Source organism: Cupressus sempervirens, chromosome 10, assembly GCF_028749045.1.
Source record: "Cupressus sempervirens isolate cs-2001-9-10 chromosome 10, ASM2874904v1, whole genome shotgun sequence".
NCBI lineage: Eukaryota > Viridiplantae > Streptophyta > Pinopsida > Cupressales > Cupressaceae > Cupressus > Cupressus sempervirens.
This window is the reverse complement of record NC_143127.1, coordinates 99384798-99513693: the sequence shown is the minus strand read 5'-3', so window position 1 is coordinate 99513693 and position 128896 is coordinate 99384798. Positions and strand designations below refer to the sequence as shown.

Below are 128896 nucleotides of genomic sequence, written 5' to 3'. Positions count from 1 at the left end.
TCTGAGCTAAATGATGATGTCCATTTTTGTTGAAAGTGCCTTGAAAATCAGTGCCCCCCAGATCCAATAAAAAATGTTCAAAGCTTAGATTTGAAAACCAATGCCAAATCTCTCAAGAATAGAATAGGAGCATGAAGACTTGGAGCTCTGATACCATGTTGAAGTTGATGAAAGATCAACCCTACAGCTCCCAAGAAGCACTTGCATGCAAACACCTGTCACAGAAAGGGAGAAGCAAAAAACTTTGGAGGTTGGAATTGCCAGACCCATAGATGAGACATTCTTGATGAGAAGAAAAGAGATTGCTATTATCAAAATTGAATTAATCTCAATGAATGTTTACAATGAGAGACCATCCTTATAAAGGAGATCAAAACCCTAAAAAGGTCTAACCTAGGTTGCATCATAATAATTAATAAAGGAATTAATTATTAGATGCCTAAAGCCTAGCTTAAGCATACTAGAGCTAATTAAGAAATATCTATCTTGGGTTGCATGACCTCAAAAGGCCTTTGTAAAATTGGTTGCACTTTGTCTAAGCAAGACCACAACCTTTTTGACCAGAGAAGCTGTGTCATCAGGGACTTCCATGTGTGATAGTTATGAAGGGTTAGAAGTTCTAGACAAGAAGAGGTCTCGACCATTGTTTTAGGTGTTGAATTTTTTTTTAAAATTTTTTTCTTGTACTGATGTAAATAACATAAACAATAATACGAAACACCCTCCACAATGCAAAAAATTGAACCTTAGTTGCTAGAAGGAATGCATATGCAAGAAAACAACAAAAAAGCTTCAATTTGAGAATCACATGTACCTTTTAAAAATACCAATGAAAATAACAGAGAATTTGGATAATGTTCAAGAAGATATTTTTGGCACTTCTTTCAGATCGAAAAATGGAGCTAAAATGAGCAAGTTATGCCCACGGAAGATAGAAAACATCATCTGACTTTGAACAAATAAACAGGTACCAAACTCGAAAAAAAATCCAAAAAATACCTTCACCAACATGTCCATCTCAGAATCAATTTTCTGGCACATTTTTTGGATCCAAAAAACACCTCCATATGCTCGAGTTGAGCCAAAAAACTGACAGGGCCTTTGTATAGCAAAAAAATTGCATTACCCAAAAACAAATTGGAAGGGGTTGAAGAAATAGCCCCTGAACGCCCACATGACTGTGGGATGGACAGTGGAGGCCGGGAGGCAGAGCACTGGGTAGAGGAGTGGTGGCCATGATTTATGGCGGTGGGTTGCGCAATGGCAGGTGGCAGGTTGGGTCGCAATTGTGGAGGAGCGACGCGGTCATGTTGACCATGTGCGGTGTTGGTGTTGATCGCAAGTGGTGGTCGCTATGGTTAGGACAACCGCTGCAATGATTTTCTAACCACAATATTGTTTTTATCCGCTTTAATTATTACTATTATTATTATTATAAAATCACACGCTTGCACCTTAAAGTGCGTGCTAGTGGTTGTACAATCCTGGTATGCAAAAATGTTTGGCCTTAGATTTGTCCAGTGTCCAAAATTGACAAGTTGAGGTCTATCTGGCCTCAAAGTGCTCTGAAATTCATAGACCCCCTATTTTCACCAAAAAAAATAAAAAATTGAAAATAGCCAGATTTGTCCTATCAAACCCTTGTTCTTCTTTTTCCCCAAATAAGAACATGCTATAATATGTCAAGTTCTAATACCACAAAGGATTTGAGCAATAAAAATCCACAAAACCCGAAGAACACCTGCATGCCAAAACCTGTCATAAAGAAGAAAAGACAAAAAAGAGGCAAGGGTTTTTCTCTAAGAATATAGAAAAGTATATTATCAAACTGAAAAGAATAAATGAAATTTACAATTGATCAATCCTTATAGAAAGAGATCGTAAAAACTAAAAGGGAAACCCTAAGAGGTAAATGACATTTAGTAATTACTATTTAATTATTAAATGGAAATGAAAGTGCATAAAGGGAAATCTTAGGAAGCGAGTAAAGGTAATTTAATAAATGAAATTAAATTGACACTTTACTCTAACAATATTATTTTAGAATAGTATGTAGTAACATTTTAAGAACATTTGAATTTCATAGATAAAAAAGACACTTTAATAAAATTGAAAATCCTACATATCAACTTGCAATACAACGACTAGAATGTTAACAATATACAAGGAATAGATTTGTTTGAACAATATAGCTTAAAACCCCACATGTTCACTTACAAACTAGTGGCTATAAAATGTATATTGTATACAAAATATAACCATCAACAATTTACAACAAATCATGGAATATATGTTGATATCATATATAACAAATGAGAAAGATAAGCATGAATAATACAACTATAAACTTGCACCTAAGAAGTTGGATCAAGGCCCCTAGTAAACAATAATTTGAGGAGAGAACATCTAACTCTAAATCTTTAGAAGTAGAGGAATAACCTCCAACTTAATTTGTTTAACGGTCTACGAAGTATAGATACCCAACTAAAAGGTATTTACCTACTAGAAATGTATCTCTTTATGTGGATACTACATGAATGAATCCAAATTTTTAGAAGAGGTGGTATGCATGAAAGATGTAGAATTGTAGAGTAATGTATGGATGGAGAAATGACAACTTTGAGAAGAAAAAAAAAAGCATGAGATCTAGTTCCCATTTCTTCAAGGAGGAAATCATGTTGGTTGCAATAAGAACAAGATTGGTCCAAATAGAGGCATTGAGAATTACAAAATATGTTGTATTTTAAATGTTGCTCTCTAGTTGAGGGTGTCAAGATTATGGTAATATTTTATCCTATTATAATTTTTTTTTTTTTTGTTATTATTGCTTCTTATGGTCTAGAGTTTGAGCAAATAGATGTAGAAAAAACTTTCTTTCAGTCTTTTGGAGGATGTTTATATGACATGGTCATATCACTATATGATGAAGGTAGAAGTAATTTAGTTTGTAAATTTAATTAATGTTTGTGGCCTCAATAAAACTCTTAGAATGTGGTACCAAAACTTTTTTACATATGTGTTGATTTTCATGTTAAAACATTCTAGATCAAATCATTATATTTATTATTAAACAAATGGTGATCGTTTCTTACTTATTGCATTATATGTTGACAATATGTTGTTATTAGTAAAGACAAAATAATATATTTAAAAATAAAGTGTCAACTTGTAGCTAAATTTGAGATAAAAGATGTTGTGGAGCTAAATACATTTTCAAGAAAAAAAGTTAGAAAATATATAGTAAAGAATGTTGCGGGTTCACTAGAATATGCATGTAAATTCAAATTTCTAGAGGTTTAAAATGTAATATTATAGATCATTGTGTGTTCCATTTACAATTGAAACAAAATTATCTACTCCACATTGTCCAACATTGTCATCAAAGATGAAAAAATGAGCAAAGCATCTTATCAAAGTGCAACTAGAAGTTTAGTTTACGTTATGATCTACATTGTACCAAACATTGTTCAAGAAGTGAGAGTTCTCTCTAAGTATCTATCTACTCCTAGTAAATTTCATTAGGATGCATTAATTTTTCTAAAGATAATTTAAGGGTACCTTAAAAGTTTTCCTTGTCTTATCATAGTAATTTGATAAGAGATGGATGTTGCTTATACATTCATGTTTATGTGCATTTAGATTGGGCATGTCATGTTGATAGAAATAATCCACTAGTGATTGAATGATTATTATATTTGGCAGTATAATTAGTTGAATAACTAAGCATTAGGCTATGGTCACTTAGCTCACTATGAAGGTGAGTATATGCAACTACTCATAGTTGTTAACAATCTATTTGACATAAGATATTATAATTGAATATCAAATTATTTAAATAAATAAAATTAGTGATAGTTTACTATGATATTTATAGTGCAATCTACATAACTGGTAATCATAAATTTCATATGAGGACCATACACATTGATGTACATCATCATTTTCTCAAATATACTATGATGGTAGTGTAAAGCTAGTTTAAGATTAAGACTTTAATGAATGTTGTGAATCCTTAACTAAGCTTCTCAACCCAAATAATTTTAGATGGTATTTGGAGTCTGTGAGCCTTTCAAATTCTAGCAATTAAATCATGCGATTAATACTCCCTCTTCTCTTGCAAGGTGAATGACAAGTGGAATAAAGAAAAATGGTGTCTTAACCTTACAATTATAGTTATGGAACTAGTCTTGTATCTCCTGAGCTTATTCTCTCATAGGGGTTGCAAGGGGAGTATCCCCCATACCCTCTCCCCCAACCCACACTGATGAGGGGCCAAGGACTGGGCATCTTGACAAGAATTTAGGGGCAATTTCTTTAAACTCACATTATATAATTTTTCATTGGAAGGTTTATTTAAGAGTAAATGATATGTTGACTTTTCTTGCTCTAGAATGCACCTCTACTTTATGAGGGTATTGTATGGAAATACTCTTATAAAAGTTTGATATGCATGTATATTGTAATGATGTTGACTTTTACATGATATATTTGACAACCTTTGGAGTGTGAGTTTTTTCCTTTCTTGAAAGAGTTTTCTTCTAATAAATACACTATTGTCTTTACATTTATTAAAATTCATCAAAACAAAGCAACAAATGATTTCTTCCATGATTGTTATTTTATTTGAGAAAGTCTCGAAATTCAATATATATTTTTTCAAATACTTCTATTGCAATCAAAGAGGGTACATTATCCCAAATTGCATTCAATGTTTTAGGAATCTTATTGATAGTATGTTTAAAACAAATAATGCTTTGATCACTATTGAAATTATGGAAGAAATATGTGATTTATAATAAATGATCCAAACTATCCTCATAATGACAATGAGGATTTTTTTTTAAAGAATAGATCAAATTGAAGATTGGATGTATAGAAGATAAGGGACCTATCATCATATTGAGCTAGCCTCTTGCTTAATGATAATATAATATACAAGAGGCACAAAATTTCATTTTGAGCCCTTCACGATAGAAGGGGGCATGGTAGCTATTTTTGGTTTATGGATAAAATGTATTCATCCACAAAGTTGGTGACAAATATGGATAAATGAATTTGTCTCGATTCATACAAGTTTGTACTTATGTATAATTCAGCTAGACTAAGTCTTGAAAAGAGTTAAGTTATTGTGGATAATAGAGTTTGCCTCAATTTATAGGACATATGTATTTGCAAATAATAGAGTATATCTGTGATTCATGGGTACTTTTTAGATTTAATAGTTGATGGATTTAGTGAGGTGCTTCCTTGGTGAAAGAGGAGAATTGGTGAAAATGTTTCATCAAAGTTTTCAAAAGGGTATGTTGTGTTTAATCCTTGTAACATTTCAACAATAGAATATAACTTGTATATATATTATACAAATAATAAATAAAACAGTCGCTATTTAATTTTTTGAGAATTTATTTACATGTAGGTTATACATGAGAAATAAAGTTTTGTAAAGCCATATTGTGCAATATAAGTATTTAGTAGTTAAAAAATCAATATATCACATTATTTTGTTGTGTAATAATAGTTTAATATATTTGCATTCACTCTACCAGTTTATTTGAATAATAGATTCATAAACTTTGAGAATAATTTATAAAAGCACATCCATGCCATTAATATATCACTTTCATGAATAGAACCTCAATGTACATGATGCACATATATTACCAACCATGTACTCCTAGTTCCTATAGATATCGCAACTTACGTCCATTCGTGTGGAAATAAGGAGGCATTTTTATATGTTTAGCACTATATCTAGCTATAACGTTATTTTACATAAATAAAGTGTACATGCCTTAACCCTATTTAATTGATAGGGCCATGAATATATAATCAAGAGTGAATAAGGAGGGGTTATGTCCATATAAGTGTGAAAATGAAGACTCGTCTATGAATTTAGTACTGTATTATTACCAACATATTTTACATTATAAAAGTAACAACTGAATTAACCCTATCTAGACGACAACCATCAAATGTACTTTATAAACTTATATATGAAATATAATAATATCATTTCATTTCTTGCTTTCGTTAATAAACTCTTAATGTAAATGATATGAACATATTACCAACCTTATAGTTCTTATAGAAATGGTGGGTTTATGCACATATAGGTACAAATATGGATGCACCTCCCTAAGTTTAGTACCATATAGTTACAAGCCTCTTTTACATAAAGGAAATGTACATGACTTAACCATATTTGAATGATAGAACCATGAATATATAATTAAGAAAAAATAAAAAAGGTTTACGCCCATATAAAAGCAAATAAAAGGACACCTTTATAAATTTACTAACGTATATAATTGTATATAATAATAATTAAAGTATACACACCTTAACCCTAGCTAAATGATAATCATGAAATGCATTTTTATGAACATATTTGTATAAAAATAATCGTATCATTAATTTGTTTCTTTCATGAAGAAACTTTTAACCATGTGCATTGAATATTTTACCATGTTACTCCTAGTTCTCATAGATGTGGTGGGTTTATATAAGTCCATGTAAGTGGAAACAAGGAGGTATCTTTAAAAAGTTTAGTATCATAATTGTAATAGCATTGATCACGTACCCATACTCTTGAACTTTCTACCAATTTAATAGTTGGGTTGGATTATACTAAGGGTGGGCCTCTCCTGTTGGCATTGGTTGAGTGGAGGAGTGCTCTCCCCACAAGTTATTATTATTAGTGGAGTCCTCTCTCAAGAGGGGTTATTCTTCCCCTCCTAATTTGATGCAATAAAGCGTAAAACCTAATATTGAAGTCACCAGCACTTCAATCCACCAAGAATTTGATATCCAGAAGCAGAGGAAGGAAGCGGCAGTGATCATGTTGATGACCTCGACTTGGAAAGCTTTCAGTCGGTTGTAGAATAAAAATTTGATCAAAGTTTTTGTAACCTTCCTTATAAACCTTTTGATTTTATATAAGTATTGACCTGCTATTAATTATATCACTCAGATCATTGAACTTTACTAAATTTTAGATGTACAGTGAATCCTCTTAAATGATCTTCTGGTAGAAAGAGATAAGAAGATATCAGGCTCCCCTCTTATTTTACCAAAAACATTGTTGTTTTATCTTCCCCAAGGATGACCTGACAATGACATCTCTTGTGGTTTTCATTAAAAGCAGGGGCACCAAGTGATTAAGACTCTCCACTTCATGGAATATTCAAAAACTAATATTTTCTGTGAAAAAAATTCCTAACCTCAGATTTACATTAAACATTGTAACAGAATGCAGTCTAGCAGCAAGTTGGATTCAAAACATGCTAAGCTCATGCACCCAACAACAACAGACTGTAATACTTTCAACAGTTCATAAAAAGTAACAAAGTCACAAGAACCAAAGTAGTTAAATACCCTGGAAACAGCTTCAATATAATAATGAGTTTGATAATCTAAAATCTACTCATTTAGACTCCATATGAGAAGAAAAACAATTATCTTACAAACTGCAAAGCCTTCGGTGCAACATTTCCTCATGAGCTGAGACGGAAGACTAAAAACATCTTTTCCACCTCATCATACTGATTCCTGACAAAGCAAGAATATCAAAAGGCAGAATTTCTAGCAGAGCAAATAAATACCTCTCAACAACCCCAACATCCAAAGGGGCCAGATATACTCATCTCTAATATAATTTAGCACCAAGCCATGACATAACATGTCAATAAGCAGAAAGGACCAGCAAAACTTGTTTTCTGACAAAAAAGATTGGAGATGGAACACCTTTCTACTACTAGGAAGTAAGGGAAGTCCCAGAACAGATAAAACCCCATTAAGTCCTCATTATGCTTCAAAGCCTTAAAAGAAGCTCCCACACTTGCTACCATGGAGGCAATCAGAACCCAGAGGACATATTTCTAAAATATGCAAGATAAACAGAATATTCCCAAACCAAGTCTGGTCCATAGAAAATTGGGGGGTCTTCTAAAATCAATTAAAGGCATAGTCAATCGACTGGAGTTCGAACACAAAAGAAACATCCCTTATTAACAGAAAGACACATTGCGTGATGACATTTTTTATGGACACGACTTATTTGTCTTGAATGTCATTTGTTGTCAATTATAACAAAGAGACTTGATACTAATAAATTTTAATCAAGCCTTCTTAGTAGGTATGCCACTTGAACCTTTTTTGTTAAAGGCATGATCCACTCGCCATAGAGATTGGCAATCAAAGAGGGTTGAATTTTGTAGGTCGAGTTGACTTTTGAAACGTCCAAACTAACCTCCTGGCCATATGCCTTCGCCTTTTCTTCAACTCTTCTCTGAACAGCTACTTCAACATTTTCGAATGTGAGCAAATTCATCAGCTGATCTTTGTCCTGCAGTGGAATCCTTTTCATGAGGAACATGGTCTACATTTTTATGAACCATTAGATGCAGTTTAAACCTTGTTTCAGATACTATAGGTTTGTGTCAGTATGAATTCTTGATGTCTCATGTCTAATTCTCCATGGTAAAGAGTCTAAAGACATTCTAGAACACGACTTGGTACTCTTAATTCAGAAGGTGCATTGCACATTATCAAAATGTGAAAGTTCAATACTGAATTCAGTATCATTGCACATTATCAAGATGTGAAAGTTCACTTTTGAATTCACCTCTTTATTTTACTCTTGCACAACAATGGCATTTTCTATCACTCTATAAATACCCTTTCCAAGGTACAACAATATTCTGGCATAGTGTTAACTTTTCTGTTTGTATATCAAGTAAGAACAGGAAACTGTGAAAAAGAGAAATGTCAAGAAGAAATATGAACCTGGGCACGAATTGCAACTTCATATACTTCTGGAGAGGCTCTGAACTTGGCTTCAGCTACGAACTTCCCATAATGGATCCTTTTAGAAAGGGCCTGTAAATAAGTGGAATACCCATTAACCTTCCAAATAATAGCTAAATAGCGAGGGAATTTGTTGCTTGTACTTATGGATATGGTTCCTTAACCAAAAGGCCTAATCAAGGTCTTCACCAAGGTATCAACTTTTCTTATAATTATTCACACACAAATCAAAGACACAGATTCATGGAAGACTTTGTAAATGTAAAGACACGGAGAATGAAAGCTTTGAGCATTACTGCGACCTACAGGGAATCAGGATGCCATAAGGCAAAGTCCCAATGAAGATAGACTTAATGCCTAAAGCCCAGCATAGTGAATGCCTAATGAAGATAGACTAAGTTTCATGGCTAATGAAAGATTTAAGCATTATGACTAAAAGGAATCGGGACATCATAAAGGAAAAGTTCCAATAAGGATAGACTAATGCCTAAAGCCCAGCATAGTTAATACACATACCTGCAAACACAAAGTATCACACACTGCAGTTGACCCATAGTTTCCGTCATCTCCCTTGGCAGCAAATCGTGGCAGTAAGCTATCAAAATAAATACTCCAAACTGATTCATTGATGTTGATAGAGTGAGCTATAGGATGCAACACCTGCAACAACAATGCACAATTGTCACTTTTATGGTTGCCTGTTGAAACTTGAGCCAAAGGGCAGTGTAAGCGCAAAGAATATTTTCACTGGTTATCATATTTGCGTAGATAATCATTATCTATGCTTTGGAATGTTTCCAATTGTTTTTACTTCAATGGTAAAATACACCCAAGTCGAGCAAGAATTTTAAGTTTTAAAGTTAACCAGGACTTACAGCCAGTAGGCTTTTCTCTCACATTTTGACTATTGTTTTTATTTTGTTTTAGTTCTTAAGGTTATTGCCACATATTCAGTAGGCATCATATTTGACTAAAATCATAATCACCTGTTACAAGTGGTTAATATAATTGCAACGGTTGTTTCAAAATTCAAATGGTTTCTCCTTGGCAGCTGAACTATGCTATCTTCTTAGTAGTGGTTGTTTAATAACTCATCTTTCTAAGTCTAAAGATTTAGGTGACAATTAATCATTGTTAAAATTTGTCTCCCAAGTTTCTCTTTGCAAGATCACCTTGTTCAGTTGATTGTTGTCCCTGGCTAAATTTGCATCATTATATAATTTTTTTCTTCCTTTGCTAGAGACTTTCTATTTGTTTGGGGCATGATATTCAACATACTATCATAAGGATAAAAAACAATATCCATTGCTAGGCATTTATTATTGAGACAATAATACTTAATCATTTAATTAACATCTAGAATTGAACTTTCCCTATGATTCAGTACATGAAACTAAACCTAGCGATTATCAAATTTTTGTTAATCCATGCAGATCTACTAGACATAGAATCAAATCAAATCTTGGAACCCTATTTAAACATAAGTTTTGAGTACTTGGGATGGATTTGGGGCTCACAATATAAGGTCTCGGTTTACATCTTCCACCTGTTTGGCATTAAATTTTTTCTTAGGTTCAATCAGATAGTTATATAGTAAATACACAATATGAATATTGGATAACATTTTCATGACACTCAGAACTTGTGTATTGAAGGTACAGATGGACTTTCTAATGTCATTTCTGCTATTTATGTAGGCTGAAGTTTAACCATGACATCTAATATTTATTTTCTCCAACAAGTTTTCAAAGCTTTTTCAGAAAACTGTATTTTCTATTTGACTTGTGTATACTCCAGGTTTCTGTAATCCACATACCCTAAATATCAATGTCTGCATACTGCAAATTCTCAAAATTGGTATAATATAGAATAGAATTATCATTGATCAGTTTGAATTTCAACTTGAATCCAACAGTAGCACCTGTGGGTATCTCAGAGGTGGAAGCAAAGGCTCTGGTAAGCCTTCAGGAAAAAATGGATGCTCATCTGGGCTTTTATACCTGCCAACCTGCATGTACAGAACAGACAGGAAAGTCAGTGATCATTGCACATAGACATTGCTTCATTTCTCAAATATCAAAAGAAAAATGTTTGTAGATATATCTTGGTACATTGCAAATCCTACTTAAATATGCTCCGAGAAACCTCATATATCAACTGTTTTATTATCAAATTAGGCCAAAAAAATGAATATAGGAATTTCAAATATCTCTTGCTTCAATCTTACTCACCACTTTTGGGCAGTGAAGTTAAAGTTTCTTAGTTTGAGTGAAGGATAAGAATTTGCTGCAATATGCATCACTTGAACCGGGCTTTTTAATTGTATGTTTGTGCTTATGTAATATAGGTAGAGAGTTCAAAATAAGGATTTCATTATATCCTCTATGATTCTGTTTATCGTCTGGATAAATCTCAAACAGCTTGACACCTCCTTATATTCCTAATTAAGTGAACCCTAGGAAAAGCATGTAAACAATCATCTTACTTTAGCATGAAGGTGTTCAGTTTCTCTGAGATTGAATTCAATGAGTGACCCGCTGAAGCCAGGTATGGGAAATGCATTGCCATCATAGGCAGGGGCATTGAAACAGTACTGTGCTCTCTCAAGAAGATTAAAGATAATACTGTCCTCTTGACGAATCAAAGATTTGCGGATGGCATCCAGCGTTAAGTTCTCACTGCGGTCCAATCGATCTTTCTGCACACTGCAACCTCAAAAGAAAACATTGAACCAAACATAATGAGAATTAAGGAAAGGACCATGGTCTGGTGGTAAGACAGAGCAATTCCTATGGCGATGACTGATTCAAGCTTTGTTAACAATGGTCCATCTTACAGAGGTGTATAAGAGGTTTCCCAAAAAGAATTACCCACAAACAAATTTGCCAAATAGAAGGCAGTCCTAAAACAAAATACATAAGCCAGAAACTCTATGAATTCTAATGATGAATAATCCTAAGCTGGACATGGCATGGTCTAGAGGCAGAGCAGAGCAATTTCCATTATGTTAACACCGTTAAAAGTCAGTGAACAGGATGACATGTTGTAGTGCTGTAATGGTTCCTAATGAAGCAGGACCCAAACCCAAACCTATGCCAATAAGAAAGCAGCCTTTGAGATGCAATTCTCTCTAGCACCCTGCCTCGCTTCAGTACTAACCAAACCAGCTGTTTTAATGTTATAGCTTGTGGCTCCTATATAGCTTCTGATTATGTGGCGCTGGTCATTTAAAAGTTATTTACCACAATGACCATATTCCCATTAATGTTTTAGTCCAGCTAATACCTGCTTTCTAAGCTTCCAATTATGTATAATTTCTAACAATTTATCCAGCAAAGAGAAAAACGGCCTTGAAGGAAAAGAAACCAACGAACCTGAATGTGGACGAGGCCGATACTCTGGTAACTTGCACATGGGTAGAATTCCTTGAAGAAGGGGTCAAGCTAGATGCCCAGACGGACCATTTCCCTTTTCCTTGAGAAACTTTCAAATCTATTTTTGATCCAAATTTGGAGGGCATCAAGGCAGGCGACGCAACCCGAGAAGGAACATACTGCTTGATATCCATCAAAAATCTCTGAGCTGTCTGTCTCTAATTGCCTCTTGCTCTTCTTCTAAGCCCACGAGTTAATCCCTCTCGTAGAAGCAAGAGCACCTATAGAATAGAAGAATTCAAATTATGCTGCAGAAGACAAAAGAGAACTGTTGATTCACGGATATTTGGTGGAACCCAAAAATCGTGACAGAATTTACACCAACTAAACAAATTGAATCCCAGCTCTAGAGAAGTGAAAAAATAAAATGAAACACAAATCTCATCTAATTCCGCCAATAGATGTGACAACCATACCTTCAATTCCCAGCCAGCATCAGTTCCACTTTGAAGCTAGAAGCCCCCCACTAAATACACAAGGCATTCATAATTATCAATCTGTACATCAAGATGTACCAATCGTTTCAAATATTGCTCCCCAATCAATCCGGGCATCAATGGAATAGGCAGACTTGATTGAGGGAAGGTTAGTTACAAGATCAGAGATACGAATGGAGTGTACGGGACGAGTACAGTATAAAAGGCAAGAGACTGGTACTTCGGTGTTGCTTAACACCCACTCCCATGGTTGGTAAGAAACATCAAAATTGCAGCTTTTCTGTTTGACGGACAGGAGAACATTGGCGGATACGTTCACGCCTCACCTAACTCCCACCAACAACTCTGGGGAAAGAGGCAACTAATTTCGTAGTGGAGGGCCAAAAACTGCTTTTGGATATGCAGAAAAATGTATTAAAAACTATGTAGGCATGGATTCCTTCTTGGGTAAACAATCCCAAATCTATGAGGGTGTTTTTTTTCAAATAATATTTATTATTATTATTTATTTATTACATAATCGTCAAATTTCTTTGCAAGTTGATGTTCTAATTTTTTCCTTTCTTCTTTGTGATGGTTAAACAAAGTTCATACATATTTATTATTTTACTTTTTTAAAGAAAAAATATTATATTATTAGGGCAATATATTCAATAGTAAATTGAGGTCAAATAATGTTCACTTTTAGTTAGAGTGACCATCTAATAATAAACAATTTTGCATAGCAATACAAAAATAAAATTAATCTATCTGAATTATTGATTTTTTTGGTTGCTCTCGTATGGAACTTAGTTGCTTAAAGCTAAGGCTTCATCTTCTCACAAATAATGATCCACTCTGTAGAAGTCGTTACTTACTACTAGATATAAATTGATCCATTGTTGGGGTTTCTAGTGTCTAGTATTGGACAACACCTTTGTTTGACCACTTTTTGACCTATACACACATAATAACTTCTACAAAGTATATTGTTATTGATGAGAAGTTGAAACCTTAACTTTAAGCACTTAAGTTGCATAAGAGAACCACAAAATAATTGGATAATTTTGACATCATTTGGTACTTCACTTGAACACGTGAAGTTAGCTATAGCCACTACTAGGTATGTCCCTCTATCTATCTCAACTTTCTTCTCATCATTCTCTTCTCGTTATTTCAATTAAGGGCTAAGTTATTAAATAAAGAAAAATCTACATCATAAAAGGAAGGAAAGTTGGTAATGGGGATCTTTGAAAGTGCATGTTCAACTTTAATGTTTATCCTTTCATTTGTCATACATAAAAAAAGAGCCAAACTACTTAACACTAACCTTGCAAGGCTAAATTTCTCATAGGATACTTTTTGTTGAGCCTTGTAAGATGTTAAAGATTCTTCTTCTTCCTCTTTTGTTTTTTATTTCACATATTCTTGTTGACCTCCTATAAAATGTAACTAGATGTTGGATTATCAAAGAACAATAATATCAAGTATAGAAAAGTTTGTTATATTATTTTAAAATCTCTCTTTTTTTATTTACAAATGAACGTGTACTTTCTATAATAGGATTGATTCATTGTTTTAGATTATGCATTATGTTAATCTTAAAATAATATTTAGAACTACTTATACCTTGGAAAACTAAGTAATACTAAAATCATGTTGTAAGCATCAAGGTGAAATAAAATAAATAATAATCTATTAGTAAGTCACCAACTTTTAATCAATAATTGTTTATAATTATAAAATAGAATAATGCATTCACCTAACTCTCAATTATTGTGCTAAATGACACAACCTAACCATAACCTAACATTTATGTGTGTGATGTTATTATCTTAAATATAAAATTTAACTAATCCAAATTACTAGAGTTTTCCTTGCACATTAACATGAGTACAATACTATTCACTAGACTAAAACACACCTCACTTCACATTTCACATTTCCAAATCTTAAGTTCACCACTTACATTGATGATAGTTTTGAAAATCGATTATTGTGTTAGAATTTGTGGAATGTATGGTAACCCTTGAGATCTAGTACAAGAAATAGAAACCATAAAATTATAAATATAGGTGATTAAAGTAATCAAAATAACATTATGGAGTTAATTTCCAAGAGAATAATGTAAAAGCTCGTGAAGCAAAATAGCAGTAGAAAACCATAATAGTACGAAGCTACAAGATGCAAAATTTATCTGAAATAAGCTAGAGAGTAAGTGTGTGTGTGTGTGTGTGTGTGTGTGTAAAGTGAGATAAGGGAGGTGGCAAATAAAGATAATAAGAAGAGGGCATCAAATTTGTCGAGTAATAATAATTATAGTTCTCATGGAAAATGTTGACACCTCACACTACTAACACTAATACTCATTTTATTAATCTAAGAAAGCTTAATTAGGAAGTGAAGAAAAACCCTAGATAAAAAAGAAAACCAATACTAACTAAAAAATATTAACTTACACTAACACCCTTTATATAGCTTAGATGAGAAATAAGATAAGTCCTCACAAATGAAGCCTAATGAGGCATCCGTGTACAAAAAATTACCCCCAAAGAGAAGAGGGAATTTTCATCCCAACATAGAAAGATGAAAGATCCAAAAAGAAAGGAAGGACTAAGTTGCCCCCAAAAGATGAAGGTCCTTGCACTCCCAACAATGCTCACAAATAAAAACAATTTATTTCTATAAAAGGTTTGGTAAACATATCAACAACCTTCTTAAAAGTAAAGCAACAACAAAGATTGATGATCTATATCCATGAATATGATTCTAAATGTAGTGTTTATGGACATTAATATGTCTAGTCCTCTAATGATGAATGAGTTAAGTTTCATAAGTTTTGACTAAAATTTGGGTTGTTAGAAAATATGACTAATGAGTATTTGAGCTTCAATGCCAAACTTGGTGAGTAAATTTTGAAGCCAAAATATTTTAGTAGAAAAATTCATACCTCCAACATAATCAACTTCGATAGAAAATTGAACAATAATGTAATGTTTCTTTCTAATCAACTAATAGCATTTGAATTAAAAGATTATTTTTTAACTTGAAGTAGACTTGCAATCCTAATAACAACCTAACTAATTTGAATCTATGTAGTCTGCCAAGTTTATACAAATGCTACTTGAAATGGTGCTATAAATGCTACTACATAGTGAATCTCAACATTGTGAATACCCTAAATATAGTTTTAATAATCTACTTGGTTTCTTTATAATATAAAGCATGGGTTTTCAACATGAATCCAGGGGCCATGTCCATAGCATATGAAATGGTGCCTCTTAAGTTGTAGATAAAAAGTACAATCAACAAAAGGTAATGAACATTAAGCCTCAAATCTAACACTAGAATGAAAGCAAGATATATAAAGTGTTTAGTTAACAATGTGAAACCTTAAGATAAAATTTGGATATCAAGTAAAATATATGATGGTGATCTTGAAACCAAACTGAGATATCTTAATCACAACCAAGTTGGTGATAAAAAAAAATGTTGAGAAGTTTTTTTATCATCGCCATGGAAAATGAGGAACTCCTCATGAAAATAGATCACGAGTTCATAGAGAACCAAAAGTGTTGATTCGTCTTGTTGCAAAATATAGACATTTAAATATGAATGACAATTAGACAACACAAGTGTGAGAATGAAGGAATCTATCTTAGTGTACCAATCTTGAGGGACATATTTTTGACCATGGATATAATTATAGAATCTACGAACCAAAGAAATTGATTAGATATTACCCTATGGTTTCTCTATATGTATCTCCTCTTCAAGGATTTTATTAAGAGGATTACTCTTCACATCCATTTGGTGATATAACTTATATTGATGTGTTCCAGAAAAAGAACATGAGAATTAGATGAAGCTCATTTTGTCTGCAAGTCCAAAGATCTTAATTAATTAACTCTAAAAACTTGAGAAAACAATTAACAACTCACTATACCTTATACTGATATACTACCACATCTATTATGAATCTTATTTTATAGATCTACTTGCATTGAGAAAATGATATTCTCTTAGGGAAGGGGAAAAGATTTGAAACGTGTTTCTATATCAAAGAACTATATATTCCTTTTGGCTAGTTATATATGAATCAATAATATCAAAAACCTCTTAAAATCTTATGGATTGGAGGTGGTAGTAATGAATATATTTGTGGGCCATTAAAATTGTTCATAAGTCCATCTATTATCTAATGAATGCTCAATCTAATAGCTTCCATCTTGTAGTGATTGTTGAACAAGCAATGGAACCAAAGTTAAAGAATCCAAAGAGTAATTATCAACCTTTGAATTATGGCTAGGAGAGGAATTAAGTGGATCCTCACCATCACTCTCATGTGGAAGAAAAGACTTTTCATTATTGGGAATGTACATAAGTCCATTTGGTTCCTTCGAAGATCCATGTCATACATTAAAAAAGACTTTAATTTTGAAGGGGGACGTGGAGAAGTGACTAATGTGGAACTCGAAGATCCCTCCTCAAAATAAGGTCACTTTTCTTTTTAATTGAATTTTTATCTGTAGTAGAGTGAAGAAACCGATAACCCTTAACACTATCTAAATAACCTACAAACATGCAAGGCCAACTCTATGGATCTATGAAGGTCTTATATTTCTTTGTAAACATGTAAGTCCCTTGAAAGAGATCCAAACATTCTAAAGTTCTTAACTAATGGTTTCCAATTAATCCATGACTCAAAAAGATGAATCCTTCAAGGATATATAAAGAACTTTCTTTTTTTATAACAAGTACAATAAACGATCTTCGCCTAATAATATAGTTCAAGAAATCTATTATACACTATGCAAGAGGACTATATAGAAATTGATGCTATAAATCAATTTCCTCCATATTGTAAAATCACTCAAAATGTTAGTTGATATATTCATAACCATTGTGAATACACAAAATCTTATTGGATTTCCTTGACTATAAATTTGTTTAAAATAGTCTTCCAAACACTCAAATATCACATACATTTATATATGAGAAAATGCACCCAAGTACTATGAAAAGTCATCAATGAGTTTGAAAATATGAATCGACTCTTGTATTTGTTAAGCTCTCCATGCTTAGCTTTTTTTGAAATTATCTTCATGATGCTTACCAAGAGTGTAACCTTGGAAAACACCCATTGAAAAGTGAATGCAAGGAAACCTTATGACCGTGCTATGCTGGAGGAGCTAGTGCAAATAGTGGTGGTCAATATGGCTAAAACTCACATGTAATATCTCACTCGCCTCATCAAAGTGAGTGAACAAAATAATCAAAGGATGTTGAAGAACACACACACACACACACACACACACACACATTTAATCAAGGGCTAACCCAATTTTGTTGAACCTTTGTGAGTGATTTGGTAGAGCGAAATGATATTAGTTGATACAAGGGCATACAAAGAATATCCTAAAAGTTGACATCACCCAAATGAATCTACCCTTCTCTTAGACACCTCAATACTAATGTCATCATCCATCAGAATACTAGGCATAAAATCAGGGTACAAATATGTGAAATTGTCTCAAGATGAAATCACGAGGTACAAAATATTTGAATCAAGAGTCCAACTACAATATTATTGCCCTTTTAGTTCGTCTTTCTATTAGAATTTACATTGTTAAACCCCTTATGTAAACTCTTCTTAATTGACATCATTGTTTTTTATAATTAGACATTTTTATTCATAATGAACAATTCTTTTACTATATGCAAATGTGAAACCTTTTGAGAAGAGACCTCCCATCGTCTACTTTTTAAGACAACTATCCTTTTTCCCCTTCCTATTTTTATTTCTTGTCTTTATCAAATATTTCATTCTATTATTTTATGCATTCCTTGATCACTAGTGCATGTGACTTCCAAGATTTAAGAGTGCTCATTCTAGATGAGCCTATCGTGTTCTATAGTGAGAGAGATGCCAAATGGATCCACATGTGAAATGTTAACTTGAATTTCAAAAACACTCTTTGCAACATTAAAGATAGATACAAAAATTAAACTTAGGTTGAAATCTCAAGATTAACTATACATCTTTATTTTCAGTCCCACAATAATTTATCTCTTTAAACTTATTAAAGAAGTTCTAGAGGGTGTTAAAAGTTTATGGGATCCAACTAATGATATATAGGACAAACCTAAGACCTAAGCAAAACAAATTGTAGTGATCTAGAAAATGATTGTGGCAATACAAAAGATGAGCATTAGGCTTGGAACAATATTGGTCTAATGATGGTACATTTGGTTTTGATTCCATGGATGTGGTCAAATCCAAGCAAGAACCCACCAAACACGTAATGGGGGGCAAAATAAAATGGAAAAGAAACTGGTTGGGAAAGCAACGTTGAATATCACCAACTCGTTTTGATTCCACGTGCTTCATCGGATTTCCACAACATTTCAGCTCTGAAAGCGATGGGAACTGATTCCGTAGCTCAAAATATGGTTACGTATTATTTTATTTGTCGGTAAATGGGTTAGGTGGACGATAAAATTTTTGAAAATGTTTTTCTAATTTATTTATTGATTATTCAAATGAATAGATTAATATTTTCAATTTTTTTACTATTCTTCACATCAGTGGTATCCGTTTGTATTATTCATGAATATATCGCTGTTTATTTGTTTATTTATTATTAATATGAATAGATTTTTTTAATTTTATTTTTTCTTGGCTTGGCTTGGGGTGTGTCTGTTTATTTATTTATTATTAATATGAATAGATTTTTTATTTTATTTTATTTTATTTGCTTGGCGTGGTGTGTTTGATATTTGCACCCAATTTAATGGCTATTGGTTGCTTTTTTATTTTTTAATAGTCTAGAATTTTTTATTTTTTTTCTATTAGATATAAGAGTTTCAAAAAATACAAAGCAACCAAAGTACCACCACAAAAATCAACAAGGAGGCCAAGCCTCACTAAGGAAGAACATACTCAGCTGTACAACCAAACAAAAAGAGGAGAAGGACTAACTAACTAAGAACATCATAGTAATTGACCACCCAAGCAGTCCAACCTAAGGGACCCTCCATCCAAAAGACGCTTTTACGTTCTTGAATCTGTGTCAACCTAAATAAATCTTCTTTTCTAGCATTCACTTTCTTACTGATTTCTTTATTCAGCCTAATGCAAGCTTGCTCAAAAGCTTGCAGATCATCCAAGGTTCCACGCTATTGGTATCCATGCTTCAACTCATAGTAGAAAAAAGTAGCATGCCCATCATGAAGGAACCTTCTTATCTTGTCCCGCTCGATCAGCATAGTAGCCTGTACCTGCAAGGAAATTTTAAAATAAGCGAGTTTTCAAAAAAATTCAGTAAGATCCCTTGGCTTACCTTGGTACCTTTCCTCGTTCCTGCACTTCCAGATTTGCCAAAGAATGTTAGATGACAATATATTCCAAAATAAATTGGTATCTTTAGGAAAACCATTAATATGACCAGTGATAATATCAAGAATATTAACATCAATAGGATAAACAATGCCAAACATTCTCCATATTTCTTTAGCAAAAGTACAATCTAAAAGAATATGTCTACCAATTTCAGGAACTCTACATAAATTACAAAAATCAGAATTAGATAAATCTCTCTTAATAGGTAGCTTATCCAACATGACTAACCATTTGAAGCATCTAATTTTAGGCTCAACAGAATTCTTCCACAAGATATCAAAGTATTTTTTCCAAACATCAGCATCATAAGAAGAGTACCAAATAGCATTGACATGATCAATAATATAAGTATTACAATCAAGGATTTTGTATATATTCTTGGCCTTAAGAAGATTCGTGACAACTCCACTAGGCCATTTACAATTAAGGTGCCTTTGAGAATCAACATCGCATATAGTGGGAAGACCATTAACAGCTTGCAAAATCATGTTATAAGTTCTTTTATGGGAATCAGGGATATCATATTTATTTTTAAGCTCATCCCAAGGAGTGATTTGATTCTGCTCAAAGAGATCTATGAATTGTTCAATACCTTTCTTAGCCCACAGTATGGCAGAACACCCTTGGGTAAGGGCCAAAGGTTTACCATTTAGGTGAAGATTCCACCAAATGGATCTTTCACCATGGATTTGATCATTACAATGAAAATCCTTGTTAGTGATGAATTTCCTAACATGGTCCCAAGCCTTCCAAATAGATCTAAAAACTGCGGAACCTTGGACCATGATAGGAAAGTTACCAATAATGAGGTCAGAAAAGGGGAGATTAGTCCAAGATTTGGCTTTCTTAGGCACACCCCTCTCAATGTTATTTCTAACCAACACTTTCCAAAGACAGTCACCCTCCATGGATTGAAAAATCCATTTGGCAGACAAGGCAATACCCTGAATTCTTAAGTCCTTCAGCCCAAGTCCCCCAAGGGCCTTGTCAGTGTGGCACCAAGCCCACTTAACAGAATGAATTTTATTATTACCCTTGCCATCAGACCAAAGAAATTGTCTGATGGGCTTTTGAATTTTAGCAATCTGATAATTGTTAAAAAACCAAGTAGAGGAATAGTAAATGGTGTAGGAGGACAACATCTTTTGACAAACTTGAATTCTGCCTGCTAGAGATAATGCCCTATTATGCCATTTGTTAAGCTTCTTATCAATCTTCTCTTTAACCCATGACCACATGTCCTCGAGGGTAGGTTCCACTGAGAAAGGGATACCAAGATATGTAGTGATCTTATTGGGGCCTCCCCATAGAAAATTGTATTGAGAAAACCAATCCAGGGGCTACACATCCCACACCAAACAAACTGATTTGGCTTGAGATATTTTAGCCCCAGATATAGAACAAAAGAAACTGAGTTTATATTGCAAAGCCTTAAAATTACTTTCTGAAAGCTCAAAGAACAAAGCGGTATCATTCGCAAACTGGCAATTGATGAGCTCTTCATCATTAGGCAAATAGATACCTCTAACATCAGGAGATAAAGAATTATCTCTGAGAATATAGAAAAGAGCCTCCGAAGCAATCACAAAAAGAGATGGTGCCAGAGGGCACCCTTGTCTAATGGATCTCCCTAGAGAAAAAGGAGCAGAGTATTTTTAAAACTTTCTATGATTTTAATTTAGAAACATGCATGATTAATTTTATTTTTTTAATATGTTACTAATTTATAAGAAAAATATTATTTTAATGAGTTTTTAAAAAATGAAGTCTATAAGTTTAGCAATTTATTTTTTGTAATTTTTATTATTTTTTACTTATTTTCCAATTTTGCATTGTTTGCCTCTATATCAACAAAGATAAGGATAAATATTTGAATGAAGTAAATATATATGGTAGAAATCTTGATCTTTGATATTATTATCATCATCATAATTTCAAATGAATATAATAAACTTATAAATTAGATTCTTAGAAATCTAGATGTTGATGTTTTATTTTGAGTGTTTTTTTAAAATCACATATTCTATTCAAAAAATAGTAATTAGATAATTTACAATACTTTATTAAGATTATTATTATTTATTTAATATATATTACAAAAGCATATTGATAAAAAAAAAAATTTAAATTTAAAATAATTTATTAAATTATTCATTAATTTAAAAAATTGACAATCAATATTTTTGTTCAAGTCACTAAAATGACCAAACTATATAAAAAAGTCATATGATAAGCAAGGGTGACAGTCAAATCACTAGCCATTTTTTATCAATGATACACATTATATGACATAATTATCTCTATCCCCAAAGCATATAGGACTGTCAAATTAGATTTTTTTTTTAAAAAAAAATTATTATAATTATTTATTGAGGGAAGTTGATTTTTTTTTTTTCTATTTTTTCCGAATGTTTCTTTATTTCTTTGTAGTTGTATTTTTGTTTAGAATTTTTTTAAGACTTCTAATAGATAGTAATGAAATATATTTTTTGTAAACATATTCATAAAGCATTTGAATCAATAAATATCAATTGATAAGTAGGAGATATTTTTCACAACAAGTCAAATTGTGATATTTTGCAAAAAGAGGGGTAAAAATTTATCAAGACAGAAAGGAATACAACAAGGAGAGCTCAACAAGGAGCTCGATCCTGAGCAACAAGATCATCAAATTCTTGCACCATCTCAAAGGACAGTTGCCCCCTATCCCTAACATTCCAACCCGGATCATGACTAGAAGCCCATTTGGCTAAACAATCAGCAGGTCTATTCCATTCTCGCGGAATATACTTGAACCTAATGAACTGAAAAGAGGAAGAGAAGAAAATAATCTGCTTAACAACAGTGGCCAACTGCCAACTAACATCTTCAAGCTCTTGCGAAGAAAGCATGTTCACCACCACCTGGGAATCAGACTCACAAATAATCTTACTCCATCCCCACAAGCAACACTGTTCCACATCATATAAAATAGCCTGAGCTTCCATGAGATTGTTAGTATAATCACCCTTATGAATTGAGAAGAAAAATTTAACATTCCCAGAACTACAACAAGCCACTCCGCCAATACCAGCCGGACCAGGATTCTCACGAGAAGAACCATCAGTGTTAATTTTCAGAACTCCACAGGGAGGAGGAGTCCAGTGCCCATCTCGGTTAACCCGACCCTTCCTTTGATGGTGAAGCTGCCTGGACATAGAAGGAAACCTATGAGCCGCAACCCCATCCTACAGATGAAAATTGAGGCGATTACAGATAGCAAGATCAACCAGATCCATACCCCCATCAAGCTCACACTTCACAAGAATAGTTTCTTGGAGAGAATGTGATATTTTCCACCAAAGATGCAAAACACCAAGCCGAACATCTTGGAATATGCAACGATTCCTCTCCAACCAGATATGCCAAAGCATGAAAGATGGGCCAGCAATCCAAGCAGCATGGAGAGAAGAAGACTTGGAGGGAGCACTACCCAAGCGAGCCCAGAACTCAGGCAAAGAGGAAGCATGCCGACAAGAGCAACGTCAAACTCATCAATCTATATTTCATGAATAGAAATTCACATGAATCCATCTCTTATGAGAATAAATGGAACACTTAGCACTTGTTGGATATAGATGATGGTCACAGAGGTGAAGCACTGAGACTTCCTGAGAAATCAAGCTGGAGTAGTAGTGGGATAGGTGACCTACCAGTGCTTCACCTTTGTGAGCATCACCTAGATCCAATGAGTGCTAAGTGTTCCATTTATTCTCATGAGAGATGGATTCATGTGAATCACTAATAATGAAATATGGGTTAATAAGTTTGACTCAAAAACTACATAGTTAAATCCAAATAGCAATATCACAATTTGACTTGCTATAGAAAATATCTCCTACTTATCAATTGATGAGCTTAAGGGAATTTCTAATGAATGGTTCATAAGGCACAACACTTGGTGAAGGTTTTACAAATGAGGTTGCAAGCGGAGTGGGTTTAACCATGGAGGAAAATCTATAGTTAAGTGCACTCAAGTTGGAGTAGTATTATGATGGATGACCTCCTAGGAATCTCGGTGCTTCACCTTTCTAAGCATCACCTAGATCCAATGAATCCTAAGTGTTCCATTTATTCTCATGAGAGATGGATAGATCCAATGAGTGATAACTATTCCATTTATTCTCATGAGAGATGAATTTGTGTCAATCTCTACTCATGAAATATGGGTCAATGAGTTTGACTCAAAAACTACATAGTTAAATCCTGATAGAAATATCACAATATATCACCTCATTAATTTTTTACTTACATGAATTTAAGTTTATTTGAAAATTATTAAAAATAGCAATTCTCATATATTTTAAAGGACGGAGTTGGGTGATAATCCTTCAATTTTTCCTTTAAAACCTCATAAAGTTTTACAATCCTCATTCAAATTTGACGTTTCCTCCCTTGTTGGAACCTTCTAGAGAAACTAATCAACCTAAAACATAAATCAAGTAGAAAAAACAACAAAAAAAGAAATATTTTCCGGATTCTAAAAGATGATAGAGAAGATTAGAGAGAAAATACTAAATTGGAGAAATGCCATGAATATTATGATTACCTGAGACATAAAATAGAACAAATTAGAAGTAATACATCATATCCATAAGCATCCATGAGATCAAATTTAATTAAAATTCTGAACATTTTACAAAACATCCACTACCTATATTATCTAATTATTTGTGATAACAAGGCAAAAACTTATTTTATCTTCCTAAATATCAATTGGCAATGGAGGGTCTTCCACTTCTAACTCTTCTTCCTCCATTCATATTGGAGTTCCAAGAATTCCATATTTACCTCATACTCATTTTACCATGCTCCTATCCTTTCTTTTGCAACATATGCTTCCAACCAATTGACATTTAATCAATAGACGACCCTTCAATTTATTAAAAGTTATGCTAAGTTACTTATTCCTCCTAAATTTAGATATTACCAATAATTGAGATTATGATATTAGTTAAGAGTTAGTTGTCAGGGAAGAGTCAATACCTAAATTAGCTAACTCATCTGCACATTTATTTTCCTCCCTATATATGTGATTAAAAATGATACTCTTAAAATACTTACATAGTTCTATAGCTAGAGAATTTTTGTATCTATTCTCCAGTTTGGTAGAGAACCTATTTGCATGGCATTAATAGTAATATCCAAGTCTCCTTCTACTTCCAAATTTCCAATCTTGAAAGATTTACATAATTAAAGGCCTTCCACCAAAGCTAAGACCTTTGCGCAATTATTTGTAGCTTTACCAATAAACTTTGATAAATTAGCAACTTCTATTCCCTGATCATTGTGAATGCTACAACCTATCCCTATTGAACCTGGTTTCCCTCTTGAGGTTCCATCAAAATTTAGCTTGAACCACCCATCCTTTGGAGCTTGCCAAACATAGTCCCTTCTACTTAGTTTACTTTGGTTATCCCCTGATCTCAAGAAAGGGGGAATTTTTAGACCAATCCATTTGCCTCTCATCTTTTCATCCTTTTAGTGTTCTTGATGTTTGAGTTAAACAATCGATTATTAATCAATTCAATAATGACTGCTTCTATCTTCTTCTTGAGATGTTCTACTAACATGAATTTATCCTGAAATTTTGTTCTATTTCTCTCCTTCCATAGTTCCCACAAAACTATGGAAGGAGACAAGATCTATAGGCAATGATAGATGCTGTCAGATCTAAGAAGAGGCTAGGTGATTAACATTTCCTTAATAGATTTAGGAAAAGCCAACTGAAAACCTAAGCGAGAACATAACCATTGCCAGCAAGAAGAAGAGTAGCGACAGTGAAGGAAAATGTGATCTATAGATTCTTCCTCCTTTTCACATAGAGGACATCTACTAGCACCATAAATACAAAATTTATTCAATCTTTCTATAATAAGAGCCTTCTAATGCAAGACAATCCAAGTGAAAAAACCAACTTTGGGGAGGTAGAGTTTGTCCAAACATAGATGTAGAGGAAAAGAAGACTTGGGAAAATTCTGCAAGGATTCAAGGTATTGATACCCTTCCTTTGAGCTATACTCCCTATCGTGCTCCCATCCTAGATAAGAACACCATTTCCTCCTTTGAAATAGAATTTTTTATTACATTTATTTAAATTTTTTCATCATTATAATTTTAAACTATATTATTTTAATTTTTAAACTTAATTTTCCACTTAAAAAAGTTTTACAAAATAGTTAGACTTATAACAAAATTAAAATTAAAATTGCAAACCATATAATTTTAATTTCTATCAATATTATATGCTAAAATGTTAATTATTAAGACAGTTGGTTTTTTGTTTGTGTTTTTAATCGTTTACATAATTTGATACTACTTTTGAAATATTTATATTTCTATTTTTGTTATGTTGAAGATCATGTATCATGTTAGCATAAATGTTTTATTTACTTGTATAAAACAAATTCACAAAGTTTATTTTGAAATATTTATTTTTAGTTTTCTTATTATTTTATGTTAGCATAAATGTTACATTTATTGACACATATACATTGAAGGATGTCTATTAGTAAAGATAAAGATATGAGTTTGAGAAGTGATATTAGTTTTACCTTATCTTTATGTTAGCATAATAAGTCAAAGATCGACAATGTAAATGTTACATTTATTCATAGAGAAGTATGTCTAAAACTAAATAGTAGATAATGTGTAGCTATAAAATTATGGACTAGTGTGATTGAAACCATTGAGAACATTGAGTAGGTTTTAATGGGTAAAATATTAGTTGTAAATTGTAAAAAATATTAAGTTATATTACTCGTGTAAATTATTAACTTTAATTTTAGAACTTTTGGAAAAAGGTAGTCTTAAAGTCCATTTTAAGTAGTTTTTTTTAATTGTTTACTAATTACATTATATAATTTAAATTTTAGTTTAATTTAAGATCTAATTACTTTTAAGTAGAAAATTAAATTTAAAATTTAAATAAATTAGTTTAAAAACCAAATAAATGTACTTTAAAAAAATCTATATTATAATTTTAAATTTTGAAAAAGAATTTTTATAAATTTTCGTATAAACTTAAATTGGCACAAGTTTACATTATATAAACCAAAATACAAGCATTTATATAAACTTAAATACAAGCATCTCTAAACTTAGTCCATTGGTTTCAAAAATCTAACTCCCCTGATCCATTATATTTTTAATAGTTCCAATGTTTTATCGCTATATTCAAACAATATTATTTCATTAATTAAAAACTAAAAATGATTTTAAATAAAATCTTATTGTTTAGTAAAGTTAGTTGTTGATCTGCATTATTTTATTCAACTAAAACAAATAACCTTTTGTACGTCAAATCATCCATCTTATATTTTTTTTTTAGGTTAAAAGTTAGGACACATATATGAACCTTACCATTATGTCATGCATAGCGCAACATGTATAAAAGCTCAAGAAAATATGTTGCACATCATGTTATCTTCATAATATCTATTGATAATGTTTTTGTAATATGGTTGTTTTTAGTTATATTTATCTAATGTTGTGATAGGGTTTGAGTGTGTGAGCTTTAAGTCAAACTCTAAGATCCATGTTTCATGAGTAGTGGATCTCAAGAACCCACCTCTTATGAGAATGAATGAAACACTTAACACTCATTGCATCTAGGTGATGCTCATAGAGGTGGGACATTGACCTTTTTGGTAGGTCACCATGTTAGTATTGCTCCAACAGAAGTCCACTTAATCATGGAGTTCCCTCCTAGCTTAAACCCACTTAACTTCCTACTCCATTTGCAAAACCTTCAACAAGTGTTGTGCCTTACAAACCATTCATTATAGAACTCATTTTTCTCATCAATTGATAAGTAGGAGATATTTTGACTAGTCAAAATGTGATATTGCTATCAAGATTCAAGTGTGTAATTTTTGAGTAAAAATGCATTGACCTATGTTGCATGAGTAGTAGTTAGTTTTTGTTTATTGATAATATGGTTTTCAATTAAATATATTTGATGTTATTTTTGTTGATCAACACTATTGTCATCTTCAACTATATCTATCTAATGTGGGTGTCTGCCTTTGTAATTTTTTTGTTTCTAATAAAAAATTAATAAATTAGTGTCTGGTTATTTAATGAGTTATTTTACTTAATTTAAATATTACCTTTCAATTATAAATCTAGATGTGTAAACTACACTAAATCCAATTTATTTATGTTTCTTCTTGAGACAAATCTCATGTAGCAATCACTGCTTGTCATCATAGTATTGTAATAAATATAAATATTATAATAAAACTATTTTTTATGAATTTTATAAATAAATAAAGTAAATGGCGCTTGTGTGAACTATCTGGTTTCTCTTAGCTAGGGTTTTTTCAAGTGTATTTCCCCTTAAAAATGAGGATATCTAAGCTAGAAATTATGTTTCTAACAATGGTCTATCTATATCTAGTGATGGATCTACAAATTGTGAGTGGAATTCCCTTGTTGTTTTGAGTGAGTAGAGATCCTTAAATATTCTTTCTTGGGGGTGACTTGTCTATTGGAGATCATCCCCAATAATATGACCATGTTATTAAGGCCTCTACTTCCTTGTCTTCTCTAGAAAAACCCCTCAAATGTTGGTGGTTCTACATTGTCTAGGCATGATTTTTGTCAATGTCTCCCAAAAAATGTTTATTACGGGCTCTTAAAACCAAACTAAAATGTGTAGATACCACTACCTCATTTCCTATGCTTGTTCACCCATGATTATTTTTGGGCTCTTTCCTTTCAGGATAGTGAACTTCACAGAAGAAATTTTCTACTATGTTGCTTTCACAACTTTTAGTCAAGTTTGACAGGCCTTAATAAATAGATTTCAAAAAATTGGTATCCTTTAGTTGAGAGTGAGCTTACATTGGTATTCTTTTGTGATCACCTTGTTGTCACTCCAATTCTTGCATTCAATGGTTGTAATCATCTTTATTATGATACATTGAATCAATTTCATGAAAAAAAGAGATAGACATCCATGAAATGGATCAAACTAGAACTAGTAAGCCTCAAAACCAGGTTTTATCAAGCCTTCCTTTAGCTAGTAAGTCTATATTAATTAAATTATAGGGTAAATGTAATGTACATAACTTGTAAGGGAGTAAAGATTGCTTTGAAATCACCCTTGAATCATCTAAGATTAGTATATAATCAAATTATACAAGAATATGCATCAAATTATACAAGTAAATGCAAAAAATTGTACTTTTATTAATTGCTCTTATACTAGTCAGTATAATCTCAATACTATGACTGTACAAATGATCTTTTAGATTTTATAGGCTCCCCCACCCCCACCCATTTGTTTCAACTATTGGGAATGGTTTGATTAAATTATTATTTTTAAAACACCTAAAAATTGCTTTCCTAACCAAACTTAACTATTCATTGTAAATTATAATTTTTTACTTGATAACAATAACAAATGACTTTAAATGGATTAAAACCCAAAACCCTTAATTCAAAATGGATTCAAATGGCTTATTGGGCCATCCTAATTTCTTTCTAGACTCTTCCCAATCTTACATTAACCATATCCTTTATATTAGTCCTAGGGTCCTTATCAGGACCCTTAATCATTTTATTACAGTTTACATCATGGAAGACCATAGTAGGCCATAAAACATCATAACTGGTCTGATTTGACCTTGGTGACTTCTCTCTAACCTATATATCCTTTGTTAGAACATATAGTCCACCAATATAACTGAGAGGGGGGGTGGGGGGGTGGTGGGTGAATCAATTATCCAAATAATGTCACAAATATCAATCTTAATAAACTTTAACCATATGAGAAATATAATCAGAAACCACAACAAGATGCTCATGTACAATTAACACCAGATATGTTAACTAGGGAAACCCTTGATCAAAGGGAAATCCTAAGTGGGGATGGTACCCACAAGATGATGTACTAATATAAATATTTCTTGTTAGAGGATGGGCCCTCTTAGGAGTCTATAACAACATTCATACATATTAGTCCCTATTAGGAGACTTTGAATCCCTGTTAGGAGATTCCAACCTTGTTAGGAGTTGTAGAAGATAGTTGGACTCACTACCCAGACAACTTCGAGGTTAAGACTAATGAACCCATTTCCCAAATGATCTCTGTATTATTCCTTGAAAAATAATAGAATAAATTGTACTGCTTCTTCCTCTTTCTTTGTCCTATCAACTAGACTTCTACTCCTTCAGATCTTATAACCATATCACAAATCTCACATCTAATAATCTTTTGGATTGCTTAACCACATTCACTAAACACTCTTATCCTTTTCGCACTTGATACTTCTCTAACACATTTGATACATCTTACAAACAACGAAAAAATCTTTCCTTTATATCATATCTTCATAATAATTCCTTGAGTTGGCCTTGAGGCTTTCCCAATTAATTATAATAAGATAATTAACTAATTCTCATTTACAATAGCACTGTCAGCTCACAGTCTATACAAATTCTCACACATACGATACTAGGGCTTGTGCATTTTTTGATGTCATTATCGGACTATCATATGTCATTGGATGATTGTACATCAACAGATTATATTTCTGTTAGAAGATATAATGTAAACATCAATAACTGCTTCTGAGGCACCCTGTCTTTCTACTACTCTTTGTAAATTAGGTACAACTTCCATACATTTTTGAATTACTTATTGCACATTGAACCACATCATTAGGACACAGTGTAGTACATGTCCATGTTCACTTATCATCAGAAAAGAAAAACCTTGTTTGTGCCACTAAGATCTCTGTCTGCTAGTTTTCCAGTCTTTATAGACTTACTGCAATGTTGACATCAATGACCAACATAGTCATGAATGCAACATGTCAATACTCTCCAATTCTTAGGATACTCCACAAAGGAATACCATAAACATTCATGCTAACAATCCTCATGGTTCCACTTGTCCTTGTAGATTCTCCTGCACCACTATTAGGAGTGATTTGTAAACTGTTAGGAGTACAATAAAGATTTGTTAGGATCTATCTCACTAGAAGACTTAAAACTTTTGAGAGTCCACCCTATTAAACAATTAAAATAAAAATACATGTAAATGTCCACCCAATAAAGGGAAGATCTAATCTATTCTATCCACTCTAATACTATTTACTTCTCGATATTTTCTTCAAACCTTGATTGTAACCTCTATAATCACAAAGTTCTTCTACGACACTCAACTCATTGCATACATTCCTTCACTAGGAATAGTATATACAAATGCACAATCCTTATGCCACTTAATCTTCACCATTCATTCAAATTTTGAACATTTCATGCACATATCACGTGCATTTCATGTATCCTGATGTACCAAATATGTTGTTAATCACTACCTTGATCAATATTAGAGTTTTCACCTAATTTTCCCAAGAATAATCAAAATATGTTTTACCTTTACAATTTCTTCAGAATCTTCTCTATACACTACCTTTGATCATACAATTACCACATAGTCACATCTTCAACTAATTAAGATATGTCATCATACCTTCTAATCTCACCATATTGATCAAAATGATCATTTATCAATGATCTGTCATTGGAAGCTCAAGAACATGAGGTATATATCCTGCAACACCTTCTGACACTAAAAAACTTTCTCTCCTATCATCATTGTGCATTGTGACATCACACAGTCTTTATAAATCACATAGAAGTTTAATCTATGACTAGTCCACTTGATTCACACCACATCATGATTTCCACCAAAATATCTACTTGTACTTGTAGAGATCATTCATTTGTCTTAATTATTGATCCACCCTTATGCAGTGGTTGTGTTTCCATCAATGACAACCAAATACTCCACCACTTTTCAGTGCACCTCACAATCTATTAAAATACCAATAAGCTCCTCCAACTCTCATGTCAATGACAATAATCTTCACCTTTGGCATTCATGGAAAACTCTATGTGAAAGTGATTATGATTAGAGAAAAAATATTACCTCTTGTACTCCTTCAACTATTCTCCCCTTTATTATACCTTCTCAAGTTTTACTCCCCCTTTTTAATTTCACTTCATTTTTATAGTAACCTATTCCCCCCCTTTTGTCAATAATGGAAAAGGTTAGAAAAACTTAACTATGTGCAAATGTATACTCACAACATGTCAAATACTTCTTTGAAGTTTGTCATGGCTAACTCCAATGATTTCTTGCATAACCTCTTCAAGTGTTTCATAGTATGGAGGTATTTTTCTAACACTTCCATTGAATCTAGTGAGCTCATGTTAGGTAACCCAATTATACCTTCAACATGATTCATATTTTGTTGCATCAAATCCATTATAGGTGCTAGGTATGATTGTCACTCCAATAGAGTAGTTACCCTATTTTCTTATTCTATCTAGATTTTCTTTACCTTGTGTGTAATTAACTTTACTTTTACATGATATTCTATTGTACAACTTGAGATTGGGTCAAACATTTTAATTAAATTATCAAGTTCCTTGTGTGCTTCATTACATTTCTTCTCCAAATCATTACTAATATCTGATAATTTTGATACTATGGTCAATAGTTGTCCAAGATCCTTGAGTGTGAACTTCATCAACCTATTTTTATAAATTCTCCCTATCTTTGTCAATTATTCCCATCAAATTTGCATTTCTCTTCTTCTCATAAATTTTCTTGCCAACTTCACTGTAACAGTCTCTATCTCAGGTACTTGTCTTGGAATGGTCTTGTTCAGGGTATACATCTAATCAATCATACTTGTATTAGGATCATATTCAACATCTAATACTAGGCCTATTAGAATGTCTCTAGTTTCTTTTATTACTCTAGAGCTTTCTTTATCTTCACTCTCATTCAGTCCCTTTCACCTTCACAATCTTTAATGTGTCTTCTTCTCCTTCTTCCTCTTCCTAATCTAGAATGACCTCAATGGTAGGTTTTCTCCTCTTCCTTTCACTTGTATAGCTTAAAATTAGCTTTCTTTTAACTAAGACTAATTCTTCAACTATGATATCGCCTTTCTCTTTCTATTTTATCATTAGTTGACTATGTTGTACCTTTAGTGTGTGACCAACCTCTTCATAGGGAATGTATTTAGTTATCAATAAATCTCCTCTAGTTTGATCAACATCCTATTTCTCTATGTCATAAACATGTTTAGGAATGTCAAATATAACTTGACCAATAATCTCTGATAGAATATAGATTTGAACAAGAAGTGGTTTACCTATACTATTTAACTCATGAGTAGTTACTTTCTCCTTTTTTCTCTTGTTCAACTTCCTTGTGTGTTACCATCATCTTCTTTCATGCTTCTACAATTTCATTAAGCACACTTTGAGTATCACCAACTAGTATTCTTGAAGCTCTATTTTGTATTCTAAATTCTTCTCTATGGGATTTAATCATTATCTTGATATATTCAAGCTCCAAATCAAACGTTGCTTCCATAATTGCTCTCTCCATAATCTCTTTATCTAAATTTAATAGTGTTTCTCTCCATCTTGTAAAAATTAATTGATAAAGGGATTTAGGAAATCTATTGTATAGTTTACTTGGAGTCTTGCAGAACTTGCACATACTCCACATAATTTCTCCTTCTAGTTTTTTCTTATCTTCATCATTGCATAGATCATAACCTTTTGGTATGTCATCCATTCTATCATTGTCCATCATATCTTCGACAATGAAGTCAATTGTAGGGTATTTTGTCTTACCACTCTCCTTTGACTCTTCTTCATCCTTATCTGATTCTATTCTCTTTGTATCTTCTTCACCTATTTCATTTTTCTTGCTCTTCCCTTTATTGTTTTCCCTTCCTTTCTTCTCTTTAACTTCTTTGGTTGATCTATTTTTAGGTGATCCATGTAATTTTCCTTTTTCCTGTCCTCTAATAAATTCTCTTTGCTACTAGAACTTATTTTTCTCCTTATGCACCTATAAACCTAATATAAACTACTTTTTTTTGGTTCTTCAATTGCGGAAGAGGTGCACTAGTTTCCTCACTACCAAATTTCTCAATTAGTTTTCTTGTCATTCTCTATAACTTTATTTGTATCACAAGTTGCTTTAAATGTAGTTGAATCTTTGAAAAACTTCTACATATTTACCAAACCCAGGTAGAGTAGCATCTATAAATTTAGATACTAATACATTTATATACAATCTTACTTCATCCTCTTCTATCTCGTATCCCATTGAGGGTAACCAAAATGTTCTTGGTTGAATAGTTTGAAAAATACAAGTATCAATATCAACAAGAAAACATATTTCCTCTTTGTATTCCTTAACCATACTAGTTAGGATCGTTTCTTGTTTGTGTATTTTAGCCTAAAAATCCTTAAAAACAACCAAAATGACATTGCTAAGTTATCCCTGGCTCTCTAATGAATTTACTTATTTGTACAATCACCAATTTATCAATATCCCATTGCACCACTCCTTTACATGGCAATAAATTTTCCACATAGAGGAAAATACTTATAGAAAGAGGAGTAACATTCTCATCATAGGTGTTGGAAAAACATTTCATAGTAGTAGCTTGTGATATTGAAGGTGAGTCTTTTAGGCTCTTTGAAGGATAGTATTACCTCAATAAAAGGGTAGAGGTGAAGATTGGCATAACTACTCCAACATTTTCTCAAATAAGAAAGATATTTGTTAAGGAATCTTATCAAAGGAATCTAATGTCCACTACTTTGATAAACTTATCAAAAAATAAAGAAACTACCAAAGAGATCAATCTAAGTTGGGCTATGTTATCCTGATGAGAAAAGACAAAATGAGGGAATGTCCATATGATATAATAGAGACTTGAGGATAGGGGGCATGTTGACCCATGAAATTGATTGTTAAACTCAAGAATGAACCCAAGAATGTAGTTCATGATTCACATACATATGCCTTAGAGGGATATAAGGATTACCTTTTAGTTTCTTTGTCAATATTAGATGATTTTTTTTTTTTTAAAGGTTTTAATCATATTTGGTAGCTTAGTTATGAGTCAAAAGGCTTTATGAATAGACACCTCTATTGGGTCTTCTTCCTATATATGAAACTCAAATTGCAAAGGAGGGGAAATCATAATCACATTGAAAACACAATCACAACTCTTATATGTTCAGCATGAAAAATTCTTGCAAGTAATTTAATATAAATATCAATACTTTTAGTTTACAGTTGTGTGTGTGGAAAATTCTTTTATTTTAAAGATCAGTTCTTTATAGTTATTTTTCAAGAAAGTGAAGGCTTTGTTAGACTAACTTGTGGAAAGACAATATATTGTCAAAGTGTTTTGAAAAAGAAAGTTCAGTTTTTATTATCATATACTTATGATTGTTGTCTTGTTGGTCTTTTCAAGTAAGAGTTAAATTCATTTAGACATTTTTTTGTGGCAATAAATAGTGGAGTGGTATTGAAGGTTGAATTCACTTGAGTTAAATTCATTTAGACAAATTTTGGTGGCAATAAATAGTGGAGTGGTATTGAAGGTTGAATTCACTCGTGGATTAAAAATCATCCTATAGAAATATGCTTAGGGTCTAACAAGAAGTTGATTGTGCAACAAAAGGGAAGAGAAAGTATTTTCCATCCAATACATTGTCAAAAGTGAAGTTAATTTAAATAAATAGTAATTCTAATCAGAGAAGTAATATCTAGAAGAAGAAACAAAAAAATTGAAACTAAACCAATAGATATAAGAAAAAAGATTAGAAAAATAAACCACTAAGTAAAAACATTCTATCTCAAAACTATATGCCACTTTGAAGTAGAAACCAAAAGTAGAAAACATAAAAAACAATATGCGACATAAAGCACTGACTCAAAGAACCAATTGATGAGAAGGTTTACCTATATAAGGTTAATTGATCTCATTCATTGGAAAAATCACTTGGAGAATTTGAGCATAGAGTGAGGTACACACTTAGAATTTTTTGATGTATTGATTTGAGAACCAACACATTGGTTGAGTCAAGGTCTATGAAACCCATTGATTCCAACTTATTCCAATACTATAAATGATTATTTTATCATGGAATGTATGGGGGTTGAACAACACCCCTAGACAAAAGGTTGTTTAGAATTTGATTGATTCTTATTTCCTTGATATTGTTTTCATTCAAGAAACTAAGTTAACAATTCACGTCATGGTTAGTAAAACTTTTGGAATTTGGTATGTAGGTGTATGCTAGTGTTTAGGTGTGAAGGGTAGTTCAAGAGGATTGGCTCTCTTTTGGGATCCTAGAAGGATTGTCCTTCAACAATGGATTTCAACTCGCTGCTCTCTCTCTCTCTCTCTCTCTCTCTCTCTCTCTATATATATATATATATATATATATATATATATATATATATATATATATATATATATATATATATATATATTCCACTAAATTAAAGTCAGGTGAAACTTGTTTTTTTCATGAATGTTTATGCTCCTAATAATTTTTTAGGGAAATCACAATTTTGGATTCATACCAAAATTGTTCCTTTTTTGGTACACTTTCTTCCTTGGTTCCATTGGAGATTTAAATGCACTTTATAGTTTGGATGAGAAAATGGGGTATTGACAAGTTGGATTCTTATACTAGTCCCCTTAGTGAGAATATAGAGTTTGTAAATTTGATTAATGTGAAGTTGATTAAAGATATCCAAAATTAGAAAAGTAGCAAGGCTAAGTGATAGACGGAGCAATGTTTCAAAGATAGTAGATTAGTGAGGGTCTAATCAATACCAAATTGAAATATCCATCCCCCTCCTAAAATTTTGAAGAGTTCCTTTGTTAAATTTCATCTTATTTGGCTATGGTATCCTTCTTGACTTGGGATTGTCTAGTGTTATGAAAGAGACCCCTTGTAGTGCATTACTATGTATACATTTTTCAAGAGACTACAATATGTGAAGTATAACCTCAAAAGATGGAATAGACAATTTTTTGGAAATCTTCATTTCAACAAAATGGTAGTACAAACTTGACTTGATTCTATCACATATATAATCTATGATCACAAATTTTCCTCAGGCCTCATTTCGAAAGAGTCATAGCAGTTAAAGAACTAGTGGAATAGGACTTTCAAGTGAAGATTTTTTGAAAATAGAAGTCTAGGATTGATGAGCTAAAAGGAGATAAAGACACTACATTTTTTCACAATTCTATAAGAGCTAGATGAAATGACAATCTCATTACCTCTCTAGTTTGTTTGAAAGGGACTCAACTTTCATCATTGGGTAAAATATCTCATGAAGCTTTTCATTATTTTTCTTCCTTATTTATGAAATACTACCTTCCTACTGGGGAGGATGAATGCTCTATTCTTGGGTGCATCCCCGTATTAGTTTCCAATAAAATAGATATGTTTCTCATTCACCATATCTCACTGTATGAAATGGAAAATATTATGTTTCATATGAAAAAGGTAAAGTTCCGAGCCCTAATGGCTTACCAAATGGTTTTTTCTAGGAGTTTTTTGATATAATTAAGCTTGAACTTCTTGCAATTGTTTAGGATTCACATAGGAACAAGCAAATGTTAAGAGCTATGAATATCTTTGATTCCTATAAAAGAGAATGCAAATAAACTAGATAAATTTGGACCCATTGCATTGTTGGTTTACTAGATTATTACTACATTTATTATTGAGAGACACAAGAGGTGTCTCAAAGATCTAATCAAAAGGTGATTTCTTTATGGGTAGACAAATTCTTGATAGGATAGTGATTGTGGTTGATATATTCACTTCATGGAAATGTCAAAAGAAAGGGAAATGATTATCAAGTTGGATATGGAAAAAGCTTATGATAGAGTATAATGAGCCTTCTTATAGAAAATTCTTCTATGTTTTGAATTTTAGGTAATCAGTGGATTGGTTTATGAGATGTTTCTCTTCCATCTCCTCTTCAATTCAGGTCAATGGAGATCATTTTGATTTGTTTCAAGTTTGTAAGGGTCTTGAACATGGATATCCTCTCTCCCCTTATATTTTTATCATCATGGCTTAGGGACTTGGTAAATTTATCTAAAATAGGGTAAGGTAAGGCTTCATCTAGGGATGTAACTGGGGCAATATAGAATTCCTCCTTATTCATATCTCTAGTTTTTGGATGGCACTACTCTCATAGGTGGAGATAGAATCAATGAAGTTGTTAATTTTAGGAGAAAATTAGAAACTTATTTGGAAGCCTTGAAGAAAAATATTAATAAGGAAAAGTCTTTTTATTTTTTTCTTCAATACTCATTAGGCTATTCAAAACATGATATTTTAAAATATCATATTTCACATTCGATATCTTCTTTTAGTGTATCTTGGGATTCCCCATGGTATGGGAACTTAATTTAGAGAGTTTTGACAAGGGATTCTAGATCAATTATAGAAGAGGGTTACCAATTGGACTTGTAGGCATATTTCATCAACTAGAAAATTAACTCTTTTGAAGTTGTTAGTTCAAGTTCTCCTTATTTATAGAGGTTTTTTTAAAGGAGTTTGATGCCATCATGCACTAATTTATTTGTTCTAGAAATATTATTTCTTATAAATGGGTCCTTGTTAGATAAGATTTATCATATAGTTTAAATCAAGAAGTAGCTCTTGGGCTTAGGCTTATAGGTATGATAAGATATATTTTGGTTTCAAAGTAATATTAGAGATGGTATACCTATCATGATCATAATTGGGCTAAAAATCTCACCCATAAGTACCTTAGGGGAATTATTAGTGCAAATGTTACTTGATATAGTTTAGAGGGGAAAGGTACCAATATTTGTGACATTCTTAAAATAGGTGCAAAACTCATCAAAGACGATCTCTTCTAAATCTAGAATAGACATAATGATGTGTTGGAAATAATTGATTAATTGTGTATTATCTTTGATGTTACACAAAATGTCATATCATTTCCAGTCATTGTATGTCGAGCTCACTTAGGAATTGAAGATAGTTTCTTGTGTCTATCGAGTATTCTAGAGTTTTCCTAGTTTAGAAGATAGTGTCTAATGAGTTCACTTGGGCAACAAAGGAAAGTTGATAGAAGTTGAGTGTTAACTGAGCTCACTTGGTTAATGAAGGAAATGTTGGATGGAACCAGTGTTAACTGAGATCACTCGGTTACCAAAGGAAATTTTTGAATAAGCAATGTTAACTAAGTCCACTTGTTTAACACAAGAAAATTGCTTTGAGTTAGTATCTACCAAGCAGGGTCGACTAACGAAGGATTTTCTTGTTTGGCATATAAAGGTCAATTGAATTGTCTGTTGGTTCTAGCCGAATGAAAGATGAATATTAATTATTCTAAGTTGTATTTAAGACAAATTGAAAATGTGTAAGATATGAATATAAGGTCAAGTTGAGGATTGAATGTGTAGAAAATAATTGAAGATTTGATGGTGCTTAGAGGAAGCAAATTAGAGGGATAAGAAAAATATCCTTGTTGAGATGCAAAGACATATTCGATAAAGAATGATCAAGTATACAAGCCAAAATTGAGTTCTATAATCAACAATTCAATTGCATCAAGAATTGGGTCATCTCATCGTTACTCTATAATCATTGTAGTGGTGATCTAAATCTCTTAGCAGAGTTGGCTTAACAACTATTTGTAAATCCTCTAACAAGGTGGCATTTCTATTGAATTGTCTAAGGCCCTCTAACAAGGCCACTCCTAAAAAAGTGATTAAATCCTCTAACAAGGTCACACCTAACATTTTATTTTCTAACCTTTAACAGGGTTGGATCCTAACAGGGCTCACTTTAGAAGAGTGAAAACTAGTAACTAGTTGCAATTGATGGTTTTTCCTGAATTGGGTTTCCACGTTAAAATCTTGTGTTCATGTTATTTCTCTTATGTGTTTGCAACTAAGTTAAAGTAATACCAATCATAGATAATATCTTAAGATTTTCATGTTAAGCATTTATCGAGCTATTTTAGTGTTTACCGAGATACAACATTTTTCTTGTGTGTTTATCGAGTTACAATAGAGTTTAGTCTTGATTTAAATTTACATCTAAGGGATCTGAGATTTATTTTTGTGGTAACTGATTCATCCCTCCGATATCAGTTACTCCTCTTATATTTCCAAAAATTGGTATCAGAGCTTTTGGTGCTTGTAGAGAATATTTTAAGGACCAAAGCTAAAGATCAGGATGTCTTACAGAAGAGAGATTCCCAAGTTGAACTGAGAAAACTTTGCAGCATGGCAAGGACTTATGAGGTTACATTTGGAAACTATCAATGATTCAGGTTGTAAATATCTTGATAGTGAATACAAGACTCCTACTAGAACATCATTAGTTAAAGATATTGCTGAAAAGAAAAATCATAGCATCATGATGATTGATATTGCTTCTACTCTTAATTATGCTGAAATTGATGAAGTCAAAAGTTGCACTAAAACTTATGATATGTGGATCAAACTGAAATCCATCTATGGAGGAGATGATAATGTAAGAAAAGCTAAAGCCAGAAGTCTCAAAGGACAATTTGATCGAAATATGAGAGAAGATGAAAACATTGCAAAATATGTTGAGCAAATTAAAGCAAGTGTGAGCACAATCAAGGCATCTAGAGAAGAAATTGATGACAAAATAGTTGTAAGAAAGGTACTCAGAGCCCTTCTTCCTATCTATGCAATTAGAGTGTCTGCTATTCAAAAAATGAGACGTGATCCGAATAGCAATATAACTTTGGATGCTCTAGTTGGAAGATTGACAACCTTTGAGTTGGATAACTATGATAACTATGTTCCTAGTTCCAAAGGTATTGAGTCAACATTTGAAGCCAATTAATCAAAAAGTGAAGAAGAAGAAGATAGTTCAAACAATTATCCTAAAATTTTTGAAGCCCTGCTTGCAAAGAAATATTCAAAAGGTAGAGGAAAGTACAAAGGTAAGATTCCTCTAATCTATTTTTCTTGTGAAGAAGTTGGTCACATTGGTACAAGGTTCCCAAACAGAGAAGACAAGGATGACAAAAAAAAAGCAATAAGTACAAAGGAAAGAAGGAATTCAAAAACTACAATGACTAAAAGGACAAAGGTAATAAATCTTGTTTTATTGCTAAAGATTCTGATAACAGTGAAGAGGAAATGGTATATATTGTTGTGAAAGATGAATCTGATGATGAAGAAGATAAAATAATACTTATCTCTCATGTTAGCCAAAATGATACATGGATTATTGATAGTGGTTGCTCACATCATATGACTAGAGACAAAAAAAAGTTCAAGCACATGGAATATTATGATGGTGGTAGTGTGAGATTTGGAAATAATGAACCTTGTTGCATAAAGGAAAAATGGTGTATCTTATTGACCAATGTAGCTTAGATGTGACAATTCTCATTGGGTTGAAGGACTAAAGCATAATCTACTAAGTGTGGCATAGTTGAATAACAATGGATTCAAGGTAGAATTCATGAATAGGAAGGTCAAACTATTAGATGGAAAAGGAAATCTGGTTGGATTTGGAAAAAAAACAAAATGCAATCTATTCTATCTACATCTTAGTGAAAGTTCATGTTTTATTTCTCAAGTAGAAAAAAGTTGGTTATGGCACAAAATATTATGTCATGTAAAATTTGATAACCTAGTCAAGATAAGAAAAAATAGAAGAGTAAGAGGTATTCCTAGCTTGAGAAAACCTGACATGGATCTACGCAAAAATTTTCAAATTGGTAAGATGGGAAAAACTAGTTTCATAAGAAAAAACTATCATTTTGAACAAGTCTTAGAGCTTGTATATATAGACTTATGTGGACCTATTGGAATAGAGAGTTACAATGAAGATAAGTTTTTCATTCTGTTTGTTGATGATTATTCTAGAGTAATGACTATAATGTATGTAAAAGAAAAATTTGAAGCTTTTCAAAAATTTAAGTGGTATCTAGCAAGAGTAGAAAAAGAAACTGGAAAGAAGCTGAAATGTTTGAGATTAAACAGAGGTGGTGAATTCATTTCCAATGAGTTCAGTGAATTTTACATTGAAAAAGGAATTAAGAGACAAGTATTAGCCCCTAGTACACCTTAGCAGAATGGTATAACTGAAAGAAGGAACATACCTATCATGGATTGTGCAAGAACATTGATGATGGAAAAGAATGTTGCAACCAAATACTGGAAGGAAGCAATCAATACTGTAGTTCATACTTGAACAAACTACAGTTGAAGAAAGATTCAAATCAAACTCCTTATAAACTATGATATGGCTACAAACCTAATGTAAGTTACTTGAAAGTATTTGGTAGCCAATGTTATATCTTGAAAGAATCTAGGAAAGGTAAATTTGATGTCAAAGGTGATGAAGGCATATTCCTAGGATACTCTTACAGAAGTAAAGCATACAAATGTTTGAATTTTTCTACTTATAAAATCATAAAAAGTGCACATGTGAGAATTGATGAGCTTACGGAAAAGAGTGAAGAAGAAAGCAACAAAGAACCTGAGGATTACAAAAGATTTGTTTACTATGAACTTGATATTTTGGAAAATCTATCTAGAAATAAGGAGGCCTCACTTCTCAAGTCCCCAAAATCTCCAAAAGCTATTGAGTTCTTATCAGTGCAACCTGAGTTATAGTCTGAAGGATGCGAGTTGCAATTAGAAGCTATCAAGTTGTTGCTAGAGAAAACTAAGCCTGATGGACCTAAGTCATAGATAGTGGGATCCAAGCTTAATAAAAAAGATCATGAAGAAATTAGTGAAATAAACTCCAAATCCAAAGTACTTGTGTTAGCAAGATATGTCAGAAAGCATCATGCATCTGATTAGATCATTGGAGACAAGTCATACGGAACAATGACAAAGAAAAAGTTGAAAGGTTCATGTTTTCTTGTTGAATTTGAACTTGGAAATATTAAAGATGCTTTGGATAATGAAAGTTGGATTGAAGCAATGAATGAGGAAATAGAATACATAGAGAAGAAAAAAACTTGGAATCTTGTTCCTAGACCCAAGGATAAAAATGTAATTGGCACAAACTGGGTATTCAGAAATGAGCTAAATGAAGATGGAGAAGTTTTTAGAAACAAAGCAAGGTTAGTATGTAAAGGTTATGCTCAAGAAGAAGGTATTGATTATGGTGAAACTTTTGCTCCTGTTGCAAGATTAGAAGGTGTAAGAACTTTACTAGCATATGCAGCTCACAAAGGATTTAAAGTTTATCAAATGGATGTAAAATCTGCATTGTTGTATGGAATTCCTGATGAGGAAGTCTACATAGAACAACCTAAAGGTTTTGTAGATCCTAGCAAAAGAGATATGGTCTGAAAATTACACAAAGCATTATATGGTCTCAAGAAAGCTCCTAGAGCTTGGTATGAAAGACTTCATAACTACTTGATAAAGATTGTTTTTCAAAGAACTAATGATAATAGTAGTCTGTATATCAAAGAAGAACCAAATAAGAAGATTATGTTGGAAAAAATATTCGTGGATGACACTTTATTTATAGGAAATGATGACTTGTGCAAGGCATTTTTGGAAAAAAATGAGTAAAGAATTTGAAATGTCTATGTTTGGAGAGATAAAATTCTTTGTTGGATTGCAAGTCCAGTAGAAGAAAAATGGTATCTACATTAGTCAATCTGAATATATCAAGGAGATACTAAAGAAATTTGGAATGGAAGACTCAAGACCAGTTGGAACTTCTATGTCTACTAGACATAAGCTTTCCAAAAATGATGATTCCAAGGAGGTAGACCAGACCGCATATAGATCAATGATTGGAAAATTGTAGTATGTAGTGCATATAAGGCTTGATATTGCATTAGCAATCGGTATGGTAGCACAATTCTCAACAAATATCAAAGAAAATCACATGATGGAAATCAAAAAAATCATGAGATATTTGAAAGGTACTGAAGACTAGGGTTTATGGTACAAAAAAGGATGCAATTTGGATTTAAAAGTATTCACAGATGTTGATTGGGTAGGAAGTATTGATGATAGAAAGAGAAACAATGGTGGAGCATTCTTTCTTGATAAAAGATAGTGTCTTAGACAAGCAAGAAACAAAATTTTATTTCTTAGTCCAAAGCAGAGGAAAATATGTGGCAGCAACAATTAACAATTAATTGTTCTAATATTGTTTGGTTCAAACAACTATTGGCAAGTATGAAGATAGAGATCAAAAATCCAATGATTATATACTGTGTAACACCAGTGCAATTAATATATGAAAGAATCTAGTGATGCATATTAAAAAAAAACACATTGCTATAAAATATCATTTTTGGAGAGAACTGGTCCAAGATAAAGAGGTAAGATCGAAATATGTGAATACTGAAGAATAAATTGTAGACATATTCACTAAGCCATTACCTAAAGATGTATTTTTGCATCTAAGAGGTAAGCTAAGGGTCATTCCCCTATCTGAAGCTCACTAAATGAAGTTTAGTGATGCATCAACTAGAGCATGTTGAAGATCAATCGGATGATGTAGTACTGACAAAGGCACATTGCAAATGAATTAGTAAATGAGGTACATTGATATATACTAAATATTGTCTTTGGCATGAGATGTCAAAGAAGGAGAAGTTTGTTGTCATATCTCATAGAAATTGTGTCACTTCAAGAGATGACAAAGAGGGAGATATGAAAGGCATAATTTTGCTAATAGAGGGAGAAACTAAAGGTAGAGGGAGTTCACACTAATAGAGGGAATTCTCATGGATGAGAATTAGAATTAAAATAAGGACATGTCCTTACTTTATTCTAGCTCTAAAATTTCATTGCATTATAACATGTTGTGTTGCCATCAATGCTAAAGAGGGAGATTGTTGGAAATAATTGATTAATTGTGTATTGTCTTTGAAGTTACACAAAATGTCATATCATTTCCAATCAGTGTATGTCAAGCTTACTTAGACATTGAAGATATGTCTACCGAGCATTCCAAAGTTTTCCTAGTTTAGAAGATAGTGTCTATCGAGTTCACTCGTGCGACAAACGAAAGTTTGCAGAAGTTTAGTATTAATTGAGCTCACTCAAGTAATGAAGGAAATGTTGGATAGAACTAGTGTTAATCAAGATCACTTAGTTACCAAATTTTTTTTTGAATATGCAGTATTAACTAAGTTCACTTGGTTAACATAGGAAAATTTCTTTTAGTTAGTATCTATTGAGCAAGGTCAGCTAATGAAGGATTTTCTTGTTTTGGCATATTGAGTTCAATTGAATTGTTTGTTGGTTCTATCCAACTGAGAAGATGAATATAAATTATTCTAAGTTGTATTCAAGCTGACTTGATAATATGTAAGATATAAATATAAGGTCAAGTTGAGGATTGAATGTGTAGAAAAGAATTGAAGATTTGATGATGCTTATAGGAAGCAAATTAGAAGGATAAGCACAATATCCTTGTTGAGATGCAAAGATAAATTCGATCAAGAAGGATCAAGTATAAAAGCTAGAGTTGAGAATAATCAACAATTTAATTGCATCAGGAATCAGGTCATCTCATTGTTACTCTCTAACCATTGTAGCAGTGATCTAAATCTCTTAGCAGAGTTGGCCTAATAGCTATTTGTAAATCCTCTAACAAGATGAAATTTCCATTGAATTGTCTAAAGACCTCTAACAAGGCCACTCCTAATAGGGTGATTAAATCCTCTAACAGGGTCACACTAATAGTGTGTTTTGTAACCTTTAACAAGGTTGGCTCATAACAGGGCTCACTTTAGAAGACTAAAAATTAGTAACTAATTGCAATTGGTGGTTTTTTCCCAAATTGGGTTTCCACGTTAAAATCTTGTTTTCACACTATTTCTCTTATGTGTTTGCAACAAAGCTAAAGTTATATCAATCACACATAATATATTAAGATTTTCATGTTAAGCATTTGTCAAGCTATTTCATTGTTTACATAGTTACAACATTTTTCTTGTATGTTTACCAAGTTACAACAGAGTTTAGTTTTGATTTATATTGACATCTAAGGATTCTAAGATTTATTTTTGTGGTAACTGATTCACCCCTTCCTTCTTAGTTACTCCTCTTATATTTCCAACAAGATGTTCATTTCTAACATGATCAATTAGATGTTTATGCCTCATTTTTCATTTTTCTCATTTTCAATCCATGTGTCATTGCTTGAATGAGGTTGGTTGGGGCATGGTGACCTATTTTAGAATGGCCAAGCTTATGATAGTTATACTTTACTTGTGAAAATTTTATTTCTCTATTAGATTGTGTAATTTTTTAGCATCAACATTTTGGATCACACTCTGTGATCCATCATCACAATGAGAGAATGTAAGAATAAAAGTTATGCAAGCCAAGATTCATGAAGAGCCATAAAAGGAGGGAGAAGGAAGACACACATAATGAAAAATGTCAAAAAATAAATAAATAATAATTATTTACAAATAAAAACAATATAATAATATAAGAAAAGAATACAGTCAAATCAAATAAAAAGAATGCATATAATATGGGCTCAATATATAGAAATTATATAAATAAATAATGCACATGATAAATAAAAAGCATAACAAATAAATAACTAAATGAGAATAATGACTAATAATATATACTTGGAGCCTATATCCAAGGGGAAATTTTTTGGTTTCTTCTAGTCACCTCACTTTGGATGAAAATATTCATGGTAAGGGAGGTATGCCCTGATGAAAGTAGGTTTGGAATAGTCTTTATGGCTTTGTCTAATTGCTCAAAATATATTCCCCTACTTGGGAGAAATTATGGAAGGGAGCTTCATCAATTTGTGCTCTCTACAAAAATATTGAAGAAAGTACTTCTCATATTTTATTCTATTTTTCTTATTCAAGTGTAATATGACATATATGATGGGGATCATGGAATCATTCTTGTGTGCATGCTACCTCATTGGTGGAGTTTTCGGAGAGTCTAGGCCAACCTCTAGCAAATATTGTTTTTCTCTTGATTGTTTGTGTTTATGGCCCAACTTTTATTATTTGGAATATTTAGTTACAAAAGAATTAGAAAATCTTCCAAAGGGATGAAATTTAGGGTTTTCTATTGTGGCGAATGATTGTTAGCAGTCTTTAGGAGACCATTACAGCAAAGTATGATTTGTCCTCTCTTGTAGAGGATTGTGGCCTTACTCCTATAAATAACCTTATTTTGATTGCTAATGGGATTGTTATTTCTTAAAGGAAGAGGTTGAGAAATTATAAACAAAAAAAAATTGTAGAGGGGGGAGATAGTTCCCTTATCCTAAGTAATTTTTGAAGATCAATACCAATAGGTTGTCTAGAGGTAATCCTAGACATGTGAGAATTGGTGGTATTGGCAAGAGCTGTGTAAAAATGTTATATTATTTTTCTCCAATTATAAATGAAAAAATTCAAAGAATTTGATGAAGGCCCTAGTTTTTTTACATGGAGTTGAGAGAGGGTTCTCTTTAAGCTAGAAAAGGATTATAATTTGTGAGTCTAATTCATAGATTGTGGTTGATATGCTAAAAGGTTATCAATTAGATGGAGTTTTTTCATAATTTATCTTAGTGGCTAAGAAAATCTTAAATTTATGTGGAACCTTGGATTCAGTTTCTTTTTGTTATAATCTTAGGGAAAGGAATAAAGTGGTTGATTATTTAGCTAACTAGGCCTCTGAGAGCTTAGAGAATTGCAATGTGGAAGATTGGGAGGCTCTTCCTCCAGATTATGTGGAGATTGTCAAAAAGTAAGTTAGGGATGATGGAAACATGTAACTAATTTTTGCTTCTATGTCCTTTTTGTGAAATTTTATCTTTGCCTTAGTTGAGAAAATCTGGTGGGCCTAACGCCTTTTGTCTTGTAATTATAGGCTTTACTTGAATAAATTTCTACTCCTCTATTTTACAAAAATTACACAAATAATTTTAAAAATAATAAATTGACACTCATGTGAATGTGATTAAAAATAATACATGCTCCAATAATTTTCATTGGATGAGGCTTTACAAGTGACAACTAGAGGAGATAACTTGATAGTTGAAAATGTTCCAATAGTTGTGATTTTGCAGGCATTCTGAAGACTTTTTGTGCAGTTCAATCAGATGGGTTTTCTCCAAATTTAGTAGGGCTTCCTTAATGTGGTATTTTCTATTATTATAGTAATTTTGATGGGGTTTTTATCAGATATTTTGAAGGCATCTTAATGGTTTCATTTGGTTGTTTCTTCATCATTCTGGGTGTGTATGAGTTTGTTTCAACAAAAATGATGAGGACCTGATTTTTAATTTTTGAGAGATAAAAGAGGAGGTTATTCTTCTATATATGGATGAAGAATCAAGTGAAAAAATGGCATAATCAAACCAGATATGGATTCATCTTCTTCTATATCTCTTTCTTCTTTCTCATTCTCTAAGATTGGTTCCAGACTTTAGACAAGTTCCAAATCTATGCTTCCATTCTAGCAAGATTGTAATGAGAAACACTTGTATATTCTTCTATTGAGTAGATCCAATGGATCCTTGTTGAGTTTGCATTCGTCTTTTGAGTATCTTGAGTTGTATTGATATTGTATGATAGAGATAGAATGAATCTTAATGGAAATAAAGTTTTATTTCAAGTATCTCCTATGTGTTATTAAGCAAGTCTCAAGTAAATGAATCAAGAGTTTTTGTTACTTGGTGTCTTTTTTTAGACATATAGTGTTGACATTAAGTTATTATTGCCATTAGTGACAACACTTATTTGTATCAGTATAGCTACCAAGCTCATCACTTAGTCTACAATGTATACCGAGCATTCAATGGTAACCTTGTACATTCATCACTTAAGCAGTTCACACTAATCATTCTAGTGTTAACAAGGCTGAGTATAGTTACCGAGTGACTATGCTATCCAACAGTGTCTACCGAGTTTATAATGTTTACACCGAGCTTTGCAGTGCCTATCGAGTGATGAAAGCACATTGTCTAACGAGTGATGGAAGTGTAGTGCCTACTGAGTGATGGAAGCATAGTGCCTACCGAGTGATGAAAGCATAGTGCCTATCGAGTGATGCAAGCACAGTGTTTATTGAGTGAAAGAAAGGTAAATGAAGGATTCCATTTTTACCGAGTGATACTATATCCACCGAGTCTCCAATGGTTACCAAGTTTAGAACTACGTCAGATGATTAGTATGGACTGAGCCTTCACTTCTACTGAGTGCATGATGATGTCAAGTAATGTAGTGGACGCCAAGTATCAGAAGGTCGCTGAGTTAGTTCAGTGAACCTGAGTTATTTACTGTTTGGCCGACTCAGTAATATTTTGTTCACTTGTGTTTTAGCCGACCTTGCAATTGTAATTATTGGAATGGTATATATATTTAATGTATTATATCATTTGCAAGAGTATGTGTATATGAGGATCAGATTATCAAGAGAGACATGTAATGTTTGAGAAATGTAAATGCAAATCAACAGAAGAGCAGAGTAAGCAGCAAGGTCAACAAGGAGCAGTAAAGATTTATCAGTCACAAGAGGTGATATATACTTCAAGGATCTAATCAGAAAATCAAGTTTGTAAGTAGATCCACTGTTTCATCCTAACAGGTGAATCAGTTTTGTAAATCCTTTAACATGGTAGACCTAACAGTCTTTGTATAAATCTCCTAATAGAGTGCATACTTCAGTGTATGTTTGTAAATCCTCTATCAAGGTTGACCTACCAGTCCTTTATGCTCCTAACAGGGCAGATCACTAGAAGTGGTCAATGTAAGCCTTAACAGGCCAACTTCATACTGCAGTAATGAAGTTTTTTGGGTGTCATCCCCACCCCAATTTTACTTTCTATTTGGAAGGTTTCTGGGTCACCAAATCACTGTGTACATGTGTTATGGATGTTTGATTTCTCATATATGCAGTAAATTAGATAAATGAATGATGAATGGTTAAAATGATGAATTGTTTAAAGTTTCAAAGTTACTGATTCACCCCTCCCCTCTCAGTAACCTATCATATCTTGAATATTTCCAACAATTGGTATCAGAGCTTTTTGGTTCTTAGGACAAAGCTTGACAGCTTGAGCAAAGATCAAGGAAAATGGAGATATTCAGACTTGACAAAGCTATTGAAAATGAAAAGCTAGATCTGGAAATGACCATGGCTAAACTCAAAGAAGCTAAGGAGCATCTTTCTCAATCCCTGAAGAGAAGGAAGGAACTTGCAAGACAAATGAATGATCATCAATATGTTGAAGAAAAGATTGGAGACCTTTTACCATCAAGCAGTTTAGATGAAGCTAATGAGGCTATTAAGGAACTCCTAGCAAAGAATGGCTCTTTGTAGGAAGAAGTAAGAAAGCTTAAAAGAGAACAAGAAATCCAATCAATCAGGCTATGTGAAGTCTTGGACCAGAGAGACAAGGCAAATGAAGACTTAGAGGCAAGAAATAATCAATCCTTTGAGCATGAAAATCTTGTAAATCAACTATCTAATGCAAATGAAGAAATTATGAATCTGAGATCTGAAAATGAAAGCCTGAGGAATGATCTGATCACTGAAAGACAAATCAATGAAAGCTTAAAAAATGACTTAAGATCTGAAAGATAAATCAATGAAAGTTTGGAAAATGACCTAATCACTGAAAAGAAAATCAATAAGAGAATGATGAAATCTCAAGCAGACATGACTCAATTAAATTAGCAAAGTGAGCAAAATCTTCATAGACAAAAAGGCAAAGCTGGACATGGTTACAAGGAAGAAGGTGAAACTACCAAACAAGGTGCCCAAAGGAATCAAAGACCTACTTGCAATCACTGTGGTAAGCTAGGTCACACATCAAACAAGTGTTGGAGCAATGGAAAAGGTAAATTCAATGGTAAATGCTACAATTGCAGTTAGCATGGTCATAAAGCTAATGAATGCAAGGAAAAACCAAAATTTGAAGGCAATTGTCACAAGTGCAAGAAGCATTGTCACAAGGCATTCCAATGTAGATCCAAATCATTCAATCCAGCTGAACAACTTGTTAAAGCAATCTTTGGATGGGATTACAGTACCTGGTGCAGATGTCATTATTGTGGAGAATATGGACACATTGGCAAAGACTACTCAAGGCATCACTTGAGGAAAAGAGACACAACAGTAAGATGTTATACATGCACTGAACTCGATCATATAGCTAAAAATTACATGAATATAGGAAGAGTTGAAGATGAAAAGAAAGCTAAAGCTGAAAATATTCAGAAGCAAATGAGGCAACAGTGGATTCCAAAATCCACTGAGCAAGATAGTTCAAGTGATGGCAGTGTCACTCAAGAAGTGGGTGACTCCATCATTTCCAATTAGATTCATAAAGGATCTGGAACCGTATCATCAACCTATATCTAGAGCAGTTCTGAATGCAAGAAAGAAAAATGATCAAATCAGTATTCCAGATACACAAAGATCAAAAGAAAGCGTATCTTTTTCCAAGTTGCATCTACCAAGGAAAGTCAGTTGAAGACCTTACCGAGCTAGGTTGGTAATAACTAAAAGTTTTGTTCGATCACCAAGTTGTAAGCTTCTACAGAGCAAATGAATGATAGCCTGTCAAACACTATGTCATCTTAGCTACCTTCGTACCAAGCATTTATGGTAAAATTTTGTCAAAAGGGTAGAATTCGATTTCATTCTTCATTGTGATTTTTAGAGCTAAGAAATTTCAAGCAAATTCCAAGCAACTCCAAGCGATTTCAAGAAATTTTAAAGTGGAAAAACTATTCAAAATTTTCTTACACTTACTGAGCAGGAATGGCATTTGGGAGTAGCAGCAGCACCAAGGAAAAAAGAGGTTCAAAAATGTTGGTAAAGGGTATAGAATGGAAAGAGCCCAACTTCAAAATTGTTCCAGCTGTTGCAGAATTACTCGACCCAAATGGAGCTTAATCGCAAATTCCACATAAGGTACTTCTTATTAATGATATTCGCACTCATTTCAAATATTTTTTTCGAGAAATTAGAAACCTAGAGATGGACAATGCCCTAGGAGAAATAAGTATAGATGGCTCTCTAAAACCTGAATACAAGTATCTTAAAACCAAAGGTTTGACTCATATCTCACGTATGCCTAGAAGCTTCCAAACTAAATTGATTAGGTATATTTTAAGTTGGGTGCGCAATGGGAAACTATGGTTAGAGTAGCCAGTGTTAATTACAAAGAAGATGATTAATGAAATCACGGGTCTCCCTATGCTCAGCAAAGCAAAATCCACCAAAACCCTAGGTCAGAAAGAGTTACAGAAGAAAACCCTAGCCGAGTGGGATGGTAGAGGTTTGAAGGTTAACACTGTGTCATATATCAAACTAAGGTTTGGCATTCATATCATTGCATACAAAATCTATAGCTCTAGTCGACTAAACAATGTACCTTATGAGGCTGTGGATTTGGCCTTCAAAATTGTATAAAAAAAAAACCTTGAATTTGATCTGTCAGAATTATTGTTGAGACAATTGAATAAAAATATGGATAGTATAAGGACTTCAAAGAACAATCCTTGTAAATTCGGCTCTTTATTTATCTGTTTATTTGTCTATGTTCAAAAATTCTTTCCATCAAAGGGAACAATTTTATGGAGAAAAGACATTCCCATTCTTTATCAGATTAATGAGTTTGTAGCAGAAATGGGTCAAAATTTTGATAGCATCATGGACAATTACTTTGAAGATTTCAAAGAGAGAATGAATAACAGGTTCTGGATTCCACCAAAACTAGTTGAAGACTATAGAGATGATGTATGCTTTGTGGTTGACTGTGATAAGGTATACATCTAGGCAGTCAGACCCCAAGCTGCATGGGTAAAACCTCTTCCTTATGAGGTAAATATTGATGAGGCTAGGGATATTATTGAAGCACTGGTGAATGAGCCAAGAGATCCAAGGCAACCAATCTTTAGAACTTATGATGAGGTAAAGGCCAGAATTGAGCTTGAAATCAAGCTACCCCAGGCCATAAGCAAAGGCAAGAGAAAGATAGCCAAATTGAAAATTGCCACCAGTCCTCTTATGCTTATCGAGGGAAAAGGTGAGGATAAAGAAGAAGAAGGAGAAGAAGAAAAAGAAGAACATGAATCTGAGTAGGAACAGCCTAAGAAGAAAGGTAAGGTAACTATTACCAAACCTAAGAAAAAGCCCACTGTAGTATTCTCCAGAAGAACCAGAAAAGGCAAGCAAGAACCTATACTAGTCAGGCCTCCACCCACATTCAAGGAAAGGCTTAAACAATTGGAAGAAGGAGTTGGCATCACAAATTTCAAGGCATTGAAATTTGAAACAACAACTAATGCTGAGAAAATGCAGATTGAGGAATTGGTACTCAATAAGATGGGTAAATGGAAATACTCCCTAGACCATCTTGCATCTCAAATCTCCAAAGAACTATTTGAGAGATTGCAACTGACATGGGAGTCATCCACCCAAATGGTTAAAGACATATATGAGCAATCTCTGAAGAATCTTCTACCGAGTCTCACTTGAGCAGAAATAAAGGCAGCAATAAAAAACCATGAAGGTAAAATGATGATTAGATTTCACACATGTTTGATCTTAATTAAAGACATTGAGCATGTTGTAAATGATGCAACAAACATGTGAAAAAATATCTATCATCTGCAAAAGCCCAGTGAAGATCCAGTTGAGATCAAGGATGATGATAGCAGTGATGGTGATGATTTTGATAGCACTCCATCCATCACAGTTACTCCAAGAGAGCTGCATGCACTTATGGAAGAAAAAGGGGAAGAAGACAAGGAGGAAGAAGAAAATGAGGAAGAAGAAGATCTAGTTAAAATAGTAGTAGAAGTGATTGCATCCCTTCCTCACTCTCCACCGAAAACTGTTACATCCACTATGGAGATAGTTTCTGCAAGTGAGATTGTGAGCACAATTGCCACATCAATTGCTCAATCTTCACCGGCCACCTCCCAGCTCTGGGTATCTGAAATAGAGGTGCCAAGCACTTCATCTACCGAGCTGTCTATCACTTCTTCAGCTACCGAGCTAGCCTCCTTCATCAACAACAAGTGTACCAGTAAGTTCCAAAAAATTTTTTTCATTAGTTCTAGCAAGTTCTATAGTTTTTTTTTTCATTAGCATCAACTATATCCACTTCCACTCCAATCAGTTCTACTATGGGTACTCTACTGAATATGATACCATTCTTGGGAAGTGTTTCAATTTTTGATCCAGTTAATACTCCTAGTGGCATTCAATCCTCAAGTCCTATCCTAGTTTTTACTACTAGCCCTTCCATCTCCACTATTGTGTCTATTCCTAAGGTCAAACCAGTCATCAAAGAAGTCAAACAAAAGCATCCATTAAGACTTCTAATCACTGGAAAGGAAATTGCAAAAGATATTGACTTAGACATAGAGATAGTAATTCCCAAGATTGACTATGAAAATGCTACCATTGAAGAGATGAGGTTAGCTAGTCAACTAATAGAGATGAAAGCTATGCAGAAGATGTTAAGGTCTGAAATGGATAAGGAATACAGAATAATTGAGAATGCCAAGAATATAATTACAGATGCTATAGGTGTTGAAGTAGATTCTACTCAACATATTTTGATTCAGTTAGAAGAGGCTGTACAAAAATTCAATGAGGATTCTTCCGGGCAAGAAAAACTTATTGAGAAAGCTAAAAAGAAATTTGATAATAAGGTGCTAGAGCACATTGCTCAAAAGATAGCAATAAAGCAAGTTGAATTGTCAACATTTTTGGGAAATTTTGAAAATTCTTTTAATAATGCAGGATCACTTTTTGCTAAACTTTGTGATGTTTCTGGCTTCACCAAAGAAATAAAGGATAAGTTAAATAAGATTGACATTGATATGCAATCAAGTGCCTCCAAGCTAAAGGTGGACTCCTCCTCCACAACCTCCCATCACACCAAGATCATATATTTGGCAGATGTTCAGGTAGAATTGTTGAGAGAGGAAGCTAGGATCCGGTCACAACTCATAGACATCCAGAACATGATCCTTCCTATCATGGACACAATGCAAAAACATCTTGTACATTGCAAAACATTGGTCCAAGATCAGAACTTCTCAATGGCTGATCACTTAATCCAATTATCAGCAGAAGTTCAAATTGCCCTCTCCACCTGTCAAATTTTGCAGCAGACTTGGGATAGTACTTTTGCAACCATTCTTAAGGTACATCAAGAATTTTAATCTCATTTTGGTGTAACCATACAAATTGTATATATATAGTCCTTTGGCATTATTGTCAAAAAGGGGGAGAGATTCAGAGGAAAGTCATCGCTATAAGTGATAGGAGGAGTTAGCACACAATAAATTAAGTTTGCATGTGTACATAAGTATATTTGTATATGCAGCAGTTCTACAAAGATCAATTTTGTAAAACCTAAATTCATTCAGTCAGGCTGTGTACATATGTTTTGGCTTATAAGTGTTTTTGTCACTAATGCCAAAGGGGGAGATTGTTGGCATTAAGTTATTAATGCCATTAGTGACAACACTTATCTGTATTAGTATAGCTACCGAGCTCATCACTCAGTCTACAATGTATACCAAACATTCAGTGGTAACCATGTACATTCATCACTTAAGCAGTTCACACCGAGCATTCTAGTGTTAACCGAGCTGAGTATAGCTACTAAGTGAATGTACTATCCAGTAGTGTCTACCGAGTTTATAGTGTTTACACCGAGCTTTGCATTGCCTACCGAGTGATGAAAGCATAGTGTCTACCGAGTGATGGAAGCGTAGTGCCTACTGAGTGATGGAAGCACAGTGCCTACCGAGTGATGAAACCACAGTGCCTATCGAGTGATGCAAGTGCAGTGTTTATCGAGTGAAAGCAAGGTAAACGAAGGATTCAATTTTTACCGAGTGATACTATATCCACCGAGTCTCCAATGGTTACCAAGTTTAGAACTATGTCAGGTGATTAGTATGGACCAAGCCTTCACTTCTATTGAGTGCATGATGATGCCGAGTAATGCAGTGGACGTCGAGTATTAGAAGGTCACCCAGTCCGTTTAGTGAACCTGAGTTATTTACTATTTGGCCGACTCTGTAATATTTTGTTCACTTGTGTTTTAGCCAACCTTGCAATTGTAATTATTGGAATGGTATATATATGTAATGTATTATATCATTTGCAAGAGTATGTGTATATGAGGATTTGAGTATCAAGAGAGACATGTAATGTTTGAGAAATGTAAATGCGAATCAGCAGAAGAGCAGAGTAAGCAGCAAGGTCAACAAGGAGCAATAAAGATTTATATGTCATAAGAGGTGATATATACTTCAAGGATCTAATCAAAAAATCAAGTTTTTAAGTAGATCCACTGTTTTATCCTAATAGGTGAATCAATTTTGTAAATCCTTTAATAGGGTAGACCTAACAGTCTTTGTATAAATCTCCTAACAGAGTGCATACTTCAGTGTATGTTTGTAAATCCTCTAACAAGGTGGACCTACCAGTCCTTTATGCTCCTAACAGGGAAAATCACCAGAAGTGGTCAATGTAAGCCTTAATAGGCCAACTTCATACTATAGTAATGAATTTTTGTGGGTATCATCCCTACCCCAATTTTACTTTCTATTTGGAAAGTTTCTGGGTCACCAAATCACTGTGTACATGTGTTATGGATGTTTGATTTCTCATATATGCAGTAGATTAGATAAATGAATGATGAATGATTAAAATGCTGAATTTTTTAAAGTTTTGAAGTTACTGATTCACCCCTCCCCTCTCAGTAACCTATCATAGCTTGAATATTCCTAACATATAGTTGTCTATTTGGCTTTGATTCGAAGAGTCAATTAAAGTGCTTGGTAGAAATTACGGGTTGATCAAGTTTGCACAAGGATTTGATAAGAAGTATGATTTAAGATTATTGATATGGAAATGTTGCAAAGAACTATTTCCTTAGATCTTGTGCAATTGGATAGTCATAAAAATAGCCATAGACTTAAGTGTTTTAAAGATGGAAAAATTCATCCATATGTTTTTAATCGGTAAATTTTGAAATAATAATTTATAAATTATAAAACAAAAGGATTATATCTTAATTGTAGATTTTTTTTCCAAATGAAATAAATAATCATTTATAATTGATGGAAACAAGTTTATCAATAACAACAAATTATTGTGATTGAATTCTATAGCATTATCTTTGAGCAGGGATTAGGAAGTTGTAGATCATTTTAGTAATCTTAAATTATTCCCTAAACTTAGTTATGTGATATGTAAAGATGTAATAAATGAGCATATACAACCTCAAAAAAGGCTGTGCCAATCTCTTAAATGAACATTAATCATGCACATAAAAATGAGTGTCACTCCTCTAGATGCCAAAGATACATTCACCTTGCTCTCTCTAGATGCCACGATTATTGTTTTGTAATATTATATTTTGATCCCAACATGGATATAATTTTTTTTGAGAGTACTACACTTGTAAACCCCACCAATACCTAAACTTAAGACAAATCTTGAAGACTAAATGAAAAAATGTAGATGCTTATATTTAATCCTACAACGAAAATCAAAACATGTATGATAAATTAAAAACTTTGGTTATTACAAAGTAAGTTAATATTATTTTGAGCAAATTTATCATGCAATATTATAAGCTAGTTAAAACTCCTTCACTAATTGCAACTAAGATTTAATTAAATGTGTCCTAAGTGTGATATGATTTTAAGAACATATCTAATATCCCATAAACTTGTGCTACGAATTTTAATGTTCACAATGGTTTGCAATACACTAGATTTTTTCCAAGTGATGGACATTTGAGAAGTTATTTTGTAAGCCTAGTAGCAAGCATTTGAATTATGTAAAAAGGGTGTTATGATATGTGTGTGACACTTCCAATTATTTTTTTGTTTATTTTGGTACTAAGAGTATGTTTAAGACATTTAAAATACAAGTTTGTGTTGACATAGATTAAGCAACTTGGTGATGTATGAAAATGTAACCCCACTCAATAACCACCTAAAGAATACTTTCCATAATTAATACAATCTTATTTAATACAATGAATAAGATGATTTCAATATTAGGATTGTGAAAGTGAAACTAAAGAGAATTCTTATTGAAAATGGCAATATCACTTAACAACAATGTGTCAAATCTATTGGCTTTTGATAACATTATTAAAATTTGATATGGATAAGTCCATAGGCTTGTAACAATGGTGTATTTTCCATAGTATATGGCTTTGAGAATTCTTCCTTCAAGATACCTAGTGTTTCCTTTTCACACATTGTCCCATTGGAAATGGGTACCCCCTCTTAAACTAGGTTTTAACTTTTCTTCTTGGTGGTGTAAGTTGTAGCCTCTTTAATTTCTCTTGATCCAATTGAGGAATAATAAATTTGATTTAATTTTGGTTCTCTACATGTAGGGTTTCAACTTTAGAGTATTTCTTGATGTAGAATCATGGTTTTTGTTGGCTCTCAATTGTTTGAGGGTACCATGTCAACAATTTCCAAAATGAATGCTAGTGTGAACTTTTATGCATATATGCCCAGCTTGAATTTTTATTCTTATTATGTGTTTTATGTATTCCACACATTTCTTTTAGCCCATACATTCATCTTAGATCCCTAATTTGTAGTCTATAATCATTTGGTGGGATGTTAGTCTAAGCTATTGTGTTAATCTGCATTCTTTCTTGAGTGTCAAATAGAGTAAACATGTCTATTTTTCATGCATGTATCTTGCAATATATAGAGTTTTGTTACTTCCACTTTAGGGATATTTTTGTTGCACATCATACTACTTTTATTTCAAATTTCAAGTCTCTATGTTAAGTTTTGATAGGTCTCTCCATCCCTCAAAGTCAAGTGTTCCATTTGATATGTTGATCACACTCTATCACAAATCCAACTACCCCACTTTGAGAGCTAATATTTTTTTCCCAAGTGATCTTATTGCTGAAGTTCCTTCACTAGTTCATTATATATTTTGAAAGGGGAGGTTGATTTTGAAAGGGGAGCACCCAAAACCAATGTACACCTACATATTTGGCATGCTCATGTCTGGGCAGTGAATTAGTTAGAACCTTTAACAAGGGGGGTAAGCGGTATTTTTAGGGGTTAAATAATAGAAGTCTATGTTGACTTAATAACATGTGTTCCCAAGGTTATGATTTATCATAATCATAGTAGTGTCATATTTTTCCTTTGAAACATTAGCAGAGCCTGTATTTTAGTTGGGTTGTGTTTTAAATGAGTGGGGGTGTCGTTCAAGAGGGCATCCACACCCAACAAAAAGTTCTACACAGTAGAGAGTCTATGTGATTGCAAGTAGCCATGAGGAGCTGACAAGTTGGAAAGATTTTAATGCACTAGTTTGTGCTTGGCATATTTTGGCAGAAAATTCACTTCAGTTTAGAGACATATTGCTTGTGTGGAGAAGTTTCTTAATATTTTTTAATACCAACACTTACTATAATAAATGTTAAAGTAAAGCCTTTTGACAAGAGGCTTGGCTTGTGTGTGTGGGTCCTAACATTGATGTGGAGGATGATTGTGTGCATTTAGGATAATTTTGTGCAACTATGGCCTGAAAGAGATGAATATGTGGAAACCTAGGAAAGAATAGGAGGCTTATATATGGTACAAAAATTGAGGTTCCCAAGTGGACACGATTGACAAGTAGCAATACATTGCATTCTTGCAAGTTGTCGTGAGTCCCTAGTAATATCATTATGAGAGTGTGGTTGGGTGAAACATGATACAATCAGGCCGACAAGGTCATAATGTGGTGGCTAGCTTCTAAATTACATGTAATTGGCAGGTGAATCTAAGAAGACCACATTGTTTAATAAGCGAGAAAATTCTAGGACACGTATTAACTGTTGAGCAGGAATCAATGGTTGTCACATTGTTGCAATGCAATATGATCAGATACTAATGGATGCAAGAATATTAAATGCTAACACATGTCTCAAGTATCCAAATGAGGTTGAAATTGCATGGCAATGATTAGGATCTCAAAGAAAATCAAAGTGTGCCACGTGGCAGGGCGATTGGAGGCAGTTGGTGATTGTGTAGGGCATTGAAGTGGCAAGCTAAAGGAGCACATGGGTGTTATGCACAAACCAAAGTGTTCCATGTGGCACTGATGATGTGTTGACCTAATTTTGACTGGGGTAGAAATTAGAGAGGAATTAAAAAATTTAAGGTCTCCAAGGAGCAATAAAATAATAATATTTCATGGACTAACCTATAACAATTAAAAGATAACAATTAAAGTATTAAAGAGAAAATAATATAGTTTCCATGAAATTAATAGGGATAAGATTATGTGGGCCCTGCAAATATGATAAATTAAAGTTAAATTTCAACAAGAAGTATAAAGTATATATTAATATAATGAGATATTTTCATAGTTTTTCGATTTGAACCAAGATGGGTTGCACATAGAATGTTAAAATGGGACTACATAGTTAAGCATAATATGTAGTTAAACGAAGGTCTCCTTGAATATAAAATAAAGATAAAGTAAAAATCAAAAGAGCATGCTAAAGGGAATATAACAAAGGTAAAACAACTATTATATTTTAAATTGGTAAATATAATTTTCTATAGTAGAGAATATGAATAAAACCTACAGGAAGCTTGTAATAGATGATTTTGGAGGCATTCTGAAGGCTTCTTGTGCAGTTCAATCAGATGGTTTTTCTCCAAATTTAGTAGGACTTCCTTAAAATGGTATTTTCTACTATTAGAGTCATTTTGGTGGGGTTTTTATTAGAGTTTTTGGAGGAAATTTGGTGGTTTCAATTGGTTGTTTCTTCATCATTCTGGGTCTACATGAGTTTGTTTTAACAAAAAATGATGAAGATCTATTTTTAGTTGTTGAGAGATAAAAGAAAGGTTATTCTTCTATAGATGGATGAAGAATCAAGTGAAAAAATTGTTTGAAATATAGATGGAGTTGGGTGAATCAATTACCACAAAAACAAATCCACAGATCCCTTAGATGTCTTATAAAACTAGTTACTACTATCACTCTGTAGCCACACAAAAAAATGTTGTAACTCAGTAGATGGAATGTATGTTATCTTAATAGAACTTAAACATTCAAAGAGATTTAACATGCATGCATAAAAGAAATAACATGAACACGAGAGACACCATATTTAACGTGGAAACCCAATATGCAAAAAAACCACCAAGTAACTAGCTATTAATTTTCACTCTTCTGAATTGAGCCCTGTTAGGAGCCAACCCTATTAAAGGTTACAAAACACATTATTAGGTGTGACCTTGTTAAAGGATTTAATTAACTTGCTAGGGGTGGCCTTGCTAGAGGACTTTAGAACAATTCAATAGAACTATCCACCTTGTTAGAGGATTTACAAAATGGTTGTTAAACCAACTCTATTAAGAGATTTGGAAATCACTACTACAATTGTGAGAAAATAACAATGAGTTGACCTAAATGAGATGCAACTGAATTGCTGATACAGATCTCTGTTTTACTTCACTAGATCCTCTTTGATCGAATACAACTTTGCTGCTCCTCAAGGATATATGATCATTCTTCAAAATTCACTCACACCTTCTTTACAATCAATGCACTTGCATGCTCACTTATTTCAATTTAGAATTCACAACTTGACCTTTTATTTGTACCTTACAAATTGTCAATTCGGCTCATTTGCAAGTTACAATTACCAATAATCATTACATCATTCGACTACAATCATTACATTAAACAAATAAACTTTATTTCCCAAAACAATGAAAACCTTCATTGGCTGACCCTGCTCAGTAGACACTACTCTAGAAATGATTTCCAGTGTTAACCAACTGAAGCTCGATGAACACTGCAAACTCTACAAAATCCTTTGGAGACTGAGTGAACTCAATAAACATTGACTTTCCTTTGGTGACCTTATGAGCTCAGTAGAAATGAACTTATGCCACAGAAACCTTTGACACCTGAGTGAGCTTGATAGAAATTGTCTTTTTCCATAGAAACCTTCAATGCTTGAGTGAGCTTGGTAGACTCTGTAATTTTCTTTGCTGAACAAATGAGCTCGGTAGACTCTGTCTGATAATTGATATGACATTTGTGTAACATCAAAGACAACACACAATTGAACAATTGTACCCAACAATCTCCCTCTTTGGCATTGATGGCAACACAACATGTCATGGTAGATGAAATTTGAGAAAAAGTCTTTTTCTGACAAAACATTTCTCCCTCTTAGATTTTATGCCACAAACTTCTCAAATACAGTAATCTCCCTCTATGAGGGAATTACATAGCTTCTTTTTCTAACAACAAACTCTCCACAAACAAATTCAAATTTCAGAAAGATATGATAGTATACTCTCCCTCTTTGACAACACATGCCAAAGACAATACAAGCCAAATGAGTAACAATGTACCTTGAGTACTAATTCATATGCAATGTTCCCATAACTATACTGCATCAACTGATAGATCTTTAACTTGGTTCCTATTGATGCATCACTAAAACTGCATTTTAATGAGCTTCAAATAGGGGAATGACCCCTAGCTTACCTCTTAGATACAAGAATGCATCCTTAGGTAATGGCTTGGTGAATATGTTAGCAATCTATTCCTTTGTATGGACATATTCCAATATGATCTCCTTACTCTGCACCAATTCTCTGACAAAATGATATTTTATTGCAATGTGCTTGGTTTTGGAATGCATCACTGGATTTTTAGATATGTTGATTGCACTTGTATTATCACAAAACATAACATCTGGTTCTTTGATCTCAACCTTCATGCCTTCCAATAACTACTTGAACCAAATAATATTAGAATAATTTACTACTACAAAAACATACTCTACTTCTGCTATAGATTGGGATGTACAATATTGCTTTTTACTTGTCCAAGAAACCAATCTCTTTCCAAGAAAGAATGATCCTCCACCTGTACTCTTTTTGTCATCAATGTTTCCTACCCAATCAGCATTAGTAAACACTTTCAAGTCTAGATTACCTCCAAATTTGTACCATAATCCATAATCTTCAGTGCCTTTCAAGTATCTCAAGATCCTTTTGATTGACATCATGTAATTTTCTCTTAGTTTTGCTGAAAATCTTGATACAATACCAACTGCAAGAGCAATATCTAGCCTTGTATGAACTACATACTGTAACTTTCCAATCATTGATCAATATAAGGTCTGATCTACCTCTTTTGATTCATCATCCTTGGTAAGCTTTAGTCCAGTACACATGGGAGTTCCAACTGGTTTACAATCTTCCATACCAAGCTTTTTGAGTATATCCTTGATGTATTTATATTGAGTGATGTAGATATCATTCTTTCTCTGTTGAATTTGAAGACCAACAAAGAATTTAATCTCATCAAACATTGACATCTCAAATTCCTTGTTCATTTTCTCTAAATTTTTTTTGCATAGATCATCATTCCCTATAAACAAAGTATCATCCACAAATATTTCTACCAAACAATCTTGTTAGCTGGTCCTTCCTTGGTATACAAGCTATTTTTATCATTAGTTCTCCAAAAACCAATCTAAATAAGATAGTTATACAATCTTTCATATCATACTCTAGGGGCTTGTTTTAGACCATATAATGCTTTGTGTAATTTGTAGACCATGTCCTTCTTGTCTAGATCAAAAAAACCTTCAAGTTGTTTAATGTAGACTTCTTCATCCATAATACCATTGAGAAATGCAGATTTGACATCCATTTGATATACCTTAAATCCTTTGTGTGTAGCATATGCAAGTAAGGTCCTGACACCTTCCAATCTTGCAATAGGAGCAAAAGTCTCTCCATAGTCTATTCCTTCTTCTTGAGAGTAGCCTTTACATACCAGTATAACTTTATTTCCTGATACCTTACCATCTTTATTTAACTTAATTCTGAATACCCACTTAGTTCTAATCACATTTTTATCTTTAGGCCTAGGTACAAGAGTCCATGTTTTGTTCTTCTCTATTTTCTCTATCTCTTCATTCATAGCCTCAATCCAACTTTCATTTTCTAATGCATCTTCGACATTTATGGGTTCAAAATCAATAAGTAAACAAGTACCTTTTAGCTTACTTCTTGTCATAGTACCTTTAGATTTATCTCCAATAATCTGATCTAGTGCATGATGTCTCCTGACATACTTGGCCAATATAGGTTCCTTGCTTTTTGATTGAGTTCCACTGTCTTCATCTTGTATTTCAATTTTTGGTTGATCTGACTACTACTTGGGTCCTTCAGACTCTATAGGCATTGGCTCGATAGCATTTGAATGTGATTTGGGTTCCTACAACTCGGTTTGAACTTCTTGCAACTCGATGACTAAGGACTCGGGAGTTGAAGTTTCCTAATTGACAGATGTATCTAGCACTGTATCAGGTTTAATGAAAATAAATCTCCTATAATCTTTTGGTTCCTTTTTGCTTTCTTCTTCAGTCCTCTTTGCAAACTCATCAACTTTCACATGTGCACTTTCTATGACTTTGTGAGTAGACAAATTCAAACATCTATATGCCTTACTTTTGCAAGAATATCCTAAAAATATGCCTTCATCACCCTTCACATCAAGTTTTATTTTTCTAGATTCTTTCAAGATATAACATTTACTTCCAAATACTTTTAGGTAACTTACATTGGGTTTATAGCCATACCATAACTCATAGGGGGTTTTGAATGAGTCCTTCAATTGTACTCAGTTCAAGGTATGAATTGTAGTGCTGATAGCTTCCTTCCAGTATTTGATAGCAATGTTCTTTTCAATCATTAGAGTTCTTGCACAGTCCATGATAGATCTATTTCTTCTTTTAGCTATTCCATTCTGCTCGGGAGTTCCAAGAGCTAATACCTTTCTTTTGATTCCTCTTTCAATGCAAAAGTTATTTAACTCATGGGAGATGAATTCACCACCTCTATCTGATCTCAAAAATTTTAGTCTTTTTTATGTTTCCTTTCTACTCTAGCAAAATACCATTTGAACTTCTCAAATGCTTATGATTTCTCTCTCAGATACATGACAGTCATCATTCTAGAGTAATCATCAACAAAAAGAATGAAGAACTTTTCTCTAGTATAGCTCTCAATTCCACACAAATTAGTATGCACAATTTCCAAAACTTCTTCAAACTGATAGTTTTTACTTTTAAAGCTAGTATTTCCCATCTTTCCAATCTGACAATTCTTGCATAGATGAACATCAGGTTTCTTTATACTAGGAATGCCTCTTACTTTCCAAAATTTGCTCATTTTCACCAGGTTATCAAAATTCACATGACATAACCTTATGTGCCATAACCAACTTTCTTCAACTTGAGCAATAAAACATGAACATTCACCAAGTTCATGATAGAACAAATTACCTTTTGTTTGTATGCTTGATCCAATCAGCCCTCCTTTGTCATCCAACAATCTTGCCTTTCCATGCATGAATTCCACCTTGAATCCTATATTGAGTAGTTGTGCCACACTCAACAGATTGTGTTTTAGACCTTCAACCCAATAGGCATTATCACATACAAGCTCTTTGGTTAGTGAGATTCTTCCTCTTCCTTTTATGCAACAAGGTTCATTATTACCAAACCTCACACTGCCACCATCATAGTCTTCAAATTGTTCAAACTTAGTTTTGTCACCAGTCATATGATGAGAACAACCACTATCTATGATTCATGTATCATTTTTTCTTACATGAGAGATAAGTGTCATCTTATCTTCCTCATCATTATTAGATTCATCTTTCATAGGAATGTAAACAATTTCATCTTCACTATTGTCAGAATCCATAGAATCCTTAGCCATGAAACAAGCTTTTTTTACCTTTGTCCTTGAATGATTTGAAGTCTTTCTTGCCATTGCACTTGTGACCTTTCTTCTCATCCTTGTTTTGCTTTTTTGGGCACCTAGCTACAATATGACCAATTTCCTCACATAAAAAATAGATTAGAGGAACCTTACCTTTGTATTTTCCTTTGCCTCTAGAATATTTCCTTGCAAGTAGAGCTTCAACCACCTCAAGATCACTGTCAGAACTCTGTTTTGTTTCTTCCTCAAATTTTGACTGAGATTCCTTTATCTTTTTTCCTTTTTCTTTGAGTGAAATCTTGGCTTCAAATGCTGATTCAATGTTCTTAGAAGCTGGAACATAGTTGTCATAGTTATCTAGCTCAAATGTAGTCATCTTCCTACTATGGCTTCTAAATTTATCTTATGATTTTCTTCATATCTTCTTTCTTGAATTACAAAAACTCTAATTGCATAAATGGGAAGCAATATTCTAAGAACTTTACTTGTAACTATTTCTTCCTTAATATCTCCTCCAAAAACTTTGACTGCACTGATGCTTGCTTTGACTCTTTCAACATACTTAGCAATGTTCTCATCCTCTCTCATTCTCATCTAATTAAATTGCTCTCTTAGACTTTCTACTTTTGCTCTCCTCACATTGTCATCTCCTCCATAGATATCTTTCAACTTGTTCCACATTTCAAAGGTAGTTTTACAGTCCTTAATATCATCAAATTCTTCATAGCTTAGGGTTGATGCAATCTCTATCATCATTATGTTATGAGTCTTCTTCTCAGCAATGTCATTGATAGATAGTGTACCAGCAAGTGTTGTATACTCTTCATCAAGATATTTCAATCCTATATCTCTAATGGAAGCCAGATGGAGTCTCATGATACCTTGCCATGCTTAAAAGTTATCCTTGTTAAGCCTTGGAATTTCCCTCTTGTAAGACAACCTGATCTTTAGCTTAGATCCTTGGCATACTTACTGCAAGCACCAAAAGCTCTGATACCAATTGTTGGAAATATAGATGGAGTAACTGAGAGGGGGGGGCGGGGTTAGATCAGTTACCACAAAAAAAATCCACAGATCCCTTAGATGTCTTATAAAACTAGTTACTACTGTCACTTGGTAGCCACACAGAAAAATGTTGTAACTCAGTAGATGTACTATATGTTATTTTAATAGAAATTAAACATTCAAAGAGATTTAACATGCATGCATAAAAGAAATAACATGAACATGAGAGACACCAAATTTAATGTAGAAACCCAATATTGGAAAAACCACCAAGTAACTAGCTATTGATTTTCACTCTTTTGAAGTGAGCCCTGTTAGGAGCCAACCCTATTAAAGGTTACAAAACACATTGTTAGGTGTGACCTTGTTAAAGGACTTAATCACCCTACTAGGAGTGGCCTTGCTAGAAGACTTTAAAACAATTCAATAGAACTATCCACCTTGTTAGAGGATTTACAAAATGGCTATTAAACCAACTCTATTAAGAGATTTGGAAATCACTGCTACAATTGTGAGAAAGTAACAATGAGTTGACCTAAATGAGATGCAACTGAATTTCTGATATAGATCTTTGTTCTGCTGCACTAGATCCTCTCTGATCGAATAAAACTTTGCTACTCCTCAAGGATATCTGATCCTTCTTTAAAATTTTCTCACACCTTCTTTACAATCAATATACTTGCATGCTTGCTCATTTCAATTTAGAATTCACAACTTGACCTTTTATTTATACCTTACAATTTGTCAAGTTGTCTCATTTGTAAGTTACAATTACCAATAATCATTACATTAGTCGGCTACAATCATTACATTAAAAAAATAAACTTTATTTTCCAAAACAATAAAATCGTTCATTGGCCAACCCTGCTTAGTAGACACTACTCCATAAATGATTTCCAGTGTTAACTAACTAAAGCTCGGTGAACATTGGAAACTCTGCAAAATCCTTTGGAGACCAAGTGAACTTGGTAAACACTGACTTTCCTTCGTTGACCTTGTGAGCTCGGTAGAAACTAACTTATGCCACAAAAACCTTTGATGGTCGAGTGAGCTTGATAAGAACTGTCTTCTGCCATAGAAACCTTTGACGCCCGAGCTAGCTCGGTAGACTCTGTGATTTGCTTTGCTGACCAACTGAGCTTGGTAGACTCTATCTGATAACTGATATGACATTTGTGTAACATCAAAGACAACACACAATTGAACAATTGTATCCAACACAAATGGCATAATCAAACCAGATTTGAATTCCTCTTCTTTTATATCTTCTTCTTTTTTCTCATTCTCAAGGGTTGGTTCTAGACTTTAGACAAGTTCCAAATCTATGTTTTCATTCTAGCAAGATTGTAATGAGCAACACTGTGATACTCTTCTATTGAGTAGATCAAATGGAATCTTGTTGAGTTTATGTTAGTATTTTGAGTATTTTGAGTTGTATTGATATTGTATGACATAGATAGCATATCATGAATCTTAATGGAAATAAAGTTTTATTTCATGTCTCTCCTATGTGTTATTAATCAAGTCTAAAGTAAATGAATCAAGGGTTCATGTTACTTGGTGTCCTTTTTTGAGATATGTAGTTGTCTATTTGTATTTGATTCAAAGAGTGAATTGATTTGCTTAATAGAAATTGCACGTTAATTAAGTTTGCATAAGGATTTAATAAGAAGGATGAATTAAGATTATTGATACAGAAATGTTGCAAAGCACTAGTTTCTTAAATCTTGTGTTATTGAATAAAGTATATTAATGAAGAATATACAATCTAAAATTTATTTCACTCATATATTATGAATGGTTGCTACATAATCCCACTTGTCTTTCTCACAAGCATTCATAATTAACAGTGGTGATTCAAAAATTATCACTAAGCTAAAAGAAGTATTTTTGCACCCAAAACCTATAGCCTAAGAAGAGAAATGGGATACTTATCCTCGTAGTAATAAAAAAAGGCACCCCATTTAATATAGACAATGAAATTTTTTAAGAATATAAAATTGAGGTTTTCATCAAAACAAATATGACAAATAGCTATTTTCCCAAGATCGAAAGTTAGACACTACTCCTTTGTCAGTGGGTTAAAAGAAAATAAGTTGCTTGATTTTGAGATAAAAAGGTAATAATATTGTTGAAGATAGAAATCACAAGATTGAGGGCTTTTCTAAGAAGAGAAAAGAAACCTCTCATCAGAGTTAATATTATGCAACCTTCTTGAACAAAACACAATGGATCTTGCTGTGGTTTGAAGGATCCACCATCCCTATGTGCATAATGATTTTTTCACTTTTTAATGTTCCACTATTGGCTTATAAAGTAATCCTCAAAAATCCAACAAATTTTTTCATCAAAAAAGTTTGTGTTCATTCCAACACATAGTTTGTAAGAGAAGAAGTAAACCTTGTAGATTTGTCCCATTGAAGTAAACCCACCAAACTATATAGCTCAACATTCACAACTTATGGTGCAAATTAATCATTGATTTCATACCAAAATTCAAAATGAGCATTACACAGTTGTTGTGTAACTCATAAAATATGAGGAAATGTCATGTCACTTCATCATAATCGGGTACTTAGAGATGGCTTTGAAACAATGAATATGTTATCACTATAAATAGCAATTAAATTCAACTTTATATTAAGTAGATTGAAAGAATGTACTCTAGAGTTAGACTTGGTTTTTCAATGAGGTGGGCTCTTTATGAGATTTAAGACATTGACTTAAGTTCTAACCAAAAAAGAAGTTAGATTGGAAAACAGTCTTCTAGGGTGGATTTGGGTTTTTCAAAAGGGGTTGTGATTGTTATGAGATTGGGCATTCAATTTGATCAAACCAAAGAGACTTATAAAAAATTAAGATATATGAACTCTATTTTTTTCTCTTCTCCTAACATTTTAGATGATGAAGTATTTCTTGGAATAGTAAATGAGATGAGAATCATAATAACTAAAAATTCCACAATAGACCAATGATGTATGCAAGTATCTACATAAGCATAGACATGAAAGGCCTTCTTAAGAAGATAGCTTGAAGACCTTAAATTATATAACTATGAGAATCCACATTTCAAGTTTAACAAGCCCTATGAGTAGGTCTAATTTTAATAACAAATAAGACAACGAGAATATATCTAACAAACTAACAACTGAAGAAATAAAAAAAATGTTGGAGAATTTGTCAGAATAGTTTTTCTAACACTGAAGAATGAAATGAATGTGCATATAATTCCTCCACCCAATACAAGTTGGCACTAGAGAAAAAAATTGAAAGGAAAAATGAAAATTAATAAATAAACATTGTAAAAAGAGAACTATAATAAATTCAGAAGGAACACATCACACAAGGATCATGGTTGGTCACAAAAAATTAGATAATTATGTTCAACTAAAATCTACCAATAATGGTTCAAAAGGGCCTTAACGAACATGAAAGATATCTTTGAGATCCATCCATTTTTTTCATAGTTTGAATATGATATCTTAGGAAATTAAATCATGTAAAGTATGCTACCTAAACATCATTATCATCATTATCATGTGGAGGAATGAAGGCAAATGGGGCTTAACAAAGAAATCCACTCTGACAAAGAATAAGAAAATAGGTTAATAACTATCTATATCTGAAATGCCTTTATAATTCATTAAATCCTAGATAAACAACAATAATTATCTACCAAACATCACAAGGTTGTCAAAAATCCTTTGTAGGTCCTACAAATTGAGAAATTATATCCCTATGAGAATAGCCTCTAGAAGCGTGTGTTCAGGAAAGCCACATCACTGATTATTGCAGGGGTATTTGATCATTATTTTGCAAACACATGGGGTCGTTGAGTTGGAATGCCTAAGATACCATGACACAGATACAATTTGAAAGGAGGTCAATTGGACCATGTTAGAGAGGGGGAGTTGTAGATCAAAGAGAACATCATTGTTTGCAAATGCAAAAGTATTTTTATAACAGAGACTCCATGTTGGAGGTTGGCATGGTCACAAAAACATGGTAAGGGTCAATCCACCACATGGAAAAAGAGTCCACATGATCACACAAGGTCATGAGGAGATCACAAGTTGGGAAGATTTTAACATGATATTTTGTTATTGACATATTTTGGCAAAAAATGCAAAGGGGTCTGGTCTCATATTGCTTGCACGATGAAGCTTCTTAGGGTGTAGTCCCATAGGGGGGCTTCAGGATCTATTTTTATGGAGTGGAAGGTCCCATGAAGTGATATAAAAAAATGTTACAGGATTAAATAGAATCTTCTCTTGAAAAATAGTTGCCCCTACTTTTTAGGGTGCAAATTTGAGCAGGTGGAAAAGGTAGGGGGCTAGAGATTGCCCACTCGCTTAGGATTTTTATTTCCCACTTGTAAATTGAATATGTTTTTAAATTTTTATCGATATTATTTTTAAATGATTTAGTTATGTAAATTAAAAATGCAGTTCATGAGACCACCAGCTTCCATAAATTATGGAGGTTAAACTTTTAAGCATAAACTCCACTTCAAGATTCATGGGACCTCCCACTTTAAAATTATCCTAAAAAGTCTCAGTAGCACCTGTTGAATATTTTTAGGAAGCCCCTCCATGGGACCGCACCATTAGTGTTTTTTAATACCAATTTTTTCTATCGTAAATGTCAAAGAAAAGGGTTTTGACAAGAAGCTTGGCTTGCATGTGTGGGTCCTAATGTCAACATGAAGGATGATTTGGCATACACGCAGGAGAATATTATGCAATTGTGGTACCAACAGAGATGATGACATGGAAACCTAAAAATGAATAGGAGGCTTACATGTGGTATGTGGATTGAGGCAACCAAGTCGACAAGATGGACAAGTGACAACACATCACATTCTCCCAAGATGTGGTGGGTCTCGAATGATGTTAATGCAAGAATGTGATGGGTGACATGTGGCACAAAAGGACCAACAAGGTGGTAATGTGGTGGCTAGTTGGAAATTAAGGTGTAATCAAACAACAAATATAAGAGCACCGCATGGAATTAATTGGTGAACAAATTGTGGGACTAGCATTAATGGTAAAACAAGAATCAATGGTCGTCACATTGTCACAACAAAAGATGCTCAAACATTAATGGATGTGAGAATACAAAATGTTGACACGTGTCTCAAGTGGCAAGGTAAGGTTTATGTTGTGACAATGACTAGGATCTAGGAGAAAATCATATTGTACCATGTAGTGGGGCAACCAAAGGATGTTGGTGACTATGTAGGGTGCTGAAGTGGCAAGTTGCTAGAGCACATGGGTTTCAATGCTGGACCAATCAAAGTATTCCATGTGGCACTGACAGTACATTGACCTGAGTGTGACTAGGTGAAACAATAGAGGGAAATTCAAAATTTGAAGGTCTCCAAGATACATTAAAATAATAATATTTCATGGAGTAGTGTGCAACAATTAAAGGATAACAAGTCAAGTATTAAAGGGGAAGTCTTGCTGAGTGCAAGGCCCCTGGCATCTAAAAAGGGATGAGGCTACAATCATGCCCTGATGTAAGGCGCCCAAAATTTGAAAAGGGATGAGGCTAAAATCATGCCCTAGATGGAATGAATACCCCTAGTCCATCCTTTCTTCTTAACCAAAGAGGCTAGGCAAAAAATTCTAAACCTCCATACAAAAATTTACATCAACTTTAATCCAAAATTCTTCCAACATAGTTATGATGAAAAAAGGGAATAAAAAAAATCATTCTTATGAAAACTAACACAATTTTTTCTTGTTAGAACCCCTTATAGAGAAGCTTTCATTCAAATCCTCCAATTTTTGAGAAAATTTCAGGGTGCCCAAAGCCTATAGATGTAGATCTCATGATCAAGAGGATGATACAAAACCCTCATGGAATAAGAAGCTCATCATTCAGGTTACAAAATAGCTGGAAGACATCAAGCTAAAGATTGAAATTATTCATGAAAATCCCTTCGAGGAGACAAAACTCCTGATTGGGATGGCCAGGGTTCGACTCTCAAAAATCCTGGATGAAGTAGGGTTCGATTAGAGGCAAGAATGAACCCTCAAATTGAAGTGCACCTTGGGTCACCTGCAAGGTAAACTTGAAATCACAATCTGTCTGAGGGAAAAGAGATGGCCAGAGCAGCAGTACCCTTATCCCTAGCCCTATGGAACAAGGGAGTATGCCCTTGACCCTTATTTATCCTAGTGGCACCTTTATACTTATGATTCTAACCCTCCTCAATAATACTCTTATGATACTGACCCTCCTTTAGGGTACCCTAGTGGACCTTATGGGGACCATTATCCACAAGGTGCCCCTATTTCTTATGGGGGTTCTTTTGGCTATAGTAGTGGACCTTCTTATGGTGAGCCCAAGAGTAGTAATAGAGTAAATTGGATTTTTGCAATTTCTCTATTTACTTAAGTTTACTTAGGTGAGTTCAGTTTATTTATTTAGGCATTATTGAGATATTTAATTAGACATATATTTAATTCTTCATAGGAATTAAATGAATGTCTTCATTTCTCACATGCCACCTACCTTTGGCAGGTGCCTAACTTTGACTCTTGCCTATATAAACAGGCTATCTCATATGTAAAAGATGACCAAGATGGCTTAGACCAACAGATATTGAACATATTGTAATATTGTTCTTATTTGGTGTTCATGCTTCAATTCTTCTTGTAGCTTGTGTTTTGCTTTTGGATTATAATGCTGGCTCCTATGGGATTTGTTATACAAATTCTAATATGGTATCAAAGCTGTTCCTACAAATTCTAACATGGTATTAGAGCCTCATATCTGAAAACTACTCACTCGTATTTGAAGATCTTTGGAGTGTTTGAATGATCAAAAGGATTTAGAGGATTTTAGTTGGATATGCAGAGGAGCTTCTATTCGAAGCACCTTGGCCCAAACAAACCTCATAATTCGATTCCTAGCATGTCAAAACCCTTAACATGTGAACCAAGGTGATTTTTTTTTTTTAATAATTTTTTTTGCATTTCACCATTTTTTGTTGAAATATTTATTGCACCATATGCATGTGCAAGTTTTTTATTTATTTAAAAATGTATATTTCTATATTTTTAAATAAATAAAAGCATTTTGTGGACACTTTTTTTGTGTAAATTTTGCATATATATATATATATATATATATTTGTGTGTGTGTGTGTTTTAACAAAAAAATTTGAAAGATGGACTCCCCCACCATGACCCACGCCACCTGCTACCATTGTCATTGTAGCCCGCAACTCTTCCTGGACACTGAGGCTCAGACCCCTAACCTTCGGTGGCCCTGCTCAACTAGCGGCTTGCTCCTCCACAAGCTCTCTACTCAAGTTGCCCAACAAACCTTATCGACATCTATTGTTTTCACGACACTCGAGTTTTCCTTTTCTGGTAGCCGAATTTTTTTCTGATAAAGGAGGTGATTTTTCTGGTGATGATCATATGGCCATCAAATTGTTTTCCATATACTACTAATGCTATGATGACATCAACACTATTTAGGCCTTCTACATGTCTTTTTAAGCCATAAGGAGCAACATTCAATTTTTTATTCATATCTTGAGCATTCAGACTCTATTTTCTAAAAAAGAGATATAATCGGAAAGTTGGTTTTGAGCCCATCATGATGGTGTTGGTTTCATCAGATATTTATTCTATTTAAATACCTATTTTCACTATCAAAGGCTGAAATTTATTTTTCTACATTTCGAATATTGTATCTTGTTCATCTGAGCTTCATTTTTGACCAACAAAAAAAGGCATTGGAAAGCTCTTTGTAGTGTTCTATTCCAATCTTGTTTTCTTGGCAATTGTATAAGCACTAAATTGTAAAGTGGAAAAATAATTGCATCTTGGGGGGTGATCCTTGATCTAGTGAAAAGGGGGGTTGTCTCATGCACTTTTTCATACTCTTGATGCATTCCATCATTTGGGGAACTTAATCATGTCTCATGAATTATTAATCCTTTTATTGTTAAGCTAAACTTAGAAAACTATATGTTATGGAAACAAGGGATAATGAATCATTATCTTGAGCAAGATCTACTGCCCTATCTCCTAGGATGTGTTCCTAAGCCAAGCAATTATGAACATAAAATAGCATGGTGGAATTGTAATGACATGGCCTATGGACTAATATGTCTTACTATATTTGAGGACATTTTACATCATATTGAGCACATAGAGTGCCCTTTCATTTCTTGGACCATCATCTAAAAATCATATATGAAAGTGATGTTTCCTTAGATAGCCAAGCTTCTATGGATGATATTGAGGCTTCTATTGCCCCATCTCATTTGGATGCATCTCACTTGGATAATTAGTTTGGTGATCCTTCTTCTATTGTTGCTTCTACAAAATTGAGTGTTGCTTCTTTGAAAGCTTCCAATGATTCTTTGTAGTAGATTATTTCGTGTCTTCTAGATATTGTTCCTTCAGACGACTTCCTTATAGACATTGTAGGATTATTTGTGGAATCACACTTTGAGGATTTGGGAGACATCATCAGCAACATTCATCTTCTCTTTGAGGATGATTTTTCTTTATTTATTATGTGAGAATATTCTATCTCTCATCATTCTCATCAGTATCATTCCTTTGAATTTGATGTGATTGAGGATACTTTTCTAGCACATTTGGAGGACATCTATTCAGAGAAGATATTTGAGCATTTGGAGATTGATATTCACAAATCTTCATCTTCACTTGATAAGTCACATTACATGGTTCTATATGATCATACTCATATATTGGAGATTCCTCTTACTTCCTATCCACAATGGGAAGCATTCTTGCATTTATACCTAGTATATCTTCTTCCTCAAGGGAGAAATATTGTTTGTAGGTGTAGAACAAGATTTAGTATGCAAAGAACATTAAAAAATAAAGTAAACATTCACAAACCATAAACTAAATTCACATATATGTTTAGACAAAGAAAAGCAAAACAAAAAGTGCAAACCTCACAAGAGAAAACACTCCATGCTTTCTTGATTCTGTAGATGTGTCCTTTTGATGTGGATGTATGCTCAAGATGCTCAAAAGCTGCTTCAATGGAGGTGGGTAATGGAAAATTGGTAGCTTTGTGAGCTCTCAATTTGGCATTATAAGGGTAAGATTGATGGCTTTGGTTCTCAAAATAGCATGGTAACTTTAGCTCAAAGATTGTTGATGAAATGGCTTGGGATAGGATTCAATTTATAGGCCAAGGGGTAGAGGGATGGAGGGCTTAGATGCAAGGATGGGGAGATGGTTAAGGAGGGCTAAGATGCACTCGAAGGGGAGCACATGGATTGTGCTTGTTTAGCACTAATGGGAAGGTGACACTTGTCACAAGGAGGATGAGTGTGAGAGGGTAGGGTAAAGGGTTGGTTAAAGGCATGATGAGTGGGGTTGAGTATGTAAGAGGAATGAGTTTGGAAGAGGGAAGAGTGTGGAAGATGGATGTAAGAGTCATGAGTGGGCTTGTAAGAGTCTTTTATGGTTTGTAAGAGCACTCATGACTTGGTGGTTGGGATTTTTGAGGGGAGACTTTGGTTTGGATTAGGAAAGTCTTAAACTTGTTTAAGGAATGTGACAACATTAGGGGGTGGATTAGGCTTGGGTTTAGGATTAGATTAGAGATGTTAGAGATGTGCAAGTGGATGGCATTAATGAGGTTGGGTGAGTTAGTGGCTAAGCTAGGTTAGTATGGGTGGATGGGGTGGATTAGGCTAAATGGAGGATTAGGGATAAGTTAGGGGTTTTTAGATTTGAAGATTTTATTTATCAAATAGATTTATTTAATAAATGGGGATTTTTGGAATTAGATAGAAGAATAGGATTTAATTGATAAATAATAGGTTATTTGATTTATCAATTAGGACTATAGATGATTAATTAAATTAATCAACTAGGGATGGCAAAGGATTAATTAAATAAAAATTTAATTAATGATGCCTTTAGAGATAACTAAATAGGATTACTAAAGTAGTGTAATCAAATTTAGGTGTCTACAGTAGGCATTGGACTATGTTTGGCCTTCATACACTACACTGATTGGGACTGTTCAAATTGCACACAATTCATCTTCAACACTCCCTGACATTGCAACTCCATTCATCGACCCACCTAGTGTAGTTGTTGTAGATATTTCAAAGGAAATTCATCTCCTCTTGGATGAAAGATTCAACACACCTATTATCACATCACCATTTGAGATTTCATTTCAAGATTCTCATGCATACTCCTTTGAGCATAATCTTAGACTTCCAGTTTCTCCTCACATTTTGGGGTTTCCTCTTCTTTGTTCATTACCTTTTCTGCTTCAAGATTGGAGCCACATTGGTTTGATCATCGACACAATAGTTCTACCATTTGGGGGGGGGGCTATGGAGTTTGAGCCCCTTTCTAGAGGGGTATTATTGTACTTATGATTTTGAGAGAGTCTGTTGAAAATTTGTACTTTCTTTTTCAGCTATCTCTTTTTGGAGTAGATTTTTTCCCATTGGGTTTTCTCTATTTCTCCACTTTATAGAGATTTGGTTGTGATTGGGTACCTAATTAGGCCTTGTTGCCAGGACCCAAGTTTGTTTGTAGTTGCCTTGGCTTTTGTGCATTGTTTGTAGCTACATTGTAAGCTTAAGTACATCTCCCTAAGTTGCAACAAGGGGTGGGGGGGTGGGTGTCTTAGAGTAAATTGGATTTTGCAAATTTCTCTATTTACTTAAGTTTACTTAGGTGAGTTTAGTTTATTTATGTAGGCATTATTGGGATATATTATGAGACATATATTTAATTCCTCATAGGAATTAAACACATGTCTTCATTTCTCACGTGCCACCTACCTTTAGTAGGTTCCTAACTTTGGTAGGTGTCCAACTTTGGTAGGTGCATAACTTTGACTCTCGCCAATATAAACAGGTTATCTCACATGTAAACGTTGACCAAGATGGCTAGACCAACACATATTGAACATATTGTAATATTGTTCTTATTTTGTGTTCATGCTTCAATTCTTATTGTAGCTTGTGTTTTATTTTTGGCTTATAATCCCAGCTCCTACAGGATTTGTTGTAAAAATTCTAACATTTATCAAAGATTTTGGGGATAATTTGGTGGTTTATTTTGGTTGTTTCTTCATCGTTTTGATTTTTTTTGAGTTTGTTTCAACAATAGTGATGAAGATTTGATTTTTAATTGTTGTAATGTCCACCTATTTTCTATACCATATTCATGAACTTCGTCTGAAGTGTGCATCTAAGGGTTAGTACATATAAAGATACACTCTTATGGTCATGTGACAATGCTTTAATTTAATGGGTAGATTTATGTTATTGTGCATAAATATTTATTAAGTCCTTTTAAAGTATTATTATTATTAAACATTGTTTATGATTCTAGTAGTGTAGTCATGATGGTTTAATACTATAGTTTGTGAGAATATTGAATACTAAATATAGAAATCAATTTTATTTTAATTATAACTTATTAGATTAAATGATTGTAGGTATTAGCAATATCATTAATTGTCTATGTCCATAGTAAATTGATAACGCAAATACCAAATTATTGAACTATGATAATTATAGCCAGTAAAATAATAGTTCTATGATGAGGTCAATGTATATTTGCAATATTATTAATAATAGTGATTAAAATAATATTGGAATATTAATACTAAAAGATTTTCATTCTAACAGTATTTATATTAATATTTTTAGTGGTTGTGTCTTTATCAATAGAACAATAGGATCCCCTTAGAATAGAGTTGTTATCTTCATTATTATTAGCTATAATATCCATGGATATACTATTAGCGAGGGGATCATTCCATTTACATATATTTTGTGGAGGTGATTGCAGAGATGGTTTGTGATGTAGGAGCATCTTGCACTTGCTTGCAATCCTACATGGTTGGAGGTATTCTAGCTAAGTGTTGTGGACTTAGTCATCAAACAATGGTGCTTGATCGCTGAAGGGTCTAGTTTTGGCCGAGGAGCTCAATAGACACTGTGATGCTCGAAAATGCTTGGGAGCTTGGTGAGGTCTAGGAGCTCAGCAATGCCTGGGAATTCATTGATGCTTGGCTTAGTCTTCTTGATGCTCAAGTTGATCTTGGTTCCTATTGGTGCCAAGTTGTCTTTGAGCCTACTTTTGGCATTTAATTTATTTATGGGTATTTAATTTTTTTTGTAGTCTACTTGTGGCTCATTATATATTTAATGTAAGGGATTTAATTAGTTTGTAATCAAATGAGTTGACTTGTGTCTTAGTTGGGTATAAGTAAGGGGTTTTGTGGAGTCTTTAGGGGTACGGGTAGTGTGGTCATCCAACTTGGAGAAGAGGATGAAGGCTAGATGTGAATTTTGAAGAACTAGGGCTACGACTTGAGAATCAAAGGATTTCTTGGTAGACCTGAGGGTACAAGTGTGGATTCTTCTTGGTATTCTTATCCAATTATGGCTCTAGGCTAGTTGGGATTGGGTTTGTGAGTTGGATCTTGTGGGATCTTGCATAACTGATATTGTAATTGTTGTTTGTATTTGGCCCTAACTTGGAAGGCCTTGCAGTTGGTCATATTGCATATAATCAGTTATTCCATGAATAAAGAGTTGTAATTTGGTATCAGATCTTGTATTTGGGTTGCATTATTATTGTGTTTCTGCTATGTGGTTAGTTGTTGGGAGTTTGGATATCTCCTTTGGGGATTCTCTTGCCTTGCACTACATCAGTATGAATCTTAAGATATTCATGTTCGCTATACATTGGATACTAATTTCTAGGTATGTATTTTTATTTTACTATTAGTACCTTGAGGGTAGTAAGTTCTTAAATATTCTTGCTATAGTTTTACAATAAGTCAAACTTGCATAATATCTTTTGGTATTTGTAAATTACAATGCGTTAAGACCTTTTTACATATTATTTTTTCTAATTCATGTTGTTTTCTATTATAGATCAATGTTGCCTATATACTCAACTCTTAAGATGTCATTCTCTTGAGAATTAACTTTGATATTTTAAATCAATACTTTCTACTTATGAATTGGTGACGATTAAATAAGTATTTAGTTGGGATCCTTCAATGCATATCGTATGTTGCTTTTATTCCCGTTTCTTTTCTTTTGTATCATATCATTATGATATCGATGCAACTCATACTCCATTCCTCAACTCTTGTAATTATTTTTATCCTATTTTAAAAGGGAGTTGACTAGAGCATACTATTCTAATTTTATTAGCAACCATGATGTTATACATAGAAGTCAAGTTAATTAGACTTTCCTTAATATGCCTTCCTCCCTTAAAGAATATATTATTGCCTTTATAAATTTTATTTTCAAATTAGATTTATTTTGTTAATAAGAAGAATTCATGCTAAGTCTCAATTGCTATATATAGATCTAAAAGAGAGTTTCTTATTTTTAGATTTAATTACAATGCATTAAGACATGTAACACCCCGCCAAGGAATCGAAAAGAATTAACCTAAAATTTTACTAAGTTTGCCAAACAATTTTTTTTTTTAAACATGAAAGACAAACCATTCATATCAAACACATAGTAGCAAAAGTAATAACATACATCAAGAAATAAGTCAACACTTCAGTCCTGTCATGGCAATTGGAAAGTAGTCCAAGGATAACTGATCAATGACTAAAAAATGGTTAAGTCAAGTGTCTCAAATACATACACCTCAGCTTCACACAAGAAGACTAGAAAGCAATAACAATCAGTAAATACAAACATCTCATAGAGCATGCCATCACATTACCATGGTTGGGTTTTAAAAGAATCGAGACCAAATAACATCAACATGCCATCACATTTGCATACCTCCCAAGCCTTTGGTAGACATCCTAACTGGTCAACACTCTAGGACCACCCAAACCCCAAACATGGATAGCATAAAGAACAAGATACAAACACATATTTTAGTTTTCTTTCGTAATCACATGGTTAAGCCAAATATTAGGTTTCAGTTTTCGTTTTCAAGTACATTTGAAGTGTATAAGATTCTTCATTTAATCTACAACTCAGCCCATTTATTATTTTTGAATAAAACATAGAATTATCCCTCCATTATTTTAAAACAATTCTCTAAAATAATCATAAGATAATTATTTACTTATTTAAATCATTGAACTAGTTCCCATTGACTTTTAGATAAAATCATTCACATTATTCAAAACATTAGAATAATACTTATCAATTTTCAAATAATTAGTTTACAATTTCCTTAAAACACTTCAAGGACAATCATTTATTTAAAATAATCTTCATTGATTTTAAGTAAAATCAATCTCATTAATAATTCAATAATTATTTAATTCCACTAAACATTTATTGATATCTCTTTTCTTTTAATTTGCACTTATTTAAAAATCTATTTACTAAAATTGACTAATAATTAATTACACCCCTTCAATTATTAACTAATCTTAATTTAATTCAATTAGACTAGTTAATAAATCATATAAAACTAATGCATAATAATAAGATTCTAATTTAATTCGAACCCAAACTCGAATCAATTTCCAAATCACGATTCTACTAAGGGAAGATTGTAATAATATTTTTAATTCCCATAACTGGATGAAACAATATGCATGCCCAAATTCCAAATTACAAAATTGAAGATTCATTCATAGAGAATTATTCAGACACACATAATAGACACAATGAAGACAAGAAGGGAAAGAGCATAATAAAATACGCGAAATAATCACGAGTGCCTACCTGGACACTGATGCTAATTCGCTACACCTCATAAAATTTTAGAGAAGCTCCTCCTCTTAGAACCTTCTCCTTTTCAAAACTTCTTTCCTTCTCCAACATTCACAATTCCTCCAAGAACCGAACCAACCAAAACCCCCAAGTGACTAGAAGTGCTTGTAGAAGCATATGAGCATGTAGAAGCATATGAGCTTCTTGAATGCATGTAAGCTTGTCCAAACACACTAAGAGAGCCTCTATATAAAGGCCTCTAAGATGCATCTAGAACGTGTCTAGAAAGAACTAAGAGATACGCATGACAACCAAGCACATAACTTCCACAATAAGAAGATAAACATGATGAGGTGTCTAAAATGTTGTAGAGACCGTGTGCTCAAATAATTTGCTAACTCCTAAGTGTAGACAACATGTGCATAATTAGAGTGCAAACTCCTGTGTTGTCAACATGACAACTTACAAGAGTTCACATACTCCTATGTGAATAAATATTAAAATAATACACCTTAATTTATTAAATTTATTTATTTAATATTCATTTGACTCCTTTTAAATTAATTTATTAATTTTAAATCTCATGCACTCACTTTATTAAATCCACTTGTTTTATCTTAATATATTTTAATTACATGCACGCATCATGTGATCTAGAATCTTTTAATAATTTTAATATCTTTTCCACTTTTAAATTTATTTTTGAAACTTAATTGATAAAATAAAAATGAGCTCTAAATATATTATTATTAAATTAATAAATATTATCACATTCCAACTTTAAAATTAGAACTTTTATCTTCAAATTTAATTATTTTATTTTATTAATTTCCCATTTAATATTAATTTTCCATTAAATTATACAATTAACTAAATCTTTTAATTAGGCTTAATTAATAGAAAATACACTAAAGACTCATAAAGTAAAATACAAAAACCCATCATAGCAAAACACATACAAAATCAAACTAAGGGGTCAATATCACGAATTATGTCATCTAATGCATTCAGAGGGTCCTCAACTCAGATACTTGTCCTAATTTTCAATTAGGACAAATGGCTTAAAGGGTTGGGATTTGGACTTGAGTATTTATCTCCCCTCGCTTACCATTGAGATAATGTGATAGGGTACGCTCATCCTGACAATTCAGGGAAGTCGATACCTAGTACCTACAACCTACATAAAACCCATGCATGTATAAGCACAATATATATACTAAGCTAAATAGGCAATGGAAAGAAGTGGTACATCATGTAGATCCCAACTAGCAGGTGACTATGACTCCCTTCCTTAACCACATTAGAAATGCCATACAGAAAGAAAACAAACACACACACCATTCACATGCAAGTATGAGGTAAGTATCCATAAGAAAACACACACAGAATAAACCATCTATCTAATCATCATCAATAATTGAAATCACTTGAATAATCATCATGCATACATGAACTATAAAGTACCAAGTAATCTCATCATATAATAAATTGAATCTAAAACAATATCTGATAATCTCAAAATAATGTTACTAATTATCATCATCATAAAATTGTCTTAAAAGAGTTTGACAACAATAGCAAAATGCAAACTAGGGGCAGACACTACAAGACATTTGAGAATTTTTGGTTGTGAGGCATATGAGCATGTGCCAAAGGAGAAGTAGAAAAATTAGGACAACAAAGCTGTCAAATGTATCTTCATCAAATATAGTTATGGTGTGAAAGGATGCAAGCTTTGGGATCCTGTTGCATAAAAGTTATTTTATTTGAGAAGTGTTATCTTTAGAAAAATTAAGCCTTCTTTTGTTATAGTCCATCTAGAATGGATAGAAGAAAAGAAATATGTGATTCAACTTCCTGCTACACCTGAGAAAGTTGAATCAAGGCCCTTAGAAAGACAAGATGTTTGGGAGAGCTCTACGAGTTCAGAATCATTAGAAGAAGGAGAACCTAAACATGAACTTGAATGTAAACTAGATCTTGTTCAAAGGTCTAGTAGAAAGAGGAAAGTACCAAAAAGGTATGGATATTGCCTTGATGATTGAAGGTATATTGATGAACCAAAATCTATAGAAGAGGCTCTTGGTATGAATGATTTAGAGTCATGGGAAATAGCCATGGAAGAAGATATGACATCTCTTAAGAGGAATGACACATGGGACCTTGTGGCATTGCTTGAAGGACAGAAGCTTTTTGGTTGTAAATGGGTGTTCAAAAGGAAGATAGGTTCATATGGAAGCATTCAGAAGTACAAAGAATGATTGGTTGCTATAGGTTACTCCCAAGTTGTAGGAATTGATTATGGAGAAAAAAATTCTATTATAGCAAAAATGACATCCATTTAATTTTTACTTTCTATTTCAGCGGCTTATGATCTAGAAGTTGATCATATGGATGTGAAGACAACATTTTTTCATGGAGATTTGGAGGAATAAATTTAGATGACATAGCAGAGCACTTTGTGGTGAAAGCCAAAAGTCATTTGGTCTACAAGTTGAAGAATCCCCGTATGGTTTAAAACAAAGTCCTAGAATGTGGTACCAGAAGTTTGATACATATGTTTTGAGTTTTAGATTTGTGTGATCTAAATATGATCACTATATATATATTACAAGTCTAATGGTGATTATTTCTATGTTATTGCCTTATATGTTGATGACATGTTATTTATTGGCAAAGGAAAAGGTTTGATTGCATAATTTAAATCTCAGCTCTCAACAAAGTTTCAAATGAAAGATCTTGGTGCAACAAGGCACATTTTGGGAATGGAGATTATAAGAGATAGGAAAAAGAAAAAGCTTTAGCTAGGCTAGAGTAAGTATGTTGGTATTATTTTGAAAAGATTCAATATGAAGGATTCTAGACCATTGATTGTTCCTATTACTAATAGAACAAGGCCTTCTAGCTCACAGTGTCTTACATCCCCATTGGATATGGAAGAGATGATTCGAGTCCTGTATCAAAGTGTTGTTGGAAGTTTGATGTATGCTATGGTATGTACAAGATTAGACATTGTCCAAGTAGTGGGAGTACTTTCCTGTTACATGTCTAATCTAGGAAGAACACATTTGAATGCAATAAAAAGATTTTTTGGATACTTATGGGATACCTCAGAGTACTCTATATGTTTCCATGAAACAATAAATGATCATTCCTTGGATATTCAAGGCTATGTAGATTCATACTAAGCTAGCAAGGTTGATAGAAGAAGATCCACCAGTGCATATGTGTTTACATTATTCAATGGTGCAATCAGTTGGATAACAAAGAGATGGCGTTGCTTTGTCCACTATAAAGGCAGAGCATATGGTAGCTACTTATGCCTACAATGAAGTCATCTGACTAAAGAGATTGTATTCAGATATAGAGTTCAAACAGGGTGCAATGAATTTTTAAAGTGACAATCAAAGTGTAATATTCCTAGCAAAGAACCCAACATTTCATGCCAGGACCAAGCACATTGATGTAAAATATGATTTTGTGAGAGATACGGTTGAGGATGGCAAGGTGAAGTTGGAGAAGGTAGAAACTTTGGCAAATGTTGGTAATGTATTAACTAAGTCTATGAGCACAGAGAAGTTCAAATGGTGTTCAGAGTCTATGGGCCTCTCAACCCATAGCAATTAAGTCCATGATATTTTGGATTCCTTGACTCTTGCAAGGTGTTTGACAAGTGGGAGAATGTTGAGAATTGTGTCTCAACCTTGCAAACTTTTTCTAGAAAATTCTAGAATTTGTTTGTGGTATTTCTCCACATATTTATGTGTTAGAAAAAGGTGTATGAGTTTTTAAAAATGTATCTTGTCCCTAGTAGAATATAGGAGGATCATTGTTAGAGTATAAACAACTCATTCTATGAATTTTATGGGGGTCTAAACTAGAGGGCAAAATTATGGACAAAAATACTATTTTAGCTTGGTTGTTTTCCCATCTTGGAGTTACAAATGACAAGTGGGTAACATGTGGCATGGTTGTTTTTCCCATGCTTTTGGACCATGCTTTTGTAAAACCCCAAATGGTTTCTAGGTTATAAAATCACTATAAAAGGAGGGCTTGGGGAGGTGTTTGTATCATCAAGTTTAGTTTGCAAGACTAGGTGCTAAAAGGAGTCTCTCTGAGTTTGAGTTGTAGTGATGTGCTCCTATAAGAACTTGCATTACAAGTGTATTATAATCTTCTTGATCTTTGATAATACATTGTGTGAGTTTTGGAGGGTGGGATTTTTCTCCCAGAAGGGTGTCTGCACAATAATTACTGTGTTATGTGTTTATTGTGATATTTTATTTATGCATTTTTATTTGTCAATTGAAATCTTTGTAATAGTTAGCAGAAGTTGCATAACCATCCTCTCAAGATTAGAGTAGGAAGAGATTTCATGCAACTTTTCTTCCTTACACCTATTAGTAGGTCCATTTTTAATAACTAGCTGGGAAATGAGAATATATCTAGAAAAATTTAACAACTTGAAGAAATTAAAAAAGGCTGGAGAAGCTGTCGCAATAGTTTTTGTAACACTAAAGAATGAAATGGAGGTGCATATGATTCCTCCGCCCAATCCAAGTTGGCACTGTATAAAATGTTTTTGAAAGGAGAAATGGAAATAAATAAATAAATCTTGTATAAAGAGAACTATAATAAATTTAGAAGGAACACATCACATAATAATCATGGTTGGTCACAATAAATTAGATAATTTTGTTCAACTAAAATCTACCAATAATTGTTCAGGAGGGCCTTAATGATCACGAAAGATATCTTTGAGCTCCATCCAATTTTTTCATAGTTTGAGTATGATGTCTTAGGAAATTAAATCCTGTAAATTCTATTGCCTAAACATCATTATCATGGGGAGGAATGAAGGAAAATGAGGCTTAACAAAGCAATCCACTCTGACAAAGAATAAGACAATAGGTTAACAACTATATATATCTAAAATGCTTTTATAATTCATTAAATCCTAGATAAACAATAGTAACTATCTACCAAACATTACAAGGTTGTCAAAAATCCTTTTTAGATCTTACAAATTGACAAATTATACCCCTACAAGAGTAGCCTCTATAAGTATGTGTCTAGGCAAGCCATGTTAGCAATTACTGCAAATGTAGTTTATCATTATTTTGCAATGTGCAATGGAAAATTTGGCATGGGAGATGTCATTGAATGGATATTTTTGAGGTAAAAAATGGAAAATTTGCAATATTTTGGGGGAGTAAATTCCATAAGCCTTTCCAGACTTAATGACCTACATTTTCATGATTACACTTTATTAGAATCATAATGGTGTCATATTTTTCCTTTGAAATGTTAGTAAAGCCTATATTTTGGTTGGGTTGAATTTTAAATCAATGGGGGTGTCATTCAAGAGGGCATCCACGTCCAACATGAAGGTCTCCAACAAAGAGTCCACATGATCACACAAGGCCATGAGTAGATTGGAAGAAGGGAAGATTTTAATGTAATAGTTCATTATTTGCATATTTTGGCAAAAAATGCATAGGGGTATAGTTTCATATTGCTTGCACGCTAACACTTCTTAGTATTTTTTAATACCAATGCTTGCTAGCATAAATGTCAAAGAAAAGGATTTTGACAAGAAGCTTGGCTTGTGTGCATGGTCTGAGCATCAACGTGGAGGATGATGTGGCATGCACATAGGAGAATAGTGTGCAATTGTGGTACCAACAAAGATGATGACATGGCAACTCAGGAATGAATAGGAGGCTTACATGTGGCACACGGATTGACGAACCCAACTGGACAAGATGGAGAAGTGACAATACATCACATTTTCCCAAGATGTGGTGGGTCCCCAATGATGGCAATGTGACATGTGATTGAGTGATATGTGGCACAATAGAACCTATAGAGTGGCGATGTGGGGGCTAGTTGGCAAGTGAGGTAAAATCCAAGAACAAATCTAAGAGCATTAGATGGAATTAGTTGGTGAACAAATTATGAGACTAGCATTAACAATCGAGAAAGAATCAATGGTCATCACATTGTCACAATGTAATATGCTCAAACATTAATAGATACGAGATGTTGACACGTGTCTCTAGCGGCAAGGTGAGGTTGATGTTGTGTGACAATGATTAGGATATGGGAGCAAATCTTATTGTGCCATGTAGTAGGGCAACCAAAAGAAGTTGGTAACTGTGTAGGGTGTTAAAGTGGCAAGCTAGTAGAGCACATGGGTGTTATGGCTAGACCAATCAAAGTGTTCCATGTGCCACTAATAGTGCATTGACCTAAGTTTGACTAGGTGAAAAAATAGAGTGAAATTCAAAATTTGATGGTCTCCAACGTGCATTAAAATAATAATATTTCATGGAGTAATGTGCAACAATTAAAGGATAACAAGTCAAGTATTAAAGGGGGAATATGATAGTTTCCATGAAATTAATAAGGATAAGATGATGTGGGACATGTAGATATGGTAAGGTGAAGTTAGATTTCAATAACAAGTATAAAGTATATATTAATATGATGAGCTATTTCCATAGTCTTGCAGATTTAAACCAAGATGGGCTGTACACACACTCATAATATTAAAATGGGACTATAATGTTAAGAATTATATCCAATTAAATGAAGGTCCCCTTGAATATAAAATAGAGATAAAGTAAAAGCAACAGAGGCACGACAAATGGCATAGTGTAAAGGTGAAAATATTATTATATTTTAAACTGGTAATTTATATATTTTGCTTCAACAAAGAACATGAACAACAAAGGACTTTGGAGGCATTTTGAAGGCTATTTGCACAGATCTATCAAATGGGTTTGCTCCAAATTTAGGAGGGCTTTCTCAATGTCACAATTTTTATTGTTATAGCCACTTTTGTGAGATTTTTATCAAAGATTTTGGGGATAATTTGATGGTTTGTTTTGGTTGTTTCTTTGAATCATTTTGAATTTTTTGGAGATTGTTTTAACAATAGAGATGAAGATTCAATTTTTAATTGTTGTAAAATCCACCTATTTTATATTCCATATTTAAGACTAAATTATGCATCTAAGGGTTAGTACATATAAAGAAACATTCTTATGGTCATGTGATGATGGTTTAATTTAAATGGATAGATTTAAGTTATTATGCATAAATATTTATTATGCTCTTTTAAAGTATTATTATTAAATATTGTTTATGATTCTAGTAGTATAATCATCATGATTTGATACTATAGTTTGTGAGAATATTGAATACTAGATGTAGAAATCAATTTATTTGAATTATAACTTATTAGATTAAATGATTGTGGGCATTAACAATATCATCATCAACTGTCTTTATCCACAATAAATTGATAACAAAAACATTAAATTATTGAACGATGATAGTTATAGCTAATAAAGATGATAGTACTATTATGACGTCAATGTATATTTGTAATATTATTACTAGTAGTGATTAAAATAATATTGGAATATTAATACTAAAGGATTGTCATTCTAACAATATTTATATTAATATTTTTAGTGGTTGTACCTTTATCCTATAATTTTATGGGGCCCGACCTAGCCTATTATTATAGTTTAGTTATAATGATAGGGTCCCCTTAGAATAGACTTATTATTTTCATTATTATTAGCTATGATATTCATAGTATATCCATGTAATTAGTACAATAGCTGACCGATCATTTTTATGTTGTGGATATTCAAATTTTAGCAAAGGTGCATGCCATTTACATATCTTTCATGGAGGTGATTGCAGATATGGTACGAGTCTTAAGATCTTAATGTTCCCTATGCATTGGATACTAATTTCTAGGTATGCATTTTTATTTTATTATTAGCATGTTGAGAGTAGTAAGTTCTAAAATATTCTTGCTACAATTTTACAATCAGTCAAACTTGCATAATATATTTTGTGTAGGGCCCATTTGCCATTGCACCAAAAGCCATGACTGTTAGTGAACATGGAACACCACATAATTAACCACCTGTGGGCAGGGGAGCGCGTCACATCACCCAACAATCTCCCCCTCGACGTGCATACCAGGTGCTTACGCAGGTCGGGAAGGCACCGGGGAGATTTGAACCCATGACCAAGCCAAAACCAGGCTTTGATACCAATTGTTAGGATAAACCACGGACATAAATAAAAACTACATGCAAATATAACCAATAACAGAAAATAATAGAACACACAGAAATGAACACAAAGCACCAAGATTTAACGTGGTTCACCCAATCCCTGGGCTACGTCCACCAAACAGCAAGTCCGATCTTATTACAATCCAGTGATTACAACCTGATTACAATTCGTAATCCCTTACAGCTCAATACCGCCTCAAGAACCAATTTCGTATCACCACACATAAAAATACCCAACCCTAAGCCCTTTTTATACAAGTATTAAATCGCTTTAGGGTTATAACATGTCGGCCATATGTCGGCCATAATATGTCGGCTACTTCCCAAAAAAAAATTTTTATAGTACTTTCCTGATCAGTCACCACAATCTAACAATCTCCCACTTGGGGACTGATCAGGCTCCACACTAAACAACAATCTCCCACTTGGAGACTGATCCTGTAGCAATACAACTACCGCATGGGGCTCCCACTGGATCAAACCACCCTGGACTCTGCTGTTCTTTTATTCACATTTAGTCTAAAAGACCAACTGAAGCTGAAGAGGAGTTCAGCTTCTCCCTTGTTACAACCTTTGTCAACATATCTGCTAGATTTTCATTGGTATGTATCTTCTCCAGCTTTAACTGTCCATTCTCCAAAACTGACCGAATGAAATGGTACCGCAACTGTATGTGTTTGGTCTTAGAATGCAGAGCTGAATTCTTAGCAAGATGAATGGCACTCTGACTATCTGTGAACAAATAATTATCCTTCTGAGGATGTCCCAATTCTTCCAAGAAGAACTGAAGCCATATCATCTCTTTGGCTGCCTCTGTAGCAGCAACATACTCTACCTTTGTAGTGGAGAGAGCATTAATCTTCTGTAGCCTAGAAACCCAGCTCACGGCTGCCCCACCAACAGTAAAGACATAACCTGTAGTACTCTGCCTGGTATCAATATCCCCAGCCAAATCAGAGTCAACATAGCCCTGTAAATTAGTAGTAGAGCCCCCAAAGTGTAAAAACTTATTGGATGTTCCTCTCAAATATCTAAGAATCCACTTGACAGCATTCCAATGCTCAAATCCTGGATGACTCATATACCTGCTAATGACTCCCACTGCATGTGCAATATCTGGCCTAGTGCATACCATAGCATACATCAAACTTCCTACAGCTGAAGCATAGGGTACCTTGGACATCTTATCCTCCTCTTCTTGTGTCTTGGGACACATCTCCTTAGTCAATTTCAAATGACCAGGTAAAGGTGTGCTGACAGCTTTAGCATTCTCCATAGAGAAACGTTGCAACACCTTCTTAACATAATCAGCTTGAGATAGCGTCAATGTTTTGTTCCTCCTATCTCTGCAAATCTTCATACCAAGGATTTGTTTTGCTGCCCCCAAATCCTTCATAGCAAATGCATGTGCTAATTGGCGTTTCAGCCCCTTAATATGATCCATGTTAGACCCAGCTATAAGCATATCATCAACATATAGACATAAAATAATGTAGCTATCATCATCCAACCTCTTAAAATAAACACAGTAATCTGAATGACACCTATTATATCTATGCTCATGCATAAAACTGTCAAATTTCAGATACCATTGCCGAGGTGCTTGCTTCAAGCCATATAAACTTTTCTTCAAATTGCACACTAAGTTCTCCTTACCTTTGACCTCAAAACCCTGTGGCTGAGCCATATATATTTCTTCATCCAAATCACCATGAAGAAAGGTTGTTTTAACATCCATCTACTCTAAATGCAAATCTTCAGTAGCCACGAGACTTAAAACAGTACGAATAGAAGTCATTTTAACAACAAGAGAAAATATCTCATCAAAATCAATTCCCTTTTTCTGTGCAAATCCTTTTACAACTAACCTGGCCTTAAATCTTTTCTTACCTCCTTCCTCTTCTTTCAACCTATAAACCCATTTATTCTATAAAGCCTTTTTACCTGCAGGCAACTTGCACAAATCCCATGTCTTATTTTTCAGCAAAGAGTCCATTTCATCTTTCATTGCAGACTCCCACTGAATCTTAGTATCCACCTGCACAGCTTCATCATAACTTTCAGGTTCACCAGCATCAGTAAGTAAAATAGAATACAAAGAGGGAGAAAACCTTTGTGGAGGTCTAGGTGGCCTTGTTGACCGTCTAACATTCACTGGTGTGTGTGGTATTTGTTGTTGCAGTTGTTTCACATCATGAGGAATGACTGGAACGTCAGCTTTTCGAGTATCATCCAGCACTACATAATCATCTTCTTTCTTCTCATGTTGCTGCAACAGATCTTTGTACAACACTTTTTCATTGAATATGACATCCCGGCTTCTTATAATTTTATGATTTTCAAAATCCCAAAGCCTATAGCCAAATTCATTAATTCCATATCCAAAAAAGACACATTTCTTTGATTTAGCTTCTAGCTTGGTTCTATTTTCAGAGTCTATATGAGCAAAAGTTTCACAACCGAAGGTCTTGAGAAAAGAATAACTCATCTTCTTACCAGTCCATGCTTCCTCTGAAATACCATAGCCCAAAGGAGTAGAGGGTCCTCTATTAATCAAATATACTGCAGTATTGACAGCCTCCACCCACATGTGTAAGGGCAACCCAGCATGCAACCTCATGCTCCTTGCACGCTCCATTATAGTCCTGTTCATGCGTTCAGCCACTCCATTTTCTTGTGGAGTCCTTGGAATAGTTTTTTGTCTACGAATACCATTAGTGGAGCAATAATATTCAAATTCGTGACTGCAATACTCACCACCATTATCAGATCTAAGACATTTTAATTTCTTACCAGTCTCATTTTCAACCAAGCATTTCCATTTCTTAAAAGTTTGAAATACATCAGATTTCTATCTAAGGAAATAAACCCATACTTTTCTAGTTGCATCATCAATAAATGTAACATAATAATGAGAGCCACCAAGGGAAGATACCTGAGCCGGTCCCCATACATCTGTATGCACAAGCTCTAATTTCTCCTTTTTGTTTTCCTTCCCAGTCTTTACAAAACTCACTCTCTTTTGTTTTCCATACACACAACTTTCACAGAAATCCATATTCACACATTTTAGACCTGGTAAAACTTTCCTTGAATGAAGTACTTTCATACCTTTCTCACTCATGTGCCCAAGTCTATTGTGCCACAACGCTGTATCAGAATCTACAATAGCTATTTGTTCTCCCTGCTCAACTGCAGTAATTGTTCCTGAATATTCATTTTTCTCTGAAACAATCAAAGTAGAAGGAACAATATGACCTGTACAAAGATATAAGGTGCCTACTTTCACACCTTTTGCTACTACAAAGGAACCTTTTGAAACCTTCCAATTTTTATCATTAAAAGTAACTACACAACCCTCATCACCGAGTTGCCCTGCTGAAATTAAATTCCTACTCAGCTTTGGAACATGTCTTACCTCATGTAGTAGCCAATGATTCCCATTCTGCAACTTAATCTTAATTTTTCCCTTTCCAACAATCTAACAGGGTTCATTATCCCCCAAATAAACAAGCCCAAAATCCCCTTGGACATAATCAATGAAATAACCTCTATGAGGTGTAGCATGAAAAGAAGCACCAGAATCTAAAACCCATGAATCATCAACACTCTCTAAAGACAGAAGCAAAGCATCCTCTTCGGATTTGTTACTTACTAGATTTGCCTCTTTGTCTCCATCTAATTTATCTCCTTCATTTTTCTTTCGAGTCCAGCAATCTTTCTTTTTGTGCCCTGGTTTCCCACAGTACCAGCAATCATTTGGTCCTCTCGATTGAGACCTCCTCCCCTTTGACTTTCCTCTTGATTTCCCACAATTTCCAGAGTTACTCCCTCTTTCAGTCGTTCTGCCCCTACTTTGTGCATTTAAAGCACTTCCTAATGTAGATCCACCTGAGGATTTTCTATGAGTTTCCTCACTTAAAATAACACCGATCACATCATCATATTTTAGGGTACTAGATCCAGGAACAGAATTACTCACCGCCATTACCAAGCCATTCCAGCTTTCAGGCAAAGAACACAAAATCAAGAGAGCCCTAATTTCTTCATCAAAATTGATACCCACAGAAGATAATTGACTAGTAATAGTATTAAAGTCATTTAAATGATCTGCAATAGATCCACCTTCTACCATTTTCATATTAAATAAACGCTTCATGAGAAATACCTTATTTGAAGCGGAGGGCTTTTCATACATTGTCGCTAGGGTTTTCATCAAATCTTCTGTCGTCTTTGCTTTTGTAATATTAAATGCCACCGATGGTGCCAAGCATAACCGAATGCTTTCGAGTGCCTTTCTGTCCAAAAGATCTCATTTAGCCTCTGACATAGTTCCCTGATTCTTGGCTCTTCCTTCCAACGGCTTCCATAAATCCTTCTGATATAAATAGTCTTCCATTTGCATCTTCCATAACTGGAAGTTTTGCCCATTAAACATGTCAACCCTCAACTTACCCTCATCTGCCATTGCTCCCACTCAATTGTGAGACTCCCACTTAACCGTGAGACTTTCCTGCAAAGGATAACTGAAAGACAACCTTGCTCTGATACCAATTGTAGGGCCCATTTGCCATTGCACCAAAAGCCATGACTGTTAGTGAACATGGAACACCACATAATTAACCACCTGTGGGCAGGGGAGTGCATCGCATCACCCAACATTTTGGTAGTTGTAAATTACAATGTGTTAAGACCCTTTTTCATATTAATTTTGCCAAGTCATATTGTTTTCTATTATAGATCAATGTTGCCTATATAATCAACTCTTAAGATCTCATTCTCTTGAAAATTAACTATGATATTTTAAATCAATACTTTCTAGTTATGAATTGGTGATGATTAAATCCTTATTTAGTTGGGATCCTTCACTACATATCATATGTGGTTGTTATTCTTGTTTCTTTTCCTGTGTGTCAGATCATTACAATACCATTGTAACTCATACTCCATTCCTTAACTCTTGTTAAGCTAATAGGTTTATTCCCTATTTGACTTGCATCAAAATTTTGTGACTTCTCAGCATTGACATGGAGGATGCTTTGGCATGCACATAGGAGAATATTGTGCAACTGTGGTACCAACAAAGATGATCACATGGAAACTTAGGAATTGCTAGGAGGCTTACACATGGCACATGGATCAAGGCACCCAAGTGGATAAGGTGGAGAAGTGACAACACATCTAATTTCCCCAATGATGGCAATGTGAGATGTGATTGAGTGATATGTGGCACAACAGAACCTATAGAATGGCAATGTGGGGACTAGTTGGTAGGTGAGGTGAAATTGGAGAACAAATCTAAGAGCAACACATGGAATTAGTTGGTGGAAAAATTATGGGACTAGCATTAACGGTTGAGAAAGAGTCAATGGTCGTTACATTGTCACAGTGTAATATGTTCAAACATTAATAGATATGAGATGTTGACACGTGTCTCTAGCAGCAAGGTGAGCTTGATGTTGTGTGACAATGACTAGGATATGGGAGCAAATCTTATTGTGCCATGTAGTAAGGCAACCAAAGGAAGTTGGTGACTGTGTAGGGTGTTAAAGTGGCAAGCTGACAGAGCACATGGGTGTCATGGCTGGACCAATCAAAGTGTTCCAAGTGTCACTAATAGTGCATTGACTTGAGTTTGACTAGGTAAAAAAATAGAGTGAAATTCAAAATTTGAAAGTCTCCAAGTTGCATTAAAATAATAAAATTTCATGGAGTAATGTGCAACAATTAAAGGATAACAAGTCAACTATTCAAGGGGGAATACAATAGTTTCCATGAAATTAATGGGGGATGTGCAGGTATGATAAGGTGAAGTTATATTTCAACAAGTATATATTAATATGATGAGCTATTTCCATAGTTTGCAAATTTAAACCAAGATAGGTTGCACACACACCCATAATATTAAAATGGGACTATAATGTTAAGAATTATATCCAATTAAATGAAGGTCTCCTTGAATATAAAATAGAGAAAATGTAAAAGAAACAGAGGTACGACAAAGGGCATACTGTAAAGGTAAAAATATTATTATATTTTAAACTGGTAATTTATATATTTTGCTTCGAAAAAAAACATGAACGAAAAAGGACTTTGGAGACATTTTGGAGGCTATTTGCACAGATCTATCAAATGGGTTTTCTCCAAATTTAGTAGGGCTTTCTCAATGTCACATTTTCTATTGTTATAGACACTTTTGTGCAATTTATTTTGGGGATAATTTGATGGTTTATCTTGGTTGTTTCTTTGAATCATTTCGAATTTGTTTTAACAATAGTGATGAAGATTCAATTTTTAATTTTTGTAAAATTCACCTATTTTCTATTTCATTTTCAAGACTGAATTGTGCATCTAAGGGTTAGTACATATAAAGAAACATTTCTATGGTCATGTGATGAGACTTTAATTTAAATGGGTAGATTTAAGTTATTGTACATAAATATTTATTATGTTCTTTTAAAGTATTGTTATTATTAAATATTGTTTATGATTCTAGTAGTGTAATCATCATGGTTTGATACTATAGTTTGTGAGAATATTGAGTACTAGATAGAGAAATTAATTTTATTTGAATTATAACTTATTAATAGTATCATCATTAACTATTTCTATCCACAATAAATTGATAACGAGAACATTATACTATTGAACTATGATAGTTATAGCTAATAAAGACAATAGTGTTATTATGACGTGAACATATCTTTGTAGTATTATTACTAGTAGTGATTTAAATAATATTGAAATATTAATCCTAAAGGATTGTCATTCTAATAGTATTTATATTAATATTTTTAATGGTTGTATCTTTATCAATAGAACAATAAGGCCCCCTTAGAATAGAGTTGTTATTTTCCTTATTATTAGCTATGATATTCATAGTATATCCATGCGATTAGTACATTAGCTGAAACATCATTTTTGGTTGTGGATATTCAACTTTTAGCAAGGGGAGCATGCCATTTACATATCTTTCATGGAGGTGATTACTATGGTACGAGTCTTAAGATCTTAATGTTCCCTATGCATTGGATACTTATTTCTAGGTATGCATTTTTATTTTACTATTAGCACCTTGAGGGTAGTAAGTTCTAAAATATTCTTGCTACAATTTTACAATTAGTCAAACTTTCATAATATGATGAATTAAGAGGGTTTCTTGCTTCATGCGATCTTTCAATTTTTTATGTACGGCTTTTCGTCTGAATTTTCCCTTTGTTAGCTCCACTTGTCACACCGCATTTACTACAAGATTTTTTTAGGCTAGGATATAACGGCTCTGGCCAGCTATGAACCAGTTGTTTCTAGTATTCACGCTACTACTTCAGTTTGCCATGGTGCCTCCACAGAACAAACGTCTATGCAAGTTTGTCCCAAAGGTTTTTCACGAGGTAATTCTGACATTATCCTTCCTTTACAAGAATTTTGATGTTGCATGTGATTGGTTAGAACATCACACCTTAATAGGTTATTTTGTTGGTAGGACTCCCACTAAAGCTATACTCTAAGAATGGGTTAACAAGAGTTGGACTCCTCATGGAGTCCGCCTTGATGCTCTGCAAAACCTTACCAAAGATTTTTTTTTTAATTCCACTTCGCTAACCCCTCGCAGGCAGACACAGTCTTTAACAATGGACCATGGTCTATGCATTCTTCCTTGCTTTTTTTTCAAAAATGGTCACGAGACTTCACAGTCTCGGACGATAAAAAGCTTAAGGTTCTTGTATGGGTCGAGTTCCTAGGTTTACTCCTGCCTTGTTGGCCTTTCATTGAGTCCATTGCCAAATCCCTTGGCAAAGTTGTCACCAAGGAGCTTGAGAAATCCTTCAATGCCTGCCCGCAATGATGCGTTTACATAGAGGTGGATCTTTGCAAGGATCTCAAGGATTCTATGGAAATTTAGATTGGGACTAAAACCTTCTCTCAGAAGGTTCTTTAGTTGAACCTCCCCAACACCTATTATAGGTGCCAGTATCTGGAACACAAGATCAAGGACTACCCTCTGGCTATGCCTAGGGTCAAGCCCATGCCTAAAGAGGCGCCTGTCAAATCGGCCGAAGAGAAAAAAGAAGAATGGGTTACTGTTGCACATAAGGGCAAGGCTCCCTCGATTCCCTTGCCCCCCAAGCAGTCCTATGCTATGGTTTCCATGGTTCCTCCTATCCCTACATGAGCATCAATTCAAGCTAGCATAAGGACACAAGTGGCGAACAAAGGAACTGCTTCTGGAGTTTCACAGGTTTCAAACCCTGCTGGCTCGCAAGGGATTAAGGCAGCCACCAGGGTTTCCACCTTGGCTGGGGTGCAAACTCCTCTTGTTGCCTCTTCCATAGCACCACCAGTGATGTTTCATTCTCACAATCCTCCTGGATGTGCAGAGATACCAAAGGTGAAACATCACCATCTAACTTCAACCATGTTTCTACCTTCTTACAGAATAGCCACTCCTCTCTTAAGGACGAAGATGATATGGAAGAGTTCTCATGAACTTCCTATCATGGAATGTTCGAGGTCTCACAGACCTCCCCAGAAAGTACTATGTTCGAGATGTTCATCATAGACTTGGTAATTTAGATTTTCTTTGTTTGCAAGAAGTTAAAATTTTTGGTTTCATGCTTGCTTCGGCATGTCGCATAATTTGGCAGGATGGCATGATGTTTTCTTCCCAGCACGAAGCTAGCCAAGGTGGTGTAGTTACTCTCATGTCACCTTGCTTTCATTCTGCTATTATTTCGCACGGTTCTGACCCCATGCATAGAATTATTTGGCTTTTTCTTTCCATTAACAATCATTCTTTTGGAGTCATCAATGTTTATGCTTCCAATGATGCTATGGAAAGATCCTAGATGTGGGCTTGGCTGGCTGACAACTTGCCTCCAGCTACTTGGGTTATGTGTGGGGATTTTAATGTGGTTGAACTGGCCTCTGACAAATACAACATTCTACCTTTTTCATTGGGTAGCTGGGGAAAGACAAGCCTGGTATTACATGCATAATAAATTGGGGCTTTTTGATCCCAATACCAACTGTGACCAGGATAGTGGGGTTTAGCACACTTGGTCCAACTTTTGAGCTAGCTCTAACCACATATTAAAATGCCTTGATCATGCTATGATCACTGCGTAATATTTTTTTTTTTTTTTTGAGGATCGATATTTTCTTGTCATTCGCCTACTAGATGTGATGTTATCTGACGACTACCCCATTTATTTTTTCATTTCTTGGCAAACAATTGTCACAAAGGTGGCCAAGTCTCAGTTCTTCCTCAACACATCTGTGTTGATGCATGTTTCCACCATTTCGCACATCCTACATGTTTGGAACCTGGAGCCACGTCCGCATTCTCAAAGGTGTTGGATTCAATGGTAGAATGATGCCATTACCAGAACTACTCAGTTCTTGTGCATTTAGGGGTGACAATTGGCTATGTTCTATAAACGGTCATATGAAGCCAGCGCGCTTGGCCTCAAAAAAGCCTCTAAGGCCCTCACTCTCAATCCATTTGATGTGGACTTGCAAATTTAGCTTGCCAAGCTTTTCCATGACAAACAAATTGTCGATAATTATGTTGCGCGGGGAGCCCAAATCAAAGCCCATCTCCACCGGTTGGAGGTTGGTGACAAAGCCTTGAAGGAGTTTTTTTAGGCTCTTCGTGCTCATCATACCAATGTTGGGATTAAAAAAATAAAACAAGGAAATTTTGTTCTATCTAGTCTCCTCGCCATCCTGCAAACATTTGTTCATCACTATGAGAACATGTTTGCTTCATAGGGAAATTTGGTTGCTCAGGAGGAAGCTCTTAGAAAGTGTATTTCTATTACTCCAAACTATCTAGCAGTTGAGCAATGTGCTTTCTGTGAGCAACTTCTTTCCCTCCGAGACCTTAAAGAGGCAGTCTACTCCATGGAAGATGATAAGTCCCCTAGGTGTGATGGGTTCCCTTGTGATTTCTACAAACACCTCTGGGAGCATATAGGTCCTGATTTGCACAAAGTTTATCTTGAATCCTATCAATCTAAAAGCTTAGGAACCATTATAAAGAAAGGAAATATCAAATTCATACCTAAAGTTGGTGATCCTGAGGATATATGTAATTGGAGACCCATTACCCTTCTGAATGTGTCATACAAGATCATTGCCAAGGCACTCTCTCTCAAAATCAAGCAGATGTTGCCCTTAATTGTGTGACCAAAGAAAACTAGATTCATCAAGTCCAGATATATTCTTGACAACATCATTGTTTTCTGGGAGGGAATGGAATGGGCTCGCAAGTCCAATCAGAAGGCCATCTTTTTAAAAATAGATTTTGCTAAAGCCTATGATCACATTGAATAATCCTTCATCTTGGCTATGCTCCAAGCTCTGGGTTTTGGCCCCAACTTCCTCTAGTCTATGGAGATACTCTTTAGGGATGCTAATGCTTGCATTACCATCAACAATTCGCAATCAGAGGCTTTTGAAATTTTTCGCTCCATCAAACAAGGTTGTCTGCTAGCTCTTGTGCTTTATGTCCTTGCTGTAGAAGGTTTTGGATATTTACTTGCACATTCTATGTCCTCAGGACTGGTTCATGGCATTTCCTTGCCTGATTCATCCTCCCAATTAGTCAATGGACACTTTGTTGATGATTCTTTTCTCATTCTTTTAGAGGATGAAGAAAACATCAATAATTCTTTAAGTTGCCTGGACACCTTTTGTCAAGCTTCTAGTTCTATCATTCAATGGCATAAAATGCTCTGCTTCCACCAGTCCTTTCTGCCAGCTCCACCTTGGCTTAGCTAGTTTGAGTGGAAATGGGTTTCTCACGGAGAAATCTTCTACTTTCTTGGCATTCCTTTTGCGTTCCAAGTGTCGCCTATGGAACTTTGGAATGTTGTGTTCGCTAAGATTAGCAATAAACTTGACTACTAGATCACAAAGTCGCTCTCCCTCGTGAGAAAATTCCAGATTTTCTTTAAGATTCTTGTGGCCACTCATGTGTATTACTCCTCCTACTGGGCTCCATCCAAAGCTTCTTACATGAAGTTGGAAAGATTGTTTAGGGATTTTCTCTGGACCTCTAGTTTTGATCACCATGGCTTTCATAGAGTGGCTTGGGATTTCTATTGTCTCCCAAAAGAGTCTAGTGGTCTTGGCTTGCTTTCCACTCAGAGATAAGGTCTTGCTCTTTGTGTAAAATGGATTATTAGGGCTCTCTCAAGAGATGAAGCTTGGAAGATTCTGGTTTGGCACTACATTTCTTCTTGCTTCGCTATCAACGAGCCTACTTGGAAGGGGAGTGGTTTCCAAACCCTTCTCATTATGCGTGAGCCTATGGTCATTCAGAGCTCCTTCATCATCAAGAGCATCTAGAAAGCCTGGGAGGCTATTAAGCCCTAGCTTCGATGGGCTGGAGATGAATTCCGCAATGGCCTCTCCTTGAATCAGCATAACGTATAGTGGTCTCCCCTGTTTGCCATTCAGGGTACTCCCCTCACCAAGATTCAAGGGGCCAGTGCTCTACATTTTTTCAAATGTGGTATTAGAACTCCTAAGGATCTCTTTTCATGGGTCACCATGAGTTTCAGGACCTAGGAAGATATACAAGTACAATATCGCCTTATCCATTAAGACTGGCAGACTTTTGACCTTATACTTTCTTCCATCCCTATTCTCTTAGTTCATAAAGTGGGGATTCAGTCAGTTTTCCCTTGGTGGCTTGATTGGAGGTGGTTTCCTACCACTCCTTTTTCTAATTACAAGCCAAGTTTGGGCTACAGATGGCTTTCGCCTCATCTTCCCATGGTGGATACACCAAACCACATATGGCATTTGCAATCTTCCCTTTCTCAATGGAGAAAACGCTTTGACACCATATGGAATGCTATAATTGAACCCAAGATTGCACATTTTTCTTGGTGCATGGCCTTCCAAGGTCTTTCCCTAGGGCCTCAGCTCAAACACATTGGGGTTCCTAACCCTAGATGCCCCTTTTGTGGACAACCTGAGTCTTTCTTGCATATTTTTTGGTTTTGCAAGCATGCTCAGAATTATTGGCATTGGATTCATGATTTTTTCAAGCCATTCAAACCTAAGTCTTTCTCTTGCCATATGATTTTACTAGGTGACTCTCCCATATTTCCTCAGAAGTTCATCTAGATTTGGCATGCCTTCAGGTTGGAGATTCTATTTTCTCTATGGAAATATAGGAATGATGTTCTTTTCACACACATTTTTTTGGATGTTAACATTGCTATGTATACTAAAGCATGCATTTGTAATAATGTAATTATGCAGATTTAGGTGCAAGCTAATAAAGTTGCACTCAAAGTTGCTCACCTGTAGGAGTTGCTCAATCATTGGGGCAATGCTCCTTGTACTATCACCAGAGTTCCTCCAGATGCATGAGTGGAGACCTCGATGCCCCGCGGCCATCACCCTTGGTGCCACTCCTCCGGCTACCACTTGCACACCTCGCACTCCCAAGCTTCCCGCCACCACTCTCCCAATGGTGGTGATGGTGGATGGAGGTGTCGCTCAGCTTCCTCACCCCATGGTGGTACTAGTTAGTCCTCAACTCCTCCTACTTCACATCGTGCGCACTCAAGGAAGTGGCCTCGCCTGGACCTGGTGATTTCTCCTTCGCTGCTAGAGGTTAAAAATGTAGAGGCTGCTACTATTGCTATTACTGGTGACAATGGCTAGATTGTTCCCAGCCCGTCCCCCAATCCTAAAAATGATTGGGGTTTTCAAGATAAAGATGATCCACCACCCTCGGCTAGCACTGCTTTGGCAACCTGAGGTTGCCTTATATGTTTTTTTTTAATGAATAGTTTTTTATTCTAGCTGCAGTCGTGTTTTTAGTCTGGCTTTGGCCAATTGAACTCTTTCGCGGGGTGATTTTGTATCCCCCGGCCCCTTTTTTGTGAATTGTAAACTAAATATATTTTATTAATAGAAAAGGTAACTATTCATCAAAAAAAAAAAAACTTGCATAATATCTTTTGGTAGCTATAAATTACAAGGCGTTAAGACCCTTTTCATATTAATTTTTTCAAGTCATGTTGTTTTCTGTTATAGATTAATGTTGCCTATATAATCAACTCTTAAGATGTCGTTCTCTTGAAAATTAACTATGATATTTTAAATCAATACTTTCTAGTTATGAATTGGTGATGATTAAATCCATATTTAGTTGAGATCCTTCACTGCATATCATATTTGGTTATTATTCCTATTTCTTTTCCTATGTGTCAGATCATTACAATATAGTTGTAACTTATACTCCATTCCTTAACTCTTGTTAAACTGATAGGCTTATTCCCTATTCGATTCGTGTCAGAATGTTTTGACTTCTCAGCATTGTAGGATGATGTGAGTTTTTGTCAATGTCAGCAATATTGTGTGACCCAATAAAGTTGCTTTGGCATACATTGCTAAATGAGAAGTTCTCATAAATATGATTCTTATCAAATAATTTTGAGCAAGGAATATACTACATTTCTATAATTATATACATGGAATGCATTATGTAAGAGAGTCACAAGAGAAGTGTGCAGCAACATATAGTGTAAACAAGTGCCACGTAGTGGCATGTACTTGCCATTAATTATAATTATAGTAAAAAAATTATGTATAATAAATACATTATAATATAATTTTGGTTTTATTTTATAATACTTCACTAATTAAAATAATAATATAATAATATAAGTTAATGATTCATAGACAAAATGAGGTTTTGCATTTGATTTCCTTATTTTAATTTTTTGAATTTTTAAATATAATTGGAGTTTCTATTTAAAATTTATAATAGTACAATATAATGAGAGTAAAAGGTGTTTTAGAATTTAGGATGAGTGTGTTAAAAAAAATGAAGTGTAGTGTTAATATTTAGTTAAAAATATTGAATAGAGATTAAATGTGGAGAAAAATTAATAATCATATTAATTCAATATACTATTTGATTTTGTGCAAAGTAACTTCACAATTTATACTAACCATGTTTTCTATCATAAATTTTATCCAAAAATATTGCAATATGGAGAACCTCCGAAAAAAGGGCTCTTATAACACAAAATCTATTCAACCAATCATAATTTTTTATAAAATATAAAATTTATAAATTAATAGCAAAGCTTTATAAATATTTTAATAATTAGAAAATCATTGTTTGTGATTGGTGGATTGTTGTTAAACTAATTGAGTAATCTTGCAAACTGAATGCAATAGTACTAGCCTATGGCAAGTACAATAAGAATTTAAAATAGATTCCAGCAAGGACGAAAATGAAACATTAGATTAATATTTCTAAGCACTAAGTATGATTCTATGTGAATTTATTTTCAATCTGCTTCAAAATAGTCGCTTTTAATCATTTGAAATTAAAATTCAAATGACACTTCACAAAGCACAAGTCTCTGGTTTTGAATTTAGTTTTAAGAAAATTGTTCCACAGATAAGATCGTATTTTCCCTGATAATTAATTCAACAAACAATATTATCATATTCTCATATGTTTGTAAATTATTAACAAATTTCAACTAATTGATATAATTAAAACTTAGAGAAAAGTTCATCGTGCAGGAGATGACTTTGCGAATGCTATTGTTGGGTTATTGTGAACACTTTAATTAATCACGTTGAAAGTGTTTTCCCCTTGAACAAAAACATTATTTCAAGGGGGATAATAAATCCAGGTGGGCGATGAAGCGATCAAGTGTTCTCAACATTTAGGTTTGGTAGAAGGATACTACAAGCTTAAGAAATTGGAAAAAAATCTGTGAAATTTGTGGCATTTGTCTAGATATTGAGAAAAATGGTGAAAATTTTCAAAACATAGTTATTTAGTAGTTTGTAATCTGTACCGAGTTGTTTTGTAGTTTACCATACTGAAAATTTGTTTTCTTGTGATTTTTTAATGAATGACCACCTCCAAATTCAAAAAAGCTCATGGTAAATGATAAACTATGGGTGCTTTAACTTTTAAATTATATTATAATATTTTAAAATTACTATTTTTCATATGGAAAAGAAGATTAATAAATTATTTAATTTTAGAAACAAATCAATTTTATTAAGTTGACTAGTTTGATATTATTATGCTATCTCAATAAAATTATGAAAGAATGTCTAATGTAATTAATTTTTAAAAATAATTTAAATTTGTTTAGTATTAGGATTTTTAAAATATATTTAAAAAATTAATTAGGTTAATATTAAGGTTTTAAAAATATGTGTTGTACGGAATAAAACACATGGAATCCAAGTTCTATATAATTTAAACAAAATATAAATAAGATATATAGATATTGTCAATTTAATGGCTTTACAGTGTCTATAGTCAATTGACAAAATTAACAAGTAAAAAATAACAAAAAAATATGACTAATCTAATTCAAATCAGATTGTGACTAGATAATCATGAGAAATGTGTTGGACAGCTATAGTAATAATGTTTAAATATTTATGAAATTTCATCTTATTTGATACTTAGATAAACTTTTAGTATTCTATGAAAATGATAAACACACACACACGTATGTGTGTGTGTGTGTGTGTGTGTGTGTGTGTGTGTGTGTGTGAGAGAGAGAGAGAGAGAGAGAGAGAGAGAGAGATTATTTTATTGTGTGGCCAATATATGACATATAATGTTGTGGAAAAAGAGGGTGAGGAACAAGAAAAATGAAAATGTGTGGTGTCTTAGATAAATACATAGAGAAAATCAAAGAGAGATAGAGAAAATAGAATATAGACAATGAGAGACAAATGGTAAACAGAGGGGTAAGATAAATAGAGATAATGAAGGAGAAATGAATATATGTGTATAGAAGAAAGAAAGATATAAAGGAAAGTAGGGGAGTTAGACAAGGAAAGTGTATATATTAAAGAGAGTCAAATGGATATAGAAAAAGAGAGATGTAGAAATATGGAGTAAGATGGAGAGCGAGAGATAGAGATGATGAGATAGAGATAGTTTCAAATTATTGATTTCAAATAGCTAGGTCATATATCAATAATAGTTAGAGAGATGGATAATTATGATGAAGGATAATGAGAGAGTGAGAGGCTAGTGGGAAGTGAGTAAGATGCAAACTATCGAAAAGGAGGGGTAGAGAGGTGAAAAGATTAATAGAGAAAGAAAAGAGGGAGAGACAATGTATAGAGGAAATAAAATATAAATACATAGATCAAAATGTAATGATAGGTAAGATAAGATAGAGATGAGGAGGGAAAAAGGGTGGTTATATGTCTGAATGAGAAATATATAAAGATGGAGTTAGGGATGTAAAAAGTGATAATTTATGAATAACTATCCAAGAACACAATAAAGAACATAGAAGACTATCGACTTAACCCTTGCACCCTTTAAAGATGCAAGCGCTAGTAATTATTTCTATCCTATTTTAAAAAGGAGCTGACTAGAGCATACTATTGTACTTTTATTAGCAACCATAATGCTATGTGTAGAAGTCAAGTTAATTAGACTTTCCTTAATATTCCTTCCTCCCTTGAAGAATATATTCTTGCCTTTATAAATTTCATTTTCAAAATTAGATTTATTTTATTAATAGGAATAATTCATGCTAAGTCTCAGTTGGTATATATAGATCTAAAAGAGAGTTTCTTATTTTTAGATTATGTAGATTTTAAATTAGTGTTGGATTGGTTAATATGTACCGATAGGTTGAGAATTCTAAATGTGGATGGGTTTATTTAGTGAGATTGAGTTAAATAGTAACTTATTTAATTTTATTCATTTAAATTAATTAAACATAACAATTGTTTGGAAATAAGAAATGGGATAAATTATTCAACATTTGTAAGTATTTTAAGTATAACAATAGAGTTTCTCTTAAAGCTATGAGATTAGGAAGTAATATTAGTTTGTAAAATTTAGTTGTTAAAATAAATTAAGATTTATCATGTAAAACTAATTATTTAAGAAATTAAATGAATTTGTAAATATTTTTATTCATAAGCTAAGATTACATGTTTGATATCTAGTTGTTTAGGATTTACACAACATTAGTCCCAACTGATAATATTGATTAATGTATATGTAAGAGTCATATTAGTTGGTATGTTATCATTGATGTCAAGCCTTAAAGTTGATTAGACATTATGCTAATTCACTAGAATGTCATATCATTTGATTGATGAAGAGGATTTGAAGAAGTATGATGATGTAAGTGTATGGTATTCAATGGGGACTTGAATGAGTTAGATTCTAACAGTATAATGTTGGCTTGATTTCTTTACATGATCTTAAGCAAGATGTATATAGGCAAGATAGTATACATAATGAATGAAAGAATTTACAGTATTAACTGAGCTACTATAGTTGTCACAAATCGCCTGAGGAAGAAGTGTTGAAGTCTAGTGTTAACCAAATAATTTCAGTGTTAATTGAGTCATGTATTGATCAAGAAATTTGTAGTGTTCATTGAGCATGAACATGAAAGAAGGAGTCTGTAAAAGATTAACATGAGGCTAACATTCGATGCAGATTAAGAATGTTCGAGAAGTTTAAAAGATAAGAACAAAGTAAGTTATGAGATCAATCACTTTAATAATTAAAAGGAGATCTAATGGAGAAGATTTAAGAATTTGAAATAGAGAACACAATTTAAGAAGGAAGTTTATTTTCTGAGTGACTAAATTTAATTAATCTTATATCTACAATTGCAATTAAGCAACAAAATCTAGAAGTTTCTTGAAAGGCAAAATTTATCTATTAAAGGGATGTGTTGGTGTAAATACATATTTACTATTTACACTTAAGTTTACTTAGGTTAATGCATTATTTTATTATATTGCATTATCTTATTATTTAATTTTGTGAGACACTTAGGAGTTTGTGTACCTTTTTTGAGTTGTCATGTTGACGATATAGAAGTACACAACTCCATTTCAGCACATGGTCTCTACAAAATTGGAGTTTGCATCATTCACTGAGTTGTCATGTTGACAACAGAGTTGTTTGCACTCCTAATTTAGCACATGTTGTCTACAACACTAATTTGTGTGCTATACCATTGTAGGCTTATCCTCTCATCATCGCACTTAATTTCGTGCTTAATGGAGGATAACCCATATTTTTTGGACATGTGCCTGGTTGTATGACTTCTCATGTAGCTGATTCTTAGGCATTCTAGATGCATCTCAGAGGCCTTTATATACAAGCACTCCTAGTGCACTTTCATGCATATTGAACCAAATACACTATTATTCTGATCATACTCCTTTCTGGTCTATAGTTGTGCTTGTATTTGAGTTCTTAGTTCTTGGTTGAATTTTTTCCTAAGGCAAATTCTTACATGGTATCAGAGCTGGGAGATTTTCTCTTCACATAGTCATTTGAGACCATTGTTGCTTCATCACCTCGGCCCAAATCTAGAGTACTACAAGAATTAGGAGTGTCTAGCACTAGATCTGACCTCGCCATTGCATCTGAAACGTTGATTCGATGAAAATTTGCTATAAATTTTCCTACCCTAGACCAAAGTTGATCATGAGGCAAAAAAAATTTCTAATCAGTACCTAGTGGCCCTAATTTGCAACTCGGGTATGGTCATTTGCAGATCTATTTGACTGATTTTCATGTCTATAATTTAATATTTCTATGCATTTTTTTGAAAAAAATTTGCCTAGTCAACCTAGCAGAGAAATTTTTTTTGCAAAACAGGGCAATCACACCTCGGCTCTATAGTGTGGCATATTCTTTTTGGCACAGGAAATATTCTTTTTTCGACATCTTCAATACAAATCCGATAGCCATACCATAATTCTGGTAGAGAGCAACCAACGTCAGAATAATTGACGATCACCAAATTCACTAGCATCACAACACAACCTCTGTGAGTGCCTTGTTTACTTTGGTACCGTAGGAGGAAGATTTTAAACCCTTTTGATTTCTATTGTGTTGTGCATGTGGGACTATTCCCATGATATTGTAGCAAGGAATATCTAATTTTTGGCATTGCTTAATTCCTTCGACGCTAAAATCCCTCTCTAGCAATGCAGCGCCAGCATAGATGTAAAACTCTACACTTGTGCCACGTTCTTGATAGCCTGGCCGCCATGCCACGCATTGCCACACGCCAGCTTGTTCACATAGTGGACACACCTCACCTTCACACTAATGTAGTCCTCTACCACAGCTTGCCAGTTATCTAGATTTGCAACCTCGACTTAGCTACGTAGTGTCTAGTCACATAGACACATGGATAGCCTCCATGTTAGTGACTATGCAATCACACGTCGGCACCCTCCATGCAGGCCTAACACCTTAGCAAGTCCATCCTACCTAGTCAGGCAATAACTATTAGCCACGTGTCCAACCTAACACGTCAGATCTAGTTGTCACCATACATGTCAGCAATGACACATCAACAACTAACCATACATTTTTACATCTGTACCAAATCCACCTCAGCACTTTGTACAACCACGTCACCCAAGAAAACTTTTTTCGCTAATGTTAGCATTTCTTGAGGTTAAATTTGATGGTCATCTGATCGTCAAAACTAGGCCTTTTATAACTGGTGTGACGGTCATTTGACCATCAAATTTAAGCATGTAGTTTTCCTTCCCAACCCCTCTCCAGATTTCTTTTTAATTTGGCAACCCGACTTTGAGAGCCATAACTCGGTCATACAGGCTTTAAATTAGGTGCAATTTTTTTTATTTTGGGTAGAATTTTCTAAACCTTTTAGTGGTGTTCTTTTTTGGTTTTGGTGCAAAGATTTTTTAGAAATTGCATTTTTTGGTGACTATACCTATTCAATCTTGCATTTTACAACTTCAAACACTCATATGGGCTCATTTGGACATGAAAATAGGTTCTATTTTTTTTTTTTTTAAGTGCATTATTTTTTGTCTACTTTCAAGATTTGTAATTAGATTCTAGGGTTGTGTGGAAAAAAATCTCACTTTCAAAACTAGGGCTTTTTCTACATTGTAATGCTTTGATTACTTTTTAGAATTGTTGTATATCTGAGCAACAGTGCTTAGTGATAGATTTGGGCCTCAAAAAGAAAAATCAAAAGTCCACTTTGTTCATTTTGACAAGTGATCTATTGTACACACACTATATATAAAGTGCCAAAAGCATCTTTTTTTGGGAGGGAGGGGGGGGTTTGGGGGGTGTCTTTTGATTGAGTGAAAAGGGGTGGTGTGTACTATGTTCTTGTGTCTCTTTTGTGTGCTCTTTTCATTTCTACATCATGGGTCACCTAAATGTCCACTTCTAACTTCATGTAATTATTCTACATGGAAAGATATTGCATGGAGTAGATTAATGGAAAAAGGTTACAGTCTTTATGTTGATGGTACAATAACCAAACTCATAGATGCTAAAGAACTCATTGATTAGCAAAAACAAGACCAGTAGGCTTTAGGAATTATAAGGAGTTGTGTACATAGAGATCTCTTTTTTCACATTGCCAGTTTCAAGGAATCCAAACCTACATGGGAAAAACTTGAATCATTGTATGGTAAGGTGGATGAGGAAAAGGGTTTTCAGATTGAGGATGATCTACTTCTCTTGGATCCAAATAACTTTGACACAATCAATAAAGCCAATGAGTATTGGGCACTACTTAAAGATTGTGGAAATCTCATGAAGGATGAAAATTTGATTCGTCGCATCCTCAAGAGGCTACCTTCAGAGTATGCCTCCTTTGCTTCAAGTTATAATACTCACAGGTTGACCATGGGAAGTGCTTACCAGAAGCCTACTTTTGATTCTTTTGTAGAAATGTTGATTGTTGAACAATCTCACTTGATGGATTTAGGACTTCTCATGACATCAAAGACCAAAGCCTTGGTGGCTAGTGATGAACAACAAACAAGTGAAGGAGGAAGAAGTTCTAACAACAACAAAAAGAAGCAGTGAAAGTAGAAATCACAATTTGAGACACAACAGTCCTCCTTACAGCAAGGCAATTCTTCTTCCAACAAGAAGGGAAGTAATGAAAAGAAGGACAAAAAAATTTGTACATATTGCAAAAAGGAAAATCATGATGAGCATCATTGCAAGACTAAAAAAATTGATGAGTTGGAAAACCTACTCAAAAAGTACAGAATTCAAGTTTCAGGTACTTCCAAGGATTCAACTCCAACCTCATCAAAGGGAACAGGACAAGCACTTATGGCAAATACAAGTTCTTCTTTGGAATAGATACTTGACTTAGGTGACTCCTATCATATGGGTTCTTCAAAGGGAGACTTTTCTTCATGGAAGCAGTCATAGATACCACACATTTCGTGGGAGATGATACCAAAAATGGATGTTGAAGGAAAAGGACATGTGAAAATGGAAAATGGGGAATTCAAAGATGTTCTCTACATTCCAAAATTTAGCTCCAATCTCCTCTCGTTTTACCAAATCACTCACCTTGGAGATGGTCACAAAGTTGAGTTCCTTCCAGATTCAATGATATTGCGAAGTCTAAAAGATGATTCATTGGTTGTAGTGGGGAAAGTCAATCAAGACAAGAGGTTTTATTCCTTCTCTCACTTTGTGCCTAAGTCTCCTTCTCAAGTCTTGTTAACTCACTCTAATTCAAAATCAACTTATGGCATGAGAAGTTTGGTTATCTTGTCTTCCGCTCTCTTCAGCAACTTTGCTCAAAATGCATGGTTAAAGGTCTACCTAACATCAACTTTTCTAAGGGTGAGTATTCATCATGTTCAGTGGATATGCATCTTGAGGAGAAGTTTGATAAAGGGAAGTCTTCTAGAGCACCAGTTGTTCTTCAACTAGTTTACATGGTTTTAGCAAGTCCTTTTGTAGTGACTTCAGTCAGCCAAGGCCACTACATCCTTACCTTTGTTGATGACTTTTCACGATTCACATGGGTCTACTTCCTTTATCACAAGAAGGAAGTGGTTTATAATCTTCAAGCCTTCAAGAGTCATTTGAACACAAATCAAGGAAAGCCATCAAGGTTATACAGATGGATAATGAAAGCAGATATGTGAATAGAAGACTCAAAGACTTTTGCAAACTTGAGGGAATTTTTCTTTCTTATGGGGGGGACTTTTTCCTCTTATGAGGTCTTGTTCTTCTCATTCTTCACTATTTTATATACTGGATGTATGTCGTAATGGGGGGGTCTTGATTACTCCATCCATCCATGCATCCCTTTTCATCTCTCTTTTTAGGGGAGGGTTTTTCCCATGAGGTTTTCCCTCTTTCTCTACTTTATGAGAAATTGAATTTTTATTATTTAAATGAGTACCTAACATGGCCTAGTAGTTGCGACCCATCATGCATTTACATCCTATTTTTCATAAGCTTAAGGGCATTCCCCTAAGTTGCACTTAAGGGGGGGTGTTGGTGTAAATATGTATTTACTATTTACACTTACTTAAGTTTACTTAGGTTAATGCATTATTTTATTATATTGCATTATTTTATTATTTTATTTTGTGAGACACTTTCGAGTTTGTGTACCTTTTTTGAGTTGTCGTGTTGACAACACAATTATTCGCACTCCTAATTTAGCACATGTTCTCTAAAACACTGATTTGCATGCTACACCATTGTAGGCTTATCCTCTCATCATCGCACTTACTTCTGTGATTAATGGAGGATAACCCATATCTGGTGGACATGTACCTAGTTGTATGACTTATCATGTAGCTAATTCTTAGGCATTCTAGATGCATCTCAGAGGCCTCTATATACAGGTAATCCTAGTATACTTTCATGTATATTGAATCGAATACGTTGTTATTCTGGTCATACTCCTTTCTGGTCTATAGTTGTGCTTGTGTTTGAGTTCTTAGTTCTTGGGTGAATTTTTCCCTAAGAAAATTTTTATAGGATGAACAAGATATTTCTAGTTGGTAATCATTGTTGATTATTTCGATATTGTTGATGCAAATTGAAGTGGAGAAAGAAGACTGAAGGTGAATTGAGCATTGTAGAATTGAGAAGATCAAGAAGAGGAAGTGGTAAGTAAAAGTGTGAGTGTGTGACTTAGCGAGAAAGTGGTTGAAAGGAAAAGACAAAGGAAATCAAAGATCTGAACAAGAAATTTTGTGCTAAAACCTAATAGATCACTTGATTGTTACTTTCTTACCATTGTAGAAAAAAATCTCTTAAGCAAGTAGACCTAACAAGTCTTTGAAATCGTATATGGTAACATTTAGTAGTAATTTTGTAAGTCCTTTAGAGCATACCACTCTTTAGAAATTTCAAGAAGTGATAAGGTCTAAATGATCTTTAGCAAAAACCCTCTAACAAACTCACACTAAAAATGTGCATGTAACCTTTAACAAGATTAGCTCCTAACAAAACATCAGAAGAGTGAAAATATTCAAGGGTTGTCGATTTCCAAGTGTTTTTTTCCCTTTACAAGGTTTCCACGTTAAATACTTGTGTCAAATGTGTAATTTCTTATTGTGTTGCAAATTTTCTTTCATGTTAACTATTTTATGTTGCAATTCAGTATAAGTTAGATAATTACTCTAATACTAGGTGTATTAAGAAATAATGGGATAGCAGTTTGATATGAAGTTGTTATAAGTTCGAGATTAAGATGTTTGATGTGTTTAGAAAGTTATTGATTTGAATTTTAATGAAGTTAAATTTGGTACATAATTATTGTAAGGTCTATAGGATAACTATCTATAACTAATTCACCCTCCCCTCTCAATTATCTAACAATTGGTATTAGAGTTGAGTGCTTGAAGAAAGAAGTTTGAAGGAACTTGAGCTAAAGATATGAAGATGTATAAGAGAGAGGTACCAAATATGAACAAGGAGAATTTCTCCTCATGAAAAAGAAGGATGAGATTTCATCTATCTAGGATTGTATACAATACACTATTCTATCTAGACAACCAATACGCTCCTCCTAATGGAACTATGATAGTTGATGAGAACCAAAAAAACAAACACAACAGTCTCATGATTGAGATTTCTTCTACATTAAATGATGTTGAGTTTGATAATGTGAAAAACATTTCTACCACTAAATAGATACAAGACAAGATGACACTTGTACATGCAGGAGATAAGAATGTGTTGAGAGCTAAAGAAATGCTTAAGTGGAAACTATGATGAGATGAAGATGAAAGATGGAGAAAATATTGTGTAGCATGTCAACTGAATCAAAGAAGTTCTTAGTTCTATCAAAGTTTTTGGAGGCACCATTAATAATGAAGAAGTTGTAAGTAAGGTTCTCATAAAACTTTTACATGTCTATGTTGTAAGAGTATCTACAATTCAGGAATTTAGAGCTATGTTTGGTAATGATTTAACTCTTGATGGTTTAGTTGGTCATTTGAATGCATTTGATTTATGTAATTATGTTAATAGTGTGCTTACGATTGAGAATGCATTCAAGTCATCACTAACCATTGGAAGTTCAAAGAAAGAGAAGAACAATAAAGATGAAAGTGATTTAGTATTAGATGAAGAATTTGATAAGATTTAAGCATTGCTTGCAAGGAGAGTACCAAGAGGTAAAGGGAAATTCAAAGGTAAATTTCCCCTATTAAATTGAATGCAATGAAGTTGGTCATTTTACTGCTAGATTTCCTAACAAGAACAAGAGTGATAAAAGTGACAAGAAGGATCACAAATACAAAAAGACCAAGGACTACAAAGACAAAGCGAAGAAGTCATGCTACATTGTTAAGGAAGAGTACATAGAATCTAACATATAATATGGAAAAGGAGTAGAAGTGGTGTATGTTACTATTAAAGAAGATCCAAATGAAGAAATATATGAGGAAAAAAAATCCCTTATTTCTCATGTAAGTAAAATTGATACATGGATTATTGATCATTGATGTTCACATCACATGATTGGAGATATAAGTCAATTTGATAAACTTGAGGAATATGATAGTGGAACTGTTAATGTAATGCCCCGCCAAGGGATCCAAAGAATTTTACTAAGTTTGCCAAACAATTTATTTTTTAAACATGAAAGATAAAACCATTCATAACATTTGCGGAAGCAAAAGCAACAATTCAAATGAAAATAAACATAACATATATACATAACAGGCTACATTCTTTAAAGATCCCTTAACGTTGTATCACATCTAAATTAACTATTCATCTAACATCCCATCCTTATGAAATAACAATGATACATCCAATGTACTTAAACAATATACAAGTGTCCTTTTGTAATTATATTTTAGTTTAGCTCAATCATCCACTGTACATATCACAGGGTATGAAAAGCTTAAAAGAATAAACATCCAAGTAAATAAAGTACATCATCATCATCTAATATTAATCCATGATGAAATAACATAAATAGAACCACATATCATACATGATACATCATCACAAAAGATATAAACATCCATCACAAAAGATAACCATATATCACAAACATAAATAACTAAGTGCACGGTTCCTCCCAACCGTAAATAGCATCATTAGAGCATCGTGGATCCTAGCCATCCCTTCGTGCGTAACATTCCAAAGCACCGAAGAGATCATCAATATTAACATAGTAGGAAAGTCACTCCTAAAACATCCTACTAACATGCAAAGTAAAGCATAATAAATCATCAACTAACATATGCAAAGTAAAGCAAATCATCAATATAAGAAACATACCAGTAAATACATCCATCATAAGGTATATTATCTATCATAATTCTCCAAGAACATAATGAAGAATAAATACCAACCAAGGATACTCCAGCCACGATGTCTCGGACGGATCTCAAATGATAAGAGTGAAAATACACTACCACCCGACCGCGTGGAACCTAAGTGGTCCACTCCCACCGTGCTGAGGAGATAATTTCAAGTCCCAAACAGGATATCAATACACATAGCATAAAAAATTCAGGAATCCTAAAAGTATACTAACTCAAAGGTTCCATCACACAAAATCAACATTTAATTTTCAGAGGCAAACAAAGACATGTAGGAAACCTACTCTACAAGCAGGAAAGTGTCTTCGCATTTATCACATACAAGTTACCCTGGCAGTTAGCTAAACTCCACAGGTCCATATTGATCTCATGCGGCCACTAGTATCCTCTCATACTGACGAGGTATACAATGGAATGCACGATCGCAACCATGTGTTCTCACTACTCCCATCTTAGCCTGTACAAGCACTCAAGGCATGGGCGAGAACATCAAAACAATTATCTTTTTAGGTTCATTTAATCCCCATTTAGTGTGTAAATGTTATCACTTATTAACCAAACTTACAATGAGTTACCCTGGCAACCACTTAGGGCTCCGGCCCCCATTGCAAGCCAATTCTCGACACTACAAATAGATTACCTACCCTAAGCTCATGGAATCATAAATCTCAAAATCATAAAAGATAATCCATAATAAAATCATCAAATATTCATAAAAGCATCAAATATCCATAATAAGAATCATCAAATCTCCAAGATAAGAATCATCAAATCTCCATGAGCATCTGAAAAAGCATCCATAGAAAATCATGACCATAACAGTTCTCTATTGGCAACTGAAGGCATCACTGATAATCATAAGTATCAATTGGTTCTCAATAACCAAAATATATCTCAAGATAAATGGTTCTTAACAAGCAACCAAGAATATCTCAAAATCATACTGATCGAAGACTCCAAAATGGTTGAGTTAAACATGTCACAACATGACATCATCAAAAAATAAATCCACATTTCAATCCCATCATGGCGACTAGAAAGTAATCTAAGGATAACTGATCGATGACTCAAAAATGATTAGCTCAAGCATCTCAGATATATATACATCTCAGCTTCACACATGAAGACTGATGAACAAATACAAACATTTCATAGAGCATACGATCACATAACCATGGTTGGGCTTATAAAGATCAAGACCAAATAAGATCAACATGCCATCACATCTCATAATCCCTGAGCCTCTGGTAACATCCTAGGACTGGTCAACACTAGTCAACCCAACACCCAAAACAAGAAGCATATAGAATACACGATGCAAACACATGTTTTAGTTTACTAAATTCACATAGTTGAATAATGTGTAGGGGTTTCCAGTTTTCTGTTTGCAAGTATACTTCAAGTGTTTAAAGTTATCATTTGACCTACAAGTCAACCCATTTGTTCCCTGATAGCATTACCCTTCCATTATTAAGAATTACATTCTAAGAATAACTTAAGGATAAATATTCACTAAACTGATCATCATTGACCTTTAATTAAATTGCCCTCTATATTTAACCATAATCCATATTCTAATTGATTAACTCTTCTTTAATGTTACTTCAACTTTTCAACATAATCAAAGATCATTATTCGTTTAGGTTATAAGAAAGCTAGTTACTAGTCTTCAAATAAGAAAATTATAACTTTATTAAAATGATCAATTAACATAGGTACACCATCCATGACCTATTACATTCTAATAGTTTTCAATTAGAAACTTAATTAAGTATTACTAAAGTTTGATTCTTTTATTTTAATCGTTATCATCATTGACAACCATATAATATCTAAAGTCATAATTCAAGTCATAAGACTTATCAACTTCGATATAGATAATCTACAATCTCATTAAAAGAATTATATTAATTAAATCTCTATTACATAACTTAATTATTAATTAAATCCAATTAACTCTAGTTAATTGATTTAATTAATAATTTCACAACCAAACATCAATCCAATGAATATTAGTTGACTAATAACTAAAAGTCAACCATACACAAATGTTCATATTCATAGTTCAATAATAATAACTTGCTAATATTTAATGACAAAGTACATTGGGAATCTTATTAATAAATCTATAATGACCACATTTGTCATGTCCCCATTTTTATTTTAATAATAACAAGTTATAATAAATCTCCAATAAGTTTTTCCTATGTACGTTGATTCAATTAATTAATGTTCTCTTAGCTCTCTCATCCTGATGATGGATCATTGAGTATGATCCGAAACGTTGATGCTATTAAAACAACACACAATCGCACCTAGAAGCATACATAGTATATAAACGTTGTTTGAAAGAGATCCCTATCACAAATCAATAAGACTCATTGTAGATTTTAACATGATTAATCTCCAAATTCTTAACATTATCATCTTCATTAAACAACTCTAAAATTGTTTAATATATATTAAATAGTATTCAATATACATTATAAAAAGTCCACTATATAAACTATATTTAAATCTCTTTTTTTTAAATTTTCTCTCATCCATTTACTTAGATTGACTAGTAATTAATTACACTTCTTCTACTATTAATTAATCTTAATTAAATTTGATTTAATTAGATTAGATAATAAACCATATAAAACTAATGCATATTAATAAGATTCTAATAAGGGAAGATTTCAATAATATCTTTAATTCATTCTATGCTTTGATATATTATTTTTTGTGAAGTTTAAGCATAAAGAACTCTTGGTTATGAGAAATGGAGAAATATCTGTCTTTGAATAAAACAGTCCCAGTACGACGGTCATATCTCTCTAATAAACTGTTGGATCGGGCTGAAATTTAAATATGTTGGAGAGGGCCAAGTTGTGCCAATTCTGACTGGAGCGATCGAATAAATTCGATCCCGATAAAAAGTTATGAATAACTGAGTTCGGGTCTATCCAAGGGGCAGCGACAAGACAATTAAAAATTTCTTCTTAAAAGGTAATTGTTCTCTAAATTTATCCAATAATTCCACTAATGGATTTGGCCATAAATCTTGAAACCATTTTCAAATCTATTTCAATTTGATTCTAATTCAAACCCAAACCCGTTTCTCTTTTTTTAAATCCATGCATATAAAATTCTCAAATAAATTTAATTGCCCAAATTGAAAATGCATACAATAAAAATATGAAATTCCTTAGAAGACATATGGAAGGCACGAAAAAGACAGGAATGCATGATGCGAAAATAGCATAAGAAAAATCACAAAAATCTACCTGGATTCTGATGCTAATTCGCTCTTCCTCAAAAAACCCGCAGAGCAAGCTCCCTTCTTCAGAGTTCTTGAGTCCTCCAATGCTCCCATTTGCTCCCCCCCCCCCCCCCCCTTCTCTAAGCTTCTATGAATGCCTGAATATAAAGAGCTCTCAAGAAACCTTTGGATTGCTTCTTGAAACCACTGAAAGGTGTCACCAACTAAGCATGGGTCTTTTCCAACCTTTTTGATGAGTCAAAGAGTTGTAGACACCTTGTGCTTAATTGATGCACTAACCCCCATGTTGTTGACACATGTTAATTCCCATGCAAGCTTATAGCTCCAATTTACTTTTTAAATAATCTCTATTTAAATTTTATAACTTTCATTTTAATTTTTATAATTTTTATTATTATTATTTTATTTATTACTTTATTATTATTTTATAATTATTATTAATTTTAATTTCTAGTTTTTTTTATTTAATTTTTTTCTCCAGTAATTCACATTTAATTAATTACAATCAAAATATCAAAGATCATGATATTTTATTAATTTTCTCAAATAAATAATTTATTAATTAAATCTATTTATTAAGACTTAATTAATAGAAAATTCACCATAGACCTCCAAGATAAAATATGAAAACCCATCATAGAACAAATCATACAAAATAAATCTAAAGAGTTAAAAATCATGAAATATGTCATCTGACACATTCGATGGGTATTCAACTCAGATACTTGTCCTAATTTTTCAATTAGGACAAATGGCTCAAAGGGTTGGGATTTGGACTTGAGAATTTATCTCCCCTCTCTTATCATTGAGATAATGTGATAGGGTACGCTCATCCTGGCAATTCAGGGAAGTCGATACCCAGTACCTACAACCTGCATAAAAACCATGCATGTACAAACACAATATATACTAAACTAAACAGACAATGGTAGGAAGTGGTGCATCGTGTAGATCCTGACCAGCAGGTGACTACGACTCCCTTCCTTAACCACATCAGACACGCCATACAAAAGCAAACACGCAAGGCAAACACACACACCATACACATGCAAGTATGGGGTAAGTATCCATAAGAAAGCACATATGATAATAAATCATCTTACTAATCATCATTAATAACTGAAAGCAATGTAATAATCATCATCAATAATTGTGAACACTAAAAATAATCATCATACATACATGAAATGTAGAGTCTAAGTAATCTCATCACATAATAAATTGAATCCATAGCACAATATCTGATAATCTCAAAAGAATGCTGCTAACCAACAACATAAAACTAGTTCTAAAAGAGTTCAGCAACGATAACAAAATGTGAACCAGGGGCAGGCACTACAGTTAAACATAGAAATGATTTGTCATGTCTTGTGAAAGGAAGTACTTTGATGCTAAATGATAAAATCAGATGTGATGATGCATATTGGGTTCAATGACTAAAGTATAATCTATTGAGTGTTGCTCAGTTGAATAATACAACTCACAAGATGGAGTTCAGAAAAGAAAATTAAAGATCTATGATGAAAATGGAAATATAATTAGCACTAGAGAGAAAACAAGATGTAATTATTTTACCTAGATCCTACAATTAATTTATGTTTGTTTGCAAAATTTGAAGATGTGTGGTTGTGGCACAAAAGACTATGTCATAACAAGTTTAAAAACATGGTCAAAGTTAGCAAAAAGAAGAAAGTGAGAGGCTTATCAAATCTGCATAAACCTGAGAATGCTATGTTGGAAATATAGAAGGAGTAACTGGGGGGGGTTGTGAATCAGCTACCACTAAAATACATCCCAGATCCCTTAGATGTCAAATAAAATTGATTACTACTATTATTCGATATACACACAAAAATGATGTAACTCAGTAAGTGCAGAGTGATTTACTTTTAGTTGATCTTAAACATTCACAGTGATTAATGTGCAAGCATAAGAGAAATAACATGAACACATGAGACACCAGGATTTAACATGGAAACCTAATATGGGAAAAACCACCAATGTAACTAGTTACTGTTTTCATTCTTCTAAAGTGAGCTTGGTTAGGAGCCAACCTGGTTAAAGGTTACAAAACACACTGTTAGGTGTGACCGTGTTAGAGGATTTAATCATCCTGTAAGGAGTGGCCTTGCAAGAGGTCTTAAAAAAATTCAATGGCACTATCACCTTGTTAGAGAATTTACAACTGGCTATTAAACCAACTCTGTTAAAAGATTTAGATCACTGCTATAATGGTTAGAGAGTAACAATGAAATGACCTGATTGTGATGCAACTAAATTATTGATTATAGATCTCTATTTTGCTTCATACTTGATCCTTCTTGATCTAATAACACTTTTGTGCTCCACAAGGATACCTACTTATCCTTCAAGTTTTCTCTTACTCTTTCTTTCTCAACTCAATCAACATATTTCACACACACACAAAAATCTCAACTTGACCTTTCATTTATAACATCCAAATTGTCAATTCAGCTCCATCAGGAATTACAATAACCAATAAATATCACCATAGTTAGCTAGAAATAATACTTAAAATAAATAAGCTTCTTATGCGAAAACAAAAAAATTCTTCATTGGTTGACCCTGCTAGGTAAACACTGGTTCTGAGACGATTTCTTGTGTTAAGCAACAAAAGCTTGGTCAACATTAACAACTTGCAAATACCCTTTGGCAACCGAGTGAACTTAGTGAACACTAACTCTGTCCAATTTCCTTCGCTAACCATGAGAACTTGGTTAACATTGTTTCTTGCTTGAATTCCTTCAACACCCGAGTGAGATCAATAGACACTATCTTTATAGAGTAATCTTCAGAAACACTTGGTAGACAAAGAAAACTATCTAGCTAAACAAGTGAGCTTGGTAAGCACTGACTGAAAACTGATATGACATTTGTGTAACATTAAAGACAACACACATTTAGGATATTATATCCAACAATCTCCCTCTTTGGCATTGATGACAACACAACATGTCATAACACAATGAAATTTGAAAACAAAAATTTCTCTAATAGAAAGTTTTTCCCTCTTAGATTTTTACCAAAAACTTCTTCTCTTTCATGCAATAATCTCCCTCTATAAAGGAATTACATAACTTCCAAGATAGTGTACTTCTTTTCTCAAAAGATATAAACAAATTTAAAAAAGATATGACAGTAATCTCCTCCCTCTTTGATAACACATGCCAGAGACAACACATACCAAATTAGTATCAATCTGCCTTGAGTACTGATTCATATGCAATATTCCCTTTGACTATTCTACATCAATTGATTGATCTTCAATTTGGTTCCTGTTGATGAATCACTAAAACTTTATTTAGTGAGCTTCAGATAGGGGAATGACCCCTAAATTACCTCTTAGATACAAGAATGCATCCTTAGGTAGTGGCTTGGTGAATATGTCTACAATCTATTCTTTTGTGTGAACATATTCAATCTGATTTCTTTGTCTTGCACCAATTCTTTGACAAAATGATATTTTATGGCAATGTGCTTAGTTTTGGAATACATCACTAGGTTCTTTCATATGTTAATTGCACTGGTGTTATCACAATACATGACAACTGGTTCTTTGATCTCAACCTTCATGCCTTCCAACAATTGTTTAAACCAAACAATATTAGAACAATTCACTGCTGTTGCAACATATTTTGCTTTTGCTATGGATTAGGATGTGCAATTTTGCTTCTTGCTTGTCCAAGATACCAATCTTTTACCAAGAAAAATTGCTCCACCACTTGTACTTTTTTCATCATCAAAACTTCTTGCCCAATCAGCATTAGTGAATACCTTTAGGTCTAAGTTTCCTCAAAGTTTGTACCATAGACTATAATCTTCAATACCTTTCAAATATCTCAAAATTCTTTTGATTGCCATCATATGATTTCTTTGGGTTTAGCTAAGAATCGTGCCACTATCCCAACTACTAAAGCAATATTAGGCCTTATATGAACTAAATACTATAATTTTTCAATCATTGATTTTTATAAGGTCTGATCTACCTCTTTTGAATCATCATCTTTGGTAAGCTTTAGTCCAGTACACATGGGGGTTCCAACTGGTTTAGAATCTTCCATTCCAAATTTCTTGAGTATCTCTTTGATATACTTAAATTGAGTAATGTAGATGTCATTCTTTCTTTGTTGTATTTGTAGTCCAACAAAGAATTTTATCTCACCAAGCATGGACATTTCAAAATCTTTGTTCATTTGTTCTAAAAATTCTTTGCATAGATCAATATTCCCTGTAAATAGAGTGTCATCCACAAATATTTTTGCCAATACAATCTTGTTATTTGGTCCTTCCTTGATGTAAAAACTATTGTTATCATTATTTCTTTGAAAACTAATCTGTATAAGTTAGTTGTGTAACCTTTCATACCATGCTCTAGGAGCTTATTTCAAACCATATAGTGCTTTGTGTAATTTGCAGACCATGTCCTTTTTGTCTGGATCAACAAAACTTTTTGGTTGCTCAATGTAGACTTCTTCATCAAGAATACCATTGAGAAATGTATATTTAACATCCATTTGATATACTTTAAATCCTCTATGAGAATCATACACAAGTAGAATCCTAACACCTTCTAATCTTGCAACAGAAGCAAAAGTCTCACCATAATCAATTCCTTCTTCTTGAGAATATCCTTTACACACCAATCTTACTTTGTTTCTTGATACTTGTCCATCTTCACTTAGCTTATTTCTGAATACCCATTTTGTTCCAATCACATTTTTATCTTTAGGCTTGGGAACAAGAGTCCAAGTTTTGTTCTTCTTTATTTTTTCTATTTCTTCATTCATAGCCTCAATCCAACATTTATTTTTCAATGCATCTTTAACATTTCTAAGTTCAAAATTAGTAAGTAAACATGTACCTTTTAGCTTACTTCTTGTCATAGTACCTTCTGATTTATCTCCAATAATCTGATCAGATGCATGATGCCTTCTGACATGCTTGGCCAATATAGGTTCTTTGCCTTTTGAATAAATTGTATTATCTTCATTTTGAATTTCATCTTCTGGCTCAGTTTGCTCAGACTTGGTAGGTATTGGCTCGGTAGCTTCAGAATGTGATTTGGGTCCTTGTGACTCAGTTTGAACTTCTTGCAACTTGGTAACTGAGGAAGACTCAGGAGTTGAAGTCTCCTTATTGATAGATGTGTCTGGTAATGTATTAGGTCAAAGTAAACCAATATTTTGTAATCTTTTGGTTCATTTTTTATTTCTTCTTCAATTCTTTATGCAAACTCATCAATTCTCACATGTGCACTTTCTATGATTTTATGAGTAGACAAATTCAAACATCTATATGTCTTATTTCTGCAAGAATATCCTAAGAATATACCTTCATCACTTTTTACATCAAACTTGCCTTTTCTAGTCTCTTTTAAGATATAGTATTTACTTCCAAATACTTTCAGGTAACTTACATTGAGTTTATAGTCATACCATAATTCATAGGGAGTTTTATATGAGTCCTTCTTCAACTATACTCAGTTCAAAGTATGAACTGTAGTGCTGATAGCTTCCTTCCAGTATTTTATAGCAACATTCTTTTCAATCATTAGAGTCCTTGCACAATCCATGATGGATCTACTTCTTCTTTCAGCTATTCCATTTTGCTCGGGAGTACCAAGGGCTCATACCTGCGTTTTAATTCCTCTTTCGATGCAAAAGTTATTTAATTCATTAGAGATGAATTCACCACCTTTGTCTAATCTTAAGAATTTTAATCTTTTCCCTATTTCCTTTTCTATTCTTGCGAGATACCATTTGAATTTCTCAAATGCTTTTGACTTCTCTCTAAGATACATAATAGTCATCAACAAAAAGAATAAAGAATTTTTCTCCACTATAGCTTTCTATTCCAATGGGTCCACATAGGTTAGTATGCACAATTTCCAAGACATCTTCAGACTGATAGTTTTTAATTTTAAAACTAGTTTTTCCTATTTTGCCAATCTGACAATTCTTGCATAAACCAACATCTAGTTTCTTCAAATTAGGAATACCTCTCACTTTTTTAAATTTTCTTATCTTGACCATATTATCAAAGTTTACATGACATAATCTTTTGTGCCATAACTAACTTTCTTCTATTTGAGCAATAAAACATGAATAATCACCAAGATCAAGATAAAATAGGTTACCTCTTGTTTGTTTGACTAATCCACTATATTATCTTTTTCATCCAGCATTTTTGCCTTGTCATGCATGAATTCCACCTTGAATCCAATGTTGATCAACTGTGCCACACTCAGTAGATTATGTTTTAGTCCTTCAACCCAATAGGCATTATCACATACAAGTTCTTTGGTTAATGAGATTCAGCCTTTCCCTTTTATGCAACAAGGTTCATTGTTTCCAAACCTTACACTACCACCATCATAGTCTTTAAAGTACTCAAACTTTTTTTTTCTCCAATTATATGATGTGAACATCCAATATCTATGATCCATGTGTCATTTTAACTAACATGAGAGATAAGTGCCATCTTATCTTCTTCTTCATCAAATTCATCTTTCACAGCAATGTATATTATCTCATCTTCATTGTTATCAAAATCTTTAGCCATAAAACAAGTCTTCTTACCTTTGTCCTTGAATGATTTGTAATTTTTGAAATCCTTCTTTTCAGTACACTTATGACTTTTCTTCTCATCCTTTCTTTCTTTGTTTGGGCACCTGGCAGCAATATAACCAATTTCTTCACATGAAAAATAGATTAAGGGAATTTTTCCTTTGTATTTTTCTCTGCCTCTAGAATATTTCCTTGCAAGTAAAGCTTCAACAACTTCAAGATCGCTATCAAAAATTTTCTCTGATTCCTCTTCACTTTATGACTGAATGTCCTTTATTTTCTTGTCTTTTTTTTTATTGAGTGAAAGTTTGGCTTCAAATGAAAATTCAATATTCGTGGAAGCTGGAATATAATTGTCATAGTTGTCTAGCTCAAAAGTTGTCAACATTCCTACTAAGGTATCCAAAGTTATCTTGTGATTTGGCTGACACCTCTTTTCTTGAATAGCAGATACTCTAATTGCATAGATAGGAAGTAATGTTCTGAGAACTTTACTTAGAATAGTTTCATCCTTGATTTCTCCTCTAGATGCTCTAATTGCACTGACATTGGCTTTGATTCTTTCCACATATTTGGAAACGTTTTCATCTTCTCTCATTCTCATTTGATCAAACTGTCCTCTAAGGCTTTCTGTTTTGGCTCTCCTCACATTGTCATCACCACCATAGATGTCCTTTAGCTTGTTCCACATACCAAAAAAAGTTGTGTAGTCCTTGATATCATCAAATTCATCATAGCTAAGAGTAGATGCAATATCAATCATAATGGTGTTATGTTTCTTTTTCTCAACAATGTCTCCAACAGATAATGTACCAGTGGGAGTTGTGTATTCTTCATCAAGGTATTTCAAGCCTAAATCACTAATGGACGCTAGATGAAGTTTCATGAGTCCCTGCCATGCTAAAAAGTTGTCTCTGTTTAGCTTTAGAATTTCTCTCTTGTAAGACATCATGATCTTTAGCTTAGGTCATTGAAACTTTCCTACAAGCACCAAAATCTCTAATACCAATTGTTGGAAATATAGAAGGAGTAACTGAGAGGGTGGGGGGGTGAATTAGTTACCACTAAAATATATCCCAGATCCCTTAGATGTCAAATAAAACTTATTGTTTTTATTATTCAGTATACTCAAAAAAATGATGTAACTTAGTAAATGTAGAGTGATTTACTTTTAGTTGATCTTAAACATTCACAATGATTAATTTGCAAGTATAAGAGAAATAACATGAACACATGAGATACCAAGATTTAACATGGAAACCCAATATGGAAAAAACTACCAATGTAACTAGTTACTATTTTTACTCTTTTGAAATGACCTCGGTTAGGAGCCAACCTGGTTAAAGGTTACAAAACACACTATTAGGTGTGAACTTGTTAGAGGATTTAATCACCCTGTAAGGAGTGACCTTGCAAGAGGTCTTAAAACAATTCAAATGGAACTATCACCTTGTTAGAGGATTTACAATTGGCTATTAAACCAAATATGTTAAGAGATTTAGATCACTACTACAATGGCTAGAGAGTAACAATGAAATGACCTGATTGTTATGCAACTGAATTGTTGATTATAGATCTCTATTTTGCTTCATACTTGATCCTTCTTAATCGAATAACACTTTTATACTCCACAAGGATACCTGTGTATCCTTCAAGTTCACTCTTACTCTTTCTTTCTCAACTCAATCAACACATTTCACACACACACACACACTAAAATCTCAACTTGACCTTTCATTTATACCATCTAGATTGTCAAGTCGTCTCAATTACAAATTACAATAACCAATAATCATGACCATATTCAGCTAGAATCAATACTTAAAATAAATAAGCTTCTTATGCCAAAATAAAAAAATCCTTCATTGGCTGACCTTGCTCGGTAAATACTAGTTTTGAGACGATTTCCTATGTTAACCAACAAAAGCTTGGTTAACATTGTAAACTTGCAAATACCCTTTAGCAACCGAGTGAACTCGGTGAATGCTAACTCTATCCAATTTTTTTCGCTAACAATGAGAACTCGGTTAACACTATTTCCTGCCTAAATGCCTTCGCCACCCGTATGAGCTCGATAGACATTGTCTTCACAGAGTAATCTTCAAGAATGCTCAGTAGACAAAGAAATTTGTCTAGCTAACTAGGTGAGCTCAGTAAGCACTAACTGACAACTAATATGACATTTGTGTAACATCAAAGACAACACACAATTAAGAATTTGTGTCCAACATGCTATGTACAAATAATGTCAACTTGGTAAGATGACTAAATCAGATGTTTCCTGCAAATAACATTCACCTAATGATATTTTGGAGCTAGTTCATATTGATTTTGTTGTGATATGAAGCCTAATTAGACTTAGAGGTTAATTTTCCCCACTTTATTTAGTGTTGTTTCCCCCTATATTTTACTAAAAAGGTTTGGGGGTACTGCCCCCATTCTCTATGGGTCAAGGAGGAATGACCCTTGTGAGTTTTGAAGCCAGAAATGAATTTACTATTGTAAAAGGAATCGAAAGCTATTTTTTTTCTATTGGACAACTTTCTCTAGCCCTAGTTTTGTAAGTGGAAAAAAGCTTGTATAAAATGACTTAGGGTTAGGGATTTCTTAATATATTATGAGATTGTAGCTTCTTGCAGTGTTGTTGAGTTGTAAGGGATTACAAATTGTAATTAGGTTGTAATCATTAGATAATAAGAATTCTAGATTAGCTATTTGGTGGAAGTAGTTCAGGGATTGAATGAACCATGTTAAATTTTATGTATCTCATTTTCTCTTCTATGCAATTAATTATTTCTTAATATTGGTTATATTTGTATGTTATTGTTATTTGTCTCATTAATCCTAACATATTTGTGTGGACCAGTGAGAGTTGAAAGCTATTATGGAGATAGATATTTCATACTATTTGTTGATGATTATTCAAGAATGATAATAATGTTTCAAAAGTTAAAATCTAATGCTTTTCAAATGTTCAAATGGTATAAAACTAGAGTTGAAAGAGAAATTAGTAAACAACTAAAATGCATGAGTTTATTTTAGATGAATTCACTAACTCTTGTATTGATAATAGAATTAAAAGACAAATATATACACCAAGGACTCCACAACATAAATGGAATCGTTGAAAGGAGAAATAGATCAATTGTTGATTGTGCTAGAACAATGCTAATTCAAAAAGGTGTTGCATAAATGTTCTGAAGAGAAGCCTTAAGAACTATAGTATACACTCTACCAAGTTTAATTAAAGAAAGGAACAAGAAAAACACCATATGAACTCTGGTATGATCATACACCAAATGTAAGTTATTTCAAAATACTTGGAAGTAGGTAGTATATCCATTAAGATGCAATGAATGGTGAATTTGATTCAAAAGGTGATGAAGGCATATTCCTAGGTTACTCCACTAGGAGCAAGGCTTACAAGTGTTTGAATAATGATACTATACCTATGATCAAGAGTAAAAATGTGAGAATTAATGACCTTTTAGATAAGAATGATGAAGAAAGAAAGAAGGAACCTAAGGACTATTAAAAAAAATTATGTATAGAAGATGCACTTGATACTACCCCTAAGAAACAATAGATAGATATTGAGCATTAACCTACTTTAATCGAATTATAGACATAATATCTTAACTAGATTGTTGAGCCTCAATCGAGCAATGATAATGTTGGAGATCAAAAATAAGTTTGTGAGAAAGAATCATTCACCTGAAAAAATCATTGGATATAAGAGTGTTGGAGTCATGACAAGAAGTAAGTTGAAGGATAATACTTGTTTGATTACTAATTTTAAGCCAAGAATAGTAAAATTTGTACTTGATAGTGAAGATTGGATCAATGTTATGAATGAAGAAACAGA

At 33.5% G+C, this 128896-nt stretch overlaps 1 protein-coding gene and 1 pseudogene across 2 annotated transcripts; one reads left to right on the top strand and one right to left on the bottom strand.

Moving 5' to 3' along the window:
- Window positions 1-7363: 7363 nt before the first annotated feature.
- On the bottom strand, window positions 7364-13127 carry LOC149532767 (chorismate mutase 1, chloroplastic-like). 2 transcript variants are annotated; one of them, XM_089807527.1, is made up of 7 exons: window positions 12656-13127; window positions 12180-12460; window positions 11291-11510; window positions 10727-10813; window positions 9322-9465; window positions 8785-8877; window positions 7364-8344 (listed from the first exon to the last, which is right to left on the bottom strand). In XM_089807527.1, exons 2-7 carry the CDS (start codon window positions 12371-12373, stop codon window positions 8114-8116), a joined length of 969 nt encoding a protein of 322 aa, XP_089663653.1. In that variant the 5' UTR covers window positions 12374-12460; window positions 12656-13127; the 3' UTR covers window positions 7364-8113. The 2 variants fall into 2 exon arrangements, with proteins under 2 accessions (XP_089663653.1, XP_089663652.1); XM_089807526.1 differs by having other exon boundaries at window positions 12180-12487; window positions 12656-13108.
- On the top strand, window positions 12850-73161 carry LOC149532766 (uncharacterized; annotated as a pseudogene).
- The last annotated feature ends 55735 nt before the right edge of the window (window positions 73162-128896 follow it).

Bases quoted from the DNA above. Each gene is read 5' to 3' on its own strand.
- LOC149532767 (XM_089807527.1), bottom strand. From the start codon at position 12,373: ATGGATATCAAGCAGTATGTTCCTTCTCGGGTTGCGTCGCCTGCCTTG. The intron at 10,814-11,290 runs GTAAGATGATTG...CTGTACATGCAG, and splicing joins CTGAACACCTTCATGCTAAA to GTTGGCAGGTATAAAAGCCC. The intron at 8,345-8,784 runs GTTCATATTTCT...ATTCCACTGCAG, and splicing joins AAGTTGCAATTCGTGCCCAG to GACAAAGATCAGCTGATGAA.